We start from the raw sequence: 144,179 nt of genomic DNA, 5'->3' as shown, positions 1-144,179 counted from the left end.
TTACTGCGCAACACCATCTACGTTAACCTTCCCACACTTGTTGTTTGTACAAATCAACGAAGTTGGGCCTTTGGTAACCTTAGTATGGCACCCACTGCACGCAATGTAGTACCAAGCAGAGCCATGCACCACATCATCGATTGTAGCCGTGCACTCAAAAAAGGCTTCCTGCGAGAGAGTATAACCATATAAGCTTCTCTAACTGATTAGAGATATCTAGCCTGAGTTTTACCTTTGCAGATTCCTCCTTAATGTAGGAGAATAAATCCCCTATAGTCATTGACTCACGTTTAGTTACCACCTCTGCATTAACCTGCTCAGCAATAGCTGGATTAGAGCCCAACCTGAGACAGAGTAGAGATCATTTATTCAGTCACTCACTGCAATGAGGTAACGCGGGAACCTCATTTAGGCAAATTTCAAATGCATATGACATGAATACTTACCAGCCGAAGTAATCAATAGTAGGTTGGACATCGTAGTTCATAAATACACGCGAGGAGGACATTGAGGTCAACGCAAGAGTACCTATTGTATCAAGGAGAATCCAGTTAAGAACACAAACTGCAGATATGCAACTGTAAGAAACCTATATTAAAGATAAAAATTTAACCTCCGAGAGTCTTTGTGTTTACGGTCGTGACCAGTAACACAGTGGGTGTGTTTTCGTACGAATTAAACTTTTTGCATAAGTCTCTTGCAGCCTGGTCCCAAAGATAAAGCTTCATCACAGGTCCACTGAAAAAAAAAACGATACTGAATGGTTAAGAGGAAAAAAGAGAAGTGGTGTTTAAGAAACAATGAAAACATACTCATGTGACTGGATATGAACCAGAAGACGCCTCGCCTTTGCTATCTCCACTTCGTCAAGCACGGGGGACTTATTGATACTCTGACCATCAACCAACTTCATGTGGCCCACAACATCTATTCCATTAATCATCAAGAGTGTTAGTAAGATGACCCCAAATAAATAGTTAAATATTTCGTGACCACATAGAATCTAGAAACACATAGTCTTAAAGTACTGAACAGAACCAATTTATACAATCCTACGTTATGATGATCAATAAAATCCAAGAGCTGAGAGTAGTAAGTTATGATATCTAACGTTACAATTCGAACAAATGAATTTCATTTATCAGAATTTGCTTCTTTGAAGACCGACTTCAGAGAATGACTAAGACAACCCTAAACTCTCAAACTTTAACTTCACTGATCCACATATACCACTTGAAACAGTTAATTCAGAGAATGATTATGGAAAACCGAAAACATTGATTCAGCTAAGTCGAGTTTTCTGTATCTAAACAGCAACAAAGTCTAGATATTACATTCAATCATCTAGAAATACGACTAAGACATTATGTGGAGAATTACAGAGCTTACCTTAGAGATCTCCTTTGAGATCAGAGAGAGCTTGAAATTCTTCATACGAATGAAACCGGAAACTGTCTTCATCAAAAGGGGTGCGACAGTCTTGAAGAACCGACAGTTCTGAGTTCCATGAGAACGACACGGTTGCGGTATGATCAGCAACCCGAAACACAGACTTGTTTCTGGATCCATAGAAGTTGTTGAGTTTGTAAACAGATCCTCGCTTCATGTGAGGCAAGTATTTTTCAATACGTCCTGGAGAAATAAATCCTTGAATAACAGCTACCTGCAAAGAAAAACATAAGCAAAACAAAAATAAGTAATCGAAGAACATCTTGAAATAATTAAACTATATACTTATTTCGAAAAGTTATACTGGAAACTATGTAAAGTCGCGACCAAACAGAATCATCAATCAAGTAGTTTAGGGAAAAAAATAACCGTGAAAAAATAACCGTCTCTGTGAACTTCTAAAGAAACAATGACTTAAACTTATTTCATAAAGTTTAGTGGAAATTATATCAAGTCGGAAGAAAACATATTCATCAATAAAGTAGTTTAGGAAAAAAAAAACCGAAGACGATTGTAGAACAAACCCGTAGTCAAATCTACATTTGTCGGTACCCAGATACCGTACCTGTTCGTCGATGAGCAGCATCTCCAGGCCGATAAGCATCTTCTTCACTCTGTTCCAAGCCTCCCAGAAATGGATGAGCCGAAATCGCAACTGAGCTTCGTGGTGACCCAGCGAGACATCTTTGAAGAACATGACTTTCTCATCGTAATCAGAGGAGGCAATTGACTTCCCATTCGGTTTCATCGCCATGAATCTAGGTTAGAGCAGATCAAGGGTTTTGATTTTTTTCAAACGAAAGTAAATCAGTATATAAAGGATGAGAAATAGAGGAAACTGAAACGAAATCATTAAGAAGAAATTGATTGATTGAGAAGAAGAGGAGTTTTGATTGAGAAGAAGTGGATCGATTGAGGACTCTAGGGTTTCAAGCGGAGAAGAAAAAAAGGTAAAGGGGAAGCTCTCGTGACTAATCCTCGTGACCTCCGTCTTTATCGGGTTCACGCGAGAGCTGAAAAAATAAATAAAGGCCATAAACGATGTGAACAAAGCCCATAAGCCCACTCCAAATAAAAAGAAAACGCGAAGCCTGTCTGACGTGTCCAAACGAAATGTTCTGATTGGCTGATTATTTTTGGTGACGTGGCAGCCTACAGACTCAGCATATTGGTTTTTTAGTATTGTGATTTTGCCCCTGTATCTAAAACAAATACATATCAAATCTCATACGCTATCTAAATTCTCAGAAGGTTCATTATACTTATATTTCATACTTTTTAAAAAGTATTATGTCTTCTTCTGATCAAATTAAACAAAAAAGTATTATGTCTTTCTCTTTCATTTATGGCTGCAAACAAGTTCTTATTTTCTTGTATCATCTCTCTGAAAAGAACAAGGCGAATAAATTCAAAGATTGTTTCTGATTTGGATTGTGTAATCTCACAAATTTAATAGAAAATTTTCAGCTGATCAGATTTTCAAGTCTCATACTTTCGGTTTCGATGACCGTCCTCATGACGATAAAGCTCAGTTCGGCGGCGACCGGTACTCGCAAGGCGGGAGGACGAGTTTAGCCGCTTAATCCATGTGATCAAGCCCCGTGAGGGCGTGTTGACGGTGATGGGAAAAAGTCACCATCTTTCGTCTCACAACACAAAAGACTCGGAGCTCACCGATTAATGAAGACGAAGAAGCTAATTCTGATTTTTTGACAAGACGATTACACGGCTTATTATGATGAATATGAGGAGATGTCGAAGAAATAGGATGTGTCTTTCTTCTTCGTAGCCACTTTAGCTAAACATGAGATGTTTAGCTCATTGTCACTCTTGTATTCAAGTTGCTCAGTTTTTGTATCAGGTTAATATAAAGTTTAGATGTATTATATCATGTTGTAACCAAACTATCAAATAGCATATACACACATTTTGTGTTTAGTAATTATGTTAATTGTTTATGTAGTAAAACAATTGTAATTATTTACATGTTTATCTAATACAGTTTACAAATAATATTTGAAGGTTAAACTTCATATAACTGACATGTAACCAACAAGTTTTCTTTCTTCTTCGTAACCATCATGTCTTATTTAAAGTTATTATTCACCTAACTAGCTATTTTGTAAGAGAGGAGAAAGAACTCTTTGTTTGAATATCACCACTGAAATTACGTTTATATTGATATGCAACTATTATATTTCATATAAGGTTATGCATTAGAATATCTATCTTTTTATTACTGTAAATTATGTGTTAGCAATTTATAAATAAAATTAGTCGAGCACTTTTTGTCATTAGCCACTGCTATCGTTTAAGCCATCCATGTTATTATCAGTGCCATAGATGTATATATTTATATGCAGGTATTTTTGTTCGTAGACGGCTATGTATAAATATTACTAGCTATTGTATTTTAATCATATGTAATTAATGTGGTAGCAATGCATTTTATGTTAACCATGTAACATGTTGGTCATATTGATACACAACTATTTTATTTTGGAGACGGCTATGCATTAAGATAGCTACCGAGTGTATTATAATAACGTGTAATTAATATGTTAGCAGGGTAAATCAGAAATTAGCCGTCTTGAATTGTCATTACCCACAACTAGGGTTGTTCAATATGGTTTGGTTTTGGTATATACCATATAAACCGAATGGATATAATTTTATAAAAACCGTAGGATTTGGATATGGTTTGGTATATAACTGATTAAACCGAATAAACCGAACAAAACCGATTAAAAGTAGAAACATGTAAATATGTATCTATTTTATAACAATACATAAAAATCTATTTGTTACATAAGTTAAATTTGTGTTAATAACTATTACCATAATTTTATAATAATAAAGAACCTTAATTTGTAAAACACTTGAATTATAATTAAATAACAATACATCTCATTTCAGACATCTTATTTTCTAAGTCTTCTTTTGATCTTTTTGCTTTATTTTAGTCTTCACTAAATTAATATGAAGATTATAAATTTGATGGACAATAATTAATGAAAAAATTTCACAATTTTTTTCTTATCTGTAAACAAACAGAGTTTCATGTTCAATTGAAAAAACATGACTTTAATGAAACACTAAATATGGAAGAGTGGAAAAACTTTTCTTTCATGTTTCTGTTTTGTTTCATATTTTTATTTTTCAAAATTTCAAGCTTTGATTTTAGTTATAGATTTGATTATTTTATTTGAAGGTAGAAGCATTTTTACTTTTTTGTTCATTTATTTGAACATGTAATATATTTTTAATAAATGACTGTGTTGACAATATGACTCTAAAATTCATATAATATGATCTCAAACTAAATAATTATGTTTTTTGGTATAAAACCGAATAAACCGAAAACCGACGGTATATAAACCGAACCGAACCGAAGTAAATATGGATTTAGAATGGTAGTTATATTTTACTAACCGAAATACCGAAAACCGAAAAAAACGAACCCAAACCGAACCGATATCCGGATTGAACACCCCTACCCACAACAATCGTATAAGCCTTACATCACTTAGCTACAAGCTAGTCATAAATCCTTCACAATTGACCCTCAGAAAATGTGACTGTCCCCAGTCATAAATCCTTTTCCATTTCCTTTTTCTTTCCAACGGTTGCTATGTCTTTGATCCCTAATGTTAATTGGATTTGTGGTGATCCTACATTTGTCAAACTGGTTTGACTCATTCCTGAGCACTTAATAGATGTCTCAGAGGTTGGAAATGGATGCTCACTCCACCGCCTGCAAGATAGTTTATAAACACCAAAAAGTGAGGGTTAAGGCCAAACGCAAAACAGTTATCATTAAGTGCGGCTATCTTATTGTATTTTATATATATATATATATATCTAATATTTATTCTTTATACCATCAAAAATCTAAAAGCTAGCCATAAACCTTTCTTAGCATTGCACCTATGAAACTAACATGTGATTGACGCAAACCGGCTAATATTAATCAATACGGCTAACTTGTGTTTTATATATCTAATCATTTTGTTATACCTATCATTACAATTACATTCGACGTCAACGATCATTGGAGTCTCATAGTCTCTTCTTTATCTATCTGGAGCCAGACGCCAAATGGAACCCAACTCTCCAGATAAACAAAATTTCATCCTAACCAGAACCAAAAAAGACTACATCAAGGTAAACAACGCCACCAGAGAACGGATCTAAGGTAGATCTAGCAAAACCAATAAAGCCACTGCGGGAAAAAAAATCATAGGAGCAGCCAAACTGCATGCATAAGAGAACACGTGGGGGCTGATCGTTTCACCATCTATCATCTCCATCCAGATTATCCATTTGTATGATCTCTTGAGATGATCCATTCAGATTTTTGGGACTGTTTGTTTATCTATCCAAATGGTTCATCTAGATGAATCATCTAAATGAATTTTATGTTTGTTTCTTTATTTTCATTTCCATCCAAATGAGTTTAGTAAACAAATTACTAAAATACCCTTGTCTTGATTTAATCATATGTTAAAATTTACTACAATAATAACTTCTAATAAACAAAAAAAATTGATAAACATGTATTTGTAAAAAAAAACATTAGAGTTTCAAACTAAAAGAGTATTAAAAATAAACCGACTATAACTTTGGTTTTGGCGGGAAATGAAAATTTTCGGTTATGACGGAAAACGAGATTTTTTTATTTTGACGGGAAAACGAGATTTTTCGATTTTGGCGGGAAAACGAGATTTTTTGGTTTTGGCGAGAAAATGCCTTTTTGCGGTTTTGGCGGAAAAACGGGATTTTTCGATTTTGCAGGAAAACGAGATTTTGGTTTTGGCGGGAAACACGTTTTTCGGTTTTGGCGAGAAAATACAATTTTCGGTTTTGGCGAGAAAACGCGTTTTGTGGTTTTGGCGTGAAAACGCGTTTTGCGGTTTTGGCGTGAAAACATGTTTTTGCGGAAAAACACGTTTTTACGGAAAAACACGTTTTTGTAATTTTGGCGGGAAAACACGTTTTTGCAATTTTGTGCGGAAATACATTTTTAAGGTTTTGGCGTGAAAATTTTGATTTTAGGTTTTCGCGGAAAAATACGTTTTTGTGGTTTTCTCAGTTTTCGTGTGTGACAAAATGATATTATGTTTATGTTTGTAATTTGTGAATTACATCAGGGGCATAATAGACATTATACCAAATTGAATGAACCATCTCCATCCAAATAATCCAAATTGGATGAACCATCTCCCTCTAGTACTTTCATTATCCAGTGGATCATATAAATATGCAGTCACTACATCAATTTGCTGCAAGTCTACTTTTTCTCTCTTATATAGCCAGACTTATGAGAAGTCTAAAAGTAGTTGCATCCACCACATGGGAGTATGTCTCCTCATAATCTATTACTGGTCTTTGTGAGAATCCTTGTGCAACATCAGCTTTATATCTCACGATTTCTATTCCTCACAAGATCCATTTATATCCATTGGTTTTAACATCATATGGCGTTTTAATCATATGGCCAAATACGCATTTCTTCTTTAAACTATTTAACCCCACGTTTCCATTCAATCCAATTTGTTCTACGAGTGCGCACTCTTATACTAATGTGGGTTCATGATCCTTGCTTATATTCATAAATGCAAGTGCTACCTTGTACGCAAATAAATCATCTTATGTCGACATTCCTTATTGGTTCCATTATGTTCCAGACATGATATAATCGATTGAGATTCATTATTATCAGGACCTTTAATACTTTGCAGCTTGGCGTCCCAAGCTACATTGTTTGGTACCTGTACCTTAGAGCTGGCCGGCCTTATCTCCATGTCTGGGATGGTTTTCTTAGTAACCTCGGATTTAGATTTTGATTATCATTCTCTGCACCTTTCTTTTGTTTCCGAGGATTCTTATCTTTTGGAACATATTGGTTTACCATGTTTCATACGTTGTCTAAACTCTGTAGCAACTTGACTGTGTCTCTTCTTGGACATCAAATTTATTGGTGCTTTACAAGCTGGTTTATATATGACTTAGTCATTCTTTTTCGGGTCAGCAAATGTGTCTGACATTTGATTAGCTGGCTTTGTAAATGTATAATCTTTGGACGTCTATTTCACATTCTTTAGTCCGAGGATCTTGCCAAGACATTGATGGTTGATTCCATTCTATTTCTTTTACCATTCTTTTACCAGCTTTATTATTTTTCTCCTTCTGGTCTTAAAATAATCCGTGTACCTGGCCTCAAATATAATCACCCATAGTTGGCTCAAAGTACTTTATTATTGTGGGAGAATCATATCCAACATATATCCTCATCCTCCTTTTGAGGTCCCATCTTAGTTCTCTGTGGTGGAGCAATTAGTACATAGACAGCGCATCCAAATATCTTATGATGGGGTATGTCTGGCTCTTGACCCGTTAATAATTGTGATAGGAGATATCTATGCTCACTAAATGGCCTGATTCGTATTAACTTAGGTGCATGTAAATTTCGTGTGGCCCAAGCTGTGAATGGGAGTTTTGACCTCATAAGTTATGGTCTATCAATCAGCTATTTGCGTTTTAAAAGATTTCGGCCAAGCCATTATTGGTATGGACATGTATCACTGAATTGTTCACACTTACCCCCATGGACATACCATAATCATTTAAAGGCTTGAGACATGTATTCACCAGTATTATCTAGACATATAGTCTTTATTATGAAAAAAGGACTCGTAGCCGTTTTACTGGTGATGGCCTAATGAGTTTCCCTTGTGTACATGCTACACACGTGAGATTCTTTGGGACAACTCTTCTTATATTTTAATGTGTGCCTTTTGAATATCAATTTTCGCATCATGTTTGGACCAGGATGGCCAATCTGGTCGTGCCATAAAGTGTATATTTTCGCAGGCTTTTAGCCTCTATCATACTGATCTATGCATAGTCTAGGTCAGTAGAGAATGCAGGTATATTCTTTAGGACTTATTATGGCCTTGGGCGATTTTATACATATATCTGAAGGAACTCTTTGTTTTCTTCGCCCATTGTTTCAATATGGAAACCATTCATTCTTATATCTTTAAAACTCAATAGGCTGCTCTTGCTCTTAGAGCTGGATGAATATAAGGCATCACTGATTTCTAGATGCATACCCTTAGGCAATAATATATTGGCCTAGCCATAGTATTCTTTCAGACTGGCGATACCTGCTTTAGTACTTATATTGGAGTTTTTCAGTGTACTCATATAGAAAAATCATTCATTCATTTAATCTAAGAAGACAATGTAATAGAAATATATTCAAGGAGATAAAAATCAGAGAAAACATACAAGCAAAGCAATCACACAAGTTTGATGTCGAAATCAGATTATCAACTTGATTCTTTTAGGCAATCATAAGTCTCATATTCCATAAGATCATCTTGATCATGTTCGAAATTATTTTCACCATCTTTATAGACCAAGTGGATTTCAGGATTCTTCCATTTCAGACTCTCTTTTGATAGAGGTCACAAAAATGTTTGGGAGTCCTTCATATCTTAGCCCAATGGTTCCCTATTCCACATCTATGGCACACTGATTTGGTCGAGCTTTGTGGTTTAGAGGATATACCACGGCCACTGCCTTGACCTTGGCTCAAATTGGGTTGATACTCACGGCCTATGCCATAGTGATTCCCACGGCCAAATGTGTTATAGTAGCCATGGCCACGTCCTTTCCACCCTCCACGGCCATGACCGTGTGGTCTATCATTCTGGACATGGTTACCTTTTTTTTTCTGCGACCTTATTGGTATCAGGTAATGGGGTTAATCCAGAAGGTCTCAATTCACTGTTTCTCATCAGTAATCCATTATTTTGCCCAGCTAGCAATAGACTCATCCACGGACTTATAGTCCTGGATTCTGGGATACCTCCAATCAAATAGGGCATTTGGTAATAACACCGTTCTTTGGTGATCATATCTCGATTTTTAACTCTGTCCAAAGGTCTAGAGGATTCTCTATAGTCAGATACTGATCTTTGAGACTCTTAATAAGATGATACCTAATAATTAATATTGTCATGTATCAATCTTTCTCATTGGCATTATTGCCTTCTATGATACATTCACCAAGTCTTTTTTTTTTTACTTTAGGATGATCTTTGTATCGAATGCCCACCGTAAATAATTATCTCCGGAGAGATTTAGGGCAGCAAAATCCAGGTTGACTTTCGACATCTCAAATCATATATCACTCAATATTTAGGTATAATTTTCATGCGACCTTACTCTTAAAAACAATCAATTCGGCTTTCAATCGACAATGAAACTATCAATCTTAAAAGCATTTAATCAATCAGTCAATTTCTAGCAAGTCTCAAGAATACTATTTTTATATGCTCATAATATTATGATTTATTAAGACTAGCAAAAACGGATTCAATTAATCACTCAATCAGTTTCAAGGCTGATTTTAGCAAAACTAGAATATAGATTTCAAACATGAATTTCAATGAATCAGTTTCAAGGCTGATTGGTATTTAGCATAAACCGTGTGTAAATAATCTATCTAGTATCCGAATTTATTAAACCTCAAAAACATATAATCAGATCAATCAATTTAATAGAACTCATAAGCATAATGAATTTAGGGTTTCAAGTTTCAGATATAAGGATTACGGTTATGACTAGAATTAGGGTTTCATGATTTCTAATCAGATTAATCAATAAAATCGAACCTAGCATGCAATCTTAAACCTCAAGACATTAGATTTTATCATGAATCTATCAACCTATCGGATTATATAAGCAAAGCAAGCTAGCAACCTATCGGATTCAATCAATGCTTTAACAGGCTGGTCGGTTTAATCAATTTTAAATCAGATGAACAATTAACCAAGCAGGATGAGAAAATAAATCTATCAATCCTAACTGTGATCAAAGCATTAATGAAAACAAGCAGGTCGAATTTATCAAGACTTAAACAGATCAGAATTATTAAACAAGCAGGATGAGAATAATAAATCTAGCAACTTAACTGTCAAACAATTCTAGCAACATAGCATCAGATTCAATCAGATTTAAAACCTCAATGATCAAAACCGAAAACAGTTTTGATTTCAAAAATATTCGATTAGGGTTTTAATATGTGATTTGATAATTATAGTATAATTAATTCTGATACTTATATTATTTAGGGTTTATAGATATAGGGTTAGGGTTTATCGGATTTTAACTTGTAAAATCCTATTTAGGGTTTTAATCATGTAGGAACATGATTTAGGGTTTAGGGTATCGAACTTTAGAGCTTTGATTTACTCATTAGGGTTTTTGATCTATTACCTTATGGTTTTGATTCATAAAGATTAGGGCTTTAGGGTTTCATTCTTTATCAATCAATCCATGTTCGATTATGGGTTCTTAGAATTCGAATTTACCTTTAGTTTTAGTAGATTGTTGAAACCGAACCACCAAGAGAATGAACCTCGAGCTGGGCAGGAACGCGAGCTGAACACGAGCTGGCCTGGACGGGAGCTGAACACGAGCTGTCCTGGACGCGAACGGATTGAGGTTGGAGACACGAGCAGCTGATCATCGAACGGGAGCTGTTGCAGTCGGGATCGCGAGCGGCTCTGATGCGAACGGGACGCTTGCAGTCTGGAACGCGAGCTGTCCTTGATGCAGGATGGAGCTGAGTTTGTCTAGGATCAGGAACGCCTTGGGGCTAAAGCTGATCAGGTGGAAACGAGCTGGAGCTGATCAGGTGGACACGAGCTGGAACGTAGTCGCGAACGGATTAGGGTTCGTCGGGTTCGGATTAGTGTTTTAAAGCAAATCGGCGTGCACTGTATCTGTGCGTGAGAGCGCGTCGGTGGTCAGATCGACAAGCGGTTTGCACTGACTGATTCGTCTCTGCAAGGGCTTCGATTTAATATCTTGATCGTTTTCTGGGTCCTCACGGTTTGGGAGAACGGCCTCTTTGAAGTTCCGAGGCAGATTCCTTTTCGTTTAAGGGTTTTAGGGTTTTGTTGATTTGGTTTTAGGCTCAGAGTGTTAGAGGCTATCGTGCTGATAACGTATTATGAACTTAAGGTTTAGGAATCTGTAAGTTGTGTGTATTATTACTCAATCATAAGGTGCCCTTATATATGGGAGTAACAAAGAGATAAAAGGAAAGACATAAATATGGAAAGTGTACAAACACAAGGAAAAGGAAATAGGGTTTTCTTTTTTCTAAAGCCTAAGCCGCCTCTCTCTCTCTCTCTCTAGGGTTGGACCATCTATCTCTCTTGGTATTGGACCAGTTATAGACCGGGCCGGTTATGGACTATAACAATAATATCTTTTTCAAATCTTTATTATAATCTTTATGCACTCCTACGTTCCTACTGACCTAAACACATGCAAATAACATAGGGATACATAGGTAATTTCATGTCTGCTTTTGATATTGTGTATCTGGTACTTTTACTGTATTGGGTATTTCCCAAATATCATAAGGGAAAATTATATGTTTACCACTTTCATGCTACCATTTTTCATTTTTACCACCACTAAAGGGACATTTTCAAAAATACCTTCTTCATTAAGTGGCAAAAGACTTTTATACCCATGTTCTTTATATATATAATAAATAAATAAAAATCTAAATAATTTTTATAATTTTTTTCTCAATTATACTATTTCGCAATTCAAACCCTAAACCCTAAAACTCAACTCTAAACCTTAAACCATCAATCCTAAACCCTATTTTTTTTAAATACAAATCCTAAACCCTAAACCCTATTTTTTTTTGAAATAAACCCTAAACCCAGAAACATCAACTCTAAACCCTAAACCTGAAACATCAATTCTAAACCCTAAACACTAAACCTTCAACTTTAAACCCTAAAACATCAACACTAAACCCTAAACCCTAAACTTCAACTCTAAACCCTACACCATCAACACTAAACCCTAAACTATCAACATTAAACCCTAAACTCTTAAAAGTAAACTCTAAACCCTAAACCCTAAAAAATTAACCTTAAACCCTAAAACATCAACTCTAAACCTTAAACTCTAAACCTTCAACTCTAAACCCTAAACCCTAAATCCTAAACCCTAAAACCCTAGAGTTGATGTTTTAGGGTTTAGATTTGAAGATTTAGGGTTTAGGGCTTACGTTTAGGGTTTAGAGTTGATGTTTTAGGGTTTAGATTTGAAGGTTTAGGGTTTTAGGGTTTAGGGTTCAAATTTCGGAAAAATATAAGGTTTAGGGTTTACGTTTAGGGTTTACGTTTAGGGTTTAGAGTTGATGTTTTAGGGTTTTGATTTGAAGGTTTAGGGTTTAAGGTTTAGAATTGATGTTTCGGAGTTTAGGGTTTAGAGTTGATGTTTCATGGTTTAGGGTTTAGAGTTGATGATTTATGGTTTAAAGTTGATGTTTTAAGTTTAGATTTAGGGTTTAGGGTTTATGTTTAGGGTTTAGAGTTGATGTTTTAGGGTTTAGATTTGAAGTTTTAGGGTTTAGGGTTTATAGTTGATGTTACGGGGTTTAGGGTTTAAAGTTGATGTTTCTCGGTTTAGGGTTTAGAGTTGATGATTTAGGGTTTAGAGTTGATGTTTTAAGTTTAGATTAGTTAACCATATGTTTTTTTTTGTCAAAGGTAATCAAAAGGTTATAAAAAGGTTAGTGTAAAGATGAAAAGTGGTACTTTGAAAATTGTATTTTGGCAATTTCCCCTATCACAATTTGTTTTGGGTTTCTACCCAATTCACACTTTTTTTTTAGGGTTTTTTACAGAATTGACCTATAACTTAAAGTCAAACACAAAACTAACCTCCTTTTTTTTTGAAAATTGGTTTTGCCCTATTCACCCCACAAGTTCATATAATTTACGAAAATGCCATCAATTTTTTTTTTCTCTTTTTTTCGAAAATGACATTTTTACTCTCTCACCCTCATCATCTTCAAGTAATTACAAGATTGCCATTGTCATCAATACCACAACCACCATGAACAACCAATTTGAAGCTCTTAATGCTCCCAAAATCGATTTACCCTTCTTCTTTTTCCATTCTTGTGAACTAAACGCAACATATCTCTCACTTTCTCTCCACAATGAGCTAAAAAAACCCAAGATTTTGATTCTAAATTTTTTATGGTTCATAGAGTCATAGAAGCTAACGATTCTGGGTGGGTTACTTTCGTTTGTGATTTTGTGTGCTTGGAGAAGCCTTATGTATGCTAAGGAACTTATCTCACCAATTTAAGGTATGACATCGAGTTTTTTTCTAGATCTGTTCGTCAGACGACTTACTTGGGAAGTCGTCTGGCTGTAGACAACTTACCTGGAAGTCGTCTGGTCAACGCAGAGGTTATTTTTGCAATTGACTTTGAAATCTGTAACCTGAGACGACTGAAAGTTAAGTCGTCTGTTTTTGTTTGGTTTCAAAAAAATTTCCAAAGAACCTAGACGACTTACATTTCAGTCGTCATAGGTTAGTTTTGCAGTTGACTGGATAATTTCAGAAGTTTGACTTCCCCAGACGACTTACATTTCAGTCGTCTGGCGAAAATTAAAATAATAATATTTTTTTAAAAGTAGACGACTTACAGTTAAGTCGTCATAGGTTAGTTTTGCAATTGAAAAAAAAAACTTCAAAATTTAATTATACACAGACGACTTATACTTCAGTCGTCGACGAGATGACTTACTTGTAAGTCGTCCAGGATTTTTTTCTGAGATTCTGGTCAAACCTCGTAAATCCTGGACGACTTACATTTCAGTCGTCTCGTGGACGACTGAATTATAAGTCGTCTGTATATAATTAAATCTTGAAGTTTTTTTTTTCAATTGCAAAACTAACCTATGACGACTTAACTGTAAGTCGTCTACTTTTAAAAAAATATTATTATTTTAATTTTCACTAGACGACTGAAATGTAAGTCGTACAGAAAAGTCAAACTTCTGAAATTATCCAGTCAAATGCAAAACTAACCTATGACGACTGAAATGTAAGTCGTCTAGCTTTTTGGAGTTTTTTTTTAGCCAAACAATAGTAGACGACTTATTTTTCAGTCGTCCGAAATAACAGATTTCAAAGTCAATTGCAAAAATAACCTCTGTGTTGACCAGACGACGTATAGTTTAGTTGTCTGGACAACTTAGATTGAAGTCGTCCGCGTCTTCTCCGCTAGTTTTTAAGTCTTCTACGTTAGTTTTTGAATAACTTGTATTTTTAAGAGTGATAAGTAACTTCAAGATATGTAAAACTCATATTTACAAAATATGTTCTCTCCCTTAGTTTTACTAAATTTGACTAAGTTTTTCAACGCAAACTTATAATAAAATATGATATGCTTTGACTAGTTACTATTGTTTGTTTCCATCTCTTAAGTATTATTGTTATAGACAATAATGATGACTATTGTTATGAGTTGGAAGAAGGGTTAAAATACTTCTTAAAATGTTGTATCAATATAAAGCTACCAACATTCTTGTTTATTAAGATGAGAAAAAGGCCATTGGAGTTTATTATTGCATATGAGAGATCCAAAGATAAGAAAAAGGCTACTGAAATCTATTATTTCATTGATTTTTAAATGTGTAAACACATTGTTAGCACATTTAATACATCTTGGAAAACATTATTACTGATTTTACAAAAAATTCACAACTAAAAGAGTAGACATGCAATTCACAAAACAGACCACAAACAAAACTATTATAGATCATTCCTCTACAAAGACAAGCTTGGATTCCACTTGAGTAGACAAGACCACACGACTTTTAAGAAGTTCAGACGACTTCTAAGAAGTCCAGACGACTTCCAAGAAGTTCAGACGACTTTGTCAGAAGACTTTTAGGAAGTTCAGACGACTTCCAGACGACTTTACAGGAAGTCCAGACGACTTTACAGGAAGTCCAGACGACTTTGTCAGAAGACTTCCAAGAAGTCCAGACGACTTCCAGACGACTTCCAGACGACTAACAGGTAAGTCGTCCCAGAAGTCTTTCAGATCTGAAAAACCTGCATATTAAATCCAGATGTGAAAAACCTGCATATCCAAAAACGTTCAAATGGCTTAAAAACAGAAAAAATGAGTGAAAGATTAGATAAATCTACCTTTACAGAACACACAAAAATACATATCTAAAAATAATAGATCTACCTTTAAATTAGTGGAAGATGAGTACCATCTAATTAAAAACCTGCAAAAAAGATAGATTAGTAAGAAAGACATGAGACAAAACTGAAAAATTCATATAAAGTTTGGTGTTTTCAAGTCAAAGAGATTAGAGTGGGTTTGGAGAGTTTTAGTTTGGGAAAAAAGTAAGAACTTTATACAACAAGAAGTTACCAAATGAAGAAAAATCAGACATAAGAACTTACCAAAACGCTCAGATCTATTATGAAAGGGAGACTTCGTCAGAAGACTTCCATGAAGTTCAGACGACTTCCTGGAAGTCCAGACGACTTTGTCAGAAGACTTCCAAGAAGTCCAGACGACTTCCAGACGACTTCCAGACGACTAACAGGTAAGTCGTCCAAGAAGTCTTCCAGATCTGAAAAACCTGCATATCAAATCCAGATCTGAAAAACCTGCATATCCAAAAACGTTCAAATGACTTAAAAATAGAGAAAATGAGTGGAAGATTAGATAAATCTACATTTATAGAACACACAAAAATACATATCTAAAATTAATAGATTTACCTTTAAATTAATGGAAGATGAGTACCATTTGATTAAAAACCTGTAAAAGAGATAGATTAGTAAGAAATACATGAGACAAAACTGAAAAATTCATATAAAGTTTGGTGTTTTCAAGTCAAAGAGATTAGAGAGAGGTTGGAGAGTTTTAGAATGATGAACATTACATTTTTGTTGCAGCCATTTAAGAGGAGGAGAGAGAATGTGTAAATTTTTCTTTATATAGGGAGACAAAAAATCCAATTAGATTAAATATTTTTTACTCAGACGACTTCCTGGACGACTTACATTTCAGTCGTCTGGTGAAGAAATTAAAACAGACGACTTACATGTAAGTCGTCCAGAAGAGTTTAATATTTTTAGCGGGAAATTAAATATTTTTAGCGGGAAACTAAAATAGAAGACTTTCCAGACGACTTACAAGTAAGTCGTCTGGTTTAAATTATTTAAGCGGGAAAATAATTTTTTTAAAAAATTTTAGGCGGGAATATTTGGACGACTTACATGTAAGTCATCTGTTTTAATTTCTTCACCAGACGACTGAAATGTAAGTCGTCCGAGTAAATTATTCAACAGACGACTAAAATATACGTCGTCCGAGTAAATTATTCAACAGACGACTGAAATATAAGTCGTCCACACCCAAAACATAACCCCTAAACTTAATTATCTAATTAAAGACTTCATAAAATCAAATCAAACTTGAAAAGTGTTTACTATACACATAAATAAACACATATAGGTGAAAACTAATTTTTGAAAAAAACATTTTAGTTTTCCAAAATCTAACCCTAACAATACATACAATACTACAACATATGTTTGCCAAACTCCTAAACCAAAGTATTTCATGATTCACTACTTCCACTCATCTATCTTCAAAACAAATCAATTTTATCATATCTTAATTTATATCACTTAAAACTGTTTATAATTACTTGATTTTTATTTTTCACGCATCAAAATATTTTTTTACAAGATTTATAAATTATTTTTAAAATAAACCGGTACCAGACGACTTACACTTCAGTCGTCCAGACGACTTCCAACATCTCAGACGACTCAGACGATTTACTAGGGCTATATTCGTAAAAATGGCTTCTGTTTTTTTGTTTGGTCACAAGGGGCTGAGCTGTAATTTCACTAGGCTTTTAGGTTAGTTTTGCATTTGATTCAAGTTTGGGTATAAGTTTGGGGTTAAAATCAAGTTGTGGGTTAGTTTTGGCAAAAACCCTTTTTTTTTATTAGTTATTAGATCAAAAGATATTTATAATAAAGATATTATTATCTTTTAGAAAAATATATCTTAATTATTATATTTTTAAGTTTTGTGAATTTATTTTTACATATATTTATAAGTATAAATTTTAAAAAGTTAGTGGTTTTTTTATTTTTATTGTAGGAAACATAAAGAATAAAAAAACTAAATTCGTTTTTATATAAATTTCTATGTTTATATTTTATAATTTTATTAATTTTATTATTTTTATTATTTATGTGTTTTAATAAAAAGAAAAATTACATTAAAAAGTTAATCACAATTTTATTAAGAAAAAAGAAACATAGATAATTGTTATTAATGGAAATCACTAATAATATTAAAAAATTGAAATCACTAATAATATTTTTAACTCATTAAAAATGTAAGTGTAATAAACCACCGTGAGAGTTAATGTGAACGCGATACATAAGAAACTAACTTATGTATAATAAAAACAACAAAACCGATTAGATATAACATATATAAATTCATATGTATAATTAAAATAATATAATATTAGTAATATAAATGATGCATACAAATCATAAATTAATTTACAATTAATAGTAAATAACAATCAATTATTATAGTATATCTACTTTAAAAACATTTATATCCAGCACGGAAAAATCACTACTGGTAACCATTGTGGGAACAATAGGAACATATAGGAAAGGAATGAGTAGAAATAAAAGTGTTATAATTAAATGTTCATACATGCATTACTAATTAAATGATTACTATGTGAATTTCTCATGATCTTGCACGAGAATGAAAGTTTTAAAAATAAATGAATTATAGTGTTAAAAAATATTTGGTTTTGTATGTTTATAGGTTTTAACTTTTAAGTAATTTTGTAATTTGTTTGTATGATAAAAATTGTATTAAGTATCTTTATGTTCTCATCTTAATCAAATATGTGATTTGAAATATAATGTTTTGTATTAATTTAACTATTTGTTACGGTATGTTGATTTGCATCTATTATTTTAAATTGATGATGATTTTTTTTGTTTTAATCAGGTTAAAATTGGTTTATTAGTAGGTAGTTCAGTTTATCCTATTATATTTGTAAATATATTTTATAAAATTGGTATAGTTTGATATATGTTGTTTTGAAAATTTTAAAACAACAAATATCAAATCAGATATGCATTAATAAACATAATTTGTAATATTTTGAAAATTATTAAACATATATATATTTATATATAATAGATAATTCATAATAATTGTTTGATTTAATTGTTCATATTTTGATTGGTTTCGCTATTTATATTTTGGTATTGGGTTATATCATATTTTTTTTGTTATAATTAGACTAAAATAGAGAATAATATTGTTAATTATACTTTGTTTATTTTTTCCTTTGTTGATAAATATATATATATATATGTATGATTTTATATATGTATTTCAATAAAATATATGTATATATTTTATAAATTTATATAAATTTGTAGATATTTATTTTTTGTTTTTGATTTTTTGTCAAATAAAAAGAAAAATAATTTTTGTTTATATATAATCTATCTTTTTACATTTTGTAAATATTTAATTGTATTTTTATGTGCTATTGTAAAAAGAGAATTTAAGCTAAAATTTAAGCAAAAAATTTAATTAGTGTAAAAATGAAAATTTAGTTAAAAAATTTATTTAAATTTTATTAAGAAAAAAGGAAATAAAAATAATAGTTATTAACGGAAATTATATATAATATTTTAGTTGTTATTATAGATTTTAAATGTAAAATTTTGATATATTTGTATATGAAAGTTATTATTTTTATCTTCTATTCTTTTTATTTATGTAAAATAAATTCGTTTTTATTAAATTACATACTTTAAATATAAAAATTGATATATATTTATATTTAATTAAGATATTGTATTTTCTATTAAATTCCTTTTTTATTTGTATAAATTTAAATTCGTTTGTATTAAATTTATAAAAAGCTATATGTTTATATGAAAGATATTGCATTTTCAGAATAAGGTGATTTGGAAACAAATATTAACAAAGAAAAAGTTTAATAAAAATGTTAATAATGTCATTATAATAATTAACTTAATTCATTAAGGTTATCATTGTAATTAATCATTCTAAGAATCAATGTGAGAACGACACATAGAAAACTGATTTCTCCAATAATATTATAGATATATGAGACATGCACACAATTTAAATCACCCAATACAATACCTTTTCTACCCGTATTTTGCATTGTTTTTTGGGAAAACATCAATTATATCGAAACAAGAAAATGATTCCAAAACGACAATTATAAAAATACGGAGAGAGTATTAAAATACAAAAATATCACTAGGTAGCCATAAGACCATTAATTATAACCATAACAATCAATCTTCTTGGTATCTTCATCCAGTAAGTATGGAGCTTATATCCAAATTATTATAAGACTTCTAACATAAATTATATAAATAGATATCTTCTATTATTTATTATGTAGGATTAAAATAATTATATTATAATATAATATAATTAATCCTAAATAAAATATAAAATAATAATATTATAAAATAATATAATTAGTTTGACAAAAAATAATAATATAATTAATCAAAGCTGACTTAATAAGAAAAATAACTAATGTAAGATGCTCTATTAATTTTCTTAAAAATGTGCTGCCCTAAGCCAAAGTTTCATTATTTACAATGGAGTCATGGCACTGTCTATGTTTATATTTTATAAATTTATTATTTTTATTATTTATGTGTTTTGATAAAAAGGAAAATTACATTAAAAAGTTAATCATAGTTTTATTAAGAAAAAAGAAACATAGATAATTGTTATTAATGGAAAACACTAATAATATTAAAAAATAGAAATCACTAATAATACTTTTAATTCATTAAACGTGTAAATGTAATAAACCACCGTGAAAATTAATGTGAGCGCGACACATAAGAAACTAAATTTTTAAATAATATTATAGAGATATGACGTCGTAGACATGCACACAATTTAAATCACCCAATACAATACATTTTCTACCCTTAGCATTAATTAATGATCATATCACGTAAAGCACATAGTAGAGTAAATATAGTGTAAATAAAGTCATTTGGCACTGTATTCTGCATTGTTGTTTGGGAAAACATCAACTAAATCGAAACAAGAAAATGATTCCAAAACGACAATTATAAAAAAACAGAGGGAGTATTAAAATAAAAAAAATATCACTAGGTAGCCATAAGACCATTAATTATAACCATAACAATCAATCTTCTTGTTATCTTCATCTAGTAAGTATGGAGCTTATATCCAAATTAGTATAAGACTTCTAACATAAATTATATAAATAGATATCTTCTATTATTTATTATGTAGGATTAAAATAATATAATTATTTTAATCCTATATAAAATATAAAACAGTTATATTATAAAATAATATAATTAATCCTACATAAAATATAAAATAATTATATTATAAAATAATATAATTAGTTTGACAAAAAAAAAATATAACTAATCAAAGCTGACTTAATAAGAAAAATAACTAATGTAAGATGCTCTATTAATTTTCTTAAAAATGTGCTGCCGTAAGCCAAAGTTTCATTATTTACAATGGAGTCATGGCACTGCCAATAATCCAAAAGTCCACTAGGAAGATAATAATCCTACAATATATTAATTGAGAAGTGACTTCTACTAACGTGTCATTCATACAGACAGTTTGAGAAAAATTCTTATAATTTCATTGGTCAATGATTTTTAATTTTCATTTATTTTTAATCAAGTCTAAAAAAAGCAATCCTATAACCAATTAATGTTAGTTTCCAAAATATTTGTATATATTCTTATGCATAATCACTTATAGTATTTAATGGTAGCAATTATGGAAATTCTATTTAATACTCCATCATTTTTTTGCACTAATAGTCTATTTATAAATTAGCTTTATTTTCTATTATAAACATCTATAAAAAAATATTTTTCTATATAAGTCATAACACATATATAAAACATATAATTCTAATAAAAAATATTATAATAACTATTAATGCATCATATAGCGAGTTTATAAATTATTTGCATTAGTTTAAAATCATCTTTGATGGTTAATATATATTTTGTAAGAAAAATTAAAGTCATTTATATTGGTTCATTTCTAATGGTTTATAAAATATATATAATAGTTTATAATTATATAAATATTCGGTAATCATTTTTAAGGTGTCAAATCATCAATAATGATTATTATATCATTAATAAGAGTTTACAAATAAATATATAAAGATCTATAAAAAATGTTATAAAGATTTATAAAGTCATTTATAAGGAAGAATTTCTCATCATTTATAAGAATTTAGAAAATGTTTATGAAGGTTAACTGGGTTGTAAATTATTTAAAAATATTAAAATGATTTAATAATTTATAAATTATTTTTCTAAATATTTTATAAAATTAAAAACCATCGATAAGATTAACAGGTTTGTAAATAATTTAAAATTTAAAAATGATAAGAATTTTATAAAATATTTTTTTAAATACTTATTGATGGTATGGTTTTTAATTTTAAATTAATATATAGGACTATTTTATAAAATTTTTAAATCATTTTTTAAGTTTATAGATTATTCTTCATAGATAACAAATTATTTTCTTGAGTCATAAAACAATTTATTAGGATTTATAAAACTATTTATACGGATTTTTAAATTTCTGAGAAATAATTCATAAAATATAAAATTTATAAATATTTTATTAATTATTTATAATTGTATAGTTTTCTTTCTAAGAGGTTATAAAAATGTTATCAAATCAGAATCAATCGCAAAATATTATTTTCTTCACAGCTTCATCATTTTCAAAACCTTTTTCAAAGCAAAATAACCACAAAAATTACATCAGTCGTAAAACAATCAAAAGAATATTATGGATAAAAGTATATTCCTAAATTTATGAAACTTTTATATTCTTACGTTTTTATTAAGTTAATAGAATTCACATATATATAGTTATGTTTCTTCTTAATAACTTTTGTGTTTTATACTTTAGTTGCAAATGTGAGTCTATTTGTAACATGAGTTCACTTTTTTATTTTAGTTATTTTTATAGACGAAAAATTTGATATACAAACCAATTAAACTATATATACATGTTCTAACGATAATGTTATAATACAATTTAATAAAATATTAATTATTTTTTAAAATATGTAAAAAATTCTAACTAAATACTTTATAAATTCTATTTAAGAATTTAAAAAATATTAAAAATAAAATATTTTTATTAAAAAATAATCTACCAAAATTCACATTCAGTTTTAAAATATAAAATATATTATTGCAGGTCAATCACAAACCCAAAGAGAGCCAATGCCACTTTAAATAGTCAACTGAAACATAGAAGATCAGAGCAATTAATGACCAGAGATCAAAGCTTCTTTATGATTTTTACAAAACCAACTCTAAAAGGAAAAGGAGAAGGAAATTTTGGCATCTTGCACTAATACTATACTCTTTTGTATCTATCTTATTAGAGCAGAAATATCTTTAGTATTTGTTTGGAAACATGAATAGTAGTGAAAAAATAAATATAATATTGTTTGGAAACAGGGATAACTGTAAGTTAGAAAAAAAAAGTAATAGGCTTATGCTAGTAAAAAATTGGAAGTCCATTACATTATATTAAAAAGTAATATGCTTATGTTACTTGATATATATATTCAAATCAAAATAATAATTTAAGATTGATTTATATCAAAAATTCATTCAAAAATATACATATATTCAAAAATTGATTTTTACTAACATATTTTCTAATAACCATTTTAAAAATGTTTTCAATATTTATAAGAAATATAATACAAAACCCAATTTCAAACACCAACTTAAATTATGATTTTTATATTTCACATTGAAATTTAAAAATATAATATATGTGATTATTTATATGATTGTACGTATAAAATATTATTAATTATAAGATTACTTATTTGACGGTACGTATAAAATACGATTAATTATATGATAACACTTATTTTTGTAACCTATGATGACACATATATAGGATATATAACCGTGATTAGGGGTGGGCGTTCGGGTTCGTTTTCAGGTCTGTTTGGGATTTCGTGTTCGGTTCAGATCTTTAAAGATTCAGTTCGGATTTGGATAACCAATTTAATTATTTTAAAAAAATTAAAATTTATTATATGCTTTAATTTAAAAAAACTATAAAAATAGAATATAATACATATAAATTTGAATAACATATGTTAGAGTACCTAACTTAACATATAAATTGGTTTGGTTTAAATATTTGGATAGAAAATTAAAAATTATTTAAGTATTTTTGGAGTTTTGAGTATATTTTAACTATTTTAGATATTTACGTTTGATTATTGGTATATATTTTCAAGTATTTAAACGAATTTAAAAGTATCATATAATTCTGGATGTTTTTATATATTTTAAATCTAAAAATAATTAATATACAAAAGTATATAAATCTATTTTGGATACCCAAAATACTTCGGTTCGGATTGGATTAGGTTTCAGTTCTTCAAATACCAAAATTTTGAATAATTCGGATATTTAATCAATTTCGGTTCAGATTTTGTACTACTTATTCGGATTGTGATTGGTTCGCTTTTTCGAATTTGAGTTTTTTTCCCAACCCTAAATAGTGACATAAAAAACAAATAGAATCACATTCTCTTAAAAAATACGTACGCGCGGAAGCGCAGGTCAAAATCCAGTTCTGGTTAATTTGTAATCTTACTTTTTCTTTCATCACGATTATATCTTCATTCATATTCAGTAAAGATACACATTTTCACCTTCAAAATCGTAGATAAAAGTCGATTTATTCATTTCTTGTTCAGTATGTCAGATCAAAACCATAACTTTAATTACTGAATGGATCTACAATCCTTCGGTAAATGCTTGAAGAAACTAAACATGAATTCTTTGAGAATATATAACTAGTCAGTTGGTTTTTCGTCTCCATCAGATCTTGCCAAATTCCTTTGTTTATTTTGCTACACAAGAAAGTCCAAGATGTGTTAATTTGCAATATTGGCCTACGTGTCTGAGGATTTTGGAGGTTTGAGATCTCATAGCCGGTTTGGGATACCAGTTATGATGAAGAAAGAACTCAAAAGGGCAGAGAAAGACATTGGATTCAAAGGACATAAGGTTTTCTCGAGTTTTTAAGGTAAAACAGAAGACACTATAGATCACGATCAAGAATGGAGCCCAAGGAAAGGCGATGTCAGTCTGCGAAAGTACAGCTAGAGATTCTATTCAAGTTCCTGAACCAGTCCCCAAGGGAGCTGAGTCGTCATGAGGTACTGAGTTAAACCTGATCCCAAGAGACTAGATAAAGGCATATAACTTGTATCTGTACACCTTTACAAATTGGTTTCTGAGAGAATGGAATGCGTCTTTACATCTCATCTATGATACATAACTTCAAAAAAAAAAAAAAGATACGGGTGAGTTTCAGCGAAACTTGAGTCAATGATGCTCAGGAGTCAGCTGGTGAGTCAGAGAGTGGTGATTATGAGAATGATGATCTAAGGGATCTAGATGGCTTACCTAGTGGCTAGAGATAGTGACTTTTGTGGCCTAGACCGTATCAAGCTCGGAGGAATAACTGAAACTAAGCCAATTCAAACTCCAACATCTTCTCATTCCAGGCATAAGAATAGGACTGACTGAACAACAGAGAGAAGCAAGAGCTTTCGATCCCGTTTGCCTCAAGTTTACATAACAAACCATATTTGGTGACAAACTGATCTAATCATTAGAAGCAAATTAAGAGGATGAACCAGATCATCGTTTCTGATTACAATATAAATCTTAGTTCCCTGATAAAAGAATGAATCAAATTAAAATCTACCACCTTGATTAAAAGAGAAAACTAAAAGATAAAAAGATTTGCAAAACCTGCTTGTGGCACTAGCAAAACTTTCCTACAAGTTGATGGTCTGACCATTATCCTGAGAGAGGTTTATGTACATCACTCTCTCCTACTGTGTTTAATTCACTTGCGGTAATCTTCTAGTATAAAGTTTTCAAAACCAGTCCCTTTCAATGTCTTTTGAACCTCTTCCCAGTTCTGTACGTGCTGTGACAAAGGACCGTGATGAATCTTCACTTGCCTGCTCTTTAAATTAAGTTTTGGAACCTTTAGAAACTCTTGCACATCATCTAGTCTCTGCAAAAGAAAAAGACGTTCAATTTATTAAAAAAAAAAAAAACAATGTTTGTTGTAAAATATGTTCTCACGGTGCGGTTCTTGACAACATCTTCGTAATAGAGGAAAATATGGCGAGTGGTATTGAAGTAAGAAAGTGCTTTTGTAGTCATCTCTTGAACTTGCTTCAGATCCGATATCAAAAGGGTTGTGTTAATTAACGGTTTATAGCGCGCCAATATCTCAGCCTGAAACCCCATTTGTTTCACATGTTTAGTTTCACAGAAAAAAAAAACAAATGTGCAGAGAGATATGTAAACAAGGAGACAGAGAAAAAGGGAAACCTCTTTAGGAGAATGGACGTGGGACTTGTGAGTACCGTTCAATAGCTTAGCATCTTTATCGTAAGAGTTTGCAAGAACCGAAATCATCCGGCGCAAGAGGTTTCTTCTAAAGAGGAAAATAGCAGAGACGCCTCTGGTTTTGAAGTATTCTATTATCTCTTCATGGTGTTTCATTAGACCCTGCATATGTTTCATTCCCAACCACATTACAACATAAACCAAGAACATTATCCCTTCTCTAAGTCCAATTTTCGAAAAAAAGTTTTATCATCATAACCAATCACAATGCAGTTATTGCAAACAAGTCTCATTTCAGGATCTAACATGAAAGATTAAGCTCAGCTCTTGTCTTATATCATAGTTTAGGTTCTGTCCTAAGGATATAATAAACACACAAATCTATAGTTCCGGCATTTTTTTTTTTACAACAAAGGCTAAACTGATTAAAAACAACATCTAAATGTCCAAAAACACGAAAGCCAACTCGGTGGAACTGAATCAACATAGACCAAAGCTGAAGAATGAGTCTGAGCACCACATGCAAGCCTGTCAGCGTCTAAACTAACTAAAACAGTATGTAAACGTTCTGTATAAAGCACAGAGGTAATAAACACAGAGAGTGGTAGCAATTAAATGTCAGAATCTTTATCTTTTATTACGATAAATGATTTCAACATTTTTAGAGCCTTTATTGCATCTAAAAGATACTAACACAGTGAGTAAACGTTATGTCAGGTAATAAACACACACACAGAGTAGTAGCAGTCAACAGATGTTTATCTATTAATTGCAATAAATCACTTAAAACATTTATAGACATTCTTACCTGATTAAGCATCCACTTCAAACCAACGGCAGAAGTGCACTCATTCTTAGAAGCACTACTCAACCAATCTAGATTATATACTTTGTCCAAGGTCTCGAAAATGGTGGAGACATTAGCCCTCCTATCTTTAACCGAAAAGATCTCTCCGTTGGAGCTTATGTTAGTATGATTGTTCAGTAAAGTCTCAAACCAGCCGCTACCAGATCTCTGCATCGATAGAATCGCAAAATATCTAACAGGATTGCACGAGCATTCCTCCCTAACACACACAAAACCAACACCATAAGCATTAGAACCAAAAAAAAGACTGAGAAACATTATCCCATTTTTACCTGTTGTATGTCTTGGGTTTAGGGTAATGTACATATGGTATGTCCCATGGTTCGATGTTAGGCTCAGGACAAGGCTTCTCAAACACTTCGACGTTCAAGAAACCAGCGCTTGGGACGACACCGATTTGTTTAAGACAGATTGAGCAAATGTAGACAGCGCAGACCGTTACAAACATGAGAACGACCATTCTCAACACAAGTGGGGATTTTTTAGGGAGCTTGAAGACGAAACTATCCTGTAATTTAAACAAATAAATTTAATTGAGTTGTTTGCTTGTTTTAGAAACAATTAAAAAACATAAATCAAGGGCTAAAAAAACAACATGGGCATCACAAAATTCAAACTACTCAAGACCCTAGATGTCTAAAGATTCGATTGTTATAGAAACCCAAATCGAATCAAACAAAAGTCCTACAAAAAAAACACCTAACCGGATTATAAAACAAAAGGGGTACCTTGGGGATGAGAGAGTGCTCGTCGCCCATGGTTTCTTCAGTTTAGAGAGAGAGGAGAGAGATTTAGAAAGGAGAAGAAGAGAAAGGCATTGAATTATTCAGACACACCGTCCAGCTAAAATAAAAATAAACAGAATAATGAAAATCAAATAACATAAAGTGGCTTTTCTCTGATCAGCCCATTACAATAAGAAAGGAAGAAAATTACAAAGAAAAAACGAAGAACACTCTTAAGAAAAATTTTGATTTAAAAACAATGATTAAGAGATACACGAGAGAGACGTTGTTTGTGGAGCTTTTAGATGTTTCCGACATGGTTGCTCATAAAAAAAAAAAAAGAAAAAAAAAGGAAGATGTTTCCGACATGACCACAACGGCATCTTCCATTCTAAAATATTTTTTATTTTATTTCATATTATGATATAAATTTGCATTTAAGAAACAATAATTAATGGTGTTAGAAAAAACAATAACGAACGTGTGAGCCATTCCATACTTTTAGGTTTGACTTGTGCTTTTCTATTTTAGTTATTGGATTCTCGGGTTAGAGTTTGAATTAATCTACCTGATTCACTTTCTTATTTTCCCTGTACCACTAGTTTTTTTTTCCTTTGCTCGTACAACTCCACAACCGACAAACTTGCATGCTCTTAGTTTTGTTACATTTTTATATTTCAGAGATGTTACAAACAAGTGATAATTTTTTTTTTCTTTTTGCAAAAGGGTTTTCTATAGAAAGCGAGAGAGTTTACGAAACATACAGCAGTTTGCTAATTTATTCTCAGCATCAAAAGTAATAAGCAATAGAGAGGAGACATGAAGTCATGAACAAAAGTAATAGGAGCTCAAAAACTGTTTAGAACGAGCGAGGAGCGCACAAGAACTGAGCAGGCCTGGCCCGCTGCAGAAGTAGTATAAGCGACCACTTAGGGCCCAATCATCTATCTAATTTTTTTTAAGGTATTGTTTATTCTTTTTTATTTTTATCTTGTTTTACAGAGTCGAAGTTCACTTGTGAGTTGAGGCTATAATAGATGTAGACCGGCGCTGGAACTGAATCAGGACGGTGAACCGAAGGTACCCCCAAGCACCATCTGAACTAAGCCAATCCTTGAAATGACAGAAAAAACTACCAATGCACAGAGACCAAACAACCCAACACTAAAAACCGATAATCAACCTCTGAATGCCTCAAATCCCTTTGGTTTAAATAAGAGTAGCAAACCCCTTTGGTTTAAACAAGTGATAAGTGTTATGTTGAAGGAGATACCAAAACAAGCAACAAAATAGAATATAATGTGTAGAAAATCCAATAAATAGAAGATAATGTATACAAATTATGATAAAATCCCGTTTAAATTAAAGCAAACAAATGTGATGATGATCTTTGGAACATCATAATCTAAAGTCTAAACAAATAAAAATGTAGATATATATGCCAGCTCATACTTTAGGAATGTATATAGTGCATTGTGCTAAAACTATGCAAACCCCATAATAAAATTCTTTAAATGTGATAAATGACATATCTTACCTATTGAAACATAAGTCACAATATTTTTTCATGTGTTGAACCATTCTTTGAAAATTTATTAAATGTATTTTTTGTATTTACCTAAAATGTTCTAACAATGAATTTTGACTTAGATTTTTATATGTAAATTGAAATTTATGTACCTCTTAAATTTGCATATGAATCTTGCGCCTTCTACATAATATAACAAACCTAAACCTTAATATAGGTAAAATATTTGATTTTCTTTATCTTATCATTAATCCAAGCATTAGATCGTGAGCAATGATAGACGAGAGAGATCTGAAATAGGAAATTACACCTGAGACTCATATAAACTCGTTGAATGAAAATAGTTCATGAACAATCGTAAAATGAAGAATACCCACCCAAGAATCAAACAGTATGTACCAATGGATGTTTGAAACATTAAGTTAAACATATAAGAATCAGAAGTTGGGTTTTTTCGTGCTGGAACAGTGATCCCATACTATTTAATCTTGGAACCAAACACTTTAGAGGAATAATCCTTCATGACAGAAAACACATCCTCAAATTCAACTAATAAGATGTGAAAAGTGTTTTCTCAAGACAAAAATAAACACACATGAGTTTGGTTCACTTAATTTTGTTAGAGGGTCCAATTGTTATATGGATTTTAGAGTGGTTATGTAAAGCCATAAAAGCGAAAAAATTGCCAATCACTTTTTTTAGGCTTTAGAAATATGTAAAGTCTTAAAAATCTATTTAAAAAAAAAAAACTGTTTTTTGTACATTTTTTTCTACAACCACTTTTTAAGATTTCAAAGCCTTTTTCTCTCCATTTAAAAAAAAACGTAGTTAACTTTTTTTTTTTCATTTTTACTTAAATTTCTACGGTCAAAATTTTAAAGCCAAAACCTAGCTAAAGCAAGATCTTTACCATTCTGAGCATGAATCTTGGATGTAGATTTATGAATAAAGAGAAGAGTAACCAGCACCGGTGACAACTGGCAATGTGACAATTGGCAAGTTTTACCTTTAGGAACATACATCTGTTTCCCATCCTTGCTATACCCATCATTCATCAACAAAGCAAGTCCAGCTTCTCATGTTCCATGTAAACCTTGAGCCTTGACCTTTCACTAATCATCAACCTCTCTCGGTTACATTTCTTACATTTCACACTGACACCCTCGTTGTGGATAACACGAGCCTGTGTTCTCCAGTCTGATGAGTGTCAAGAAGAAAAATAATACAAACCCTGAAACCTTTTCTACAAAGAACTCAAAAACCTAATTTCAACTCATAATTACTTATCTTCCAAAGGAAAAATTATAAACACTGATTTGAAATGAAGCGAAGATTTTACAGTGAGATCGTAAACCCTAACTGAGTCATGCCTTTGGTTTGGTTCAGCTCACTACAAGAAAACAGCTAGTTTCCTACGGACGATTTCGTCGAAAATACGTCGGAATCAGCCATTTTCGACAAATTTCCGACGAAAATAGTCGTCGGTTATAACTCGTCGGAAATAAAAATTTCGTCGAAATTTTTGACGAATTTCCGACGAAATCCGACGGACATATTTCTGACAAAATTCCGACGGATAAAATTCCGACGAAACTCTGACGGACATAATTCCGACGAAATTCCGACGGACAGACTTCCGACAAAATTCCGACAGATAGATTTCCGACGAAATTCCGACAAACATATTTCCGACGAAATTCCGACGGACTTTATAAAATGTTTAAAAAAAAATATAACATATTTTATTTAAATATTTTTAATTCATTAAATATATATAAAATTTAAAAATTAGAAAAATGTTTTTTAAGATAATTATTTTTTTAAAATCATTTATAATAAATATTTTTAATTATTTATATATATATAATTAAAATTAGAAAAACGTTTTTGTAGTATAATTGTTTTTAAAATCCTTTATAAAATTTTTTTTTATAAATTTTTAAAAACATAAAACGGTTTATAAATTGAAAATATTTTCAAACAAAGAGAAAACGTTTTTAAAATTTTTTAAAAACTTTTTGTAATTGGAACATTTTTCTAATAACTGAAAAAACGTTTTAATTAAATCTAAAAAAAAAAACACAAAAACATTTTATAGATTGAAAAGGTTTTTAAAAAGGTGAAAAAGGTTTTGGTAAATTTTAGAAACCAGAAAATGTTTTATAAATTATAAAAAACTTAAACAAAAAATTATAGAAACTTAAAATGTTTTATAAAAAGCTTAAAACGTTATATAAAATTATAAAAACGTTTTGAAACAATAAAAGATAATAAAAACTTGAAAACATTATATATATATATATTAAATAAAACTTTTCAATAATTATAAATACACAAAATATGTTCTTATAAAAATATTTAACATATAATTTCTAAAATCTTAACATCTAAAAGTTTCAATCTACATACAAAACAACAACCTAAAGCAAAATCTAACAACATATAACTCCTAAAACTATCAATTCTATCCTAAATCTTTAGATTCAAAACCTAAAATCCACAAATCTAACATTCCAACCTAAAAAAATGTAATCTAAAGAGGGGTTTAGATGACTTACATGATTGGGGAAGAGATTTGGAGGATTTGGGGTCAGAGTCGTAGATTTTTGAGAGAGAGAGAGGAGTAAGACCGTGAAGATTGCAGAGGAGAAGAGAAAAAATGAGGAAGAAGAAGAAGGGTCGGGCTTATGTATTAAAAATAAACCGACGGACAGTTTCCGTCGAAATTCGGTCGATTCTATTTTAAGTGGTTAATCAAATAAATTTCGTGAATTTTCTTCCCGGGTAAAGTGAAAAATTCCGACGAAACCTGTTCGTCACATATATTTCGTCGGAATTCCGTCGGAATGTTTCGAGAATATCGCGATTGGTCGGGGTTAGAGTCCGTCGGAATTTCGTCGGTATTTTCCGTCGGAATTTGGTCGGAATTTTCGACAGATTTCCGACGGAATTTAGAAAAATAAGAATTTGGGGTTTCAAAACAACAGTCTAATGATCACATAGAAATCTTTGATAGTATGTAAATGATTTATAAGAGGTTTAACTAAAATAATTACTTGTTTCACTCGATATTATACAAAATCAAAATCTAGTCTTATATTACCGTAATATGTTTGTATAAGTATATAAGTGTTATTGAAGGATGTTACGAATACGTTGATATGTATACGTAAATAATTTTTTTATATGAAAAACTTTAACGGTGTGAACTAATTTCATAATATAAATTTATATATGTGTTATTTGGAAATTTTAAGTATCAAATTATACATTTATAATAACTTTGCAAATCTAAAATCTGTTTCGTCGGAAATCCATCGGAAAATTCCGACGACATTCCGACGAAAGTCAAAAACCCGTCGGACTTCCATCGGAATATTTCGATGGAATTCCGACGAACTTCAAATCCCTATCCAAACCCCAAAATTATAATATTCTGTCAGAATTTTGTCGGATATTTCCGACGACCTTACTTTCGTCGGTATTTCGTCGGAATGTCGTCAAAGAAAACCGACGAAAATATTTTCCGTCGGAATGTCCGTCAGAATGTTGCGTGTTTTCTTGTAGTGGCTGGTCTAAACCTTGTAACCAAGAAAATAAAATTTCTACGATCACTACAAATAAAATAGATATCATTTTATAATAGAAAAAATTTGGTGTGCCTCATATTTTTGTACGTATTGGATAGATTTCGCTGAAATTTTATCTCACTTCTATACATATGTAGAACTAGGTGTTTTGCCCGCACATGCGGGCATAATTGTTTTCATAGATATTTATTAATAAATGTACTATTAAATTTAAAGATAATATTTTTTAAGTCAAACATTAAATTTATAATATTTCATGAATCTTTTAATTTCTTAATTTTTATCTTTTATTAATTTAAAAACATTATTTTTGATAACAATGTCAATATCTTATTATTTTAAAATAGGTTATTATCTTTAAACAATTTTTATTATATTAATTTATAATCAATTATATAATTAAAGAAAAATATATATAACTGCTAATACAAAGTGATGTTATTAAACCAAATTATTGAAATTAGCAAAACCTACAAAATCTCAAAATAAATCAAAATCAAAAAAAAATGTTCAACCTAACCCAACTCTACATATTATATTAATCAAAGTGAATAAAATGATTGAATTGTATAATTATATCATGAAATACCTCCCCTAATAACTGAATACACACTCAAACATGTTAATAAATAAAATATTAATATATAATGTATAACATAAGAACCATCGTTATCTATTCTTATATTCAATTCTAAATGCTATAATAGAAGAAAAATATGCTATAGTCAATCTCTATTTTTTATTTAAAATAGAAACACGGTATTTTCTTCTAAATATAGATATTAAAATAGTATTTTTAGTATAAAAACATAATTTTTATTTTCAAAATGGTCTTTTAACTTTCAAACTTTAATAATTATAACTAAAACAAATAATTTGGAAAATACAGTTTTTTTTTATAAAAATAGAATCACATTTTTCTTTCCATAATAGTCTTTTAAATACATTGTAATTTAACAAAATTATAATTCTCTGAAATTCTTGAAAAACATAAAAGTAAGTAGAGTTAATTTAAATTAATATTTTAAAAATATTCTCTTTTGTAGACAGATATTTTAAAAATATTTTAATATATAATTATATTCCCAATAAAAAATATTTAGAAAAAATCACGAAAGTAAACAAATATAAATAAAATTATTTTTATTACTTATATACCTCTTTTTAGTATTTTTATAGTAAAATATATTTAATAATTTAGAAAAAGTATTCCATGACATATTACGCTTACAAAAAAATATAAATAAATTTTTGATATTTTTTATAAACCTATTTTTAATATTTTAGTATAGTGATAAATCTAATTATTATGCGTATATATATACTACTAATTTTAAAATTAGTGAATAAGAAAAAAAGATGTAGATAAACACAAAATAAATACATGAAATTATTTTTTCCTTTTAAAAAATTTTTCCATTTATTGTTTTGAGATAATTTTATAATATTAATTTGTAATCAGATAAATAATGAATTATATTTTAATTATAGTTTAATTAAATTTATTTATAAAAACTAATGACCCAGTCCTAAAATTATGGAGAATGTGACAAATAAGCAAATTCACTTCTCAATCAAGTATAAATTTCGCTGAAATTTCATCTCACTTCTATACATATGTAGAATATGTTCTATAATATGCCATCTTATAACATATATGATTTGAAAGAGAAAGCTTGGATCTAACAGACTAATTCAAATCATCTTCATTGCTAATTTATTGTATAATCGATATAACTAATAATTTCATGTGATTAGGAATATATTGTGAGCTTGTTCTTAAGTCTAACTTTTATCTTGAGCCGGATCCGAGAATATTTCTATGAAATAGTTTAATAAGTTTCCACTTTACATAAGGCTCTACTTCCTAATTCCAAAATGGTTTGTCTACTGGCTTGTTAATAGAAACACAAAAACGTTTATTAGTCAATTCATATTTGTTGACGTGGTTATCAATATCACAGTTAAAGAGGGAACTAAAAAAACGTTTTCTCTCTAAATACGAGCCCCTCCCCCCTCTCTCTTCAAAGGTCACAGTTTCACCGTCAAACTTTTCCGGCGGTCGCTGCCTCCATCGTGCGGCCGCCAGGCCTTGCCTAATATCCCGTTTTGTCCATAACTGTTTCTCTCCTCGTTATCTCCGTGTTCTTCGGCGAGGGCGAAGCTCGGTGGTGTCTCAGATCTGGTTTTTCCGGCTATAGATCTAGGGTTTTCGACGGAAGAGGTCGCTAGAGGACGGCTTCTTCTTCTGTCGTGTGCAACCCAGGTTTGGAAATCGGAGCTTCCAGCGTTTTTGTCGAGATCCAGCCAAACCGATTCAGTTGCGACATCGATGGGAATGCATGCTACGAAAGATATGGTCGAGTCTGATACATCAACCGTCTACTCTCAAATCAACGACGAGAGATTCTACCACGCTCACTTTTACGTAGCTTCACTTCTTCTTGATCCTGCTCCATTGGAGTTGGTTCATTCAGTGTGAAATTATATTCAAAATGAATATTCGAATATTCATTCTAATAATTATTTAAAACAATAAAGAAAATAAAAAGAGAAAAAGTATAAAATAATAATAATCGCATGAGGTTAGAACAAAAAAACCAAGAATTTCAAATAAGATATCATTTAACTTTAAAAAAAAAGATCGGAAAATAAAGAAATAGTTAATATATTCAAGATAATTACGTATTTACAAAATACCATCTCAATTCATCATATTTCATCAGATCTGGGATGTGATACGGTTCCGAAGGATCAACTTGAGTCCGATCTTGGTACTCTCGCTAAAGTTTGTTGACATTTCGCCCTCCTGGAAGCAGAATTCCATTCCCAGATCCATAAATGATCCAATTACCATCCTTCTTTTTTGTTTTGTAGGAGTTAAAAAATACTATGATGCCAGCGGGGTATTCGGTATAGCAGCTCACGTTCGTTTGCGCCTTTCCGCAGGCTTAACGGTGAAGATGGAAAATGAATTGAATCTTTCACCCACCTCAGTCCAACTAGCACTCTTGTGCCTCATCGATCTGCCTTCTCTTATATGTCCAAGGTTCAATATTGAAATAATTTCAGAGGTTTTCCCTGACTTTGTTTGTGTCAACAAACAATTCGAAATGCCTCGACTTGGACCAACTGGCACCGGCAATTTCCGACGAGTCTTTCAGAATTTGAAGAACAAGAAGCGGAAAAAATGAAAATGAGAGAACGACGGGGAGAGTGATGCAGAATGAAACCCTTACTTAGTGCGGGGACATGATTCGAGAAAGCGTTGTTTGATGAGCCTGCGTAGTATTAGGTAGTTGGTTAGGTAAAGGCTGACCAAGCCGATGATGCTTAGCTGGTCTTTTCGGACGATCAGCCACACCGGGACAAATGAGACAGAAAGTGAGAGGAAAAAGCACGTTCTCTCTTTGCGAGGTCCGAAAGTGGAGAACGCATAGCATTCTCTGGGCACATAGGATCAAAGGTAAAGCAGGGCCACCCTTTATCTTTTTCGGACTCCAGTAATATGTGTGGGGACGCCAACCATCGGACCTGGTTCGTTAGAAGCTCCTGGTGTCCTGAGAGGAAAGAGAATTTCGCCCGAGGACGCTGAGATGTGCCCGAATAGGGAAGATATCATTTTAAATACCTCGTTCTTATCCCATACTACTCTTTCAATATATAATCTAATTTTTTTAATCTAAAAAATTTCATATCAAATTTGAAGTTTTAGCGGTTTTCCCAGAGATCTTTATCATTAATGCAACCTCCATTTTGCTCATTCATGGAGTTGTATTTAGTACCCATTGGGTGTCTGCCTATCTGGCTAATTCGTCTAGATCTGATCAAGATGCTTTCCCAGGGGTTCCTCCACTCACCCATTGGTAACCTAGGGAACTCACTGCCCCCTCCACCCTCGTCCAATCTTTCTAAGTGCCAGCTGAGATGGAGGCACGTGCAGCGTCGGGGAGCTCCTCATCGGTCTCGTTTCACCTCCGGCGTGGCGTCTAGTGGTGGGTGCGGCTGCGTGTGGAGCTGGGGTTCTCGGATTCGCTGGTTAATGGTTTTGAGGGTGAGTTTGAGGCCTTATCTTGCTTGTCTTGAGTTCTCTCTATTGGGTTTGAGGCGTCTCCGTTGTGTTCCTTGATGGTGGCTGCGCGGGGGCTGTTGGTGACTGTGGTGGAGATGTATGTCTGTTCTCCGACCTCCCCTGTGGCTCGCGTAGTAGTGTGTGGGTTCCTGTGTGTTCCCTTCACCGCTCAGATCTTATGGCGTCGACTGTGTGGCCTGCTCCGTAGCCATCTTCTTCTGAAATAATCTCATCAGCTTTGTTTCGTGGCTAGGCAGTGACTTCCGGCTGGTCTTTTACTTGGAGTAATATCTAGGCAGCGGCTCATTTGCGTGGTGTCGGTTTTGTCTCCTCTGGAGGAGTTGTGCGTTTACCGATCCATATTCTCTTCGGGTTTGTGGTTAAATGGGTGTAGATGGTCCTGGTGGAATGCAATGTAGGCGGTAATCTCCGGCGCAAACTACTGAACGACGGCATCGTCGGTCTTCGACTCTTCTTCGTACCGCTGGTGGTTTCTTTTATCAAGCTTGCTCTGGGTCCGTGGTTGGATTCTTCGCTTTAGTTCGCTATGGGTTGTCGGTTGGAAGCTGTAGGAACCGTAGTATTCAGGGTTTGAGGGCGCCCTTCTCTCGATAGCTCGCGGCAACTAGTCGGTGTTCTCATCTAGTTCTAGAGTTGTAAGGTCTGTCCGCGTCTCGCTATTACTCCGTTTGAATGCTTGCGTTGCGTTGTTGTTTGGTCCGGTCCTTTGTTGTTGTCGGTAGTGTTCTTGTGTGGTGTTGTTGTTTATTTTTTCTGCTACTAGTCATCTATTGTAACTTCTATCAAAAAATTGAAAAGTGGTAATAATGTTTTAACATTTTTACAAAAAAAAAAATATTTGTTGACGTTGTATCTAAGTCGAACGCAAACTAGTATAACCAGTTCGAATAGGTTGTTGGAGTTATTTTGTTGAACCTACATTCAAATGTAACATTTCATTAAAAACAGGATAACCGTAAAAGAGAACTTTGGAATTCTTGGTATCTAATCTTGGTCTTAGCACGAGGCGTAGAATAAGAATACAAAACCTATTAATCGTATTTGACTCTTACTTCCACGGTAAACTCGATGACGTGTCAAACGCCGTCGTGTGAATGGTGCACTATAAACCGAATAAACTAAAATACGCACAGAACGATCTGACGTGGACGATAACAACCACCCACCACCGTAATCTCAAAACTTTTCGAGTGGTTCATAAAAAAAACCCACCAAATCTCTCAGACGAGTTTCATCGGCAATCGTCGCCGGGAAAATATGATCGGCGGGGGGAGAGTTTACTGGGGGAAGAAGGCGGATAGAGAGATGGACGACGGTGGATCTAACGGCGTCGTAGTGATCTTCGCGTGGAGTTCGATTAACGAGAGTCATCTTGCGAGTTTCGTTGACCTCTACTCTTCTCTCGGTTGGAACTCGCTTGTTTGCCGCGCTGATTTTCTCACTGCGTAAGTTCCTTCTGGAAGATTCTCTGTTCTCTCTGAGAATTTCGATAGAGGAAGATGAATTTTGCGATGTGTGTGGGTTTCGTAGCTAGATTTTGCTTCTACGACGTCGTTTGCTGCCCTATCGGAATCGGAATCAGAATCAGAATCTTTTGTTTCTATGCTTTTTAGATTCTGTTTTGTTCCTTTCCTGAATTCGATTCTCTCTTCTGTCTGAGTTTCAAATCGTAAAATTTTCGGGAGAGGAAGATGAATTTTCGATGTGTGGATGTATCGTAGCTAGCAAGTAAATGGGGTTTAGTTCAAGCTTAGGTTTTGTAAAACAGCATTATCAGAATCAGAATCTTTTGCTTCTTATGCTGTTTGGATCTTGATTCAGAATCTCTCTTTGATTAGGTTTGCTGTTTTGTCTATGTTCTTCAGGTTTTACCCAGAGATGGCTCTCTCTCTAGCATTTCATCTTCTTGCTGAGCTCGTTGAGGTATGATTCGGCTAAACTCTTCTGTCTGGTTCAGGAATTTGCTGAATTTTTTTTATTTTTAAGAATTGGTACACTTTATTTGTGGCTTTATGTTTAAGGTGTGTTATTGTTCAGGAGCTAAAGACCAGACCGTGTCCTGTAATCTTTCTAGCTTTCTCTGGGGCTCCAAAAGCTTGCATGTACAAAGTACTACAGGTAACTTTTAAAAAGGATTAAACTTTCAGCTAATTTGTATCCATCATATGTTTTGTACAAAAATGTTATACAATGTAGGTGATCATGGGTGATTGTGAACCTCAAATTCATCCGGTGAGAATTGTCTCTTATAATGATGATGTTTGTTTCTTCTCTTATAACCTCAAACTCATTGTCTTTTTTTTTTCCTAATTTGTGAAGGATGATAGCCAGCTGGTTAGAAACTGTCTTTCTGGACATGTCTACGACTCTGGCCCATTGGATTTCACGAGTGATTTGAATACGAAATTCGCACTACCTCCATCCATACGACGAATGTCTGTGCCTTCAAGACTCATATCTTGGATGACCAAAGGGATATCTTCAGGGCTTGACGGTTTATATCTTACAAGATTTGAATCTCAACGCAGTGAGTATTGGCAGGCCCTCTACTCATCTGTCGTAAGTCTATGTACCTTCTCTGGTTATGGCTTCTCAAGTTGGTTAGCTACAGAAGATAACTTTCCCATTCTGTGTGTGTTTTCCAGGAAATTGGGGCTCCATATCTCATCTTATGCTCGGAGAATGACGAACTTGCTCCTCACCAAGTGATTTCGAGCTTCACCCATCAATTACAGGAACTGGGAGGAGAAGTTAAAGTTGTCAAGTGGAAAAACTCTCCTCATGCAGGTTAGTCACATGACATATAACATGTTTATGTCTATTATGGCAATATCTGAGCTTTTTTTTAATTCAGGACACTACACGCATAACCCTATACAATACCGAGCTGTTATCTCCAACTTTCTAGAGAAGGCCATATCAGTTCACTTACATAAAATCCGGCAGCTTGGGGAAAGAGCTCGCACGCATGATGAGATCTCTGAGTTAATATGCGACCTTCAGAAAGTAGCTGTGGACTCTAACCAAAGCCTAAAAAGAGTAGCCACCGGTCCAAGTGACCACTTTTTCTTACCAAGCTCAGCTCCGTATCAAAGTAACAACACTGATCCATCGTCTTCACAGGAAGAGCAGAGAGAGAGATCATCCTTCCGCCCGCTCCAACCAACGAGCATAAACGCTAACAGCGTTCTTGGGCAGTTCCTGTTCGATTCATGTGTTCCTAAGAACATCGAAGGTTGGGATATTAGATTTGGAGGTTGTCTCAACGGCCAACCATACGCCACTTGCTCTTCCCGTAAGAATTCAAATCGTGGTTTCAAGAAACAACTCTTACGTTCAAAACTGTGATGAACTTGGGTGGAGTACACGCGTAATGGGAGGTATTGTAGTAGAGAGATGTTTAGGAAAAAGTAGAGGGTTGTTTGTAACTTTATATGATGTGGGAAGATGTAAATAGAGTGGATCTTCAACATATCGTTTTACTTGTGTGTCAACAAAGACAACACTGTAAAATGTATTACTAATGTATGTTATCATCATAGCTTCAATTCCTCGGTCTTCATAGACTAACTTCAAAATATTGTACAAGTACGTTAGTAAACATAATGAAAAAAAAAGATCTAGACTTCCTTTTATGTTTATAAATGTCGTCTCACACTTGGATGTTTTATGTTGATTCATTTGTAGTACCTACTAGTAGTTGGCTTTAAAGTAAACCAAAGGGAGAACAAAAAATAGAGCTCAGGATAGTGGCATGTAATCTGAATATCACAGAATAAACGCGATGGACCCAACCATCAGCAAGCCGTTTTCTTCATTGCTCAGACAGAATGCACCAGCGGGTAATCGAACCCGGGTCTATACCATGGCAAGGTACAATTCCACCACTAGACCACTGGTGCTTTGATGTTTAAGATTGATTTATTAGGATAAATGGAATAGATTCATAAGAAAACCCAGTATGTAGTTAAACCCTTTTTTGTTGTTGTCACAAGCTATCTCTGCATAAAGTCAATTAGTCATCCTCCTCTCTTGATCTCCCTTTTGTGCTCCCACATCACAACGAACAATGTAGGATGAGAAGAAGTTCACATATTAAAGTTATATACTAAGAAATGGATACATTTTGATATACTAAGAAATGGATACATTTTTTTTTTTTTTTTTTATAAAGTTGGGTGCGACCTACGTCAAAAACTCTAGAGTGGCGATGGCGGCGGCGATCAGATCTAAGGAGAAAGTTCGAGGTTTTTCCTGCTAATTCGTGCCGCTCTTTCATTCAACGAGACTATCTTCCAGTACCAAGCTGTTACCTTTCCTAAGTACCTTCGCAAACACCCTAACCCAAATCCCACGAAGCAAGATGACAGGTTAAAGGAACCCAATAGCGTGTTTAGAGCTCTGGAGAAGATCCAGTGACTGGATCTAGCTGGAGTTTAGCTTTCATTAAGTCCTTGTGACTTCTCAGTGTTCTCTTTCTGGTTCAACTTGCCGACAGCGAACGGAACAGGAAGAAGAATGAATCGGTTCAGAAAGAAGAAGGAGCCTTCGCTAATGGAGGAATTAAAAGAACTTGAACTCCTCGAGGAAGGGGAGATGGTAGACATTCCAGATCTGGAGGTAGAATATCTGATAGAGGAAAACTCTATGAGTGTGATAGTCAGATGTCTAAACCCATATGTCCATAAGGTGGGAGGTTTCGTCAAAGCGCTTCCACCCATTTGGGGTCTAGAAGACAGAGTTCAAGGACGGGTTGTCGGAGAAGACAGGGTCCAGTTTATCTTCAACTCCGAAACAGACCTGCAGTTTGTCCTCACCAAAGGTCCATGGTTTGTGAATGGATGGATGGTGGCCATGGAACAATGGACACCAGACCCAAATGTTGAGTTCCTGCAAAGGATAAACTTCTGGATAAGAGTGAGAGGCTTACCAATCCACATGCTGAAAAAGGAGGTGGTGGACAGTTTGTTGGGACCTCTGGGAAAGGTGGAGAAAGTGGAGCTACATGCTAAGAACTCCAACTCTCTGGAGTATGTCAGAGCCTTGGTCACCATCAATACTGAAGAGCCTCTTCAGTTCAGGAGAACAGCGAGACTCAAATCAGGAACGACCTACCCGACGGAGCTGGAGTATGAGAAGCTACTAAAAGTCTGCTATGGCTGCAAAAGACTTATTCATGACCAGACAAAGTGCCCCTATCAAATCCAAGTAAAGGAATGTGAAGAGAGTCTAAGGGCAGATAGGAGGAAGAAGACAAGCCTGAAGGAAAAACTCCTAGAGAAAGAAACAAAAGCAAAGGAGACTCTGAAGAACTCAGTCTCAAAAGAAGCCGTCCTCGGAACCTCCAAAGCAACTGGAAGTGCGAGAACCAGGAAAGGAGAAGGCCAAGACTCTTATAAGGAAGATAAGAGGAAAGGGAAGAGAGTGGTCTCAACCCCCCGGGTAGTGTGGAAGCAGAAAGCTGATAAGGGAGGAACGAAGAAGACAAGAAGCACGGAGGAGTCATCTACAAATCCAAGAGGCTCTAAGGAGGTTAGTGGAATAAGAAGCAAATCAATCGAGCTTGGTGGAGTGGAAAAATCTCTAGGCACAAGTGAGACAGGCTCAGTTTTCAACAGACTGGGAAATGTAGAGGAGGAATGGGGCTCAAAAGGTAGCAGAGGGCGCAGAAGTGGTCGAGAACAATCAGAGGATCTGCGGCTGAAGCTAAGTGGAACCTCCTCAGGGGAAAAGAATGATGGCAAATCCAGCAAAGGAAGTCAGAGCCCCCCATCAGTTTTTGAACGGTTGGGGAAACAAACAAGTACATACCCGAGGCTCAACATCAGAGAAGAAGAGCCGAAGTCTCAGCCTTCCAAACGTAGAAGAATGACTAACAGTGATGAGAGAATCCCAAAGAAGGCAAGGAAAGGTTCTTCTGGAAAAAAGAAAGAATCTCCATCGGTGTTCCAGAGATTGGGAGGATTAGGGAGAGACTCCGAAGTTATTTGTCAAGGAGAGGGAAACCATTCTGCCTTAATGGCAGCAGTTACACATATTCATTCTGCCCGTGTGGCAGCATTCAGTCCTGTCCATTCTGTCCGTAGGATAGTATTGGGAAGCGGCTCAAATTTGAAAGAAGGGTTGATGGGTAATTCCAACCCTTCGAGGTCACTATGAGAATTATGAGTTGGAACTGTCAGGGGCTGGGAAATACCCCGACAGTTCGACATCTACAGGGGATACATGGTCAGTACTCCCTCGAGATAATATTTCTCAGTGAGACCAAGAGTAGAAGAGGATACCTCGAGTCTATAGTGGAGAAAATGGGCTTTCATGATATAGTTTCTATAGACGCCAGGGGGAAGAGTGGAGGACTTGCTGTTATGTGGAAGGAGGCGTGTAGAGTGGAAACCCTTCAAGCCAATAACAGGGTGATCGATCTAAAGGTAGAATGGCAGAACCATACGTTCTACCTTACATGTGTTTATGGAGATCCAGTGAAGAGTAAGAGAGGGGAGGTATGGGAAAGAATCTCTCGAATAGGAGCAACCAGGAAAGGGGCATGGATCTTAATGAGAGATTTCAACGAGTTGATAGATCAGTCGGAGAAATCAGGAGGAGCGGTAAGAGAAGAGAAAGATGGAATGGAGTTCAAGCAGATGTTGCTAAACTGGGGCCTGTGGGATATCAAATACAAGGGCAATCCACTTTCATGGGCATGTAGAAGGAACAACGAGCTAGTGCAGTGTCGACTGGATAGAGCAGTAGCAAATCAAGAATGGCTAGAAGTCTTTCTGGCCGCAACAACCTTCTACCTGCAAAGAGTACAGTCGGATCATAGTCCAATCATTACATCTCTGGATGGTCATCAGAGGAAGAAGTTCACAAGCTTTAAGTATGATCAGAGATGGGTAACAAGAGAAGGATTTGTGGAAACAGTGGAGAGTAACTGGAGATCTCACGGGAGTGGCCAAGTGAGCCTGATGAGTATAATTGCTTCCTGTCGCAAAGCCATCTCGGGCTGGAAACGCTACGCAAAGCCAAATTCCGCTTTGAGGATTCAGGAATTGAGCCACAAGATTGATGAAGCGTCGAGACAGAATAATTTCAGGACGGAGGAACTGTCAATTCTAAGAAAGGAACTGTCAGACGAATATTACAATGAGGAGCTTTTCTGGATGCAAAAAAGCAGATTAAACTGGCTAAGATCAGGGGACAGAAACACCATGTTTTTCCATGCTGTCACAAAGAATAGAAGGGCGCAAAATAGGATCAAAAGCTTGTTTGATGACGATGGAAGAGAGTGGTTTGCAGATAGTGACCTTGGGAGAGTTGCAGAACAATACTTCAAAGTTCTTTTCTCATCAGAGGATGTGGGCCTCGATCAAGTAGAGTGGAATGATATCCCTGCAACCATCTCCTCAGAACAGAATTCAGCCCTCTTGAAGCCAGTGACAAGTGAGGAAGTAAAGAAGGCGGTTTTTGACATTAATCCTAGTAAATGCCCGAGACCTGACGGGATGAGTGGTTACTTCTATCAGCAGTTCTGGGAGACTAGTGGAGAGGAGATCACGGCCATGGTGCAGGAATTTTTCAGGACAGGGAGGCTAGAGGAGGAGATAAATGGTACCAACATCTGTCTGATCCCGAAAACCATTACCGCTAAGCGCATGAGTGAATTCAGACCAATAAGCCTATGTAATGTAGCTTATAAGGTGGTCTCGAAGCTGCTAGCGAGAAGAATGAAAAAGGTCTTGCCTGGAATTATCTCGGAGACACATACAGCGTTTGTGAAGGGGCGCCTCATATCTGATAACATCCTTGTAGCGCACGAGCTCCTACACGCGCTCAGCTCAGATAATAAGTGTGCGTCAGAGTTTATAGCCATTAAGACCGACATTTCCAAAGCGTATGATCGTGTGGAGTGGTCTTTCCTCAACAAAGCAATGAAGGCGATGGGCTTTTCTGAAGAATGGTGTGCGCTCATCATGAGCTATGTCACATCAGTGAGATATCAAGTGCTCATAAATGGTGCTCCTTCTGGTAAGATTACCCCTACAAGAGGACTGAGGCAAGGGGACCCTTTGTCCCCATACCTCTTTGTGGTGTGTACTGAAGTGCTAGCACAGATGCTGAAGAGTGCAGAAAGGTCGAAGAAGATCTCGGGTTTGAGAGTGGCACGCAGAGCACCGCCGGTATCTCATCTGTTATTCGCTGATGATAGCATGTTGTATTGTAAAGGATCAGAAGAGGAGTTGAATCAAGTGCTACAGTAACTGCAAACGTACAGCATGGCGTCAGGACAGCTGATAAACTATCAGAAGTCGAGCGTTTATTTTGGAAAACACTTTCCAACGGAGAAGAGGGAGGAGATAATGCAGAAGTTGGGTATTACAACAGTGGGTGGAGAAGGGCTCTACCTAGGACTTCCAGAGTCTTTTGGAGGATCCAAAGTCTCCATTCTGAATTACTTGAGGGAGAACTTAAATCAAAGAGTTCATGTATGGCAAACGAAGTTCCTTTCCCCTGGAGGTAAAGAGGTTCTCCTCAAGGCGGTTGCAATGGCCCTGCCCACTTACACTATGGCATGTTTTCTCCTCCCAAAAACCACAATCAAATAGATCATGTCGGTCATGTCTGAGTTCTGGTGGAGGAATGGGAGAGATTCACGTGGAATGCATTGGAAGAGTTGGGAGAGTCTCTGTAAACCCAAAGAATGTGGCGGCCTTGGTTTCAAGGATCTTGAGGCTTACAATCTGGCGCTATTGGGGAGGCAACTATGGAGAATGATCAAGAACCCGCAGTCATTAATGGCCAAAGTCTTTAAAAGCCGGTATTTCAAAGCATCAGACCCGTTCAATGCACCGCTAGGTACAAGACCTTCTTTCGCTTGGAGAAGTATCCATGCAGCTCAGAAGCTGATCCAACAAGGAGCGAGAGTGGTGATTGGGAATGGCAAAAACACGAGGGTGTGGTCAGAGAGATGGTTGGGCGCATCACCAGCTACAATGGTCCAGTCTATGCGGATTGGGGCGCAACAACGGAATGAGAACTGGTCTGATGATATGCGAGTCAGTGAACTACTTATATCTAATGGGCGAGAGTGGAATATGGACATGTTTAACGTACTTTTTACAGAGGAAGTTAAGCATAGTATCACATCGATCCGACCTGCAGGCACAAATAGTAAAGATACATATGTGTGGGAGTTCACAAAGACAGGGCATTATACAGTCAAATCCGGTTATTGGGTCCAAACCAGCATTCTTGCATTGCCAAAGGATCAGCAAGCAGTGGTTCAACCAAGCCTGGATAGTATCTATCAGATGGTCTGGCGTCTGGAAACAAGTCCCAAAATCAAGCACTTCCTGTGGAGATGCCTCAACAATGCCCTTATGGTGGCTGAAAACATGACATATAGACACATTGGTAAAAACAAGAGCTGCTGCCGTTGTGGAGGAGAAGCAGAGAGCGTAAATCATTTACTCTTCCAGTGTCATTATGCGAGGATGATTTGGGCAGTTGCTAATGTCCACATACCCCAGCGGGTCACTGGTCAGATTCTTTGTATACTAACATTTATTGGGTCTTAAACTTAAAAAAAGAGTACCCACTAGAGGAAGTAGAGGAAGGATTTGTCCCTGAGTTGTTATGGAGATTATGGAAAATCAGGAACGAGCTGTTGTTTAGGGGAACGGATTATGATGCTATCTCAACAATCCAGAAGAGCTGGGATGGGGTATGGGAACGCAGAAACAGAGATGAGGTTATAAAGGAGGAGGTCAAAGTAATTACAATAGAAGAACCTGAGAAGAAATGGACGCCACCGGCCCCGGCGAGTTTGAAATGTAATACTGATGCCTCATGGTCCAAAGAGACAATGATAGGAGGGGTGGGCTGGATTTTGCGTGACCATCAGGGTCTTCTACTGTGGGCGGGAGCAAGGAAACTGCCAATGATGAGGTCGGTGATAGAAACAGAAGCGGAAGCAATAAGTTGGGCAATTCAGACTCTGGTGGGTTTTGGATATAAAACGGTGATAATCGAAACTGACTCTCTTGTGCTGGCAAGAATGCTCAATGGAGAGGAAGAGGTCTGGCCAGTGTTGGAACCCATATTGCAAGGCATAACTTCATCTTTGGCGGTAAATGCAGGGTATAAAATGGTGTACTATCCCCGGAGTGGTAATAAGTCAGCAGATAGAATAGCGAAGGAGACTTCAATGTTTACGTCCTTTGTCCCTAAGCTATATTCTATGGTGCCTATGTGGTTGAATTCATGTTTTGAGGCTGATAAGCCATTTGTAAGAAACTGAATTGAATTAATATAAAGTTGTTGTTGAGCCAAAAAAAAAAAATAAACGATTTTTTTGGGAAGAATAACTAATATATAATATATCCCAATTTTAATAAAGGTAGAACTTTAAAAGATACTAGATCTCGACCCGCGCAACCGCACGGGTTTTTGTTTTCATTTATTTTTATATAAATATTTTATTTTCAGTTCTAAATTGGTATATATTATAATATATATATGTGTCTATCAATTTTTAAAACATAATAAGTTTACTGTATATTTTTTTCATTGAATAGATTGTTTCAAACTTTCACATGTATTTGTATCTTCTTCTATATATATATTTTCGGATTATTACTTCATTATTAAAATCGTACCTATATATATATAAAGATTAGTAAAATATTGTTTTATTGTCATATTCAAAGATATTGTAACATTTCACAAATTTAGAATGATTTTAAAAAATTAAAATTTTTGCTTCATAGATTTATATTATCGAGTAAATAATTAAACATTTAGTTTTGTTTAATTTTTAAAATAAACTATATAGTTTAAAATTTGTTTTCATTGGTTTAAGGTAGTAAAGATTAATCATTGTTAGATAATATGATTTTTGTTATTTAAAAAAAAAAATCTTTATAATTTTAAAAGTTAACATCGACAAATATTTAAGTATTTAGCATATACAGGTACAATATTACAACATTAAATTATATCTATTTAATTTATACTATCTATAAATCCAATGAATCATCTATTGTTTAAATCTAATTATTGATAGCCCAATAAAAATTTATGGTAGACCCAAAATTTAAATGATAAGATTAAAGATTAAATGTAACATGCATTTCTTGGAATAAGTCCATTTTTTAAAAAATCACACATGAATCAAGGTTGTGACGTCTGTTTTAATATATAAGAAGATTGAACTTGTCCATAAAATTACAGAAATTTTGGGTCGTAATTGTAGTCTTTTATGTTGGATGGAGACTTATACTAAATATTTAGAACAAAAAGGTGAGAAATGCAAATGTTTAATGCTTGAAGGATTATTTTGAAAACTATGTACTCTTTCCTGCGTTATCGTCCTCGACCCCAAATCAACTAGGGTTTTGCTTATCGCAGGGTTTTCGCCTTTCACCATTTCCGCTCAGAGACATGTCTTCTCTAATGGCGATTCGTTGCGCGCGTACCCAGAGTATCATCACAGTAGGTTCTCTTCTTCAGGTACGCTCTTCTCTCCCCCATCTATCCTCTCGATTCGCCGTGAACCCAACCTCGAGCAAAAACCTTAGCACATCCGCCGCCGCGGGTGATTACCACCGGAATCCTCACTCCGTCGCATCTTATCCTCCGCCGCAACGGCAGAATCCATCCCCGGGGTTCGATTCTCAGCGTTTTCAAAATCATTCAAACACTGATCATCATCGAGCTCCTCAGAGGTACAACCCTAACCAGAGTCCTCAACACGGCCGCGGCGGAGCATCTGGTTACAATCAGGTCAATTATCAGAATCAGAATGTTCAGCAAAACGCCAATCAGAGCAACGAGATAGCCCCAACTGTGGAAGAGATAGTCCGTTTGTGCAAGCTCAGGAGATTCAAAGACGCTATCGAGCTGCTCGATAAGGGAGCTCTCCCTGACAAAGACTGCTTCTCTTTACTCTTCGAGTCTTGCGCCAATCTGAAATCTCTCGAGCATTCCAAGAAGGTGCACGATCATTTCCTCCGGTCCGTCTTCAGAAGCGATCCGAAGCTGAACAACGTGGTGATCAGTATGTTCGGGGAGTGTAGCAGCGTCACTGACGCCAAGAGAGTGTTTGATCACATGGCTGACAAAGATATGGACTCTTGGCACGTGATGATGCGTGTGTATAGCGACAACGGGATGGGAGATGACGCGTTGCAGCTGTTCGAGGAGATGACGAAACAGGGGCTGAAGCCCAACGAGGAGACGTTCGTTAATGTCTTCTTGGCTTGTGCTACTGTGGGTGGGATAAAGGAAGCGTTTTTGCATTTCGATTCGATGGAGAACGAGTTCGGGATTAGCCCCAGGACGGAGCATTTCTTGGGTGTTTTAGATGTTCTTGGAAAATGCGGGCATCTCGTTGAGGCGGAGCAGTATATCCTCGGCCTTCCTTTTGAAGCCACAGCTGATTTCTGGGAAGCTATGAGGAGCTATGGTAAGATCCATGGAGATATCGATTTAGAGGATTACGCGGAGGAGTTGATGGTTGATCTTGACCCTTCGAAGGCTGTGACCAACAAGATTCCAACCCCTCCGCCCAAATCATACAGGGAGACGAGTATGCTCGCTAGTAGGAGTAGGATTCTCGAGTTTCGGAATCTGACTTATTACAAGGATGAAGCTAAGGAGATGGATGCGAAGAAGGGAGCGGTTTATGTTCCAGACACGAAATGTGTTCTGCATGACATTGACGAGGAGGCTAAAGAACAGGCGCTGCTCTACCACAGCGAGAGGTTAGCGATTGCTTATGGTGTCATATGCACCCCGCCTCGGAAGTCCCTCACAATCATCAAGAATCTCCGTGTGTGTAACGACTGTCACAACTTCATCAAGATCATGTCCAAAATCATTGGTAGAACGTTGATTGTGAGAGACAACAAGCGTTTCCATCACTTCAGTGACGGCAAATGTTCTTGTGGTGATTACTGGTAGAGCTCACAGGTTCTTGAGTGGCGTGTTCCCATCATGTATAGCGCTCCAAAGTCTCCAGAACTCTGCTTGATGTTGGGAATTGAAATAGTATTTGCTATGCTGTAACAAATTTCATTTGCTTTAGACCTTTTACTTGAGGTATTAAGTTTGTGTTTCTCGTATTATGGCATAACATTGGAGATGTCGGTTTAAAGTTGCAAGAATTCATGTTTTTCTTAAAAAGAATTAGATTGTATAAATAACGAACTTGAATTACAATCTCAGAGAAGAGTTAAAGAAATATCTCTTCAGACGATGTTCGAAGTTTTAGACAATCTCTTTGTGTGTGTTTTCGTTCCATATTTTTGGGGGGGATTTGGCAAAATTGGTAAAAAATCTGACATTTTGTCCCTACACATTGTGTTATTTTCTTTTAAAATAACCTTAAAACTGATGTAAATAAATGAATAATAAAATTATTTAAAATAATTTTTTTTTTTTTTTAAATGTTGAAAAAATATATACCAGAAATACTGGTATACTAGCTGATTTCTCGTGCTCATGCACGGATACAAACATTTACAAGTTAATAAAATCATTATAATTGATTAACTTTTTATTTCTAATTATTTCTAATTATTGATAAGTTTAAATTATTTTTAGTTTGTACATCAGAAAGACAAATATAACATTGTTTTAAACTACGTTATTACGTTATCTTAATTAAATATATAATTTTTGATATAATAATTTGGATCGGTTAAGTTTTTTTTGGTATCTTGAGTTGTATAATTTTTCAGTTGAATTTTAATGATACTAAATCAGATTATATATAATTTAATTTAGTTCTAAGATTTGTAAATATGTATTTTTAAATTGATATATTTTGTTTTGGCTTAAATTTATGAGAAAAATTTTAAGTGTTGATCAGAAACTGTATAAGTGAATCAACTTTGAAATCTTTTAAAAACAAGTGAATCATTAGAGTTTTAGAACGTAATAGTAACCTAATTAATTTTATCAAATACCACATTCATAGGAAAACAATTTTCTAATGGAATTAGATTTGAGATAATTATTTGTTTATTTTAATAGATATTGAAACATGGGAAATTGTCAAAAATATCTTTTTCAAAGTACCACTTTTCATGTTTACACTAACCACTTTTACCCTTATCTTTAATGAAGGGTAAAAGACATTTATAACCTTTTGATTACCTTTGACAAAAAAAACATAAGTTAACTAATCTAAACTTAAAACATCAACTCTAAACCCTAAATCATCAACTCTAAATCCTAAACCATGAAACATCAACTCAAAACCCTAAACCCCGAAACATCAACTCTAAACCCTAAAACTTCAAATCTAAACCCTAAAACATCAACTTTAAATCCTAAATGTAAACCCTAAACCCTAAATCTAAACTTAAAACATCAACTTTAAACCCTAAATCATCAACTCTAAACTCTAAACCCTGAAACATCAACTCTAAACCCTAAACCCTAAACCTTCAAATCAAAACCCTAAAACATCAACTCTAAACCCTAAACGTAAACCCTAAACCCTAAACCTTATATTTTTTCAACTCTAGGGTTTTAGGGTTTAGGGTTTAGGATTTAGGGTTTAGGGTTTAGAGTTGAAGTTTTAGGGTTTAGGGTTTAGAGTTGATTTTTTAGGGTTTAGGGTTAATTTTCTAGGGTTTAGGGTTTAGAGTTTACTTTTTAGGGTTTAGGGTTTACTTTTTAGGGTTTAGGGTTTAGTGTTGATAGTTTAGGATGTAGTGTTGATGGTTTAGGGTTTAGAGTTGAAGTTTAGGGTTTAAGGTTTAAAGTTGATGTTTTAGGGTTTAGAGTTGAAGGTTTAGGGTTTAGGGTTTAGAGTTGATGTTTCGGGGTTTAGGGTTTAGAGTTGATGTTTCGGGGTTTAGGGTTTATTGAAAAAAAAATAGGGCTTAGGATTGATGGTTTAGGGCGGTGTTTTTAAAACCGGACCGGAAGCTGAACCGGAAATATTTTGGGTCACGGTTTAATATGGTTCGACCGGATCAAACCTGGTTCAATAATATAGTTTAATATTTTTTTAGTATGTAAATATAAAAATAATATTAGTAAACATGATGCATAGTTAAAATATAAATAAATTTTGAACATAAAATATTATAAATATAAATTAGTTTCTTGTTTATATGGATGGTTTATAGATTTTTGATAGTTTTAGTGGTTTTTATTGGTTTAATAACTTTGAAATATAATCCGGCTATGTGGCCGGTTCATGGTCGAACCAATTACTAGACCAACCCGGCTATATAACAGGTTCATGGTCGAATCCGGTCCAACCATCGGGTCGGTCCGGTTTTAAAAACAATGTTTTAGACCAACTATCGTTTAATTATGTTGGAGTTCTATAATGAAAATATATTTGGTTATCTCTAGTTGTTGGTGTATAAATAATCTAAAACGATCCCCCAAGATTTTTTGAATGTCCAACTCTAGTTGTTGGTTATCGTTTTAATTTGATTTCGTCAATTTACATCAAACTTTAAATCCTATTTATGTTTAGGTCTAATTCTAATTTAGAATTCTAACTGCAACTAGTTTTGTGTTCTATAAATTTTATTGATATCAAAGTTTCACAGAATAATTATTTACAATACTATGAAAGACTGCAGCAACTATGATTATGAGATTCAAAGTATTATTTCTTCTTATTAATTTTTAATAATTTTTCATCTTAAATTTTTGGTGGAGGACCAGGAGGAGGCTTATATTCTTTACAAGGAAAGTCGCAAATACAAACACCACCGTCATAGCGGTAATCACAGTGAGCCTCTGCACCTTTTCCATAAGCACTGCATTTGACTCCACATATACGGCAATCGCCAAGACTTGCCTGACATCCCATACTATCCTCAACTATAATAAATAAAACAACATTTTATGTTTAAGTAATGAAAAACCTAAGATTTAGGAGATATCAACACAGTAAAATACAATATATATATATATATATATATATATATATATATATATATATATATTGCAATGAATAAAGCCAAAACCAATAAACTAAATAGAATAAGGTGAGCATCTTTGAATATTGCTTTTTCTCAACAAACAAAAAAAAAATCTTTGAATATTGCTATGAGAAAAGGGTGAATTGGTGGAATCACCATTAAGGAGAAAAAATGAGCAAATAACCATAACAGAAAAATTGTCAGAGGTGAGAAGATAATTATGCATAAGTGTGGACTCTTCTCTCTTTCACAGTGCATCTGTATGTGATAAAAGTAGCAAGGCCCATTGTAACAGATGCAAAGTGAAGTCTCATATGTTCCAGATGTGTATGTTATTCTAGTTGCATAGTCCGTAATAGTATGGCATGCCAACAATATTACTTAAATTTTAGGTTGTTTCATACATTATGGTGTACAATATAGAATAAATGAAATGACAAAATATTAACTACATCATGAAGAACTTGATTGCAGAAACATTCACATTGCTAAAATCTAAACTCATATTGAGAGTTATTAGGCTGGACAAAGAATGAAAATTGTACTATACTATATGTGTTTGACAAAATAGTAGTATATGTGTTTGACAAAATAGTATAGCCTAATTCAACTGTTTTACTAACTTAATTTATTTTCTTATTAACTGCACTAGTCAACCCAAACAAAATGAAAATTTTCAACTCACGAAACGCAAATACTAAAACATAGTATAATCTCTAGTTACCAACTGCTCAAGTTAACTCAAGCAAAAGAAATAAAAAAAGGACGGGGAGAGAGGGAGAGAGGGAGAGAGGGAGAGAGAGAGAGAGAGAAAGAGAGAGAGTTGAAATGTTACATTTCTATTCTATGTTTTCTAAATAGAATACTATACAATCGTATATTATTTCATTTGAAGATGAAATTAAAGATATTGGATAAAGAGAGGGAGCTAGGGATAAAGAGAGAGATAGGGGTAAACATAAGAAAGAAAGAAATAGATGAAAGAGAGTGAAAGAAAAAAATTTAGTAAAAAGAGAACAAAAAAAAATGTAGAGAGAGTTGTAATGTTACATTTTTATTCTATGTTTTCTAAATAGAATGAAATACTATATAATATTGTCTCAGTTGTTCATAAGGGAAGAGAAAAAGAGAGGGAGTGAGGGAGAGAGGGAGAGAGGAAGAAAAAATGAGAGAAAAAGAGAGAGAGATTGTAAATATGTGCTATCATATACATATAATATAGAATAGAAAGATATATTCGTCTAAATAACAATTTATATGTTTTGAAAGAAATTTATATCCATTTGAGAAAATTTAAAATACAGTATATGTTAAAAAAAATGTATGATTTATTATGATATTATTATTGGTTAAGTTGTATTGAAAAATAAAATATAGATCAAATAAAATGAGAGGAAAAAAGAAAAGAAAAAAAAAGAAAAAAAAAGAATCAAAGGCTGAAATTGTTTAAGGGTAGATATAGTAATATTATATAAACGTGTATTGTATATTCTAACCATGGAGTTCATATGGTTATTTGTTGAATTTTTTTTTGATGGTTATACATGCTAATTTCCCATGAGAAAACTATAAAGGATTATGTATATCTTTTTTTTAAGAGATTATGTATATAAAAAAACTAACATCATAGTGAACTACAAATTTACAATATTCAAGGTATGTTCCAACAAACAAGACTGATAGTAAATTAAATATTCTGACGTTGAATACACTTTTTGAAGAAAAATTAATAGAAACGCATACCTAAAGCAAACATAACAAGGAAGACGATGGGGAGAACAACTGAAAATTTTGCTTGAGCCATATTTATCTATTTGTATTCCAGATTAAGATGCTTTTATTGAATATTGAAAGACTGTAAGTTTTGGGAGACAGTAAAGAGAGATTTATAGGATGATGAGGGGACCATTATAATACATAATAATAATTATTACTATATTTTTAGAAAATTGACTGTAATTACGATAATAATATATAAATATGGAATATTAATTATGTCATATGAGTAAAAAAGATTCTTTTTCAACAATTATTTTATATTTTAACATATTTACATTTGACTAGTTTATCACCAATTTAATTTCTCGTTGACCATAGATCTACTTAACAATAACAGATTATTTTTACCTTTTAAAAGTTTTATTCTATTTGACCAAAGAATTACTTAATTTAATTATTATTTATTTCATTTTCACAGAGTACTACTGCTTAGCAGATTTATTTTCTTTTAACTATGTACTAGAGCTTGATATGTGCTGCTAATGTATGTTTTAACTTATATATATATTGATATTATTTAAAATATTTAATGGTTAATATTTTTTTAATATTTTTCATATATTCAAATTTTTATATGACCTTTAAAGACAAGATAAATATCTTACATACAGTAATTTAATTTATTATTAAAAATTATATAAATCTATTGTATATTTATTTGATTATTATAAAAATGGATAAATGTATAAAAGAAGACATGAACATTATTTTGTATTTTTGTTATTATTTTTATGTGTATGATCAAAATAGACTATTTAAAAAACATATAACATACTTTTAATATGTTAGATTTGAAGTTTTTTTTTTTGATGAAATTTTAAATTTATTGATCATCACTAAAAGAATATAACTATGGGTAGTTCATATAACTAACTTTGAAAAAGAAAACTAGAGCTCTAAATTGCATTGTCATGAGCTGCAAACCACCTGACAATTAGACCTTGCAGTCTTGGATTGAGAGTGTACTTTGTAGAAGAGATGCGATTCCTAACAGTCTTATCGATCAACTTTGCAAGCTGGTCGACTGTCTTATTGCTGGTACTGTGCTTCCTCTCATTGCGTTCACGCCAGATGAAGTAAATGGTGACTTGCAGGACCAATCGAAGGAGTATGAAAGTCAGGCGGTCGTATGATCTTATGATCTGGACAGCATTGTGGACAATGTAATGTCCCAGTCTGGATCCGAATCAGTCCCAAACAAATTCCCTACCATCTTCAGCCAAAGAGTGAAAGTATAAGGACACGCAAAGAACAGATGGTCTCTAGTCTCGTCCGGTTCACCACAATAAAGGCAATGTTGCGGTTGACTCCACCGTCGGGAACGATGACCTGTGGCGAGCCTGTCCTTAACTGCAAGCCAAGTGATGAAAGCAAAGCGAGGAACACCTTGAAATTTGTTAGAACATAATGTTATATATATATATATATTGAAATTGAGCTTTGCATAAATATACAATATAATATTCCGGTCTAATAACTTTTATACATCAAAAAGTAAAATTTCTGTATAAATATTTATTTTTGGTAAACCAATTTAAATAAATTAATAACTCATATTTCACAATAAAAAGAAATTTTTATAAATATTAATAAAACTAAACTAATATAATTACATTTTAAATTTTTACACTAGCTTATATATCATATATATATTTTGTAAAATTAATGTAAATGTGCATTTAAAATAAAAACGAAATATATATTAATCAATTTTTTTGTTGATGGTTAAATTTTTAAAATTTTATTAGTTCATTAGGTTAATTAACGGGAAATTGCCACAAATACCACATTCATAGTACTATTTTCGTGTTTACACTAACCACTTTTACTCTCACTTTTAATGAATTGTAAAAGACATTTATACCCTTAGGGTTAACTAATCTAGAGTTAGGGTTTATAGTTGAGGTGTGGGGTAGGGTTTTTGGAAGGTAAAATTTAGGATTCTAATAAATATATAAATAAATACTTAAAATATTATAAAAAAATTTAAAAAATAGTTCGAATTCGAAAAAGTATAATTCAAAAACATAAAAAAAAATTATATTTTTTTATTTTTTATTTGTTTAAATAGTTATTTGTTATATATATAGAAAACAATTGTATAAGAGTATGTTGCCACTTAACGAAGAATGCATTTTTGAAAATGTCTTTTAAGTGGTGGTAAAAATGAATAATGGTATCATGAAAGTGGTAAACATGAAATCTAGGCTCTGATTGGTGACATGTTGTATTAAGGTTGAGTTGCAGTATGTATTATAAGTCAATGTAATTTGTAGTAAAAATTATGAGGTAAAAACTGTATAATTATGTGGTAAATTTGCAGTAAAAATAAGAGTTACCGTTTTATTAAAATCGATGACTGATAACTTTTTTGATGTATAAGTTGCAGTATGATTAATAAAATAATAAAATATTTTTTAATGAAATAGAACACTAAATTATTTTAAAATAAATAAATTAATAATAAAATATTTAATTTATTTTTTTAATATGTAGAAAAAGTAAAATTTTGAAAAATAATTATAACCATTTTACTGTTTCTATTATTATTATTATTATTTAAAAAAATAAATAAAAATACAAAAATAAAAATAATTTTCACTAATTTAATAAGAAAAATAAATTATAAAATATTTAAACATATAAAAATATTTTTTTAAATATATATAAGCATATATCTATATATATATATATAATTAACAATAAATCTCATATAAACATATGAATATATGTATGTAAATTTTAACATAGCAAACATGATTACCAATTTAAATTATAACAGAATTTTGTTTAATTAATTTAAATGGAAGTAAGAAAGTTTATAAAGTATTTTGGCTAGCAAATAAATAGTTGTGTACTATTGTTGATAATATTTATTAATTAACCAAAGTAATTGTTGGACAATCGCCATGTTTTAAAAGTTAATAAATTTCTTTAGAAATAAAAACGTGAACAACTAAAAAAAAAAATTCCTGACTCAAGTTAACTCAAGCTCTAATTCATATAATTTTCTTTGATGTTGGTTTAACATTTGATTTGTTGATTTTACAAAGGAAATAACTCAAAGTGTAACTCAGCCTTACCACATTCTAAATCAACACACAAACTCAAACGTTCACAACAAAATCATGATTGGTAACATTTCTGATTAAAACCCCTAACTCAAACTAAATCAAGCGTAAAGCATGTCACCAATCAAAGCCCTAAACTATTAAAAGGGAAGTACATTTTGTACTAAACTCTAACTTTTTCACAATAATTACCTCCTCATGTAGGCCTGGGCGTTCGGGTACCCGTTCGAGTTCGGGTCGGGTGTTTCGGGTTTTCGGGTTTTCGGATGGAGAGGTACAAAACCCGTTCGGGTTATCTAAATACTTCGGATCGGGTTCAGATTTTTAAGGTTCGGGTTCGGGTTATTTCGGGTATAACCGAACTCTGTAACAAATAAAAAAAAATTCTATGTATCATTGATTTGACTTTTTGAGACCAGAAACAATACTGTTGAAGTTAGAAGATTGAACAACTTAATATAAGATTTATGATCTTTCTGATTTGTTATTACGTTGAGGAACACGAGTCTGTATTCTTTCTCTTTGTGTAATTTATATTTGTATTATCTTGAATAGAAAATGGTAAAAAATCCATTTATTCATAAATCAAAATCAAAGAGACTTCAAAATCAAACAAAAATCAAACCTGATAATCATGAATGTTTGAGCTCATGCATGTGTAAAGAGCAAAGAGAAAACAAACCGCAAATCCTACTTGTAATCAAACATAAATCAAAATCGCAAAGTATAGTGATTCATACATGTAATCGGTCATAAAATGAGTTTAAGTACGTACTGAACATATACGTTGAAGAAGGAGAAGATGGAAAGATGAATGGGAATGGAATATGTAAGCTTAGCAATATATATATATATATTCGGGTACTTCGGGTAATTGGTTCGGGTATCGGATATAACCAATCGGGTATGGGTATCCGAACTGGTTGAATCCTAAACCCATTCGTTTTTTTTTTTTACCTTCGGTTCGGTTTTCGGTTCGGGTTCAGATTCGGGTTTTGATTAATATGCCCACGCCTATCCTCATGCCACCATTGGTATTAAACACATAGTTTTGTTTTTAAATTAAACCGAACCAGATAGTTGAGTTTTAAATTAAACTGAGACAAAACAATTACTAAAGGCATTTAGTTCCTCGGTTTCCTACATATCGTGTTATCCCTTTTTTATTATTTGGGAAACATTTTAAATAAATAAACTTTAGTTCATGTGTTTATTACAAATGTGTCATTTTCTACGTGGCAACTCCACAAGCTCTCTCACCTATTCTATTTAAAAACCTTTTGTTAACTAGAGTAATTACACAGCATGTCATGGATCAAAACATTATAATTTAACTAAACATTCGTATAGTCCCTGTAGTTACCTTAGCTTTGTCTACATTCGTATCATATATATTATACGTATCACATATAAAGTTGTTATCATTTATTTCTCCGGTTTATGAGAACTGAAGTTTTTTCATTAATTTGTTTCAGTAACATTACTCTTTTCTGGACATATGTATTGGTCCAATTTTTTATTCAAAATGAATATAGATGCCAATAACCAACTTTCATATTAGAACAAAGAAATTTATAAAACATGAAAAAACTTTTCGACAAAATAACGGTCCATATTATATTCTTAGCATTTTCACCCAAAAAAGTTATTACATGTATATTCGATTAATTGTCATTATTCATTAATTGTAGCTTAACATAATGTTTTAATCATACGAATTGGTAATTAGCGATCTAAACGAAGATGTTATTTAAAACAGGTTCGAACAAGAACGTTTTCTGAGAATACGTAAAGAACATTTATTTTAATGTTACTTTCGTGAATACTTTTTATTACGCTATATCAAAACCGGTTACTACATATTATATCATATAATCACATAAGATATACTCACGCATGATACAATTACATGTATATCAAAACGAGATCTAACGTATGAATATATTAATAAATATATATTAAAAAAAGATGCCAGTAATTGGCATAAATATTGGTTGACAATAACTCATTAATATAAATATTGTCCGAACAGGAAACTGCAAAACATCCGCCAGCCATATGCATATATTTACTTTGACAATCACTCATCACAATAATTACTATCATAACAGCATAATCATGCCATTAATATTAGCCACAATATACGTCTTTGAATATAATTCATTCTGGTAATAGAACTCCAATCTAGGAATCAAATTCGCAGAATTGCCATATAGGCTCAATACCGTCCTATTTCATATTTTTTAAGTGGTAGCAATATATATATAAGCTTTCCTAAAATAAAAGATATAAAAATATGTATTTTTGATCAAAATTGATTGATTTAAAATTTAATTTAATTGACCATATTAACTCTTTGTTTCCTTTAATATTCCATGTGATTCGACGAGCAAGCAATAAGGTAAGTTCTCAAAATTTAATATTAATTTGAATTTCAAAAATTATGAGGACGATTAGTTATGCAAACATACCCTAGACCAGGGCATTGCATATATAAATACTAGACCGTCTCTTTCTCAAAACAAAGTCCACACCACCGTCTCCTTCTCAAAATTATGAATTTAATTTCTTTTTTATAATTTGTTTTTTTAGTATTTTATTGTTTTATTGTCTATGTTTTTCTTATTTTATATTCATAATTTACATTATGAAGACAATAATTATATTGCTTATGTTTTGTTTTATTTTAAACTCATAATAAATTTATATAAATCTTTGCTTACTTTCACAGTTATTCAAATATATTTAAATTACATCGATAAATTAAGAAGTGTAGTTTTAAAGTTATAATCTCTTTTAATTCATAATTCCGCGCAGGGCGCGGATTATCACCTAGTACAATTAATAAAACACAACGTTTCGTCTAATTACTAAACCATACAATTACAAACCATTACATAACTAAATCTTTACAAAACCATCAAAATAGAATTGCTGGTTCGCTACATTTCGTTCTATAGTATTGATAGAATACAGTCGTCAGACTACCTTCATTCCTCTTCGTCTACATCGCATTCAATTAAGATGATATACCTCCGGTTTCATTTGTCTGGAAAATCAAAACCAGTGTATTAGTTCAATACAATGTCATTGATTAAGAAAATATCAAACCAGTATGTTCTTCCATACAAACCAGTTAACCAGTATATTAATTACTTTCGATAATTTATATCATGATTACTATATATCAAAAAATTCAACATCAAACAATACAATTGTTCACAATATAAATTACTTAGTTCAAAATTAAAACTAATTATTTACTAATTTCCAAAAAGAAATTGCCTTCCAAAAACTATTCCTATATTTTAGCAACTCTTCATAGCAATTACAATATCAATCAACTACAAGAATATTCTTTTTTTGCTTTCTAATCTTGCAAATCATGTTTAAATCAGTTATGGAACCAAAAAACAAAGCATTCCTATATTTTAGCAACTCTTCATAACAATTACGATATCAATCAACTTCAAGATTTTTTTTTTTTTTTGCTTTCTAATCTTGCAAATCACGTTTAAAATCACTTATGGAACCAAAAAAAATATACATATATTTTAGCAACTCTTCATAATAATTACTATATCAATCACCTACAAGAATATCCTTTTTTTTGTTTTCTAATCGTGCAAATCACGTTTAATTTAATAAAACACACACAATCTAAAAAAAACTCTTATATTTTACACTTAATTGTTTAATTTACAAGTGAAAAAAGCAACTCATAGTTTAAAAACGGACGCTACCAAAATGAACAAGATACACCTATATCAGAACTAAATAAACTATGAAACATTAACAAGAATGTTTTTTACAACTAACAAAAGCATAAAATTATGCAAAATATACATCCGCATGGGCGTGTAGGTCAAAAACTAGTTTCCCCTTAATTAACTAGTTAATTTTACCAGTTTAATGAATTTTAACTAAAACAAACAAAAATTAGAAATTTATCAACATTTATGTATAAAAGGATTACGGGATAAGAAACATTTAAAATAAACAATCAGTAAACATTAACTATAGACATACATAGACATACATAAAGGAAACGTTTTTGCATTTTGATTCAATAAAAATGAGTTTGGGATTAGCCCCAGGACAGAACATTACTTGGGTGTTTTAGATGTTCTTGGAGAATGTTTTAGATGTTCTTGTTGAGGCTGAGCAGTACATCCGCGACCTTCCTTTTGAAGCCAAAGCTGATATCTGGGAAGCTATGAGGAACTATGGGAAGATTCATGGAGATATGGATTTGGAGGATTACGCAGAGGAGTTAATGGTTGAACTTGACCCCTTCGAAGGCACCAACAAGATTATAGTAAGAAAAAAAAAAAACAAGATTCCTGCCCGGCTGCCCCTCCACCAAAATCATACAGGGAGACAAGTATGCTTGCTAGTAGGAGTAGGATTCTCGAGTTTTAGAATCTGACTTCTTACAAGGATGAAGCTAAGGAGATGGCTGCAAAGAAGGGGTCGGTTTATGTTCCAGACACGAGATGTGTTCTGCATGACATTGACGAGGAGGCTAAAGAACAGGCATTACTCTACCACAGTGAGAGGTTAGCGATTGCTTATGGTATCATATGCACGAGCCGGTCCTATAAATTTTAAGGCTACAAGCCAAAACAAAAAAATTTGGCCGGTTTGGGGAAGGGGTGATTCGAACCCACGCTAGAAATGTGAGACGGCAGCCACGTAAACCACTAGAACAACATAGACTTTTATAAAAAATGTGGCCGGTATTTTAGTTATTCAGAGTCGGCCGGAAGCCCGTGCTTCCTTTGCTTTGGGCCAGGGCCGCCTTACCCAGCCTCGGAAGTCCCTCACAATCATCAAGAATCTCCGCGTGTGTAATGACTGTCAACTTTATCAAGATCATGTCCAAAATCATTGGTAGAACGTTGATTGTGATTTGTGAGAGACAAAAAACGTTTCCATAACTTCAGTGATGGTAAATGTTCTTGTAGCGATTACTGGTAGAGCTCACAGGTTCTTGAGTGGCGTGTTCACATGTATAGCGCTCCAAAGTCTCCAGAACTCTGCTCAATGTTGGGAATTGAAATAGTATATGCTATGCTGTAACAAATTTCATTTGCTTTAGACCTTTTACTTGAGGTATTAAGTTTGTGCTTCTCGTATTATGGCAGAACATTTGGAGATGTCGGTTTAAAGTTGCAAGAATTCATGTTAAAAAAAAAGATTCTATAAATAACGAATTTTTTTTTGTTTCTTACAACAATGAAGAATTAAGTAATGAAACCACCCGATTCAGTAAACCAAACCGGTGGGGTAGAATTGACATAAAGCATAGCTGAAGGAGAACTCCTCACACCTCGTGCAAGCTTGTCCGACAAAGTGTTTTGTGCTCTTGGTATATGTCTGATTCAAAAGTCAGGAAAGAAAGTCTTACTGCGAATAAATTCTTCCATGTGTGTAGAGAAAGCTGGCTATTCTTCAGGGGTCGACACCATCTTCACCAATGAGAACAATCCGTCGCAAACAGTACGTCAGAATATTGAAGGGTCTTCATGCACTTCATTACCCATATTAGTGCTTCACACTCAGCATGCAGAGGTGAAAAACTTCTACGAAGATTCATCGCTCCCATTATAACATATGTTGAACCATTTTGTCGGCAGAACCAACCTTGTCCCGTAAATACATCTTCTTCTTTTCAAGCACCATCAATGTAACAAATTCTAATGTTTTCCAAAGAAAGACAATCAGACGCCTGCTGTACTTTCCCACCAAGGGTATTTGCACTGGCCCCATGCGCTAATTGAGCCTCTTTCCATACCGTACTTTCCACATCGGCTTGGCGAAGTATCTCCTGTGGGTTATCATTCCTGTTAGAGTATATCTTATCATTTCTTGTCTTCCAAATATACCATAATATCCAAGGGAAGTATTCAAACTCATCCTCCCTTTTCACCCTCCAAAATAGATAATCCATATTGGTAAAAACTGAGGGCGAATTAGGAAAAATTGCCGGAGATGAGGGGATCTTGGATAGTGCCCATGATTGTAGTGCTGTTGGACACTCAAAAAGTACATGATTAGTGGACTCTTCATCTGCCCCACACATGCTACACCGTAAATCACAATCAATCCCCCGAGTCTTAAGGTTCTTGAAAACTGGTAGTGTACCAAATAAAATTTGCCACACAAAGTGTCGTAGTTTCGGAGAACACTTCAATTTCCAAAAAAAGGCCAAAAGGGATTTTACATTTGGTCCGTATATGGTCACCTTTTGACCACTGTCTGGAATAATGATTCAACCTTAAACCCTCATTTTACCATATATTTACCCGACTCCGTAAAACTCCATCCAACCGTATCTGCCTTATGGCTTTGACTGACCGCCAATCCTATGATGATCTTCACATCGTCAGGGTGGATATAAAAATTAAGCAAATCCACATTCGATGAACAATCAACCGGATTAATGAGATGTTCCACTCTTAAAGAGGGGTTTAAAAATTGAGTGTGATTTTTTTGGTAATGCTGACCTCGGGCGAAGAGCGGGGATCCATGGGTCTGTCCATACAGAGATAGACTGCCCGGTTCCCATTCTTTTGATTAGTCCATTTTTAACCAGAGATCTAGCTGAACATATACTTCTCCATCCATAAGAAGATGAATAGGATCTGTGATTTTCTAGAGGGTCTGTATTCCAAAAATATCTTCCTTTAAAAACTTTTGAGAACAAACATTCTGGTTTGTCTATCAAACGCCAAAACTGTTTAACCAATAATGTTGTATTAAAATCTTGGAGGTCTCTAAATCCCGCCTCCACCCCACCAGACAAGAGATAAAGAAATATCTTTTCAGACGATGTTCATAGTTTCAGACAATCTCTTTGTGTTTTCATTCCATATTTTTTTTGGGAAAATTTGGCAAAAGAGGTAAAAAATCTGACATTTTTTCCTTATACATTGTGTTATTTTCTTTTCAAATAACCTTAAGTGAATAATAAAATTATCTAAAATAAATAATTTTAAATTTTAAAAAATTAAATATATAAAGCAGGATTATTTGTTAATATGATTATTCAATATTGTTTTTCTTAATAAACAAATAATTTTAAAAAATATTTAGAAAATCGGTGTACTATTTTCAGGATGTATATCATAAAATTTGAATTATTTCTACTCTAAAAATGTATAATTTATATAATGATCTATTATTGTTAAGAAAAACCATTTTCTGCACTTTCTGCATTTTCACGTGGACGACTGCACATTGTCTTCATCATCACCATCTTCTTCAGTGTCACCAACACCAACGTCGATGAACATTATCAAATTCTATTAACTAGTAAAGCGGAAGCTTAATTTTGATCCCTAGAATCGTCTGCGCTAATACTATATTGAATATTCTGTTTGGAGTTTTATAAGAGAACTATTAGGTGTTCTAATGCACAATGTGCAGAAGTAAAAGTTTTAAAATTTAAATCATATTTAAAAATAAAATTTTGTTAATTTTAGATTTTATCTTTTCTAACAATATTTTAATTTTAAAATTTAAATTAATTATATGTAAAAAATTTGATAAAATAAAAAATAAAAATTATATTAAAAATTTTGGAAATATTTTATCCATTTATTTTGATTAAAATATATTCAATCAAATTCTATAAAACTAAGAGAAAATTTTGTTAGGTATATAATTATCATAACCTAAAGCGAAATAATATTTCTAAGAATGTAGATATAAAAATAAATTAATGGTAATGTGAAAGTTACAACTTAAAAAAAACTGCATAAAAATTTGAAGTAATAAAAACAAATATTTCGAAATGTTTTGATATATTATTATACTTCTATCTACTATTATACTATTTATTGTTATATTAGTGATGATTTATGAGTTATTATCGTATTATAAAAAACATATCAAAAGTATAAAACAAAACAACATTAAATTAAATGTAAATGTCATTGTTATTATCACTTTTATTTTAAAGTCAATGTGGGAATGACACATTACAAAACCGTTCTAATATACTAATATGTCATGTCTTGCATAATCTTTATGCTTGAGATGAACTGATGAGACAATTTCTAAGAGTAGAACATGCAATATATTTTTACCTAATCCGACTAAGAACTATCATAACAGAGAACCATCTTTTTTGATCTGGCTATGGCCCAAATTTATTAAGGATTTTCATGATTTGACTACGTCAGAACCATGGCTTCCTTTAACACGTTCTACAATTTGAAATCAACTATATTATTTAATGAGTTTATATATGTGAGGCATATGTAGAAATTTTTTACATGTTCGATATAATCTTAATATGCAAATATGTAGGTTAATGAGTTAGCTTTAAAATAAATATGGTCATTATAATCGACATTTCAATTCCCTTATAGTTCGATAATGTATGGCATTAATGAGTAATCGGCTATATACATAGGAAACATATAGTATATTATGTTAAAGCTATTTTAGAATGAGTAGTGACAGTACATAAAATTATTCTAGTTAAAAAAAGGTTTTTAATTAGAGGTTGTGAGAAAGATTATAGTGTTGACACCTAAACAATGACAATTTGGTTAATAACACATGAGGCTAAGGTTAGTTTATAATAATGCTCCTCAAATAATAAAAAGGGGATGTATATTTGGTTATCTCTAGTTGGTGTATAAATAATCTAAAATAAACTCTCAAAGATTTTTTAAATGTCCAACTCTAGTCGCTGGACTACAAATTTTAATCGTTTTAATTTGATTTCATCAATTTGCATCAAACTTCAAATTCTATTTATGTTTCGCTCAAATTTTAATTTAAAAAATCTAACTGCAACTAATTTTGTGTTCTATAAATTTTATTGATATCAAAGGTTCACGGAATTATTATTTAAAATACTATGAAAGACTGCAGCAATTATGATTATGATATTCAAAGTATTATTTCATCTTTTTAATTTTAAATAATTTTGATTTTATAGTTTTGGTGGAGGTTTACAAGGAAAGTCGCAAACACAAATACCACCGATACAGTGAGCCTCTGCATGTCTTCCGTAATAACTGCATTTTATTCCGCATATACGGCAATCACCAAGACTCGCCTGACATCCCATATTATCCTCCACTACAATAAATAAAACAACATTTTATGTTTAAATAATGAAAAACTAAGATTTAGGAGGTATCAACACAGTAAAAATACAATATATATATACCAATGAATAATGCCAAAACCTAAAAAACTAAGTTGAATAAGGCAAGCATCTTTGAATATTGTTCTTTTTCAAAAACGAAAATGAATCTTTGAATATTGCCATGACTAAACTATAAAAGATTATGTATATCTTTTTTTTTAGGGATTATGCATATAAAAAAAAACTAACATCACAATATTCAAGGCATGTTTTTTTTTTTTTTTTTTTTTTTTTGATAACTCTGGTATCTGGGCAGCCACATTCCCAACTATCCCTCCGTAGGGGGTCCAGCGCCCCAACGGAAGGGATGTTAAATCCGCTGTGGCCGGGGCTCAAAGTCGTAATGGCGGACACCTCAGCCGAAGTTCCTTTACCACCAGACCACGAGGCCCCGGTTTATTCAAGGCATGTTCCAACAAACAAGACTGATACTAGACTAAAATTGTGACTGAATACACTTTTTGAGGAAAAGATAAACACATACCTAAAGCAAACATTATAAGGAAGATGATGGGGAAAACAACTGAAAATTTTGCGTTAGACATATGTATTTCTAGATTTAGTTACTTGTTTATTGAATATTGAAAGACTCTAAATTTTGGGTAACACTAAGGAGAGATTTATAGGATGATGAGGTGACCATTATAATACAATTAATAATAATAATTATTATTATTATTATATTTTTGGAAAATTGACTGTAATTATGATAATAATATATAAATATGGAATATTGACGGGGCGGTGGTCTGACCTATTGAACTATTAATTATGTCATATGAATTAAAAAAAAATTCAACAACTTTTAACATATTTAGATTTGACTAGTCTATCACAAATTTAATTTTTCACTGACCATAGATCTACTTAATAATAACAGATTTTTTTTCATTTTCAAAGATTTTATTCTATTTGACCAAAGAATTACTTTATTTAATTATTATTTATTTAATTTTCAAAAATATACTAGTATTTGAAAGATTAGTTTCCTTTTAACTATGTACTAGAGCTTGACCTTCGTGTATACGCAGATGTTTGTTTTCACTTTATATATATTGATATTATTTAAAATGTTTAATGGTTATTATTTTTAACATTTTCATATATTTAAATTTTTATATCACTTTTAAATACAGAAATAAATATTTTACATACACACATTACTTTTTTTGTTATAAACTATATATATATATATATAAATTATATTATTATATTTGTATTTGATTATTAGAAAATGAATATATGTATAAAGCAATACATGAATATTATTTTGTATTTTATTTGTTATTACTTTTATGTGTATGGTCAAAATAGAATATTTAAAAAACATAATGCTATATATATATTTTAATTCGATGATGGTAATGAAAACATTGCTGGAGATGGAGATGGGTTTGTGGAGCATGCGGAATAGATGGACAATGACATTGGTTTTGTGCTTGCCACCAAAGTTCCAAGAGCAATAGATCTATATGATGACAAATTTGAACAAAAAATAGAGATATTGTGGACATGGAGTTTGAACCTGATGTTTTTGAAGAAGATCATGTCTAATTCATGATTCATAACCTCTTTAGTAAGGTAAAATTTTACTTTTTGTCTATCTTTAGCTTTTCTATCTCAGATTTTAACCATTTTCATGTTTTTGTCTTCACTTTCAAATATATAAATATCAAGTTGTGACTTCTGACGCATCTGCAACTCCACTACAAAATCAAGTCAATATACTTGTTTGATTACGAAGAATAGAGGATTGAAAGTGAAAACCAAAATTTTTTTTCGGTTGTTCTCAAGATCAAAACAATATATTTTTGTCCTATATTTTTTATGTGTCTCAAGGAGATTATATTGTGTATGTGAACTAAAAGTACAACTTATAATGTGACCTAATTATAATATATATATATATATATATATAAATCTATGAAGTTTAATATCAATGATGTGTCTAAGTTTTAGTATTATATGTATAAAATTTTATAATAATACCATATTATATATATATATATAAAACAAAAAAAACCAGCGTACTTTCCAAATGTTCCCGTATTTTTAATAAATAGCTAGATCCATATATGCCGCGCACGTACAATGCATACCGAATGGAGAAAGCGGATCAAGCGTTGCGGATTTAACAGATCTAGCGGATTGAGGGGAACAAGAGTGGATCAAGCGGATCGAGCGGTTCAAGTGTGGATCTAGCGGTTCAAAACATATAATTGAATGGTGAAAGTGGTCCAAAATACTATACTAATTTAAATTAATCTATATAAAATTTTATAATATTTATTTTCATAATTAAAAATAATATTTTAAAAATACTTTATAAATGAAAGATATAAAATTTTATTCAAAATATAATTAAAAAATATTTTAAAGATACAATTTTATATTAATAATTATTTTTCATAATTCAAATTAGTTATTCTAATAATTGTTTTATAAATTTAATTATTAAAATATTATTCAAAATATAATTAAGATAGTTTTAAAATATATATAACTATTTAAAGTTTTAAATTTAATATATATTTTATTTTGGATGATTTTAAAATAATTATAATTGTAGTAAAATAGTATTCTATTACCATAGTAAAACTACTTAATGTTTTCTATAATAATATCAACATAAATAATATAAATCTTAATATTTAATAGATAACACATATTCTACTTCAAACAGAATTTGAATTTTTTTAAAAAAATTTAGAATTTGAAAATGTATAATTTGAAAACTATAAATAAACTGTAATATTAAATTAAAAAATACATGATAAATATGGTGTAAATATTAAAACTAAATGGTGTATTTAAATGTAATACAAATTAGAAGATAAAGAAATATAATATTATGCTTGTATATGATATAAAAAGTTTTATCATAAAAATATTGAGATAGAATAATAACTTCAAATTAAAACAAGTTTTACAGACAAAAAAGTGTATGAAACACTCCTTTTAGCACGTGTATTGCATATCAAGTGGTTCCTCCACTTTTTTCACAAAAAGACAAATATATTTGTACTGCTTGTGGTTCCTCCATCTTTTCTAATTAATATGTAAAATTTTGTGAATGGGAAATTATAAGATAGAGGCTACACATTAGGGTATGATCCACCTTTGCTCCACTCTCCCTATTCTCAACCTAGATTTACCTTTCCATTGACTGGGTTTATTCACCGTCTTTGCCATTTTGCCTTTGAAAATTCAAATCAAAAATCGAGACGAGTTAACGTCAGATTTGGCAATCTTAGAAGCTGCCTAGTGGTTTCCGGGAAGTTTCCATCCCTTACTTATTAATCAAGAAGCATTTTTAATAATAAACCCTGATTTAGTAAACTAATAACATTTTTACCATTATGGCTGATGTGGCACTCTCACAGTCCTCTTCAGCTAACTAAACTAATAGACTTTTATTTACTAGGATATTTACAATTATTGCCATTAGGACCTACTTAACCAAATGATAATATGAAATGAATACGGCATTACCCGGTTCGTGTAATAGGACAATAGTCTGTTTAAATTATAAATCTAACCAGTTTTCTCAATTCAAAAGAGGGTAAATGGGCTACGAAGCTCAACTATAAACCATGACTCTGTTCTTCGTCTGCACCACTTTCTCACAGTCTCGAGTTGATTGCTTCTCCAATCTTCCTCGCGTCACTTTGATGTAAGTTTTAGTTAGAATCAAGCAAAAGAGATGAGCTACGTCTAGCTGTTCCATTTCTATTGCACAATCATGACCTAAGTTAGTCGAGAGGCATTAGATCCCAGATTCTTTAGATTTTTAATAGAAATTGATTGTGAATGTTTAGATAACGAAACCCGAAATCGTTGCGTCGAGTCTATCAGAACCAGTCTGCGCTTACGAACATCTTTTACATGTCTGTGTATGTTGTTTTTTTTTTTGATAAAGGTTGTATGTTGTTTCATAAGAGAGAGCAAGACATGTGGAGAAATCTGCAAAGCAAAGATCAATGCATTTGATGCCACGGTGATCTGGGACGAGCAAGGCTCGAGCTAAGCATTTAAAGAGACTGTTTTGTTTCTATGACCATATTAGTAAAGAACCTACAGCATTGAATTAAAGGCAGTTGAGAGCTGCGCAGTCCTCAGATGTGAGTAAAAGATGCAGTCCTCAGATATGAATATGAACATGTTTGTGTATGTTGTTTCGTAAGAGTTTGCCGGTTACGAGCACTAATAAACCGGAGTCCTCAAATGTGGGTAAAAGTTTTGAGAGCATTACTTAAGCTGTGATTTTTCGTTGATCATTGTCTCTGACTATCCTATTGCATTTGGTATTAAAATGTGCAGGCGTAAGTATGAATAATGAAGAGAATAAAGCATGTTTTATTGGCTTAAGGGCTGTAATTTAAAATTATTTTCTCATAACAGTTTTTTTCTCTGGCATTGGAACATGGTTTGCTTTTTTGGTTATGGCATCCCATCGTAAGAATCTTAGATATTTTTTTTCTAGAGCTACATCCAATTAGTTTTGGCATAAGTTTTTTAAGAAATGAAGTCTAGACCAATGTTCTGTATAAAACAAAAAGGTTAATATAATTCTCCGCTACTTATTTCAAAAACTTTAATTCTCCCAAAACATTCTTTTTTTTTAAAATAATATTTGATTTATTTAATGAACCCCAAAGAAGAGATTCGGGTACACATATTCGAGAACGGAAAAAATTCCGGTTAACTGAAATAACGACGGCTCTAGATTACGAAAAATCAACAACAACACACAAACAAACTAATCTAAAGGAAAATCTCTCAAAACCTATATGTTGTGTTTACTCATTTCACTAAAATCTCAATGACCTTGATTTGGCTGTTCGACGCCCAGTAGGATTCGTATACATATAGTTGGGGTAATTTTTTTTGTCATTTTTTTTTGTTGTTCACCATAGCATCAAACTCTTTTATTGGTGTAAAATCATTTTATACATGTTTAACTTAACTTATTCTTTAGTTTTATAACATACAAAAACATATGTATTAACATGAAACTAAATATTGTGAAATCTTTATTTTAAATAAAATCCGTGTTTGAATTGTGTATTTTTGAATAGAACCTCGATATAGGTTAGATGCATATCACCATTATTTTAGAATTATACAAGTTATTAAAAGCCATATTTATGGTGTTTAAAGCAAATCTCTGACATAAATCTGGAAGATCTTACATTTATTTCACAAATATATTTATGCATCAATCTATTACGAATGAGTGTGAGAAAGTTAACAAAATTGATTTTGTATATTGATGTTAGGCATATTCTAGAGTTGTCTTACATTAAAAAACTATATCTTCTATGTCATTCATTTTCGGATTGCTTGGTATACACTATATAATATACTTATAAGTTTGTACTTCAACTATTACTTACTTTAACCAAAAACAATTGCTACGGTTGTCACCAACCAAAAACGCATTAGATTTCGTGTAACAAAATATATTTCATGTACTTTTATATAATTATATTATTTTTTAGATTCGTTTTACCCCGTGCTAGGCACGAGTCTTCACCTAGTTATAAACTAAAAGACGCAACCTATCAATCAATATAGAAGACTTGCTAAAATGCGCTTGGCATAGAAAGTGGGTTAATAGTTAATACTAAAGGGACAAAATAATTGTCCGACAAAATCCATTCTCACAATTATATGCTCATGTTGAAAGATCAATAATAATACATCATCATGCGTCGTTATCATGGAATAAAAGCAAAAGACTTGAGCTGGTTCGGCGCATTTTAAGGTGAATTGGTACTTCATTTGCTATCATACATTTGTTTGACCAAACCGAACCTTCTTCGCGGGTTCCACAGCAGCTCGTCCATGTAAAAAATTGAATAACAGTGTGAAGAACAAGAGAGAGAAGTTTGATCATAAAGTAGAGAGAGAGAGTAAAGAAGGAGAATCTTATTACCTTAAACTTCTCTTGTGTCTACAACTAAGTACATATAGAGAGATTTTATATAAAAATAATCTAACAATTGAGTCTGATGTGACAAGTCTCCAACAGCTCTTTTAATTCAAAATTCAAATGGTTTCTTTTGCCTCCAAAGTCGTGTTGGATAAGTTCATGTGGATGGATTTCTGCAGATGGGTTTCTGTGGATGAATTCCTATGGATGGGTTTCTGCAGATGGATTTCTGTGGATGGGTTTCTGCAGATGGAATCCATGTTTCTTCTTCTTCTCAATACTCCCCCTCAAGCTTGAGCATAAGGTATGATCAAGCTTGGAAGCCATGAACACATCTCTCATTAAAACCTTAGTGTGAAAAATCCAATGGGACAAAAACACAGTAAGGAAAAAGAGTAGATGGTTCATGGCAAAGGGGATCATGATCTAGACAGGTCTATGAGTCCTAACCTTGGATGGATGGACTCACAAACTTTGGTGTTTGCTCATTTGGTGAAGATATCAGCTAGTTGGTCTTCACTTCTAGTGTTGCTGTAAGATAATCTTCTGCTCCACAGCTTGTCTCACTTTGTGACAGTCCACTTCAATGTGCTTTGTCCTCTCTCATGAAACACTGAGTTTGAAGCAATATGGATGGCCGCCTGATTATCACAGTGCATTGTGATTGGTGTTGTAGTCTCTATGCCCAAGTCTCTTAGCAACTTTCTGATCCAGAGGAGCTCAATAGTAAGCTTCCTCATTGCTCTATATTCTGCCTCAGCACTTGAACATGATACCAACTTTTGCTTCTTGCTTTTCCAAGTAATGCCTCCAATGAAGGTGCAATAGTCTGTAGTAGACCTCATGTCTACTCTATCACCAGCCTAATCTGCATCACAATATCCCACAATCTTTGTGCTCTTGTTGCATCCCATCCAAACACCTTGACCCAGAGCCTCCCTTAGGTACCTCATAACTTTTTCCACCATATTCCAATGATGAACCTTAGGTGCTTGCATATGTTGGCTAACTTGGTTCATATCTGGTCTGGTAATGGTGAGATAGATCAGCTTCCCAACCATTCTTCTATAGAGCTTGAAGTCTCCAAATGGTTTATCCTCAAACTCCCCCTCATGCAAGACTTTGTACCCTTCTTCAAGTGGTGTTTTAGCTACTCTCGCTCCAAGCTTTCCTGCCTCATTCAAAAGATCAAGTGTGTACTTCCTTTGATATAAGAAAAGCCCCTCTTTAGAGCGACATATTTCTATCCCTAGAAAGTACTTTAGCTCACCCAAATCTTTAATATCAAAAGTAGACTTAAGAAAAACTTTGGTTGAGATGATACCTTCCTTGTCACTTCCTGTGATGATAATATCATCTACATAAATAAGAATCACCACAATTCCGTGATTGCTTGTGAGTGTGAAGAGTGTATGATCAGCTTCTGATTTTACAAACCCCTCTTCCATTGAGAGTTGTACTCAGTTTGTGGTACCAAGCCCTTGGTGACTGTTTTAATCCATAGATTGCTCTCTTCAACCTTAGGACATTCCCTGGCTTGACCATGTCTTCCATACCCGGAGGTGGCCTCATGTAAGCCTCATCCTCCAGCTCTCCTTGAAGAAAAACATTTTTTGACATCCATTTGCCATAAATCTCATTCCAAGTTCACTGCTAAGGAGAGTAGAATCCTTATTGTGTAGAGTTTAGTTACTGGTGCAAATGTATCCAAATAGTCTTCTCCATAGACTTGGGTGTATCCTCTTGCAACTAGCCTTGTCTTCTTTCTTTCGGGTTTCCCATTGGCAAGGTTTTTGATGGTGAAGAGTAGACTGCTTGTAACAGCTTTCTTTCCTTTGGAGAGCTCAGTTTCATACCAAGTATCATTCTTGATCATGGCACTAACTTCATCCTCAACTGACTCTCTCCACTCTTCATGCTCCATGGCTTCTTCATAAGTCTTTGGTACATACTCTTGATCCAGGTTGCTGATGAAGACTACATGCTCTTAAGGATAACTCGCAAAAGAACATGTTACTTGGATAGGATGAGACACTGCACTGTTGTTGAAGTATACTTTGGTGTCCATCCACTGAGATGGTTTCTTCACCCTTGTACTCCTCCTTAATGGTTGAACTTCTTGTTGCATTCCATTTTGATCATGAACAACTTCTTCTTGGATAGCTTCCTCGTGGATAGCTTCGTCGCGGATAGCTTCCTCGTGGATAACTTGCAAATTAGGTTGATTTTCCCCCTCATGATCAGGATGGAATGCTTCTTCAATTGGTGCAGCTTCATCCACAACTGGAGGTAAAGATGAAGTGCTCGGTACTGCACTTGTATGAGGCTGGCTGATGCCTAGGCTTTCCAGAATGATTCTCAAGTTATTTGCCCTATCTGAAGGTCCTTATGAGAAACCCTGAAGGCTTTCCCAACTCTTCTCATCATAGTACCCTTTTGATTCCACAAACTTAACATCCCTTGAGACCATAACTCTTCTTGATTCGGGTATGTAGCACTTGTACCCCTTCTGCGCATGAGTATATCCTATGAACATGCCTTTGACACTCTTGGCTTCAAGCTTGTTTCTATGTTCTCCTGGTATCAAGACATAGCACACACACCCAAAAAGACGCAAGTGATCAATTGGAGGTTTTATTTTGTTTAATACCTGAAAGAGAGAGATATCTTGGAGGACTTTGGTGGGGATCCTGTTGATCAAATAACATGCTGAGACCACAGCATCTCCCCAGAACCTCTTTGGAACATTGATATGGAACATCATGCTCCTTCCAACCTCCATAAGATGGTGATTCTTCTTTTCAGCAACTCCATTCTGTTGTGGTGTGTATGAGCAGCTTGTTTGATGGATTATGCCATGTTTTGCTAAGTGATGTTTGAAAGCAGTGCTTGTGTATTCCCCACCATTATCAGACCTAAAAATTTTGATCTTGGAATTGAAATGGTTAGATACATAGTTTTGGAAGTTAATAAAAACTTCTAAAACTCTATATTTAGTTTGAATCAAGGTGAGCCATGTATATTTTGATCTTTCATCTATGTAACAAAATATTTATGGTTCTCCCTAGACACACAAGGTGCTGTCCAAACATCAGAGTGCACAAGATCAAAGCAATTTTCATAAATGGTCTTAGAATTAGAGAAAACATATCTCTGATGTTTACCAAGAATACAAGCCTCACAACTTTCATTCTTTAAAGATAGATTAGGTAACATCAATCCTAAGGCACGGGAATGAGGATGACCTAATCTAGCATACCATAAAACATCACTAGCTAAAACAGAAGCAGAATTGAAAGCACAAGATAAATCTGAAAGCTTGGTGTCTTCAAGCAAGTAAAGCTCTCCCTTGCTCACACCCTTTCCCAACATCTTACTGGTCTTAATATCCTGAAAGCACACATCATTAGGACTGAAAATAACACAAAATTTAGATCATTAGTTGCTCTTTTCACAGATAATAAGTTGGATGTGAAAGTAGGCATATAAAAAACTTGAGACTCCTTATCAAACAGTTTCAAGTTTCCTACTCATTCAATTGGAATTCTATCACCATTAGCAATCACTACACTCACTAGAGCAGGTTTAACATCACTAATCAGTCTAGCATCCCTAATCATATGATGAGAAGCTCCTGAGTCAATGATCAAAGGTCTAGTAGTGTGTGAAGCACTGTGAATAGAATTTAAAGCATTGACACTGATGTTACCAGAGTTTGCATTGATAGCCTTGATAAGAGCTTCAATGTCTGACTTGCGGATGAAGGCATCATCAGGAGATGGCTGAGACATGGCATGAGATGTGGATCCACCAGTGTGGGTGGTTGAGATCATAGCTCTTCCATTTTCTCCTATGCACATGGAGCCTGATACTGTGGTCTCATGAGCTCTTGCTTCATGTGCTCTAGCCTGGTTGTATCTGTTGGTTGAAGCAGGTCTGAGGTGAGGATGAAGGATCCAACAATTGGTTTTGGAGTGGCCTAGATTCTTGCAGTGCCCACAAGTCACAGACTTGTCTCCTCCTCTTCTTGGTTTGAAGTGTGCTTTGTTGATTGAAGCACTCTCCATCTTCTCATCTTTGTTTGCCATAGACAGTTCCCATTTTCCACCAAAGAGACCATCTGAGCCTAGATCCTTCTGAAGTTGAGAACACACATCATCATAGCTTGGAAACTCTTTAGCTCTCAATATGTGTTTAAGTACATCATTGAAGCTTGGGTTGAGTGTGAGAAGCAATCCAAAGACCTTGTCTTGCTCACGCCTCTCTTCTAGTGTACTAGGATCAGTGGTACTTGGCCTCAACATCTCAAGTTCAGACCACAGCTGGCTGTACTTCCCAAGGTGCTTGGTGAAGTCCATCTCCTCTTGCTGCAAGTTGCTGATTGCCCTTTTAACCTCAAAAATTCTGGTGAGGTTTGAAGTGTTGCCATATACCTTGTGTAAGGTATCCTATAGCTTCTTTGCAGTCTCACAGTGTGAGTAAGACTCCATGATAGGAGTATCAAGTGAGCCTTGCAAGATAGACAGCACCATGAGATCCTCCTGACCCCATTTGCATTCATCTACCACTACAACCTCCTTGCCATCTTCTCCTTGGGTGATTTGTCTTGGGGCTTCACTGGTGGTGATGTGCTCCCATAGACCTCTTCCCCAAAGAGTTGTCCTGGTCAATCTCGACCAGGTAATGTAGTTAGGACCCTTCAGGGTGACTGGAATCATCACTGGCTTGTGCTGCTCCATCTTTGTTTGCTATTGTCCAGCGGATAAAAGGAAGCGCTGAGAAGAAATTTGAATTTCTGAGGCTAGACAGGAGAGAAACAAGGACAACCAAGATATGTTCTCTACAAATGAAGCAAGATGGACAGAACAGAGTGAGCACTTCTAGTTTATGAGATTTTTTTTTTGTCAAGAACAGTTTATGTTACCCACTGGGTAAAAGAAAGTGAAAGAGATTCTGAATAAAGTAAACCAAACAAGTGAAAGAGTAAGGTGAATATAATAGATTTGCGGAAGCAATTTGGTGTTCAAGAGCTTGGAAGCTCTGATACCATGTAAGAAATTGAAGAACAAAGTGAAGAACAAGAGAGAGAGAGAGGAGCTTAATCAGAAAGTAAAGAGAGAGAGAATAAAGAAGGATAATTTTATTCCCTTAAACTTCTCTTGTGTCTACAGCTAAGTACATATAGAGAGATTTTACAGAAAAATAATCTAACAATTGAGTCTGATGTGACAAGTCTCCAACAGTTCTTTTAATTCAAAATTCAAATGGTTTTTTTTCCTCCAAAGTCGTGTTGGATAAGTTCATGTGAATGGATTTCTGCAGATGGGTTTTTGTGGATGAATTCCTATGGATGAGTTTCTGCAGATGGATTTATGTGGATGGGTTTCTGCAGATGAAATCCATGTTTCTTCTTCTTCTCAATAGTCCATCCTCTCCTTAGCCTCTTTGGCTGCTACGACGAGCTTCTCATCGTTATTATCACCGTACGATTTGTTCCTAACATTTCCCTCCTATATTTTATAAACTTGAAAAGAAGTTAGTCTTTCCCAAGAAAATGCTTGAACTGTTTATTTTATTTTAGACGTTTCATTACCGAGAAGGAGACATAGGCTTGGTCATGATTGGTAGTGTAGAGCGAGAACGATGGTCGCCGAGTCCAGACCCGTCCTGGTTCTACCGCGACTGAAGCCGTGTTGGATAAGTCAATCGGTGGAGCACCGCCGTGGAAGCGCCGTCTCCTTGCGCACTCAACTCCGGGAAGCATACCAGCCATAGCTTTTCTTCTTGTCTTGTAGCTACAGATATTTATCACAAATAATTGAGGACGGCAGTATAGGTTACATACTCGATAATGATATGATGCGTTAAATTAAGTATATACAAAAAAGGTAGTTTTAAATATATAGAATATTTTTGATCAAAAAATAATATATAGAATATTTTTATATAACATTACGATTTCTCTTTATAATTTTGCTTTAATCAAAAATATATTATAAGAAACTCGAAATTGTTTTTAAAATAAAACCAAAATGGAGTCGGGGTGATTTTATAAAAATAAGAGCGTAACAGTAAATTATCAAATAAAATGAATAAAAAAATAATATAACTTTATTTAATATTTGTCTCAAAAGTAGTCTATCAAACTGAAAATCAGATTAATAACCTTTGTTTATAGAGATAAAGACTATAATGCCATTTTTCAACTATAATATTATCTCGACCAAAAAAAATATCGTGAAGTAATCTCTGGCGACGAGTTGTTGAAGTCCGGCGAGGAACGAAGCAGTGATTATCCATGTCGAAGAAACGAGTTGTGTATCGATATGTTTTAATCTTTATTGACAATGGTTTACAAAGAAAATTTTCAATTTCAATTCGAAAACTTAGGGTTTTCGAATTGAAATTTGGGGGTTTCGATTTGTTGTTCTTCAGATAATATATTTGAGCTTATTTTGTTGTTCAAATCGATCAGAGAGAACATAATCAGAATACAATGAAGGAATCTCATGAAGCTTTATTTACAGAACATGGCTTACGGAAGAAGACGAATTCGTTACCTTGCTTTTTGGTAAGCCATTTTGAATCTTTGATGTTCCTAGTTCTTCTTTGACAAATGCTTTATTTGTCTGAGATTCAATTTTTTTTACTCTGATTGTGTCATACAGGTAGATTGGGTGATATGATATTGTTTCAAACTTGTATGTGTCGATGTTTTAGTTCTCTTGTTCCTCTAAAAGTTATAGCTTTTTCTTGTCAAGAATACACATAAAATTGGTTAGCATTTGTTAGATCATAATATCTTAAGCTGAGTTGTGTATAGAAGTAGTCGATAATGCTTGAAATTTTATATCTGCACCTCTCTGGTACTATCTGAACACAGAAACAAAAAGTCAATACAATGTATTCAACTCAGAACATTGATTTCATCGGAACAAAAAGTTTTGGAAGCTTTTGTACATAATCAAGATAGCCTTTATGATTTTTGCAGAATGAGACAGAGCCATCGAATGAGACACCTGCCTATCCATTGTCTCCACAGACTGGGACTCATGTTTTTCCCCCTAATGTGACACAACACGTATATGCTCAAATCTTATTTTACACTTGGAGTTTTCAAGCAGTTTTGGAAGATTTTATACATAATCATGATAGCCTTTATGATTTTTGCAGAATGAAATAGAGCCATCGAGTGAGATGTCATCCAATGAAAAACTTGACGATAAGGTAAGATTTATTCTGAAAAAAAATCTCTTACAGTTTTTTTTTGCCTTATAGGCTGAGACACATACTAGGACTCAATATTTCTCACCTAATGTGACACAACACGTATATGCTCATTCTTGTTTTATTTTTGAAGTTTTCAAGTAATTTTGGAATTTTTTGTATATAATCATGATAGCCTTCCTGATTTTTGCAGACTGACACAAAGCCATCGAATGAGACGTCATCCAAACCGAATCAAGCAGAAGAAAAGATTTCAAGGAAGGTCAGAGAAAGTGAACATGTCACACTCATTTTCTGTTTAGCTCAGACTATGTTCTTAAACTTCGTGTGCTATTAGTGTTGACTTGGGCAAGTATGGAATGTTCCTAAGAAGTTGTAATGAATTATGAAAACATTTGTTTCATTCAGGTAGTTATTGAAGAAGTTTCAGGATGTCTTGAAGAATTTTCAGTAATTTTATCAACAAAATGTTAAATGTGGTATCATTATAAAACACATATGATATCTAGGAAAGCTTGCGTCATTTTTAGGGTGAGTTTCCAAAAAAATAAAATGAGTGTTTTTTGCATAAGTTATTACCTAAAATAAGGATATAAAGATATTAGTGTGTTTCTCAATAACAAAAGATGAAATAAGATGAAAAATTAAAGATTTGATCTACACGTTGGTAACTTTCAAAAAAGTTATATAATTTTAAGAAGGAACAAAAATTAAAATATTTTACAAGACCGAGGAATTGAACCGAGGAACTATGGGACATGGAATAGTTGTGTGCAGCCGCTGGACCGAAATGTTATATCTGTTAGGGAAGCATTTAAAAAATATATAACCATCAAATTTCTATTCAATTTAAAACCCAAAAAAGTTCCGATTCCGGGGAAAAACGAACGCGGGGGGGAGGGGGGGGGGACGATTCAAGTTTAGTAAGAGTAGTGGTTTAGCGATTAGGCTGAGGAGAATCGTTTGTTATTGTCGGACACATAAATTTACTTAAACATTAATTATATATACTAAATATTGGAAGGCATTTGGCAACTTTTGGATGGACTTCCAAAATAATATATTAGTGTGTTTGTAGGGTAAACGATCTATTTATCCACCAGAAGTATCATATAGTGTCCAGAACATCATGGCCCAATGGTAAGGACGGGCTCCTTCCTGCACCCAGATTGCGAGTTCAAACCCCGCCGGAGGGAACTACCTCATGATGTCTCTGGACACCCCACACGGATATGGGTCCATGCTTTAGGACCCATTTGCATACCCGGAAAGAGGGTCTATCCGTGGGTTGCACCTCCCCTTGGGGATTAGTCTGGACCCTTCCATAGGCCCGGGATACCCTTAGGTTAAAAAAAAAAAAAAAAAAAAGTATCGTATAGTAACAAATTCACACAATCTTTCATGCTCGTCCTAATTACACACATTTTAAGTACATGAACCTATTTACCCCTATTTTCAAAGATGGAAATCAAAATCCACGTAATGCTTTAGATGAGAACTAAAACCGACATTGAGCTGGTGTAGATAACTGAAACCGACATTGAGCTGGTGTAGATTGGTTTACTATTTCTCAATTTTTAGTTTTAACCTGGTTTGTTTTAACCAATTAGTATTAGACAAGTTAACCAACTGTTAAACCTAGTTTAAAATTGATTAAATCAATTAAATCATATTAAATCTCAAAAATACCAAACCATAATTAACTGTGTCTTCCGTAACTCTACCCGATCTCCATCTTCTTCAACCTCGTCTTCTTCACCCGACCATATCAATAAGAAAACAAAAAACTAATATGTTAACTCCAGTCCTTAATTAAATCTGTCTTCAGAAACGTCTTAGTTGGGTGAAACAGAGGATTTGACATGGAGTCCATTTTTCCGACGAACACTGGTTATAATCAATCGCGACGTAAACGGAAGAAGAAACAGCCGTCACCACCACCTTCTCAATCGTCGGTTCAGTTATGGAGATCAGAGAAGCAACAACATATCTACTCTACCAACATCATTCAATCTCTAAGAGAACTTCGGATTAGCCGTACGAGATGATGCATAGCATTCCCACCTCCTCGCAGCAGAGGTATAGCCGTACGAGATGATGCTCTTGCGAAAAAGGCTCTGCAACATTCAAATTTCTGATTTTTTTTAATCTTCCTCATGTTTGCTTAATTCTTTTCATGTATACAATTTCATCTAATAAAGCTTGTTGTTAAAAAATGGCGATGATGAGAAGAAGAAAATGAAATTGGGTCATTTATGAATTGAATTTTGGTTTGGTAAGGTTTTATTTGGATTTGGTTCTCTTTGGCTTTGGGTTATTAATTTAGTTTGGTATTCAGTTTATGATGTAAACCAAGAAAACCAACGTTTATGTGGATTCAGGTTTCGATCTTTGAAAATAGGGGTAAATAAGTTTATATACTTGCTGAACGTAAGATGCGTTGAGCGGTTGTGCGGCTATCGTGGGCTTGACGTTATGGATTTTCTGAGAAGAATTGTCATATCGCCTCATTGGTGATCTAAAATGGCTTGAAGAACACAAGAAGAAAGGGCAAAGTGTCGTTCTGATTTTAGGAAAGAATGGACTGTCTATATGCTAAGAATCATCACAAATCACAGAGATCACCTAAGCTTCTATTTTTCAAGCAGCATGACTCCAAAATTCTAAGCACAAAAGGTAGTTATTTTTACAATTTTTCACTCCAAATAACGTTATCTAAGTCCTAATTGCCTACCAAAATTTGGTTTGTTGAAATCCGTCCGTTTTTTTGCTGCACTTTAAGCTATATAGAATAATTCTTCGTATAAAGACGTGTTGATTGTAAGTCCTTAAGAAAATGTGAAAAAATGAAAACGGCCTGTTGATTGTTAGTCTTTAAGAAAATGTGAAAAAAGTAAAAACAAAGAGAATGTCTTGTATTATTTTAAGGAGAAGTTTGCATATAATTAAAATTAGGGCATCATTAACCTTGGTTAAGAACCGTCTCTTAGCCGAAGCTAAGAATCTCAGTTAAGAAACTGGGGTTAATGATGGTCTCAGGGAAAGAAAGAATAGGAAGGACCCGGTCCATGTCATTGCTGTCGGAACTAAGCTATCTTTCACCCCAGACGTGGAGTACAGTTATTCGAAAACACAAGTTCAAGTTGACCTATATCAACTAATCAAGTAAAATGCGAAGAGTTATGTGCTAGTGAACAGCGGGATAAAGTGATAAAGCTTGGATAACCTTATTGTAGCCATTTATGGTGTTACTTCTAGGAACAGTTACTATAGGATTCATCGAGTCCATGTCTTTCTCCAATGAAGGCTGGACTCAACATCATAGAGATGAGAGCAGTTCTATTGAGATTCTTGAAAATTAATTTCATTGAAACATGCAAAGCACACGAACCCCGCTCATGCCAACAGGTTAATAGTTATATGTATTTAGTTATATATATTGGTAAGATAATCAGATGTAACGAAAAACTATGTTTCTAACTTTCTAGGAGAAAAGAAAATGAATATAGTAAACTAAAATATAACGAAAAACTCAAGAAACTAGCAACGGTTGGTTATAAGAAAATACTACACTAATACAAGAAGAAATATTACATTTCCATCATTGCATATGTCAATCTGGAAAACCAAGAAGACCATGAATAACCAAAAAGAATTGTCACACTTTGATCTACTACAACCTCCAAAAATCAATTACAAAGAGAGCCCCGCGCAAAGTTATACACCTCCCACTTCAAATATTTTTTTTAGTCAAAGGTTTGAAAACAAACTATATAATATATATAGTTGTAGATATAAAAGTTTAACCTATATTAATAAATTTATTTTGATATAAAATATTATATAGTTTACAAGTTTTAACTCATTTTAATGATGAGTGATAATTTATTTAAGTGAAATAATTTTTTAAAAAAAACTAAAATTTGTTAAAATATAATTTTATCATATTTAATTCCTATAGCACTTCTCTTTTTATATAATACAGAATATAATTATATAATTTATGAAAAATAGTAGATAATTTTAATTTTCTTGTTTTATATTAAAATTTTAGTTAAAATTGATCTACAACAATATTATATTACTAATTACTAAATTAATTAATATGTTATTTTATAAAAATATTTATAATTAAAAAATCAAATTTATAGTTGTTTTATTATTAATGTAAATAATCAAATATATCATATTAACTAATTTTTTAAGTGGGCATACTATGATTTGTTAATGATAGATTAAAAAAGAACCCTAAATTAATAGATTAGATGTCAAATCACTTCTCAAAAATAATGTGCAGGAGATATTTGGTTATCTCTGGTTGGTGTATAAATAATCTAAATAAACCCCCAAAGATTTTTTGAATGTCCAACTCTAGTTGTTGGAGTACAGTTTTTTATCGGTTTAATTTGATTTCATCAGTTTGCATCAAACTTTAAATCCTATTTATGTTTAGCTCTAATTTTAATTTAAAAATCTAAATGCAACTAGTTTTGTGTTCTATAAATTTTATTGATATCAAAGGTTCACAGAATTATTATTTAAAATATGAAATATTGCAGCAACTATGATTATGAGATTCAACATATTATTTCTTCATATTAATTACCAATAATTTTCCATTTTAAAGGTTTGGTGGAGGATTACAAGGAAAGTCGCAAATACAAGCGCCACCATCATAGCGGTAATCACAGTGAGCCTCTGCATGTCTTCCGTAAGAACTGCATTTTATTCCGCATCTACGGCAATCACCAAGCATCGCCTGACATCCCATACAATCCTCAGCTACAATAGATAAAACAACATTTTATGTTTAAATAATGAAAAACTAAGATTTAGGAGATATCAACACAATAAAATACAATATATATATATACCAATGAATAAAGGCAAAACCAGAAAACTAAGTTAAATAAGGCGAGCATCTTTGAATATTGCTATTTCTTAACAAAAAAAAAGAATCTTTGAATATTGCTATGAGTAAACTATCAAAAATTATGTATATATATATATATATTTTTAGGGATTATGTATTTCAAAAAACTATCATCACAATATTCAAGACATGTTCTAACAAACAAGACTGGTACTAGATTAAAATTGTAACTGAATACACTTTTTGAGGAAAAGTTAAGATAGACGCATACCTAAAGCAAACATTATAAGGAAGATGATGGGGAAAACAACTGAAAATTTTGCTTTAGCCATAATTATTTCTAGATTTAGTTACTTGTTTATTGTATATTGTAAGACTCTAAATTTTGGGAGACACTAAAAGAGAGATTTATAGGATGATGAGTTGACAATTATAATAAATTTAATAATAAGAGTTATTATTATATTTTTGGAAAATTGACTCTAATTATGATAATAATATGTAAATATGGAATATTGACGGGGCAGTGCTCTGACCAATTAAACTATTAATTATGTGATATGAAATAAAAATTATTTTCAACAACAACTTTTTTAACATATTTATATTTGACTAGTTTATCACGAATTTAATTTTTCGTTGACCATATATACACTAAATAATAACAGATTTATTTTTTCATTTTCAAAGATTTTATTCTATTTGACCAAAGAATTACTTTATTTAATTATTATTTATTTAATTTTAAAAAATGTACTAGTATATGAAAGATTTGTTTCCTTTTAACAATGTACTAGAGCTTGGCCTTCGCACATATGCAGATGTTTGTTTTCACTTTATATATTGATATTATTTAAAATGTTTAATTTTTAATATTTTAATACTTTCCATATATTTAAATGTTTATATGAATTTTGAAGGCAGAAATTAAAATCTTACATAGAGTAATTTAATTTTTGTTATAAATGATAATATATATACATTGTATTATTAGATTTGCATTTGATTATTATAAAATTAATATATGTATAAAATAACACATGAATATTATTTGTATTTTATTTGTTATTATTTTTATGTGTATGATCAAAATAGACTATTTAAAAAACATTAACATGATTGTAATATGTTAGATTTGAAGATGATGGTCGTTGGGCTTGTGGAGCATGAGGAAGAGATGGAGAATTGCATTGGTTTTGTGCTTGCCACCCAAGTTCCCAGATTATTGAAGAATAGAGGATTGAAAGTGTAATCCTAAATTTCTTTGGGTTGTTCTCAAGATCAAAACGATATATTTTTGTCCTATATTTTTTGCGTCCCTAAGTAGACTATATTTTATATGTGAACTAAAAGTACAACTTATATTTTGTGACCTAATTAGTATATATATATATATATATATATATATATATATATATATAAATCTATGAATTTTAATATCAATGATGTATCTAACTTTTAGTATTATACAAGAAGATAATCCGCGTTCATGCGCGGGTAAGTTTTTTGTACTAACGTTTGTCCGTTAAATGGTTTTAACATTTTGCAACAAATCTTTATCAACTGTAAAATGACGAATACTAATGTTGGTCTATTAAATGTATCATCGTTGAGAGTTAGCGTATTACATCTCATTTAAATTATTTTTAAGACTTCATATGCACAAAATAAAATTAAGTTTTACGGCTGACACAAACAAAAACCAGAAAGACAACATCTACTCTAAAATGACGAAAGAGGATTAGTTTTTCTGCTCTCAATTTGTTTACTATTGACTCTCCATAATTGATTTCATTTTCTACTTCTAGAAAATTGTGCTTTCGTTCTCGTTTCTGTTTCACTGATAAGAATTTAGTTTCTTTTTTTTTTAACTTCTTCTGTGAATCCGGTGATTACATAAGTGTCAATTTAAAAATTGGACATCTGTAAAAATCAGTTCCAATCTAAATACATATCTAAGAATCAAATTTTTGAACAAAATCACTAGCAAAATGTATTCACATGTTAGTGTTCAAATCTAATATATCAAGTTTTTATATAATATAAGTGCATACTCGAAATATAAGAACTTTTTTATTTATTAGATGATAAATCAGAAAACTTATAATAAATAGTTCACATATCTCATTCTTACAATTATAATAGCTAGTTAGTGTATAAGGGAGAAACAAATATCAGAAAAATGATCAAACGTCTCATTCTTCGACAAACTTAAAATGAGGTGATTGGAATCTTTTCATGATGTAGAAATAAAAATCAAGACTAAAGTATTTAATTTGAATAAAATAATGTATATATATATATATTGCTTTCAATATAAAATCGCTTCGATTGAAGAAGTTTATTTGAGGGATTGTGAGGATCAACTAACATATTAAAAACCACCTATTTAAAAATAATTTGTATACATAAAACAATATACATTAGAGTAAGCAAATAAATTAAAACCAATACCTTTTGTTTATTTATAATCAGATTTTTGGTAGATAAATCAAAACAATTATTTTATTTACTTTATATGGTACATAATTAAATTTTAGTGATATTGACATATATATATAGTATATTTTAATATAAATATTTATTATTGACACTTCCTACTCATATGATTTTATTAACATTTATATATTTGATGTAACAAAAATTTAAACCGTTAATCACAAGACTTTTAATGTGAGATTTATCAATTCAAATTTTAAAATTAAAATATTAAGCTCTCAATAATTTTTCAACGCAAATTTTGATATTAACATATTTTTATATTTTTATATAGTATAGCCTAGCACGCAGTGTCAGGAAGCAATCGTCTTTCGTCATTCACACGGATGCAGATCTCCCGGTTTGGTTCACAGAGTCAGTATGAGTATGTATAAGTTGATGACAAAAAAAAGTATATAATTTAATTTGAATTTTATTAATATATATATATATATATATATATATATATACTAATAATATCTATTTATGAGACTTCATATTCATATGATTTATGATCATTTGTATCTTGCTTGAAAAAAAAAAGTTAAACTATTAATCACAAAATTTTCAACGTGGGACTTTTACCATTTTTAATAATTTATAGTCGTTTTAAAAAAAAATCAAAATATAACATATAAGAAAAAATCTACAACTTTTAATATATGATTAATGTGATTGTTAAATTTATTTTAATAATCTAAATGTTTTTAAAGAAAAAAAAGAGGATACAAAAATTGTTATCAAATATAGGGGTGGGCATTTCAGATTATTTATGGGTTCGATACGGTTTGGTTTATTTGGGTCTAAAAACGCTTTAACCAATGCCAACCCAAATTACTATGGTTTGGTTTATGTTCGGTTTGGTTCGGTTTTAGTTTATTTTGGTTGTGTTCGGTTTGGTTTGTGTTTGGTTTCGTTTGTATTTTTTCAGTTCAACTGATTTAATTTTTTAGTTTTATTACAAAATATAATTTATAAAAACATAAACAAATCATCATTTAACACTTTTTTCATATTTAATCGTAAACCAAATGCTAAAATAAAACTGTATGAGATTCATATTCATATTTTTTGTTGTGTTAATTTTATTTATTTAGAAGTAAAATGTATAAAATTATGTTTAGATGTCTATGCTTAATGGTTAAATATATTAAATTTTAATATTATTAGTATATTTAGTTAATCTGATTAAAACACTTCGGTTTGGTTTGGTTTTAAACCAAACCAAACCGAAACATTTGGATTGATAAAATCTTGAACAAAAAGGTTTAGACATATAGTTTGGTTTGGTTTGGATCGTTTTGGGTTTGAATTGGTTTGGTTCGGTCCGGGTTTTCTGTCCACTCCTAATCAAATATGTATTATTCATAATTATTAATTGTCTCATATATGTTAACCATATTAGGTAATTCCGTAGCTTTAATTTAAGGAAAAAATAAAAAAATAGTTTTTTTACACTACTAATCAATTTGATAGTTATTTTAATAAAAAGTATAATATATATTTGAATGGACCAACTTTTTTTTCTAAGGATTCTAAAAATCATCTTAGTGATAATATGTGACTGATAAAACATGTTGTAATGCTCTATGATTAATATATAGCGGACGTATAAAATTTGAAACCAATACCATATTATATATATAAAAGAGTACAAAAAAAAATTTCAGCGTACAGTAGAACCTCTATAAATTAATACTTGATAAATTAATAATCTCTATAAATTAATAAATTTCGTCGTTTCCAACTTGAACCGGTTCAAAATTTGACATAAATCGATAAAATAATAAGATAATAATTTTTTAGAAAATTCTAAGTAAATATATGGTCCCATTATTATTATAAATTAATAATTTATATGTATACATATTTCATATAAGTAAGAACCTATTATTATATTGTTTGTTTTATATCCACAATGGAATTATCTTTATATTTCTTTAACACTTAATATATTTTGATGAGATTTAGTAATATTATATCTAAAATCACATTTAAGTTCTATGCAATATGTATTATATACACCAAATAATATAATAAAAGTAATATAAATGTCAAATTTAAAAATAAAATTAATTTCTATACACTAAAATCATATTTTTTATTTTCGAATAAATATATCTTAAAATAAGAAATCTAAATAAAGAAATTTTTGTAAATTAATATCTCTATAAATTAATAAAATTTCAAAGTTCTAACATTATTAATTTATTGAGATTCTACTGTACTTTCCAAATCTTCATGTATCTATCTATCTATCTATCTATCTATATATATAAATGAGTGTTTTACTCACTTCTGAAGCTGCCACATAGGATTCTAGGTCAGAAAATCAGCTCTTGTGAGCACAACACCTGTCCACCTTATAAAACGCTACGTTTCATTTATTTCTTTCTCGAAATCTGATGGGCCTGGCTTCTTATTTTGTCTGAGCTTTAGCTTTATTGAGCCCATACCACTATAAGCGTAATATGATGCGTACGAAACGCGGCGTTTCTTATTTTGTCGTTTCATCGATCTCCTTTCTCCGCCGACCGCCTTAGGAGATTATAGGGTTTCCATCAATTCATTCGTCTCCTTTCTACTGAACGGATTCATTACTATTAACCTCTGGCCTTCACTGTCTTCTCATCTACCCTTGCTCGCAAATCTCCCATTCGAAGCGGTTTCTCTGTTATTTAACACCATCCTTCCATCATGGATCCCCACTACGTATTCATTAATTTGCCTCACACAACTCCTCTGCTAATCCCAATTTCTAATACTATAAATAGGGATGCAGAGCAATTGAAGCCTGGTCATTTTTAGGGAGGCAATTTTACCCGGTTAGTTTGGTTTTGGGAGGCAGGGAGTGTGAAAAAGGAGAGGAGCTCATGTGGCCTAACATGTCGCTGCTTGATGAAAAGGTTCGCCTGTAAATATTAAAATGGTTTCTTACGTTTTCGTAGCAGAATGTTTCTTTATTTGTCGTTGATCTCTTAGCATGTTGTGAATTGCTTTGTGGTCAAGGTTGTAATGGAATTTGGGATCGTGATGGTAAACTGATTTTCATCTATATTGTCGTAACTGGTTCTATCACCGCTTCTATAATCTATAGGATTCTTCAAAATGTGGTCTTTTATATCCACATGTGCTAGGATCTGACAATCTGGTCCATAATAGGGTTCTAGCTTAGTTCTCCCAGGTTATTTCATTATAAAAATTGAGCAGTGAATCTGACAGTGTCGTAGTTTCCTTACTTATTCCAACTCTGTTTTGATTCAATTGAAAACCATATCATGTGTAGATGCTCCCCGCACCTGCAAGTTAGAAATGGTTGTGGCTACACATGGTATGTGTACTTACCTCTGAAAATTTTACTTCTATGAAGAAATTAGATCTTTTTTATATGATAGCTAAAAGGTGTAGCAAAAGATCTTTAGGAAATTAGAACGAGCTTTCAGCATTGACAATCTCAGTTCAAATTACTTATTTTGATCTGTAAAAAAGTATTTGGAATAGATAATTCATGTTTTACTAAGATAATTCATTATTTGATGTTTCAGCTCTTCTTCTTTTTTTTGAACAGTATGTTTAACTCTTCTTGCAGACTACTGAAACAGATGATCTAGAAAGGAGATTGGCTTGCTAGACTAATCGGAGAAACATGACCGTATTTGTTGGTGACCCATATGCAATAAATGAAACAGCTACCTTTTCTGAGAAATCATTATAATGTATACACTGATGTAACAAATGAGTTAAAACTGGATACACTTTGTTTTTGTATCATCTTCAACCTTGCAAGTAAATTTCGTACACTGGTCTAAATCAAAAGCCTCGAGGTTCGATGAAATTAAGAAATAATTAATTTATAAACAAGGATCAAGTTAAGATGCTGACACATGATATTCTTTGATTCAATCCCCAATACTTATCATATCATATCACATTATATAGATTTAAGATTCAGTCTAGGTTTAAAAGTCTCAAGAGACTAAACCTATCTCTTAACTCCCTCTCTCTCGGTGTTAAAAAAAAAAACTCCCTCAATATATATATACGTGCAAAACATAAATTAAGAGAACAAATAAAAATCATTTAGAATATTAATATTCATGCATGTAAATCGTATTTCAGCCTCTCGAGTTTGAAACATAACAGAAATAAAATAATCCATAAATTTGAGTGGGAGATTACTCTTGGTGCATATATGAAATACAGTTAATGTGTGTATATAGAAGATTAAAATAAATATTAAAATAAACAGTTAAGTAAAAGCATTCTAAATACTATCGTAACATCATATTATCATAAAGAAACTAAATTTATAAAGATTATTAAAAATTTTAAAAATAAATAAAATTAACTATTAGAATATATAAATAAATTCATTATCCCAAATTAAAAATAAGCGGAGTTGAGTATTTTTTGGTTCCATAAAATATAAACTTATTTTAAATATTAAATTATCTACATTTAACAAAAATAATATTATTTATTTACAAAAAAAACTACAAAATATTCAATTAATCGCTAAAAATTAAGAAACTAATAGAAAAATAAAAATAAAACTAAACTATTTACATAATAGTAAACAAATATAATGGAGCTTCAAAAAGACGTAGATTATTTATGCATCAAATGTATTTCATTTACACCTATGCAACGGCCTTAAACGAATTGAAATATTTGAAACGAAAGTCTATAACTATACATTTAAGTGTTAATGTATAATATAAAAAGTTAGATTTACACTTTCACTATTTTACTCAGTTTTTAAATATCATATTCAGCCTAACATAAACCGTAATGAAATGCAATCATGACCCCAATCCATCCATACAAATGATAATCACGAGAACCATAAGTCTATTTTTAATAATCCAATATAGCAAACCATAATTAACCAACCAATTTTGGATTTAAAATTATCAAAAAACTTACAACGAGAGCACCACTTATACCTCATCCACCTATTATAGTATGTTATATGCCGCAATCAATTAACGTAGACACAAACATCGAAATCAAACATAATTAATCTTAATTAGCATACATAATCTTTTTATACCATAACTTCTCAAAAACTATAAACATTATTATACACTTTTTTTGCAAAAGTTTATATAACACACACAAAAAAAAAATATACAATTATATAATTATATTTATTACACGTAACGTACATCCGCGCTACCTATCCTAGTTTTTAATAAATTGATAGATCCATGTATGGCACGCGCTTACAACGCCTAGTGAGTTTCCAAACATTAGTTTTACCTTTCCCATTGCCTGGGTTTATTCACTCTTCTGTCTTTGCCATTCTGCCTTTGAAAATTCAAAGCAAAAATCGAGACGAGCTAACATCAGATTTGGCAATCTTGGAAGATACCTAGTGGTTTCCGGGAAGTTTCCATTATAAACTAAAAGACGCAACTTAACATTCAATAAAGAGGACTTGCTAAAATGCGCCTGGCAGAGAAAGTGCGTTAATACTAAAGGGATAAAATAATTGTCCGACAAAAGGCAATCTCACAATTATATGCTCATGTGATACCACCACATGTTGAAAGATAAATAATACATCATCATGCGTCGTTATCATGGAATCAAAGCAAAAGACTTGAGCTGGTTTGGCGCATTTTAAGGTGAATTAGTACTTCATTTGCTAGCATACGCTTGTTTAACCAAACCGACCCTTCTTCGCGGGTTCCTCAGCCGCTCGTCCAGCCTCTTCTTAGCTTCTTTGGCTGCTCCGACGAGCTTCTCATCGTTATCATCACTGTACGATTTGTTCCTAACATTTCTCTCCTATATTTTATAAACTTGAGAAGAACTTAGAGTCTTTCCCAAGAAAATGATTGAACTGTTTATTTTATTTTAGACGTTTCATTACCGAGAAGGAGACATAGGCTTGGTCGTGATTGGTAGTGTAGAGAGAGAACGATGGTCGCCGAGTCCAGACCTGTCCTGTTGCTGCCGCGACAGAAGCCGTGTTGGATAAGTCAATCGGTGGAGCACCGCCGTGGAAACGCCGTCTCCTCGCGCACTCAACTCCGGGAAGCATACCAGCCATAGCTTTTCTTCTTGTCTTTTAGTTTGCTTAGACGGGGGGAGAGAGAGAGAGAGAGAGAGAGAGAGAGAGAGAGAGAGAGGAAGCTACAAATATTTATCACAAATAATTGAGGACAGCAGTATGGTATACATACTTGATAATGATATAAAGATGTGTTAAATTAGGTAGATCCAAAACGGTAGTTTTAAATATAAAGAACATTTTTATATAACATCATAATTTTCCTTTAATCAAAAATATATTATAAGAAACTCGAAATTGTTTTTAAAATAAAACCAAAAAGGAGTCGGGGTAATTTTATAAAAATAAGAGCGTAACAGTAAATTGTCAAATAAAATTAATAAACAAAATAACAATAAAATATTTTTAATACACGTAAATTATGTGAGCGTGGCGGAACTAAATAAGAAAAAAATACATTCGCACTGTTTTTACAGATAAATGTTACTTTTTGGTATAAAACGTTAAACCCATTTGTGTTTACGCGATAGTTCAATGAATGCGATACAACGAAAACCTTTGGTGGCATTGGTGCTATTTGTATGTATAGTATTCTCTTACTTGGACTAATGCCTTTATATGTGATGATTTAATAGTGCTGAACGTAAGATGTGTTGAGCGGTTGTGTGGGTATCGTGGGCTTGACGTTATGGATTTTCTGAGAAGAATTGTCATATCGCCTCATTGGTGATCCGAACTCGCTTGAAGAACACAAGAAGAATGGGCAAAGTGTCTGCTCTGATTTTAGGAAAGAATGGACTGTCTATATGCTAAGAATCATCACAAATCACTGAGATCACCTAAGCTTATGTTTTTCAAGCAGCATGACTACAAAATTCTAAGCACAAAAAGTAGTTATTTTTACAATTTTTTCACTCCAAATAACGTTATCTAAGTCCTAATTACCTACCTAAATTTGGATTGTTGAAAACCGTTCGGTTTTTTTTTGCTGCACTTTAAGCTATATGGAATAATTCTTTGTATAAAGGTCTGTTGATTGTAAGTCCTTAAAAAAATGTGACAAAACAAAAACAGCATGTTGATTGTAAGTCTTTAAGAAAATGTGAAAAAACAAAGAGAATGTCTGGTATTATTTTAAGGAGAAGTTTTGCATATACTTAACATTAGGGAAAGAGAGAATAGGAAGACCCGCTCCATGTCATTGCTGTCGGAACCAAGCTATCTTTCACCCCAGACGTGGAGTACAGTTATTCGAAAACACAAGTTCAAGTTGACCTATATCAACTAATCAAGTATAAATGCGAAGAGCTATGTGCTAGTGAACAGTGGGATAAAGTGATAAAGCTTGGATAACCTTATTGTAGCCATTTATGGTGTTACTTCTAGGAACAGTTACTATAGGATTCATCGAGTCCATGTCTTTCCCCAATGAAGGCTGGACTCAACATCATAGAGATGCGAGCAGTTCTATTGAGATTCTTGAAAATCAATATGATTGAAAACATGCAAAGCACACGAACCCCGCTCATGCCAACAGGTTAATAGTTATATGTATTTAGTTATATATATTGGTAAGATAATCAGATGTAACGAAAAACTATGTTTCTATGAGAAAAGAAAATGCATATAGTAAAATAAAATATAACGAAAAACTCAAGAAACTAGCAACGTTTGGTTATAAAAAAATACTACACTAATACAAGAAGAAATATTACATTTCCATCATTGCATATGTCAATCTGGAAAACCAAGAAGACCATGAATAACCAAAAAGAATTGTCACACTTTGATCTACTACAACCTCCAAACATCAATTACAAAGCGAGCCCCGCGCAAAGTTATATACCTCCCACTTCGATTATTTTTTTTAGTCAAAGGTTTGAAAACAAACTATATAATTTGACCCAAAAATAAAATATAAAAAGATAATGAATTATCAATGAATGCGATTCACAGAAAACCCCCGATAGTTTAAAATGGAAACTAGTTTCGCTCCTAAACTGCAATTTCTCTGCACACCAGTCACCGTTGTTCTTTCACTCCTGAGATATTTTCAGGGTTTCTCTTCACGCTCTGTTTTGATTTGAGTTTCTTTGGAGAGGTGGAGAACAATTTGGTGGAAAGCAAGGCTGATCAACACAGGCGATGCGATGGTAAGCAAAATGCTCTTCAAGATTCCCCTACTATTATTAAGAGATGAGTCCTGCGTTTCACGATCGCACCACGCGAATCGTTTTCTTGTGTGCTTTTGTGTTGGATTGGATTAGTGAGTTTCAGATTTCCATTTGAGTCCCATTTAATTGAGGAAATTCGCGTGGAAATTTCAATTCTATCACAAGTTTAATATTATTTTACAAATTTACTATTAATGGATGACTATTTTCATAAATACTCTAAATTTGTGATACAATAACACTAAATTAAAATTTTTAAATATTTATAAAACATTTATAAACCAACCCTTTAATATTAAACCCCAAACAGTAATCGTTAAATGCTAAATCCAACTGTTAATATATTATTTTATTGAGTGTATTTTTTAAAAATTGTACTTAACTTGTGGTATTTTAGAAAATTTCTTAAATTTGTGTTAGGGTTCTAGTCTCATATACATCTGCTCTGATACTATATCAATTAATTATGTTTGGAGTTCTATAAGGGAACTATTAGGTATTTTACTGCACAATGTGCAGAAACAAAATCATATTTAATCTTAAATTTAAATCATATTTTAAAATAAAATTTTGTTAATTATTAAATTTTATATTTGCTTACAATATTTTAGTTTTAAATTTTAATTTAATTACATATGAAGATTTAGATAAAATTAAAAAAAGTTATATTTTAAATTTTATAAATAATTTTTATCTATTTATTTTGGTTAAAATAAATTAAATCAATTTCTATAAAATTTAGAGAAACTTTTGTTAGGTATATAATTATCAAAAACTAATACTAAATAATATATCTAAAACTGTAGATATTAAAAAAATATTAATGGTAATGAGATGAAAAAAGTAATTTTAATAAAAATGCATAAATATTTGAAGATTTATTTTAAAATAAGAAATATAAAATATAATTAAATAATATTTCAGAAAATTGTAAAATATTATTATATTTTTATTTATACTATTATACTATTTATTATTATACTAGTGATGATTTATGAGTTTTTACCATATTATAGAAAACTTACCAAAAAAACAAAACAACACTAAATATAAAAGTCTATGTCATAATTAGTTTCAAGTAATGTCATCATTGTTAATATGTCATGACATCATTTTTCTTTCAAAAATCAATGGTGTAATGACACACTAGATTTTAACCCGCACGTACGTCCGCACAAATATTTTTCATTTTATAAATGTATTTGATATTATTACGAATGTTTAAATATATAATTTCTATTTTAGTATTATATATTTTTTGATGAAATTTAAAAATTTATTGATCCATCAGAAAAGAATGTTATGTACAAGGTACAAAAATTAAGCTAAGCGCTCTCTATGCTATGGTATAATAAATAAAGAATGATCTAATCTATATAGTGGTCTCGAACCATCGCGTTAGTAGTAGGGATGGCAATCAAGAAGCTGGACCACGGGCCTGGCCCGTAAAAACTTGTTGCGGGGCGGGATTGGGCCTCCAATTGGTAAGCCCAAAAAATTGCGGGCCTCGCGGGACGGGTTCACAGCGGGACGGGTCAAAAGCAGGACGGGTCGAAAGCGGGATGGGCTACAGGTTAACCTGCGGGATTTTGAAAACCCACAATCCTAAGTCTCCATTTCTGCTTTCATCTAAAGCAGAGAGAGAGAGAGAGAGAGAGAGAGAGAGAGAGAGAGAGAGAGAGAGAGAGAGAGAGAGAGAGAGAGAGAGAGAGAGAGAGAGAAAGCGATTCGACGTTATGTAGCTCAGGTGACAGTGGTTTCAGGGTCGATGATGCTTCCGGTTTCCCAAGCGCCTTCGATCTGTACCGGTGGAGCGCCTTCGAGTCATCATAAGAAATTTGAAAACTCACTTTCCACCGAAGAAGATCTAGTTCCCGAAATGAGTTCTTCATAGTTTTGCCTATATGTATTTGTTCACATTATCATACATTTTGGAGTTTTAGGTTTCAATATATCTTTAACTGACTTCTATTATTCTTATTCGCAGAAGATGAAGTTGATGGTGAAGAAGAGAAATCTCCATCTTTTTGTCGCTCATTGGTGATAAAGATGAAGAACAAGAAGTGTGATTGGTGTTTTCTTTTTATTTATTTTTGGGATTAGCATCTTTGATATGGTGTTGGTTTTATTTAATTTTAGATTCAGAAAACTAAAGAATTTGTTATGAACTTATGAGCTATAATATTTGGATTCAGCAACTAAAGTATTATTTATTTTTAAAATGTTTGGAGTCTAACAAAAGTAAATAAACTAGTGTTTTGATCCAACTAAAATCTTCAACTAACAAGTGTATTGTCTTATCCAGTTCAATCCTTGACTAAACTCACTTACTGATGCGTCATGAAACTGATAAAGCGTCATGAATCATGTATTGAAGCGTTCAGGAGCCATATGTTCGTTTGTAATTCTATGTCCCGCGGGCCGATTCGCAAAGGCCTACATGTTTTGCGGTACGGGTTTGGTCAGCCATTTTGAGGACCGCAGCCCGCGTGGGCCTGACCCGCCATGACCCGTTCGAAAACGAACCCGCTGCGGTACGGGAATGTATGGGACGAATCAACCTATTTGACACTACTAACTTAGTAGTCCTCCGTATTTGTGGTCCGGTTTATATCGAAGGAAGACAATCCTATTTCTCATGGCTTTGTCAATCCTTCTTCTCATCTGATCAGTACTCATCCCAGACTGCTGGTGGCGCCTAGCATTCTTCTCCCTCCATACATGATGAATGTACTCTGAAATAACATCCTTGCAAGTATGGTGTCCAATCCCTTATCGCTCATACGCAGCAGTTAAGCAATGGTCCACTGCCAATCTGGATTGATTCCATTTCCAACAAGTCGGCGTGCAAGCACTTCCCAAACTGTGTATGAATAAGGACATGCAAAATAAAGATGGTCTCTAGTCTCATTTCTTTCTCCATAGAACACACATCCCTTAACCATACCCCACTGTCTCATTCTATCCCCTGTAGACAATCTGCTCTTGATAGCTAACCAAGTGATGAAGGCGTACCGTGGAACGCCTTGTGATAACCAAACCACTCTGCTCCACGAAACTTTATCCCTTTTGACCCGCACTTGATCCCAAGTTCTTGAAGCTGAGAATGTAGGTAAGTAATCATCATCCCCATGCTTCCATAGTACTATATCATACCATTCTCACGTTTAGGAGGAGTAATCGCCAAGATGCTGTGATATAGCTTCTGAAAACGTCGACATCTCTGCCCTCTAATGGTCCAGCCCTCCATGTTCACAGCATCACTTACTCGAGCATGTCGTAAAACGCAAGATAAGTGGTACCAGTAGCTCATGTGATATCGATCAAACGTCCCTTCTCCGTCCAGTTATCAAAACAAAAGTGGCACTTCTTGCCATCTCTAATGTCAATTCTGAGAAAATCATATACCTCATCCCTTAACTTGAGGAGTTTCCTCCATATCCAGAGCCTTTGGAATCATCTCCAACATCCCAGAAAGAGTTATAATTGAGGAGATAATGTGTTACCCAACTCACCCAGAGAGAGGACGATTGAGTGAATATTCGCCAGATGAGCTTCATAGCGAATGCCTTAGCTGAATCCCGAAGCTTTCGAATCTCTAGCCCACCCTCTTCCTTCGGAAAATAAAGATCCTCCCAGCTCACCTTTGCCTTGTGAGTTTGTGTAGGCGATCCAGACCATAGAAAAGTGCTACACATTCTCTCAGTAGTGTCAAGACACTTGGCATGTAAGATGAATGCAGAACTCCAAAAATTAACAGTATTAGAGATGACTGATTTTATAAGTTGTAATCTGCCTGCAAATGAGAGAGCTCTGTTAGACCAGCTAAGCATCCTCCCTTGAATCTTGTCTATCAGTGGCTCATAGTCATGACTAGTATTATATATTGTGTAACTCTATAATATTATTTTATTACATTTCTTTGTCGGTATTATTAGTATATAGTCATTTGTTTAATACATTTTACTTTGTTATTAATTTTTATTACTTACTAATATAATTTTGAGTTAGGTGCAACAAAATAACAATATGAAATAATCAAATGGATAACCTTCTTCAAAATATGTTTTCTCTTTAATATATACATTTTGCTATAATAATTTTTTAAAAGTTATTTATTTATATCATAGAAAATAAATATGTTTAAAATAATTTATATTTACATGTTGTGTTTAAAAAATATACTTTAACATATATTATTTTAGTATCTTAAGGGATTTATAAGTAAAAAACTGTTTTTTAATAGTATAACCTATTACTTTAGTAAATTTATACATAGTAGCATCTATCATATTATTTTAATAAATTTTATTAATATAAGATTTTTTGGATGTTATGATTTTAAGGTTTCTTTTTATTTCTAATTAAGATTTCAAAATATTAGATTACTTTAAATTTTACCACATATATAGTTTGTTTTTTGGTAGTGCATTTGAAAAATTTATTTTTTATTATCTATGATTTTATATTTTGTAAAATTTGAAATATTATCATTTTGAGGTCGAATATTTATTTTCAAAATTTTATATTTTATCAAGAAAACTTTGAAAAATTACTCTACTATTTTTGAGTTTGGAAGATTATATGAATTGTGAATTTTTTTTGCTACAACATTGATATATTATTATTTAATAGACAATATTTGAATTTTTGTAATATTTTGTAAATTTTTCTCAACGGATTTTTTTATAAATAAAAAACATTATAATAATATTTGATTTTTCATTAATATTTTTAATGAATTACTAAAAACAAATTCATAGTTTTCTAATAACATATTTTTTTAAATAGTATATTAACTAAAAGTTATTATATACTATTATATATTGTATATAAACATTTTAAACAATATAAAAGAATGATAATTGCTGTAGATATATAAGTTTAACCTATGTTAATAAATTTATTTTGGTATAAAAATATTATATAGTTTACAAAGTTTAACTCATTTTAATGATGAGTGATAATTTATTTAAATGATATAAATTTTTTTTTAAACTAAAATTTGTTAAAATATAATTTTTTCATATTTAATTCATATAGAACTTCTATTTTTATTTAATACAGAATTTATTTATATAATTTATAAAAAAAATAGTAGATAATTTTAATTTTTTTGTTTTATAATAAAATTTTAGTTAACATTGATATACAACAATATTATATTACTAATTACTAAATTAATTCATATGTTTTTTTATAAAAATATTTATAATTGAAAAAGTCAAATTTATAGTTGCTTTATTATTAATGTAAATAATCAAATTAATAGATTAGATGTTAAATCACTTCTCAAAAATAATGTGTAGGAGATATTTGGTTATCTCTAGTTGGTGTATAAATAATCTAAAATAAACCCCCAAAGATTTTTTGAATGTCCAACTCTAGTTGTTGAAGTACATATTTTTATCGGTTTAATTTGATTTCATCAGTTTGCATCAAACTTTAAATCCTATTTATGTTTAGCTCTAATTTTAAATTAAAAAGCTAACTGCAACTAGTTTTGTGTTCTATAAATTTGATTGATATCAAAGGTTCACGGAATTTTTATTTAATATATGAAATATTGCAGCAACTATGATTATGCGATTCACCATATTATTTCTTCATATTAATTACCAATATTTTTTTATTTTAAAGCTTTGGTGGAGGATTACAAGGAAAGTCGCAAACACAAGCACCACCGTCATAGCGGTAATCACAGTGAGCCTCTGCATGTCTTCCGTAAGAACTGCATTTTATTCCGCATATACGGCAATCACCAAGCATCGCCTGACATCCCATACAATCTTCGGCTAAAATAAATAGAACAACATTTTATGTTTAAATAATGAAAAACTAAGATTTAGTAGATATCAACACAGTAAAATACAATATATATACCAATGAATAAAGCCAAAACCAAAAAACTAAGTTGAATAAGGCGAACATCTTTGAATATTGCTATTTCTCAACAAAAAAAAACGAAACTTTGAATATTTCTATGAGTAAACTATCAAAAATTATGTATATATATATATTTTTATAGGGATTATGTATATCAAAAAACTATCATCACAATATTCAAGGCATGTTCTAACAAACAAGACTGATACTAGATTAAAATTGTGACTGAATACACTTTTGAGGAAAAGTTAAGATAAACGCATACCTAAAGCAAACATTATAAGGAAGATGATGGAGAAAACAACTGAATTTTTTGCTTTGGCCATATTTTTTTCTAGATTTAGTTACTTGTTTATTGTATATTGTAAGACTCTAAATTTTGGGAGACACTAAAAGAGAGATTTATAGGATGATGAGTTGACCATTATAATAAATTTAATAATAAGAATTATCATTATATTTTTGGAAAATTGACTGTAATTATGATAATAATAAGTAAATATGGAATATTGACAGGGCGGTGCTCTGACCAATTAAACTATTATTTATGTGATATGAAATAAAAATTATTTTCAACAACTTTTTTTAACTTTTAACATATTTATATTTGACTATTTTATCACGAATTTCATTTTTTGTTGACCATATATCTACTTAATAATAACAGATTATTATTTTTTTATTTTCAAAGATTTATTCTATTTGACCAAAGAATTACTTTATTAATTATTATTTATTTAATTTTCAAAAATGTACTAGTATATGAAAGATTTGTTTCCTTTTAACTATCTACTAGAGCTTGGCCTTCGCACCTACGCAGATGTTTGTTTTTACTTTATATATTGATATTATTTAAAATGTTTAATGGTTAATATTTTTAATACTTTCCATATATTTAAATGTTTATATTAATTTTAAAGGCAAAAAATAATATTTTACATACAGTAATTTAGTTTTTGTTATAAATGATAATATATATATATATATTTGTATTATTAGATTTGCATTTGATTATTATAAAATTAATATATGTATAAAATAACACATGAATATTATTTGTATTTTATTTGTTATTATTTTATGTGTATGATCAAAAATAGACTATTTAAAAAACATTAACATGATTGTAATATGTTAGATTTGAAGATGATGGTCGTTGAACAAAAAAAAGAAGAAGATGATGGTAATGAAGACATTGTTGGAGATGGTGATGGGTTTGGTGGCGAATCTAGAGAAAAAAAATTGTGGGGGCATACAAATAAATAAAAGGGAAAAAACAGCTCAGGAGGGAAGTCAGAACAGTGATCTTAAGGGGGCAAACAGATGACTGGAACCAACTATACTATAGAAAACTTGTAGTTTCTAATGGAAATATATTTATTTTTAGATTTTTGTGGGGGCAGCTGCCTCCTCCCCACATAACGTAGGTTCGCCACAACATGAGGAAGAGATGGAGAATGGCATTGATTTTGTGCTTGCCACCCAAGTTCCAAGATTATTGAAGAATATAGGATTGAAAGTGAAATCCTAAATTACTTTGGGTTGTTCTCAAGATCAAAACGATATATTTTTGTCCTATATTTTTTGTGTCCCTAAGTAGACTATTTTATATGTGAACTAAAAGTACAACTTATATTTTGTGACCTAATTAGTATATATATATATATATATATATATATATATATATATATATATATAAATCTCTGAACTTTAATATCAATTATGTATCTAACTTTTAGTATTATACTAGGTGATAATCCGCGTTCATGCGCGGGTGAGTTTTCTATACTAATGTTTGTTCGTTAAATGGTTTAACATTTTGCAACACTACAATCTTTATCAACTGTAAAATGACGAATACTAATGTTGGTTTATTAAATGTATCATCGTTGTTGAAGAGTTAACGTATTACATCTCATTTTAATCTTATATATTAAAACAGAAGTCACAACCTTGATTCATGTGTGATTTTTAAAAAATGGACCTGATAGACATATTCCTAGAAAGTCATGTTACATTTAATCTCTAATCTTATCATTTAAATTTTGGGCCTACCAAAAATTTTTATTGGGCTATTAATAATTGGATTTAACCAATAGATGATCCATTGAATTTATAGATAATATGAATTTTATAAATATAATTTAATGTTGTAATACTATACCTCCATATGTTAAATATTTAAATATTTGGCGATGTTAACTTTTAATATTATAAAAAAATTATTTTTAAATAACAAAAATCATATTATCTAACAATGATTAATCTTTACTACCTTAAACCAATGAAAACAAATTTTAAACTATATAGTTTATTTTAAAAATTAAACAAAACTAAATGTTTAATTATTTACTCGATAATATAAATCTATGAAGCAAAAAGTTTAATTTTTTAAAAACTTTCTAAATTTGTGAAATGTTACAGTATCTTTGAATATGACAATAAAACAATATTTTACTAATCTTTTTTATATATATAGCTACGATTTTAATAATGAAATAATAATCCGAAAATATATATATAGAAGAAGATACAAATACATGTGAAAGTTTGAAATAATCTATTCAATAAAAAAATATACCGTAAACTTATTATGTTATAAAAATTGATAAACACATATATATTATAATATATACCAATTTAGAATTGAAAACAAAATATTTATATAAAAATAAATGAAAAACAAATTCGCGATAATATAAATCTATGAACCAAAAGGTTTAATTTTTTAAAAAAATTTTAAATTTATGAAATATTACAATATCTTTGAATATGACAATAAAATAATATTTTACTAATATTTTTATATATATAGTTACGATTTTAATAATGAAATAATAATCCGAAAATATATATATAGAAGAAGATACAAATACATGTGAAAGTTTGAAGCAATCTATTCATTAAATAAAATATACCGTAAACTTATTATATTTTAAAAATTGATAGACACATATATATTATAATATATACCAATTTAGAATTGAAAACAAAATATTTATATAAAAATAAATGAAAACAACAATCTGCGCAACCGCGCGGGTCGAGATCTAGTTATTTTTAAGACTTCATATGCACAAAAGAAAATTAAGTTTTATGGTTGGCACAAACAAAAACCAGAAAATGCAACATCGACTGTAAAATGACGAAAGAGGATTAGGTTTTCTGCTCACAATTTGTTTATTACTGACTCTCTATAAGTGATTTCATTTTTTACATCTAGAAAATTGTGCTTTCGTTGTCGTTCTCGTTTCTGTTTGACTGATAAGAGTTTAGTTTCTTTCTTTTTAACTTCTCACGTGAATCCGGTGATCAAATCAAGTAACATCCTCTGTCTTCTCTCTTGTTCAATATTTAAGGCGTTGGTTGTTTATTGTTTCTTCAATTCTCAATATCTCTCTTGATGATGTGATTCAGATACTTGGTGGAGCAGAATTGCATAAAGCCGTTATGTGATCTCCTGGTATAGTCAGATTCAATTATCATCTCATATTGTCTGGACGGCTTGGAGAACATTCTGAGGGCTGGAGAGGCAGAGAAGAAGAAACCAGGAGACGTGAACTGTTATTCCCAACTGATTGTTGATGCACAAGGTAAAGAAAAGATTAGGAACCTGCAAAGATGCAAAAACCATGAGTTCAGGGTTCTCAAGACATACTGCCCCCTCCTACTTGAAGACTGAAAGGTTTCAAACTCCAAAAGAATGATCTACTGAAGGTTTTCCAAACTCTAAAAGAATGATCAGAGAGTCTACCATTGTTCTTAGGGCTATTTGTGTTTTTATTTTTGAACACAATTGGCTTGAAATTGACAAAAGAAACAAACCAAAATTATCAAATCAAGTTTTCAAACAAATCATATTAAGTTTGAAGGGTGGAGGGAGAAAGCACAAAACCAAGTCAAAGAATCCTACAGAAAAAAAATAAAATAAAGAAAGAATCTCCAATTGTGAATGGAGAAGACAAAAGCCACACTTTAAATATTTGTAATTTTCCCAAATCGAACAGAAAGACAGAGAACATTTAAGAGGCAAGGTTGTCAGTTGAGGTTCAAGGAGGAAAGCTGCTCAGCTGCACCACCAGCAGCAACATTTCTGAGAACGTCCATAGCCTCGGCTACTTTAGCCTTGAGAGCTTCAGGTGACTCCAAGAGATGGAGCACTTCAGTCTGATCCATCTCCAAAAGCATCCCAGTCACTTTGGCTGCAGACTCTGCCTCTAGCTGCTCCACAAGCGGATACAGATTCTCACCCAGCATCTAACACACATCACATCATTTATGAAACCAAACCCACATAATATTAAAATAAATAAAAAAAGAAGGTTTTGCTCACCGTCCTTTGGTGTTCAGGAGAAGCATTGGCAAGGGATGTAGCCAAAGCTCCAATAGGAACATGCTGAGGCATCTCATATGGAAGCCTTCCAGGAACATCACCACTCCCACGGCCTTGCGGATAGCGGAACATTCGCCCCCTCGGCTGCATCTAATTATTTCCCACAGTTAAAAAAAATTTCATGAAACTTCCTACCAAAGTATAACCGGAAGATAACTACAACTGAGAAGAAAAAGAACCTGGTGCTGCTGAGGCTGGATCCCTACAGGGCGTCTCCCTCCAGGACGTTGCTGGCCCTGCTGAACCATTGGCATGAAGAAGTTTTGCATCGGCGGTGCCCCACCAGGTCTCATTCCAGGGACCAGCTGCTGCTGGTAGCCAAACCCGGGCTGCCATGTACAGTCACATTCACAGGTAACAAATCATCCAAAAGTCTTGAGAAACATAGAGGAAAACGATTTGTAAACCACCATTTTTAGGAATGAGACAACAGGTCCATTAGCTATATACGTTGCTACGCCTCACATCATCATAATAAGGAATGTTCGGAACAGCAATTCCATGTGAGGTGTAAGATGCAAGACAGACTAATAGATTACAAGTGATTTAAATATGAAGCGCTAGGAAAAAGATAATACTTGTTGAGGAATCATAGTAGGAGGTCCCTGACCATAGAACATTTGTTGTCCAATTCTGGGACCACCAGGGGGATACATCTGCACACGAGGTCCAACAGCTGGTGGCATCGCCATTGGTCTCATTTGCGAAAACTGAGCCTGTTGACATACGTTATTACATGAAACTTTGACGACCAACAGTTATCACAGGAATACATAAAGTTCCAAACGCTATCATCTACATCTTAGATTATATAACGGATAACAGTTTAACTTTAAAGCGCATGCATGAGCTTTTCTTTGTTACTTTATTCACCATTTTAAAACTATAACAGGAAAAAAAAATGTTTTGTGAAGTTAAACATATTTTACTTTATTCACCATTTTAAAATTATAACAGGAAAAAAAATGCTTCATAGCATTTTTGGAAAAATATGACGAATAAAAAGTGCATGATAAATATGTCAGTTATACTTTATAGCATCAAATCTGTAGTTAGCTGAATCGGATCATGATAATTAAAAGAGGACAAACCTGGAGTCTGGCCCTTCTGTCCTCCTTTCTCTGAGCAACAGCAACATAGAGAGGTTTGTTTTCAATCATCTTACCACTCATCTCTGACATCTGTATATAAATTTTCAACTGTTAGCAAAAAAATCTCAAGAGTTATCTTTACTCCTCACTCAGCAAGATATCTTACAGCTTTGGTTGCTTCTTCGGGAGTCGAGAACGCTACAAAACCAGCCCCTCTGCTTATTCCATTAGTATCCCTCATCACCTGATATAGTTTTATATTAATACGCAAACAGTAGAGTATAGCACACAACTCAGAGAATGGAATAGTAGACCAGACCTTGGAAGATGTAACAGTGCCACAAGGTGCAAACATCTCCTTGAGTTTCTCGTCAGAGATACTCTCATCCAAATTCTTAACATACAAGTTACAGCTCTGAAACTTATCCGCAGCCTCCCTCAAACTCTCCTCATACCGAACCTTCAACTCACTCTCCCTCTCAGACTTCTTCTGCGCTCTACCAACATACCACTCCTTATCACCAAACGTCTTCCCGTTAAGACCTTCCACAGCCTTAGCAGCATCACCCGCATCCTCAAAGTTAACGAACCCAAACCCCTTTGACTTCCCATCCCCATCTCTCATCACCACAGCGCTCGTGATCTCCCCAAACTCGCCGAAAGCGCTCTTTAGATCCTCATCGGTGGTGGACTCAGCGAGATTCTTCACGTACACGTTGGTGAATTTTGTCACGTTAGCGGCGGTGTTGGAGTCTCTCTCTTGCCTCCTGAGGAAAGGTCCGACGTAGACTTGCTTGTCGTTCAGCAGCATGCCGTTTAATTCGGCCGTAGCTCTCTGAGCAGACTCCTCGGTTTCGTATTGCACGAAGCCGTAGCCTTTGGATTGGCCTGATGAATCGAGAGCTACTTTGCAGGAGATGATGTTTCCGAAGGCGGAGAAGGTGTCGTGCAAGGCTTTGTGGTCTATGGACTTGTCTAGATTCTTGATGAATATGTTTCCTGCGCCACTTCGGCGAACGCTAGGATCACGGTGAGAGTACATGACCCTGACGGGTTTGCCATTAAGAGATATGTAGTTCAGTTCCTGGATGGCTCTTGCAGCTGGCACATAAAAACACAAAGATAAAGTCACAAAACAATTTATATCAAGGTTTAGTCTTTTAGCAAAAGTACGACAAACCGAAGTTTTAGTACAGAGTAATAACCAACATTGTTCAAAAAGGCACATTCTTTAGTGATGCGATTTCTTTTTTAAGACAGAACACTTTCTTAACAACCAAACAACTTTTGTCTGAATGAATTAAAAAAAAATACCATTTTCTGAAAAAGAGTAACAAATTCTTATAGAAAAAAAATAAGAAAACACTTTTCATTCTTTTCAAACATATCTAGTTTCAAAACTACTGATTGCAAAATAGATATCCTAATCAAAAACCCTAATCAAGAGAGAAGGTCTAACCATCTTGGGGAGTGGTGAAGTTGACATATCCGTATCCGAGGGATCTCCGAGTAGCCAAATCTCTACAGACACGAACCGACACAACTTGACCCATCTGGCTAAACGCATCAAAAAGCTGCGAATCGGTAACACTCGCATCCAGATCTCCGACGTAAAGCGACGTCGTACCGAACTGAGCGCCCGCTGCACCCAAACCAACCGGCAGAACAGAGCCGTTCGGAGTTTGACTTTGAGCCATTTTCTTTCTCTTTTGGTTTTTGAAACTTTTTTCTTTTTTTTTTTTTGGGTTTTTTTTTCTTTGTGCTCTTCTCTCCCCTCTCGTTTATTACAGAGCAATCAAGATAGAAACGAAAGAAACAAAAGCAAATCAGAGAGAAACAACTGATGCGGAGAAGATAAAACGAAGCAGAAAGATTTCTTCTTTATGGGTTTTTATGAATTGAGGAAGAGAGGGGAGACGAAGAGGGTAAGGGTAAAAGCAGTTGCCGGCGGCGAAGCCTGCGGCGGCGCGTGCGATATCGAAGATAGTTTTCTGGGAGAGATTTGGGGAAATGAAGACAACTGCTAAGAGGAAAGAGAGACGCCACTGTTCCGATTTTATGTCTCTTTTTATAATTAAAGGAGTTCTTTTATTATTATTTTTTTCTGTGTGTGGGAAACATAACCGAGCCATAGAAATGTCGAAGAGGTGTGAGAAAATTATCCACCGTTGGATCGGTTATGAAATAGACGTTAAGATTTTACAGTTGGTAATTCTCTGTTGAACTATGGACTTGAGTTTTTTTTAGTGGGATTATTGATTACTCGATTTTAATAGGTTTAGTTTTCTTAATAAAACTTAATACGATTAGAATAATATTTTAAAATAAAAATTTATTTATTCAACAATTCTAAATTATTTGTTAAAATATTATGTTGATCTATGTATTTACTTTTAAAGTTGATTTTAGTGGTTTAAATAAGAATTGTGTTAAATTATAAATACATAAATCCATATAATATTTACAAATTTATAAATTATAACTGAAACCCAAGTGTTAAAATTTAGAAAATCCTAAATTTTATATTATTTTAAGTCTTTTAAAATATAAAAAATAAATAACATTTTTAAAATTTAATCTTTACCTTTTTAAAAAAAGAATATTATTAACTAGTGGTTTGCTGTGATGTTATTTAGCTTTAAAGTGTTGTATTATATGAAATGTGTTTGGCTTGTGTGTCCCTCGACGTGTAGTGGTTTTGCATTGTGTTAGAAGTTGTGGACTTCTAATTGTCGTGTCTGCAGTATACGTTTTTTTTTTTTTTTTGGGCTCAACTTCAACATTATATTAACCAATTCGTGCTAACGAGATTAAAACGTCACAAGATTTTCACCCCACATACAATATCGGGATCTAGTATCACCTAGGAACACTTAGAAGGATCCTACGCTACTCGAGTCAATCCGATATTGCATTTTTCACCACAACGAGAATGAGAACATCCCACTACTCGGAATGAACCATCTCTTAGACCATTAAATTCTACCACTAAATCCTACCACTAAAAACAGACTACAAGACATATCCTTTGCCAGCAGATCCAATAATGAGAATTCTAAAGGATTAGCACACAGCGAATGGATCTAATGAATAGAGATTTTAAGCTTGGTCATTGCTTCATCACCCGAAAGGCACTTTTCTCACTATTGAGAGAGGACTTTCATTAGGGCTCTTAGCAACTGGATTAATGGTCAGAAGAATCAGTCCGGCCAGTTACTGCATCGCCACACTGGCGCATCAACCTCTCCATGTATCTGAGAGCTTCAGGACAGCGGTTTCATAGCTGGAAAAGCGGGTTGAGGCCATGGCTTCATTAACGATCAGACCTGAACCTGTGAAGCAGAAGAAGAGGCCCAACTACCAGATAAACAATAATCGGTACTGCGCATATTGTGCCTCTAACCGTGATCACCAATGGCCCTTCGAACTCTCCCGCAGACCACTCGGAAAAGCAGAAGGTTCGTCATGACTCGCGTCCGAGAACCAGAGGAATGACTTCTCCTAACCAGACGCCTTCACGCCGATGTTGCAACTCTGCTTGAACAAAGAAGAAGCATCTCCCTTCCTTTCTTCGACCGAACCATAGACGATTCTTAACGGTCTCCAGAAGTTACGGTACACACATCACAAGAGAAAGTACAGTGAACACTTGTCCTCTGCACGAGCTTTGGTGTGCCTCCAGAGGGGAACTCCGGAGTTTCCTTGAACGGGAGGAGACATAGAGCATCTCACGTGCCGAGATAAACTCCTAACATAACCACACACTCCTTTCTTGCAAATCTGAACCTCAAGCCGGCAAGGTGAGACCAGCCTCCAGATCTGCAGTCTAAGTGTCAAGCAATAACATTCACGTGCCACCGCCTCTTCACTGGGAGCCGACGAGACCAAAGTAAGACGGCTCGAACCGAACTCCGACAGCAGAACCCTAAAAGCCGACCCAACCAGTGACCACCTCTTCGCTCAACTCGCTGACGCTCCAGATCTGCCTTCGATTTGACCAGATTTTGCTCCGCCACGGTCAGAACAGCCACCGGGAACGTTAGAGTTCACCAGCGACGTCAATCATATCGCTGAGGAATAGGGGGTACCGGTAGGGCAAAAAGAAAAGGAGAGAGGGAGTTGGAGGAGAAGCCTCCGACGCCGATAGAGACTCGGACGCCGGGGGTGGAGCCGCCGCGCTAGGGTTTCTTCAAGGAGGCAGAGGGTTTCGAGAGAGAGAGAGCGTCTTGGCTTTAGTATACGTATTTTGTGGGTGGAAAACATGCGGCGGGGTTCTTGTACGGCGTAAGGAAATTAGTTATTTTGCAACCATTAGACAGGGGCAGTAGGACAATGTTGGTCGGATGGTTAATTAAGGTTGAAAATAGCCAAGCTATATTTGCTTCTTTTATATGTAGACTAGGTGTTTTTCTGCACCATGTGCAGGAAGTAACTTTTTAAACTTACCTTATATTTAAAAATAAATTTTATTAAATATTATAGATTTTACTATTTTCTTACTAATATTTAATATAGATTTGATATATATTAAATTAATTTGTATAAAACTAATAAAAATGATATAAAATTGTATAATTATCAAAAATTTAGCCTAAACAATATTTATAAAATTTGTAGATATATAAGAAACTAATGATCTTACGATTAGATATTTAAATTTTTAAAAAAATGTAGAAAATTTTGAAAGTTTTAGTAATACAAATTGTATAATTATACAAAAATAATAATATTTCGAAATTTAAAATGTTATATATGAATATATTTATTTTATAGATGATGTATGAGTTATTACCATATTTTAAAAAAAAGTTTACCAAAAAGAAATATCAATATTAAATGTAACATATGAATTATTACCATATTCTAATAAGTTTGCTGAAATATAAATCAACATTAAATAAAATTATCCATGTCATATTTTTCCGGAAGTCATGTCATCAATTTCATTAGCCATGACATATTTGTTTTGTGAAATTGATTGCAGAAAGGACATGTGCAGTAAAAAAAATTTAAATCTAATTTATATTTAAAAATAAAGTTTATTAAATGTTATAGATTTTACTATTTTTTTACTAATATTTAATATAGATTTGATATATATTAAATCAATTTGTATAAAACTAATAAAAATAATATAAAAGTGTATAATTAGCAAATATTTAACCTAAACAATATTTATAAAATTTGTAGATATATAAGTCTAATGATCTTACGATTAGATATTTAAATTTATAAGAAATTGTAGAAATTTTTGAAAGCTTTAGTAATACAAATTGTATAAGTATACAAAATATTAATATTTCGAAATTTGAAATGTTAGATATGAATATATTTATTTTATAGATGATGTATGAGCTATTACCATATTTTAAAAAAGTTTACCAAAAAGAAATATCAATATTAAATGTAGTATATGAATTATTACCATATTTTAATAAGTTTGCCAAAAATATAAATTAACATTAAATGAAATTATCTATGTCATAATTTTTCGGAACTCATGTCATCAATTTCAGTAGTCATGTCATATTTGTTTTGTGAAATTGATTGTAGAATGGACATGTGGCAAAATCACTTCGCAAATATAGTCTAGGGAATTGAGGTGTCTTCTTTGTCAAACAAGTGAGGATTATGAAACTTGCCATTAGGGCCTATTAGTTTTGTTTGACAAGAGTGGGATACAAAGTATGTAGGTTAAATTGGAAGTATGGTCTCATGTTTATGGTTAGTTTTTTTTGGGCAATTCTATTAAATAATTTTTTAAAATTTTTGTTACAAAAATAACATTTAAAGAAGAAAACCCAGTGCTATTAACTGATAAAAACATATCTTTTGTGTAACTAATTGTACTGAGAGAGTAGAGAGAGGTTTCTCCCAGACACCTGTTTTGATGAAGTTCGTTACCCCGCGGTCCTAAGGCTTCTCCTTCTCCCTGGTGTCAGCTTTTATCACACTTTTGCTGGAATGCCTCTGGAAATCCCTGCAAACTTTCAAATTCTTGCTTCTTTAAGCATTAACCAAAAGATACTCCAAAGTTTGGCCTTTTTATCCACCGGGTTTTTGCCCCCGACCCGGGTCGGAGGGTCTGCCGACCAACGCTCGTAAAGCTCCGATCTTCAAGCTATTGGCCCCTGCATCTCTACTTGGCCGCTAAAACTACCCTCGATGGCTAATAAAATAGGGGAAGTTTCCTCCTTTGCTCTCCTGTGAGCAAGCTCAGCAAGGAACCGCCGAAGTTTCTCCTTTGCTGTCCATCTGCGAAGCAATGTTTGACCACTAAACAGAGTATCTAGCGGAGTCGCTTAAGTTACCCTTGAGAACCTTAGTTTCTCTCCACCCATATGCTTATTTATACTCGGCCTCACCAGATCTGAAGAAAAACAGCATTCACTCCACAACCACCCGAGCATTAACTATGCCTCGCATTTAAAACCTCTGGAATCGACAACAAGCTCAGTTTGGAAAAAGTTACAAAATTTTGTGGAAACAAGGAGTCCTGTATTATCAACTTAAAGCTCGTCACTCTATTGAGTTTCTTCTAACATTATTACCTGACAACAATGGCTGGAAGATTTAGAAGAGAGGACAAAGGAAAAGGGATCGCTTTGGATCCCTCTCAAGCTCCAAGAAAAACACGTATCAGAATCCAGAACCCAGATAACGCTGATCTTGTGCAACGCCATGCGCTAACACTCATAGGAAGAGTCACTAATCGCACAACTCAGCGGGTTGGGTCCCTCATCCTTTTTTTCATGGAACACTGGAAGAAAAGCTCCAAACCAAGCGGCTCTGAATTGGGAAACGACATGTTCCAGTTCCAATTTGATAATGAGGAAGACCTTCTAGATGTCCTTGAGAATAGACCCTACCACTACGATAGATGGATGATTATCGTGCAAAGATGGGAACCCACAGTCTCGCCATCCTTCCCTTTTGGATCACAGTACAAGGGATTCATGTACACCTCTGGACAAAGGATACAGTTGAGCAACTGGGTGAAGATCTCGGGGTATTTGAAAAGTCAGGGATCACATCCACAATGGTGCGAATGCGTGTGCAAAATCAACGGTTTATTACCGCTGATCAAATCTTTTGTGATTAAATACGCAAACAGAGATGAAGTTACTGCAAACTTTGCCTACGAGAAACTCGAGAAGCATTGCTCAAAATGTTACCGTCTAGACCACGACATCAAAGATTGTTTGGAGGCAAAACATGAAGAGCGAGCCTTTAAAGCGCAGGAAGACAAGACTCGAAGGGAGGTAACTGAGAGTGAAAAGATCCGGACTCAACCTTCAGGCTCTAATGTCCTTCATTTCTCAGCAACCAAGCAAGCAGAAACGAATCAGCGGGACGAAAAAAAGTTCAACCGCCACGCTCGAGAGTACGATGAACGTGGTGATATAGAGGAAATACGCAGTTACAGTCCCAGACAAGAAATTTCCCAAAGAAGATACGATAGCGAGGACCCTAAGTACCGCAATAACGTGCACCGAAGCCAGCTCAGTCGATCGTCCCACCACCGGGAAGCCTACCCCTCCAATTGTGAGGTTTCTTCTCGCCCACGGGACCTGAGAAGAGAGCTCTCTGATAGACATTGTTCTATGGACCGTAGCCTGCAACCCTCTAGATCCAGAGATAGGATGCCTGCAAGGAGTGAGGATTCAGCCCCAATGGAACCTCGAGATTCTTCAAACATGGGGATTCCCCTGGAAGAAATTCAAAACTCAGTACCTGCGGCAGTCTTCAATGAAGATGTTAATGAAGTCAGAGAAGCTATGATACAATATACACAATGTGATGACCCCACTGAAAACGCAGCTCACAGAGCAAGAATGAGAAGAGTAGAGGAAGAAGGTGAGATGGAAGATACTGCAGCGCTCATGATTCAAGCTTCTCTGACAGCTCCGACAAACCTTCCTCATCCCATTGACCAACCTTCCTCAGCAGAAATAGTCCCAACGACTCTCAGGTTGGGCCCTCCTGCCCAAACTACGGTGGAAAACGCAAAGGAGGCACCAAAAGAAACCGGCAAGCGTAAGCCAGGAAGGCCCCCTGGTAAACGTAAGCAACTAGCAAGCCCAAAATTGCTAAAAGGAGCAAGTTCTCGCAAAAGGAAGATTCAACAAACAAAACCACCAGTGGCTAAAAGAAGATTAATCTCGGGAAGCAACCAAGGAAACCCACTGGCAACATTAGCTTCCACATCTCGAAGGGCCAGTGGCAGAGAGGAGTCTCGGACGAACTCAGAAGATCAACCTATCACCAACATGATCCCGGCTTCAAGGAGAAGAAGGATGGATTTAGTCTCAGACGAACTCAGAAGATCAACCTATCGCCAACATGATCTCGGCTTCAAGGAGAAGAACGATGGATTTTGAAAATTCATTTTCTCTCGTTCCTTAAAAGTGGCGAGTTAGAATTGTCAGGGTTCTAATTTGGGAATCCCCGGAGAGTTTGTAGGTTACGGGAGATGAAGAGGGATATCTTCCCGGATATTCTATTCCTGATGAAAACCAAAAACCCTGACAGCTTTATCATCAAGAAGACCTACAAGCAGCAATATGAGAATAGACTCCTGGTTTCGCCTGTGGGTCATGGGGCTGGTGGCTTAGCCCTCATATGGAAACAAGAGATTAACCTTCAAATTATCTCTGCAACATCAAATTGTATTGACACTTGTATAATATTTGAAGGGAAAAAGTTATTTGCTTCCTTTGTCTATGGAGATACCGACAAACCTCGAAGAAAAGAGTTATGGAATCATCTGATCGAACTGAATAATATCCGTGAAGCGCCCTGGTTCTTAACTGGTGACTTTAACGACCTCCTAAGCAATGCAGAAAAAGATGGAGGGACACTTCGCCCTGAAGGATCGTTCACAGACTTGAGAACCTTTTTCTCTGAGGGAGATTTATACGACCTGCAACATACAGGAGACTTCCTGTCGTGGAGCGTAAATCGGGAAAACGGCTTAGTGCGCTGCAGACTAGACCGGTCAGTAGCTAACAGTGATTGGGCAGAACTGTTTCCGACTGCAAGCTCCCAATATCTACCCTTTGAGGGGTCGGATCACAGACCCTTACTTTCCTACTTTGAATCGGAAAAGAAGAAACGGCGAGGCCTATTCAGCTACGATCGAAGGCTGAAGAACAACCCATAAGTGAAGGAACTAGTCAACAAAACTTGGAAGAATGGCAATTTCAGAACTGTCAATGACAGAATTGCAGCCATTAGGACTGTCTTAATTGCATGAAGCAGACAACAGTCCCTGAACAGTAGAGCCCTCATTGAAGAAAAGAAGTTCCAACTAGAGAAAGCGCTATCGAACCCGATAAATGACGTTGAATTAATCGAGAAGGTGACAAAGGAACTTGATGAGGCATACACATCCGAGGAGAGTTACTGGAAGCAACGAAGTAGACAGCTTTGGCTCAGCCTCGGTGATAGAAATACCGGGTACTTTCATGCTGTTTCCAAGAATCGGAAACGTATCAACGCACTAACGGTGATAGAGAATTTAGAAGGGGAGGCTGTGTACTAAGAGGATTAGATAGAGAAAGTCATTGTTGAATACTTTCAGAAGTTCTTTACTACTTTGGGAGGAGACCGCAAAGAAGAAACCGTCAGAGACTCTCTGTCCCCATTAATCTCAGATGAAACAAATGAAGGTCTAATCCGCATCCCGTTAGTAGGAGAGATTAAAGAAGCAATCTTCTCTATCCATGAGGACAAAGCACCCGGGTCTGACGGCTTTTCGGCCAGCTTCTATCACACGAATTGGGATAATATAGGGGCGGAAATAGTCAAGGAAGTTCAAGGCTTCTTCGAAACAGACAGCTTACCGGACAGCATCAACGACACTCATATCCGCCTCATTCCGAAGGTTAACAGTCTTAAATCAGTGGCGGAGTACCGACCTATCGCCCTTTACAATGTTTATTATAAGATCATCTCCAAGATCTTGACCAAGTAGCTCCAGCCACTCCTTTCGGAAATTATCTCGAAAAACCAATTTGCTTTCGTCCCAGGAAGAGCCATCTCCGACAACGTCCTAATCACTCACGAAGTCATCCACTATCTCAAAACCTCAAATGCAGAAAAGAGAGTGTCCATGGCTGTTAAAACCGACATGAGCAAAGCTTACGATAGGATTGAATGGGACTTTATCTGACTGTTCTTCTAACGCCTGGGCTTCCACCCGAAGTGGATCAACTGGATTATGCAATGTGTGTCTACAGTTACTTACTCCTTCCTCATTAACGCCTCGCCTAGAGGAAGAGTCACACCGAGTAGAGGTATCCGTCAAAGAGACCCTCTCTCCCTGTACATTTTTATAATGTGCAGTGAGGTTCTCTCGGGTCTATGTAACAAAGCTCAAGAGGATGGAACCCTCAAAGGGATCAGTGTAGCACGAGGGTGTCCTCGACTCAATCATCTCCTCTTCGCAGACGACACAATGTTTTTCCTTAGAGCCAGCAAGGAGAGTGGCGAGGCTTTAACAGGCTTACTGAAGCGTTATGAGGAAATGTCGGGGCAATCCATTAACGTGGATAAATCCTCGATCAATTTCTCCCGAAAGGCACCAGCAAACCTGAAAACTGCAGTTAAGAATGCTCTGTCAATACAAAAAGAAGGCGGCATCGGAAAATACCTTGGGTTACCGGAGCTGTTTGGCCGAAGGATATGTTCTCCTCATTGGTTGATAAGATAAAACAGAAAGCAAGCGGCTGGTCAAATAGATTCTTATCTACGGCGGGAAAGATGACTATGCTTAAAAGTATCATATCTCCCATTCCATCACCTGCTATGTCTTGTTTCCAACTTCCGGCCTCTCTTTGCAAGAGAATCCAATCCACTCTTACCCGTTTCTGGTTTCTGGTGGGACAGACAAATGGGGGAAAAGAAGATGGCGTGGATCGCATGGTCAAAGCTTACACAACCTAAGGACAGCGGAGGTGTTGACTTTAGAGATATCCAGAGCTTCAATGAGGCTTTCCTAGCTAAACTAAGCTGAAGGATCTTTAATTTTCCGGAAAGCCTTCTAGGGAGAGTTCTCCTAGGAAAGTACTGCAACGCTGAGAGCTTCCTTGAATGCTCGGAGAAATCAGCCATTTCACACGGTTGGAGGGGAGTCTTGATAGGGCGAGACATTATTGTAAACTCTGCATGGTGGAAAGTGGGAAATGGAACTAGCATTAACGTTTGGGATAAATTGTGGCTTAGTTGCACCACCCAAATGAGGCCAATGGGACCAGCCCCGAGAGAATTTTTGAACCTTACAGTCTCCGACCTCTTACTCCCCGGTCGCAATGAATGGAACTTGGAAATGATTCAGAGATTTCTACCCTTTGAAGAGCAGAAAATCCTAGCTATCAAGCCGAGTTTAACTGGGGCTCCAGATAAACTCTCTTGGCTGAGCACGACTTCGGGAGATTATTCTACAAAACCTGGGTACGCTGCAGTCCTCTTTTCTCGTATGGAAGACCTCGAGGACGACACTGAGGCTCCCACTGAGGGGCCGCCTTTTGATTGGAAAAATCATGTGTGGAAGCTTCAAACTACACCGAAGATCAAGCTCTTCATTTAGAAATATTTCCATGGAGCAATCCCACCGGGGGAAGCTCTCAGACGCAGAGGAATCAACATTGACGGCTCATGCAAACGATGTAACTTACCTGAATCTATTGATCATCTGTTCTTTCACTGTCCCTTTGCTCGACAAGTTTGGCAAACCGCCCCTGTCTATCCAAGCATTGAATACAGCGGATACATAGATTTAAGGAGTATTTGGTCTAACCTTTGTGCACGCAAAAATCTTCCACCCTCCGGAGTTACAACATGAGCCCTCGCTCCATGGATTCTATGGCAAATATGGTTGCTCGAAACAAGCTAGTCTTTGAAGGGAAGATCATAACGATATAGGAAACTGTCTCTAAAGCTACTGCCAGCGCTCGGGAATGGATCCAAAGCCAAGCTCAGATCACACAGCCACACAACCTGATCCCTCGCCCATCAGTGATGCAGGCGGATTATATTTTGATCAGAACTTATGCTGCTTGGAATGAGAATCTAAACCTTGCAGGATTAGGATGGACAACAAAGCGCCAAAACAGAGTATCCACCTTCTCCTCGCTTGCTCGTCACGTGGCCACACCTCTGGCAGCTGAAGATTTGGCTTTGAGGGAAGCACTTCTGAAGTGCAGAGAGCTCGGTTTACCTAAGCTCCGTTGTGAATCAGATTCAGCCATCTTGGTTAAAGCTATCAATTTGAAGGCCCCCCTTGTTGGGTTGTATGGTATCTTAGTTGATATCAACACTATTACTTCTTCTTTTAAGTCCATCTCGTTTACCTGGATCTCGCGTGAGAGAAACAAGGTTGCAGATGGATTGGTAAAGACTGTATTATCTTCTGAACTGGCCGTTTTGGCATCGCCTAACCCTTTTTAGGGCGGCCTTTCTAATAGAAGTATGTGTTTCAAAAAAAAAGATAAGAAAATGATCAAATAGTCCATTTTTATTTTAAAAATTTTAATTTTAATTTTTTTTTTTAATTTGAAATCATATCCTCAAAACCTCACTCTTTAACTATAAATCATAAGTCTAGATTAGTTAATCTTATGGTATAAATGTATTTTTAAATTTTAATAAAAAAATTTTGATTATTTTATTCGTTGAGGGTTATTTTTGTGATAATTTTTTTTTAAAAAAAATTCTAGTTTTTTGTTTGTTACTGTATATGAAATGTTTAATTTGTGGGCTGTGCACTACAAGAAAACAGCGGTATTCTGACGGACATTCCGACGGAAAATGAAATCGTCGGAATATACCGAGGAATTTCCGAGGAAATTCCGAGGTAACACAAAATTGGGGTTCCTCGGAATTTCCTCGGAATATACGGACGGAATTCCGAGGAAACCTCAGTTCGTCGGAATATTCCGAGGAAATTCCGAGGAACAATGTGTTCCTCGGAAAAAACCGATGAATTCCGAGGAAATATTATAGCCGTTGGAGAGCTGTTGGGGGATTTTACAAAATTCCGAGGAAATTCCGACGAACTAGCCTTTTCCGTCGGAATTCCGTCGGAATTTCCTTGGTATGTCGGCAGGATTTAATCTATATAAACAAGCACTCCTCTTCCTCTTCATTCACTCCATATCTTCATCCTCCCTCTTACTCTATTTACACACGAATTTGATTCATAAAAAATATGTCTTCTTCAAATTATTTCCGTTCTTGGATCGATCGACCTCATTTGGATCCGAACACGAGATTGCTTACGGAAGAATACCAACGAGGTATAACCGAATTCATGGGGTTAGTTCACCGACAACCGGAAGCAAAAACAGGTAAGTTAAGATGTCCTTGCTCTAATTGTAAAAATAGAAAGGTTATTAAAGAGTGGGATGTTTGGACTCATCTATATTTGAGTGGGTTTACACGAAGTTACAAAATTTGGTATCATCATGGGGAAACTGATTATGAACATGGTAGTACTAGCGAACCTCAGCCAGCGGTTAGATTAGAAGAACCAATTAGAACGGATGTAGATTATGGTGTAGGTACTGAGCAGATGGTAAATGATCATTTTAGAGGGGAAGATTTACCCAATGCAGAAGCTAGGAGATTTTATGATATGTTGGATGCTGGAAAGCAACCATTGTACGAAGGTTGCAGAGATGGTCATTCAGCTTTATCATCTGCTACAAGATTGATGGGCATTAAAACAGATTATAATTTGGCTGAAGACTGTGTGGATGCGATTGCTGATTTTGTAAAAGGTATTCTACCCGAGGATAATGTAGCTCCTGGTTCATACTACGAGGTTCAGAAACTCGTAGCTGGTCTTGGTTTATCGTATCAGGTAATAGATGTATGCAGCGACAACTGCATGATTTATTGGAGGGCGGATGAACAGCGGGTTACATGCAAATTTTGTGGAAAGCCTCGTTATAAAGATACGAGTGGAAGAGTTCCAGTGCCATATAAAAGGATGTGGTATTTACCTTTGACGGAAAGGTTGCAGAGGTTGTATCTGTCTGAACGCACAGCGCAACCAATGAGATGGCATGCGGAGCACTCAACAGATGGTGAGATCAGACATCCTTCAGATGCAAAAGCGTGGAAGCATTTCCAATCAAAGTATCCCGACTTTGCGTATGAGAGAAGAAATGTCTACCTTGGATTATGTACTGATGGTTTTAGTCCGTTTGGCAAGAGTGGAAGACAATATTCTCTATGGCCCGTCATTCTTACACCATACAACCTCCCCCCAAACTTGTGCTTGCGACGAGAGTTTTTGTTCCTCTCGATTCTCGTTCCCGGACCAGAGCATCCTAAGAGATCACTTGATGTGTTTCTTCAGCCACTAATATATGAGTTGCAACAACTATGGGCTCAAGGTGCTGAAACATACGATGTTTCGTGTAAAGAAAACTTTCAAATGCGGGCAGTACTAATGTGGACAATAAGTGATTTTCCAGCATATGGTATGTTGTCTGGATGGACAACGCATGGAAGGCTATCATGTCCATATTGTCAAGATAACACTGATGCTTTCCAACTAAAACACGGAAGGAAAACGTGTTGGTTTGACTGTCACAGGAGATTCCTACCACCTGATCATCCATATCGTAGGAGTAGGAATTTGTTTACGAAGAACAAGAGGGTGTTTGACAGTCCACCTCCGGAAATTTGTGGGAAAGATTTGAAGATACAACTAAGAGATTTTGGTGCAGAAAGGACGCCAGAAGTCGGTGGACATGAGCGTTTTCCGGTAGATGCTGTTGGAGAACTACATAACTGGCACAAAAAAAGTATTTTCTGGGATCTGCCATACTGGGAGGATCATCTGCTAAGGCATAATTTAGATGTCATGCATATTGAGAAGAACTTTTTTGACAATCTCATGAACACGATCCTTAATGTTCAAGGTAAAACAAAGGATAATTTGAAGTCAAGACTGGATTTAGTCGATATATGTGCTCGTTCAGAACTTCATGTTGATGAAAATGGTAGGGCTCCTTTTCCCATATACCGACTTGATGCAGCGGGAAAAGATGCGTTATTTGATTGGATTTCAAACGATGTGGAATTTCCAGACGGTTACGCATCAAATTTGCGTAACTGTATCGACAGAAAGGAAGGAAAGTTTACTGGCTTGAAAAGCCACGATTGCCATGTAATGATGCAGCGCCTCCTTCCGTTCGCCTTCAAGGAACTATTACCACGAAATGTTCATGAAGCAATTGCAGGGATAAGTGGTTTCTTCCGCGATTTATGCACGAGATCAGTGACTCTTGAAGGTATTGAAAATTTGAAGACTAACATAGCCGTGATTCAGTGCAACCTTGAGAAGATATTTCCTCCCTCATTTTTTGATGTTATGGAGCATCTTGTTATTCACCTGGCAAGAGAATTGGAACTTGGTGGTCCTGTGCAGTATAGATGGATGTATCTGTATGAGCGGTATATGTTCCATTTGAAGAAGATGGTGAAAAATTTAAGTAGGGTGGAAGGTTCTATAGTCGCACAGATGATCAATGAAGAAACTTCAAACTTTGCCGAGTACTACTTTCCAGCAGAAGTTCAGACCAAAAACAGAAGACCTGCTCGGCATGATGATAGAGGCGAACGGGCAGCATATCATGTTACGGTTCCAGACATTTTCACAGATGTTGGACGACTTAGCGGAAAACCAAAGGACCGTCGACTTACTGAGCAGGAGCGCAGTCATTTGCAAACATATTTGCTCACCAACTGCGAAGACGTTCTTCAATATGAGAGGTAAATAAATGAGCTTACAAATTTTTATTTTAACAAGTTGAAATTTAAATCTTAATTAATTACATTATTGTCATCATATACAGGATTTTCATGGCAGAAAAGCGGTTCGAGTATAGATACGCCACAGAGGACGAACTAGAAGAAATGAAGCAGAGAGAATTTAGTGGATGGATGTTTACTTATGTGAGTGCTTTAAACAAATTAAAATATATTTTATCACATATTTATACTAATTCACATTTATTGATATAATATATATATATGTGCTATTAATAGGTGTCTGCTGGTTTGGCCAGAGGTGAAACATTTGACGATTGGATACGTGAGATGGTCGTTGGACCAAACTTTGTTGTGAAGTCATATCCGAGATTTTGTACTCGAGGATATGCATTCACAACTCAGAAGAGGAGACGTTCGAGTACGACTTATGATGCTGGCGTTTGTTCTGCATCAGGAGATGATGTATACTACGGACACATACATGAGATTTTGGAAATTAAGTATTTGGGCATGGTTGGATTGCGCTGTACTGTTTTCTATTGTGATTGGCACGACAACACCCCAGATCGAGGTGTGAGAACAGATGCATTTGGTGTTACATCAGTAAATTCGAGGCGAAAGCTGCAATATTATGATCCTTTCATTCTTGCTTCTCAGGCCGATCAGGTAATTAAATGTTAATTATTCAGAATGATTCATCATCATGTGTATTAATTTATAATTTTTCTAAATGTTACAGGTTTGTTATATCAAGTACCCCCGGGTAAGAAACAGAGATGATCCATGGGTTACTGTTACAAGACTCAACCCGAGAGGCCGAGTTCAGGGAAGTTCTGAGCTGGAAGACCCACTACAACCAAGCACATCCGGCAACTTAAGTGCAGCAGAAGATTTAGCTGGAGTTGGCCTTGTAGTCGATTTAACCGACTTTGGAGAGGAAGCCGTCGTTCACGTAGAGGATGAACCAGTGATTGGAGAGTTTCACGAAGATCCAGATTCAGATTCATCTGGTGATGATGACTCGGAAACAGACTACCATTGAACTTATTTGTTTTTATTTTTAAAGAAATACCGAGGAAATTCCGAGGAACACTTGATATAACCTCTTTCCTCGAATAATAGTTATTTGGTTTATCTAGCAAGGCAAAGCTGAATACGAATTAAAAACTACTCAGAACACAACCAAATAAAACGAAGAAACCATGTAAAAGAAATACGAACTCATAATTAAGAAACCCAAAAAAAAACTCAGTTCAAAATTAACAGAAAATAAGACCATAAAACGTTAGAATATAAAAGAAAATAAAATAGATGGTGATAGCTCCTACTCCTCGTCTCCTGCTCCAGATGTTCCTGCATCGTTGGGTCTCTTGGACCTCTTTCTTACCCTGTGTGTACCACTCGAACCCGAACCAGAGGTGGATGGAGAGTTGTCCCGATGAACTACATCATCCTTTTGGCAACGACACGGCCTGATACGTGAAATGGCAGCCCAGATCTTGTGTAGCATGTCGTTGTTTGTCTTTATGCTCTGATCTCTCCAATGTTGTTGCTGGCGCGAAGTGGCGTTCGGTGGAAGCTCTTGCAGCTTGTACTGGCTGGAGTCTGATGGGAGTAGCTGATGGGGTTGTGAATCATCTGGAATGGCTTGTGCAGCCTCATCTTCTCCTTCTTCATCAACCACGCCCTTGCCTTTGGTCTGATATTTTGGCGTGAAGAAGGATGGCTTGTCTACTAGTGCGGTAGCAGGGGGTAGGAACTCAACTGCAGCCTCTGAAAGTAGAGAAGTGAGACCGATCTGAGGTAGGTGGCAGTAGAGTGTTTTCTTCGCTCGGTCCTGGAATACGTAGACGTAAGGACCATCCCGATGGATCCTCGAGTGGGGACCAGCTATGAACTCCTTACTTACTAGAGAAATGACATCCAGGTAGTTCCAAGCAATGTTGTTCGATCTGTCCAGTGCTACCTCCTGGTTCTTGCAGTCTACACCCACATGTCTAAGGATCCGAGTAATCACTGCACCAAATCCACATGCATTGCTCTTTTTTTTGGTTACTTTCCCCTTGTATCCTGCTAAGTTTGCGGCCAGCACCGCTCCCATGTTGAAGGCAGTAGCAGGTGGGAATGTAGAGTTTCCAAATGCCGGTAGCAAATGCCTCACACCTTGGTACAGGAGGCACAACTCCCATTGCGTGACTGATGCGGCTGTGGTTGTCCCGTATAGCAATGAGCCAATGAGGCGTGTGGCATATCTCAGTACTGGGCTCCGGATAAGTGACTCCTTTGCCTGAGAAGATCTATAAACCCCTGTGCCAATCGTTTCCCAGAAGTTCAACAGCTCTGAAGTCCAATAAAGACCAGATGTCCTCTCCCCTGCACTCAATCCAAATAGTCCGCAGAGGTCTGTGAAAGTTACCTCATAGTATACTTTCTGCACTACGAATGCCAGAAAACCTTCCTGATGCCTATCATCGGGACGGGTGACGTATGCGGATGCTATGAACTGGCGTACCAACTCCGGATAAGTGGGTTCGTTGAGGTTGCATAGTTGGCCTAGACCCATGTTCTGGAACAGTCCTTCAATGTCTGCTTGGATTCCCAATATTGTCATCGTCTCAGGACATGCTAGTTGTGTAGCCGGAACGGCTACCTTCTTCATGTTGTTGTAGTGGGTGGTATCAGACTTATCCCACTTCTTTGGCCTTTGCTTCTCCAGATGAGACGAACCCTCTTCTTGTGGGTTCTTCTTTGCTGACATTTTTGTGCGCTTCATTCTCTACAAAATAGAATCATTGCTCTCAACATGGTTATAATCAATTAAGAACTCAAAGCAACATGAAAATGAAAAGCGAAATCGAGTTGTGATAAAAAAAACCAAATTCAAAAAAATTGTCAATCCGTAAATCATCTCAAATCCTGTTACAAACTCGTTGATCACAGACAATTGTGTTCTATTCCATGTTTAAACATCTGTTTCATGCATATTTGATCAAGGAATCAACACGGAAATAAGAAATACACAAAACCCAAAAAATTGCTCAAGAACACGATTTCAGAATGTGGAGATTCGCGGAGTATACCTGTCTTAGGGTGAAAACGAGTGTAGGAATCAGGTAGAGCTCGAAAAATCAAGGGGAATAGAGCCCAAAATTGTTCAAATCGGATGATTATAGAGAGAGAAAAAGGGGGGGGCGAATTATAGGGGAAATCGGAGGGGATGAGAGTTCTGAGGTTTAGATCCAAAAAGGTCGGGTTTTGCCTTATAATTCTGTTCGCACACCCATCGATCGATGCGTTTTTCCACATAAACGCATCGATCGATGCGTTTATAAAAAAACATACAAGATTTTCCGAGGATATTCCGAGGAAGGCTTCAGATTTTGTTCCATCGATCGATTGTTCAATCCAATCGATCGATCACATTCTTACGGCTTTCGTCCATCTGGTGATCGATCGATGCGTTTTTCTAAACAAACGCATCGATCGATGCGTTTATAAAAAAACATACAAGATTTTCCGAGGATATTCCGAGGAAGGCTTCAGATTTGTTCCATCGATCGATTGTTCAATCCAATCGATCGATCACATTCTTACGGCTTTCGTCCATCTGGTGATCGATCGATGCGTTTTTCTAAACAAACGCATCGATCGATGCGTTTATAAAAAAACATACAAGATTTTCCGAGGATATTCCGAGGAAGGCTTCAGATTTGTTCCATCGATCGATTGTTCAATCCAATCGATCGATCACATTCTTACGGCTTTCGTCCATCTGGTGATCGATCGATGCGTTTTTCTAAACAAACGCATCGATCGATGCGTTTATAAAAAAACATACAAGATTGAAACCCCAAACACTAGTTCCTCGGAATTTCCTCGGAATATTCCGACGGAATTACGAGGAAGACAAGGGTTTCCTCGGAATAGTCTGAGGAAATTCCGAGGAAATAGGGGTTGTAAACCGAAAAAAACGTTTTGCGGTTTGAATAACACCTACATAACCCTTATTAAGTGTCTTACGTTACTTATGAAGTCTAAAATTTGTTCCTTACCCCTTAATTAACACTTTTCCGATTGTATGAACGAAATCCCACAACATAAGAGAAACACTTATACGTTTTAATGAATGGTATAGGGAATACTTTCAATTAGTTTTGAAATTTGTTATTTCATGGTTTATGCTAATCTATACAAAGAATCCTCAATGGTATACATTACAATTGTATAACAAATGAAAAACCCCAAAAAAATTGATGTTTTGAAACCCCAAACATGTGTTCCTCGGTATTTCCTCGGAATATTCCGAGGAAATTCCGACGGATACTTTACTATCCGTCGGAATTTCCTCGGCATATATTTTCATTTTACCGGGCAAATATTTCGCGAAAATTGAAATTTAAATTCCGACGGAATTCCGACGGAAAATGTCCGTCGGACCCTAGGTTTTATAACCACGAGCCACTTCTTCTTCCCCATTTCTCTCTTCTTCCTCTGCGCGATTCCTCTCTTTTTTTCCGGCGATTTCCCCCTGAAATCCGACGATATCTCCGGCGATCTCCCCCTTTTCTTACACAAATCATGTAAGGACCCTATCCCACTCTCTTAGATTCTATTTGTTAGGTTTTTGTGGAGTTTTGATAGATTTTTGTTAAGGTGATTGGTTAGGATTGTGATTTTTGGTTGTATAATAGGTTTAGAATTGTGATTTAGTTGAATAATTTGTTTTGTTGAATTGATTTATAATTTTTTAATTATTTTTTTATTTTTTTGTATTTAGAAAATCGATTTTAGTATATAAAATCGATTTTTGTATTTTACAAAACGATTTTTCTATATAAATTCGATTTTTTGGATTTTACAAAAATTTTTTGGTATATAAATTCGATTTTTTGGATTTTACAAAACATTTTTTAATATCTATACAACTTTTGTTTTGATTAAAAACTATTATTTGGGATTTAAAAATATTTTTAATATATATATATATTATTAAAACTATTTTTTGTAATTATTGAACTATTTTTTATTTATTAAAACTATTTTTTTTATTAGAACTATTTTTATATATTTATTAAATATTTTTAATATCTATAAATATTTTTTTGTGATTAAATTATTTGAGACTTTTAAAAAAAAAAAATAATTTATATATTTCTGTATTTATTAAATATATTTTTTTTAATTTACAGGTCTCATGATGATCAGATCCGGCCTCGACAGCGTCGTGGTCGTGGTGGTACGGGGAGCCAGTCTCGGGATTCCACCCATTTTCAGGATTCCCCTTCGCCCCACAGCTCCTACCATACATCTCCCTCTGCTGCACCCGCTCCTGCTCCTCTCGCTCCCGCTGCTGCACCCGCTCCTCCTCCTCCGGGTCCTCCAGGAGTGATGAGTGTTGCGGATTTGGTTCAACAGCCCGGTCGTGACCATCTTCCGTATCTCACTCCGTATCCACATGGACATGGTCAAACATGGTAATTAAACATTTTTTTTTCTTTAAATTTTGATTCATTATTAACCGTTTGTTCTTTTTATTAGGTTCAACCGATCCGGGAACGGGATCAGCGCATGGATCAACCGTATGATGTACTCGGCCCTCGACAAGGGACATCCGACTTTCACTCACTTCCCTACCGAAAAGCAGGTTCTGTGGTTTCGTCAGTTTGCGGTAAGTATTCTAATTTTTTACTTATATTTTTAATCTTTAATATTAATTTTTTACTAATTGTGTTTTTTTTTCAGCAAGAGTTCAACTGGAATTCCGATGAGACGCTCTTTATCTATCACCACTTCGTCCATAAAGTTATGGACAACTATGGGAAGCAGATCCACGAGTGGAAGAAAAAGTGGGAAATCAATAAGGTTCGATTTAATTTATTAAACAATTTTTTAATTTATTAAACTATTTTTAAATTTAATAAACTATTTTTTTTTTATATTAAAAGGTACCAAAGTCGATGAACGACACGGTCTGGAAGGAGTTGTGTGCGCATTGGGATAAGGAAGAGACGAAAGAAACTTCTTCCACCAACTCCACCAACCGCAGGAGCGACCGTAAAGGGAAGGGCATCTACAAGCATAACTTGGGTGCTCAATCTATTGCCACTCTGGGAGATCGCATGGTAAGTTCAAATGTTTTTTCTTCAATTATTTGAGTTTCAGAATTTTAATTTATTGTGCATTTCTTCTAATTTCTAATGTTTCTTTAATTTATGTTTTTTTTCAAGGCGGAAGAAAATGATGGCGAGCCGGTTGATGATCTCGCCCTAATGAGGAGGGCGTATACCAACAAGAAGACCGGCCAGATTGATGACGGTCTTGTGAGGGACGTGGTCGACCTGGTCCAAACTCAGGTGGTAGACGAAGTGTCTCAGCTTCAAACCGAGGATGACGCTTCGACGGCTTCGACCAACTTGTCTCGGTGTCGAATCAACGAAATCGTTGAATCCGTAAGTTCTTTTTTTTTAAAGTTCAATTCATTTATTTTTTGGTTTAAATTTGTAAATTTGGCTATTTTCTATTCAGTCGGTTCCAAAGAAAAAGGGACGTTTGGTCGGTTTGGGTCGTCGCACCCGGTCGGTTCCTCCTTCTTCTGCACCACCGCCCTTTGTTGATCCAGAAGTACTTACGGCTCAGTTGAAGGACAAAGATGATCGTATATCTTTGTTGGAGACCCAGATGGCGGCTCAACAGGCGGGCTATGAGGCACAGAGGAGGCTGAACCAGCAAATGATGGAGATGATGCAGAGGATGTACCCGAACGAGGTGTTCCCGGACGTGCCAGACCCGTAGATTATTTTTTTTTTCCCAAAAACTCGGAATGTTTTATTTTTATTTGTGAAACTTTGAATATTAATTAATATGATTTTAATTTTAATTTTAATTTCATATTTTCGAATTTAAATTTCAGAAATTTTATTTTTTAAAAAAATTAATATTTTTTACATTCCGAGGAAATTAATTATATTTTTCACGCGATCGATCGATGCGTTTTTGGACATAAATCCATCGATCGATCTGTTTACAAAAAAAACGTTCGAAATATACCGAGGGACATGTTCCGCAGAATATACCGAGGAACTGTTCCCTCGGAATATTCCGAGGAACGTGTTCCTCGGAATATTCCGAGGAAGATGTCCCTCGGTATAATCCGAGGGAACAGTTCCGTCGGTATATTCCTATCGATCGATGTATATATGTCTAAAACGCATCGATCGATGAACGTCCGAGGAAATATCCCGACGAAGTTCTCCCTCGGTATATTCCGAGGACATTTCCGACAAAATAATGGTCCTCGGAATTTCCTCGGAAATTTTTTTCCTCGGAATTCCGTCGGAAAATTCCGAGGGATTTCCGACGAAAGAAGAAATTCCGAGGAATTATTTCCGACGACTTGTTTCGTCGGTATGTCGTCGGAATAACGGTATTCCGACGAAATTCCGACGATTTTTTCCCTCAGAATCTTTGCTGTTTTCTTGTAGTGGTGGGTTATGCTAAGGTCTCTAATCTTTATTGATCGTAATGGGCTTGTAGCTCATAAGTTTGTGTTTTAAATGGAGTGTTTATGTATGTTAAGACATTTAAAGGTGTTACGGAGTAGGCATGGGCATTCGGGGTCCCAATCGGGTTTCGGTTTTGTCCAATCGAGTCTTGGTTTTTTGGGTTTATCAAAATCAGTCCCATTCGGATTATATGAAAGTTCGGTTCAGGACCGGTTCGGGTTCTATTGGGTTCGCTTTGGAGTTAGTAAATCTTCAAAGAACCGGTACAATCCGATGTACTTTCGGGTTCGGGTCCCAATCGGTTCTTCGGTTTTAAAGTAATTGATTTATACCTATTTTGTAACTAAAACATAAGTAAAATCGGTACTTCGGTTTTAAAGTACCTTATTTGTGCCTATTTTGTAACCAAAACATAAGTAAAATCGATTCAAAACAAATAAAAAAAATATCAAACGTGATCATTCAAAATCAAACAAAAGGTATACATAGTTATTGATAGAAAGAAAACCAAATAAATGAAAGCATAAAACGAAAACCAAATTCTCATGAATGAAAAAAACATATTCAATGAAAACAAAACTAAAATCTAAAAATTTCAAGTCTCAACTGCCACCTTCAACCATCATCCTTCATGTAATAGAAAATTATTTTAGATGTTTAATAATATCTTAATGTATCTTGGATACATATTAGGAACTGAGATCATGTTTGGTACACGTTCTTTTTTGAAATTTTGAATGTTTCGCGTTCTATCGGATATCCATTTAAGTTCGGGTTCGGTTCAGATAATACTCATAACCCGAAATACCATAAACAAGATTCATTCGGTATTTATGTCGGGTTCGGATCGGTTCGGATTCATTTTTATCGGATCGGATTTGATTCGGATTTTCGGGTTCGGTTTATTTGCCAAGCCCTATTACAGAGTCGTAGCTGTTCGAGCTAGTTTTGTGTGATGTCCTCTGGTGCAGTTTTTAAGGATTTGTCCCAGAGATGAAGTGACATGTAGTTAATTGGGTGTACATAAACAGTGGTTTCTAGGATGTCAGGGTTGCTAATGCTGCTGGGGAAGGGGTGGTTTAGAGACCAAGCCCGAAGGAGCTTAGGGACGTATGCGTGATTTAGTGTGGATGTATAACTCTCGTGATGTTATTGTGGGGTCTCTTTTCTGTATGTGTATAAGTGTTATTTGATTTACACTGGATGTAAAAAATTGTTCGACGATTGGCGGAAGAATTCAAGAGTTGTTTCACGTGCAGGACAGTCCATCTCAGATGAACCACATGATTCACTCAAAAATTAGATTTACGGTTTAATCTAACATATCAAGCAAGTAATCAATTTGATGTGATTTGAAAGCGAAAATGTGTTTATTATTGATCCAGGATGACGATACAACAAAGGTAAATAGAAAGTATCTGCTTATAAGCAAGTGTGGGTACAATGTAGCATCGATGTATGAGAGCTTGCATTATTTTCTCTTTTCTCTTTTGCTTTTTATTATGGACAAAACTTAGATTCACCATCCCCTACGGTGAACTTTTAAATTCATTCCCTCTCTTACGACTAATCAAAATACCACCTAGATAATTAATAAAAAATATTAAATTTTATTTCAGAAAATTTAAAATAGTTGAAAAAAGAATGATACCTAACAAAACTCTAAATCCTAAATTATAAACCCTAAATCTAAATCTAACCCCTAAATACTAAACCCAAACCCTATACCCTAAACCCAAAAAGTAAACCCTAAATCCAAACCCTATACTATAAACCCAAATCCTAAACCTTAAACTCAAACTGTAAATCCAAATCATATACCATAAACCCAAACCATAAACTCTAAACTCAAACTCAAATCTTAGATCCTAAACTAAACTGTAAACCTTAAACTCAAATTCAAACCTTTTGGATTTAGGGTTTACGGTTGGAGTTTAGGATCTAGGATTCAAATTTAGGATATAGGGTTTGGGTTTATGGTTTAGGTTTAGGGTTTAAGATTTGAGTTTAGGGTATAGGGTATAGGGTTTGGGTTTAGGATTTAGGGTTTAGAGTTTTGGTTTAAGATTTAGGGTTTAGAGTTTGGATTTAGGATTTAGGGTTTATTATTTTGTTAGTGGCATCATTTTTTTTTCAATTATTTTTGATTTTTTTTTAAAAGTAATATTTTTATTAATAATCTATCTGGCACTTTGATTGGTTATAAGAGGAACTAGATCCCGCGGATATGAATTTTCAATTTTTAATTATTTATTTTATTAAATGATGTATTTGTAAAATTCATTCATATTATATTCATTAAGAAAATATTTTTTTTTGCATTTTAAACTATCTATTTTTTTACGAATGTGTGATATCATATAAAAAAAAATGAGTATACATAATTAATTAGATAATTGTAAAAACATAAATTTTTCTTTCGTTTGCGATATCATATAAATAATGATCCGCCCAGTTAACAAAAATCATGATTTTTTTATGTGTAATATTTTTTTATTTTGACCATTACCTTAAAACTATATTAAATTTTACATATTTTAATTAGAATATTTTTAATATCTTTACCTTTTTATTTGAAATGCAACTCAATATTTTTTTAAAAATTACAAAATATTTAAAAAATATTCTTAGAATTTGTTTGAAAAATATGAAAATTACATTTTAAATTAAAATTATCCTAAAAGATGATAAGTTTTGATCCAAAAGAAAACTCAAATTATGTCAAAAATAATTATATTCAATGATAATAACAATTTAAATTGATTATTTAAAAAAAAATACATTTACAAAAATATTGTTTGAAAGAAAATTCATTTCTCTTTAAAATATAAAATGAAAATATTATAATTAAATAATAAAAAATATAAATAAAAACCATAAATTTAGCAAATGACAACTGAGTTATATTATGCTAAAATTTTATTTCCAACAATTTAGCAAATGACAAATGAGTTATGAGAAAATAATACCATATAATTTTTAAAAACATAGCCATTCTTAAATATTTTTTGAATAAATAAATATTTTTTTTAATTTAATCAACTGAAAATAATATCCGTACAATTGTGTGAGTCTTATTCTAGTTTTATTGATGCATGTTATATATTAGTGTTGTATGTTTTAGGTAACATTTTAATGATGCACATTTTTTAAAATCTCCATTATTAAAATTTTGCACGTAAGAATAACTCATGAGTTTTTTTTGTTGATTAAATGACATTATGTCCAAATTTATTTAAGGATATTTCATTAAGGTAACTGAAAAAGATAAACAATAAAATAGGAAGTTTAAATTCATTTAAGCATATTTCATTAATGTAACTGAAAAGACAAGTAATAAATTAAACAGTTTTATTCGTTTTAGGATATTTCATAAATGCAACTGTAAAAGACAAACAAAAAAAATGGAGTTTAATTAGTGAAGTAATAATATTTTCAAATGGGTACTTCTCTTTTAATAATATAGATGGTGAATTTTGTCCTCTTATTATTATTACTCCTCTGTTTTTGTTAGATGATGCTGTGCACAAACATTATGAAAGTATTTTAAAACATTTTCTTTATAAAATATTATTAGATATCAACATAGCCACAATCTAACCAGAAATATTAAGAGTCATATAATATAAAAGTATTTAATTTAACCTAGAAAACTAAAAACATCATCTAATTAAAAACAAAATAATTTTTTTAGCATACACTAATAAAAAAATGGAGGGAGTATTATTTTTTGTTGACACATGTAAAAAGGGTGGTATTTAGTTTACAAACCAAACAATTTAAACATTTTGCAAAGAAGTGAAAGCCCATATAAAAAAGTAGATAAAGTTAACTCAACAATACACCATATATTATACATGGGTAGCCAGCCGGGAATGCAACGAACGGTGCCGAAGATTTACAAATTTCTTAGGCCATGATTAACAACTGTCTCTTAGCTAGCGTTTTTAACTTTGGATAATAGACGGTTCTTAGCTTTTAACTAAAAAAGCTAAGACATGTCTCTTAAATAAGAGATATAAGAGATGTTTCTTAATCGAAAAGTGTAAAAAAAATAAATCAAATCATGAATTAAGAACCCAAAATAATAAACCGAGGTTAATCATGATCTTAGAACCACCATCAATCTGAACTTAAAAAATCACCACGCTTCTTCCACATGCAAATAGCGAATAAGCTTCTTTCTCTTTAAATGATATGTAATAGAGAAAAAATATAAATAAATAAACTCAATTTAGACCAAAATTATATTTTTATTTAAATTACTATTTTGCATTACAAATAAAATGATAGTTTACATAGGAAATTAATTAGTTAATCAAGATCCTAATGGAGAAACCGTTGGATTCGCGATTTCTTCTTTGAAACCATGACATTTACATTTTCCATTATCGCATCGGCAATCAACACAAGCCTGGCAAGCAATGTTTGTTAAGCATTCTGATTTCTGTTTGCATTTGAATGAGATTATGATTTCTTTCTTACCCTCCACCACAAAATGTGAAACTGCAAAAAATGAAGAAAATTTATATAAATAATTTATTGTAGCAGGCAATGAGTAAAATTTAATTTGAGGAAAAGAAACCCAATACAATATGCAGTGAAAACAATTGCTGCCAAGAATACTGCAATAGTTACGCGAGGATTGTTCATATTTTCTGAGTTGTGAAACAATTTCTTGTGTAGTTTGTTCAAAACGGTGTTAGTGAGGAAGATTTTTGTTTAATGATGTACACTACATACAATTATAGGGGGTATAAATAGGAGCATGATGGGTCAAAAAGTTACTTTGTTGCCTAAAACGTTTTAATTGTTTTGACTTTTTAAAAATAGTCAATATAATTAATAGTATGTTATAAAATTGAAAATATCTTAAATTTGGTAATATTTAGAGAATAAGCGCAAGCAACAAATTTATTCATTACTCATATCCTTGACTTCAAATTAAAAGGATAGCATCTAATATTTAACGAAAATAATAATTAAATGCAGCGAAGATCTAGACTTTAGTATAGAAGATATTGCATAAGTCAAAACAAAAATAAGGACCAAATTAATTAGATACTCCTTTTTACTTTACTGCAGATCTTTATTTTATTTTATCAAAAATATTTAATATTATAGAAAATAAATTAAACTTAGCAAAAGAATCTAATTTTACAGCACACAAATGCTATATAGATAGAACCTTGGAAAATTGCCACAAATACTAAATTCATAATACCATTTTTCATGTTTACAATAATCATTTTTAATTTCACTTTTAGTGAATGATAATATTTATACCCCTAAGGTTAATTAATTAATCTAGACTTTCATGTTTCAAACATAATTTTCGATTTTTAAAAAGAAACTTTGAAAAAAAAAATCGGAAAAAAGTTCAAAAATTTTTTTTTATAAAAAAGTTCGAATTTGAAAAAAGTATAATTCAGAAACATAAAAAAATAATTATTTATTATATATATAGATAACAAAAATATAAAAATCTTTTGCCACTTAGTTAAAAAAATATTTTTGAAAATAGTAAACATGAAATTCCATTAGAATCTTGGAAAAAATTAGCTTTGGTTTCATAGCAACACGGAGGAATCTGTAACAAGACTATTAATTTACGTATGTGGGCTCTATGATGGAAGCATAAATCTTCTACGATTCCACAAACAAGATGTTGATGCGGCCAAGGAGTGGGTCAAAGGCTGGTATAGTCTAGCCAAATGAGCTGGCTGGTTGAGGATCATAAGTTGGACAATGGATGGTGATATGTGATTGAATCTCTCTATCAGTGGTTTCGATTGAGTATCTCAATCAGTGGTGGACAATGCCTGCTTCAGGCACAAACAATTCTAATGTTTAAAAGTAGTCAGCTGACTCAGCTCATCATATGCTCAGTCAATCCGCTGGATCATGACATGAAGTTATTTTGTTCTTCATGTATATGCATCAAACATATCTATTGATGGAGTTATGGGAATATCTAAAAATCGTCATGCTTCTACTCCCTTACAACAAAACCTTTGCGTATGATGAGCACTATGGCTGGCTATGTGAACCTATCAATCTCAGTGGCAAGCATAAGGGAGTAGTTGACAAAAAAAAAAAAAAAGCATAAGGGAGTTTCAAGAAGTATTGTCGAGCTATGCATTGCTGGATCTACCGTATCATAGTGTATATTCACTTGGTAAAACCATCAAGGAAACAGACTTTCCCTTCTTCTTCTTCTTCTTTTAAGCTTTTTCAGCTTGAAGAGATACTATTCACCAAGTCGGACATCCTCTTTGTACTGAACCAACCTCTCCTTTAGCTTCCTCTTCAGTTGATACTGGCTTTGAAGAATCCCAAATACGATCCTAGGGAATGCCAACCCTCGTGTGTCTTCTTTCAACCTTCCATTTGGAGTAAACTAAGATTCAAAACTTGGTGGAAGGTCATCTCTCCCACATCAACTCAAATTACATGATACATCTTGTAGGTCAGTCGAATCCTCTCAACGGATACATGATTCTTGTGAGAGGAAGAGAGCCAGTTATATGCAGCATTGGTGACCAGAGCAGCTTTGCACAGAGATAGAGACCAGGTTGTCAAGCTCTTCATACTCAGAGTTCCCTCTGTTAGAAAGTCTGCTAGATCATCGATGGAGAGTACATCAAGCATTTCATCATCCTCTATTTCTTCATCTTTCAAGGGATGCAGATTCAAATAAGCATTGTTTACATCAGGAGAGAAGTCAAACGCAAATTGACAATCTCTATTTTTTATGCAGGATCTCACTTGTTGTACAACCGCTCTGACACCAAATGTAAATGCAAGAACTATAGCACGAAGTGTAACATACAATACACTAAAGTATATCTCTACAAAGATATGTGTATATATTATATCTCTTTTGAACTTACAGTCTTTCTTTAAACAGAACCTCAACAAGACCGACACACTCTTGACTCGTTCTTCTAGCCTCACACATCCTAAGGTCGAATACAAAACTGTAGAACATCACCCGTTAACCCTTTGTGCTTTTCACTCACCTTATAAGTTATGAAAATTCACACTTATGCTAAGAATACAACTCAGGTGATAACTCTAATACACAAGTCGAACAAGACTACTTATACCTGGTAACCAATCAGCTAACCTGCCCTCCTAATAGATATTCTCCAAATCTCCAAATAAGACAAGTTTCCTAAAACTCTACAAAGTCTTTATGAAAATTCCAAAAGGAGATATTCCATCTCTAGTAAATTTTCAGCTGCTTGTTTTCCAAAATTTGATTTCCAAGCCTTCAGCTCTGCTACATTTCGATTATTCTACTTGCACACTCGTTGTAGCAGATAATGCCTACTTCAAACTGGTTCACCTGATCTTTGCATCTTCATGTTTTGTATGAAATTTGAAGCATGAAGTGATGATCGGAAGCAGAAAGCAGGAAGTATGTTGTATGCATAACGAGAAATTTGATCTCAAAGCAGATACATAAATGTACCAAATACATTTCATGAACTTTATACGACTGACTTAAGGGGGTCGTAGCTAAAGCTAACCAAGTAAAAAAAATCCATCTCACAGCATGAAACATGTTAAAAAGAAACATGAAATATGTTCAGTTTTCTTCTACTTTCTACCGTTCACCTCTTCCATGAACTTGTTCAAATCATTATAAGAAGACCCTCCTTCCTCAACAGCTGCTTTGGCCATTTCGCCTAGCTTTTTTGCCCGTTTCCGCCTTTCCTCTGCCTCTTCCCCAACTATCACTTCTCTCACTGCCTTCTCCACTTCCTCTCTACTAATCAACTTTCCCCTTTTCACCAACTCTGTAGCTCCTACATTCACTCCTGTTTTCAACACCATTGTCAATAGCTTCTCGTTGTAAAACTGTTCCGCGCCCATCGGCCAAGTCACCATAGGTAACCCCGCAGCAATGCCCTCCATAACCGAGTTCCATCCACAGTGCGTCACAAATCCTCCAACCGCTTTGTGGTCAAGTATCAGCACCTGCGGGGCCCACCCACGTATGATCAGCCCTTTCCCTTTTGTTCTCTCCTCAAAACCTTCAGGCAGCCACTCCTCATTTTCACCTATCCACCAACCCCAAAAGTTAATTTTGTTACGTTAATGACTCCACACTCTCAAAAACATTAGCCAATTTACTCATTTCCATGGTATCAGATCATATATAAATATATGAATAAGGAAAAATACATAACTAGTAATTTTGAGCATGATATCATTTTTACCTTGGTTTTCGTTTTTCCTAACCACCCAAATGAAATTTTGACCAGACCCTTCAAGACCGGCGGCGATCTCTAACAGCTGCTCGTTGGTGAAGCTAGTTCCGCTGCCAAACGACATGTAAACCACTGAACCAGTTGCCTTAGACTCGAGCCATCTCAGGCATTCTTGCTCATCAACGTTTGCTTTTTTCCCTCTTCCAGCTTTCTCAGCAAGATCTACGTTGCAGAGCGAAAGCGGACCGATGTGCCAAGCTCTTTTCGCAACGAAACCACGGTAAAAGTCAGCGTAAGTTGATTCCAGCTTGTAGAAGCTATTCACCAAAACACCAAAGCTAACAGACTCCGATTCTCTGACCTCTTTCATAAACTTTCCCCTTGGAGTTTCGTCGTTGCTAACATTAGCTTGCTGCAATGTCATAACTATGTTCCCGGGGAGACCAGGGATCACAAATGGTGTAGAACGCGTAGATACTTTCTTATGAGGCTTATGAATCCTCATGTTATAAGAACAACATAAGGAAAAGAACGATGTGCCGTGGAACACAAGTCTTGGCACACCGAACTTTTCCGTGAAGAACATATCGGCCACGAGACAGCTCGGTTTCGTTGTTTCGATGAAACTCTCCAACTGCTGTTTCATATACTTGGTAGCGAAAAGAAACTTTAAGGACAAGTCACCTGCGTTAGGTTTTTGGTATGAGTTGATGAAGTCAACGTTCTCGCACCCTTCAGGCAAACCAAGCTGTACACAAGGGAAGTGGAAGATCTTGATTCCGATTTCGAGATCAGGGTTTTGATTTTTGAATGCTTCAGTTTGTTTCTCAAAGATCTTAGAGTTAATTGGGGTTGTGATGATGGTTGATTTGGCTCCTCTGCTGGAGAAAAGCTTGGCCATGTCTAGGGTTGGTATCATGTGGCCCTGAGCCATGAAGGGGAAAAAACAAATATGAATCGGCTCAGAGACTTCGCTGTTCATGTTTGGTTGCAGAAACAAGATCTTGGTTTTAAAGGATGAAGCAGAAAAGAAAACAGAAGAAAAATATAATATTTTGCAGTTCCAAGCAGAACAAACTGAGGATTTCTTATATACACAACACACACGCATAAACGCACTGAATCTCATGTCTATGCAAACGTCTTATTGTACTTTTGTGTTAGTTTTTACCTTTTTCTATTATTCGTTCAGGTTGAGTCATCTTTGGTTGGCTATAAAATTGGGAATCTTGATTCTTGAAATATTTGTGTATTTTAAATGAAAATTCTGACGTCTCGCACTTTAGTAAGCGTCGACTAGTGCTTTTTGTTGTTACTAAATTGGCTTGGAATTTTAACGATTCTCTAGGTCTAACTAAATATAAGACTGATTAGTAAAACATTAACTTGAGTAACTTATTCCAGAGAAAAGTAATATAAGACTGACATAAGATAGTACACTATTTTAATGATTCGAAAGTTTTAAACTAATTATAAATAATAGGACTGTTTGATGTTATTGTATACATGGTTATAGCTTTATTTGGTCTTAGTTTGATTTTGAGTTATGTTTGCGTTGTTAGTCAACAAGGTCTCATGTTTTCTCCATCATTTTCAAAATAATCTTCATCATATATCTCCTGAATAAAAGTGTACAAGTATGTTTCCGTCCAATACTATAACGAATTAATTAAGCCACCAAAAATATTTTGCCTAAAAACCCAACACAATTTTATCAATTTAACAAGTAAAAATAACCTCAATACTCAATATTCAACTACTAATTAAAGAACAAGAACTTGGCAAGTGCTCGAGCATCTTGGGATTGCAAGGATCTCTTCGACATGCTTTGCCTCTATGCTACTGTCACCACAAAGCCTTATTGTCAGTTTCTCAAGGATTGTTTCATTTCTCTTTCATATACGAAGGTTAGAATTTCCAATTCCACAAACTCGAGGGATAACACCAAACATGCAGGCACTGTCGAAGACATTGCATTTGGTTCTCTATTTTCACTATAAACCAAGGATATATTCTGTATCTGCAAAAACAATTAAACAGATAAAAACAATTTGAGTATAGATAAACATATATAAAAGCTTTGAAAAACTATTTGCGTCATTAAAAGGGGTAATAAAGCTATTCACCAACAAGTTGAGATATTCTAGTTTTGGGCAGCTCTGAAGAAGATTTAAAAACATTTCCAGATCCAAGTTAAAATGGTGGCTCGTCAATCTTGACAAGGAACAAAACTGAAGCTTCGAGTCTGGAAAGATGTATGGAATAATGTCCTGATAAAACAAGAGCATATAAACATAAATAAAATAAAATAAATAATGATGGTTATTTAAAATGTTCAGATGTTGACAAGTATACCTCCCAAAAAGTACAACGAATAAATAGATCGCTGACCATCGACATATCAGTGAGGATATCACGAATCACTCTTCTCCCGCCGGGGTTTTCATGGACACCAAAAAATAAAATATCTACTTTGTCTAAGAAACCCGAATGGATTATCCTAAATTGATTTGTTAAGTTAACATCAGTCTTCAAACACTGAAGTAGAGGAGCCTCAATCAGAACGTTGTAGTACGTATATAGGTGAAGTCTCTTTAGCGTCCGAGAGCGCACTTTTAAACCCTTTGACCCTTTAACAGAGTACCGAAGGATCTTCAAATCTTCCTGAACAAATGAGCCCGAAATATGTTTCTCCAACGTGGCCTCATTGGGACAGCGAACAACTTCTAAATCCATGATCTTTAGGCAAGGTAAGGAAACAAACTCGGTATTAACCAATAAGACATTCTGGACCGTAAGTGTACCAACGTCTCACAGGTATATAAATAAGCTCAGGGGTATCAGATCAAATGTGTAAGTGATTGCAAAATAAATATCAAGATGCTGAATCCCTCTTGCAGTCACAAGATCAATCCATGGGGTGATAATCAAGTTAACAAAAATTTTTAAACAGACTTTGGAGATCAAAGAGTCCCTGTGGTAATTGAAAAACCGGTCAGTGAAACTCACAAACTCACTGAAATTGTGGAAATGGCGGGAATTCAAGTCCAATCCAACAACACGTTGCCAAAGATTTCTCCATCGGGTGGACAATACACTTGTTCTCACTTCTCACAACATCTTTTGTAGAAAAATGAGGGAAGACATATTCTTCATCTCAGTCACATTTTGATTCCCCTCTGTAACCCTAACCAATCAGAATTGTCGTAGTAATCAAATCGAACACCATGCATTTTTTTTTTTGGTAATCATGTTAAATAACACCATGCATTTTCATATGTATCTTCTTCGTTTTCACACAATGGGTCAGTACAGTATACTGGTCCAGTTTCTTTCAGATCTTTGCTAACTTTCTCCATATGATTTTTCTTCATTTTAAACTCAACACATAATGTAACATTTTCAACTTTTCAAATATCCAAAAGCCATGAAACTTCCTTTTATTTCCTATTTTCACACGTGGTGTATCAAGGTTTTGTTTGAGTAGATTTTGATTCGGCAAAAAAACTACCTCAGTTCCAACTCATGTTCAGAAAATCAACTCTGTAATCTCCTATATATTAATTGAGAAACATTACAATTTCTTTTTGTATTCACGCGTCATCACTATGATGATTCTTAGAATCATTAGAAAAATAGGTTGGTCCATCTAATTATATAATAAGTTTTCTATTAAACTAACCATAAATTCATTATTAATGTTTTTTTATTATTTCCTTAAATAAAAGTTACGGAATTGCCTAATGTGGCTAAAATATATATGAAAATTAATGATTTTGAATAATAAAGATTTGATAAAATTAGTGTATCTTCTGTCATATTTTTTAATTTTAAATTATTAAAATAAATTAAACAACATTAACCATATAATAAAATTTATATTTTTCTGTATAATTTATATTTTGATTTTTTTTAAATGACTATAAATTATTTAAACTGTTAAAAATCTAACATTCAAATTTTGTGATCCATGATTTAAAGTTTTGTTACGACAAAACACAAATGATTACAAAATCTTATAAGTAAAAAGTATAATTTAATTAATTATTAAGATTAAAAGATATATATATATATATTGTTTTAAATTAAACTATATACCATATACCATATAAAATACATAAATATTTTAATTTCGAAATTTACTTAAAACAATTTTTTTTGATAAAATCTTTGAACAAACATTGACAAATTATTTTTTTAAAAAAATATAAATTACTAAAACTATTAATCCCACAATGAAAATTTTGTTATAAGTAATAAAAAAGTTTTTGCTATAAATGATACAAATGATCAAAAAACCATATAAGTAAAAAGCATAAAATAATAGAAATTAATATTAAAAGTATACTATGTATGTTAATATCATTTAAATATAATTATATATCCTTTCAAATAGAAAAAAAATATTTTTTGGATTAATAAAATTTATCTATATGTTCACACCAATTTAATTATATATGTAATAGTTACTGACTTTTAATTATTCAATATATATTTATTATTTCAAAATATGTAAAAATATATAATACATAAAATAATTTATATATAATGATCATCATATCGCAAACGCGGGTCTTAATCTAGTTTTCGTTCAAATTTGATATATATCAGAATTCAGTTTAATTCAGTTAAATTTTGGCTTACGCTAACCCTATAATTGCGGTTAAGAGTCTGCCATCCTATAGAACAAATCTACTACCAAAGTGTATGGCAATCTAGTAGTAATAAATATTTACCTAAAAAATTTATTCTGAAATGGCTAATTTGAAACATGTGCCACTAAATAAGTACAACTACTAAAAATTAAAATCATTTATACAAATCTGCCAAAAATATATATCATCTTTGACTATATAGAAAGTTAAATATGACCCAAAAATCTAACTAGCTCGAAAAAAATTGGCCAAAATTTTAAAATCTGCTACCTCAGTTGGCTAACTGATCCAGATAAATCTGTTTTCAATAAAAGTGGGATTGTAAACTCTGCTGGAGGAAAAGATATGTTGCTCACAGAAAGTCAGGCAAACGCTTGTAAGTTGTGACAGATTTTCTTCTAAACACCTGTTTAACAAATAGACTTAAGATATGATAGATATTTTATTGTTAAAAAAAAATATGCCAACAATGATGTATCATAACATTTTGCTAACATTTTTGTAATTCAATTTTTTGAAATAGTAAACTCTGTTTGAGAAAAAAGATATGTTGTTCACACAAAAGTTTAGCACCACATTTTTGAAAAATGTTTTCACATGTTTAATAAATAGACTTCAATTACGACAGATATTTTATTGTTAAAATTTTTTTTCCAATAATGATGTGTCACAGCATTTAAATGACATTTTTGTAATTCATTTTTTTGTTATAATTATGAGAGTATTTTGGACTATAAAACTATATAATAATATTTACAGCATATAAATTATTCTAGTAATAAAAGAATAAGTTTGTGTCAGTTTAGTAAAATTTCTTTAAATATAGATTCTTTGTAGTTTTACTGTTCCTCTTAAGTAAAAATGAAAAACAAAATAGTATCTTTTGTAAACAAAAATATTGTTATTCAGTTAATGTTCATGTGCTATCAAACTAAATAAAAATAAGTATTGTTGCAACTTAAGTTTCCAGTTTACTAAAGTTATACAATGAACCTACCAAGTTTTAATAATTAACTTAATCACGGTTGTCGAGTTCTCTTGTTCTACTGGTTAAGAGTTTTAAATCTGGTTTTAATCATATGTAGTTTCTGCGAACTATTGATTGCCAAAAGTTTAGAAGTTAACTTTAGTGCCTACAAATATCACCAATGTTATGAAAATCATCGGTTTAAAAAATAAATCTGTTATAAATTAAACGATCTTTAAAAAAAAATATTTTTCAAAAAACCAGTTTAAACAACATCTACACACTAATTTTTTTTTTAAAATGTCTAATTA

At 33.6% G+C, this 144,179-nt stretch overlaps 9 protein-coding genes and 6 long non-coding RNA genes across 20 annotated transcripts in view; 6 read left to right on the top strand and 9 right to left on the bottom strand.

The window, feature by feature from the left end:
* Positions 1-4,072, bottom strand: part of LOC125583711 — a 4,787-nt gene extending 715 nt beyond the window's left edge. For 2 of the 3 annotated variants that reach the window (XM_048751155.1, XM_048751156.1), the window contains exons 1-6: positions 2,015-4,072; positions 813-1,663; positions 614-738; positions 447-528; positions 233-344; positions 5-168 (exon numbers count right to left, since the gene is read on the bottom strand). In XM_048751155.1, the coding sequence (XP_048607112.1) occupies positions 5-168; positions 233-344; positions 447-528; positions 614-738; positions 813-943 (614 nt within the window). In that variant the 5' untranslated portion in view covers positions 944-1,663; positions 2,015-4,072. The remainder of the gene's footprint in view (positions 1-4; positions 169-232; positions 345-446; positions 529-613; positions 739-812; positions 1,664-2,014) is intronic. The other variant, XM_048751157.1, reaches the window with a different exon arrangement.
* A 20,917-nt stretch (positions 4,073-24,989) lies between these two features.
* LOC125575591 lies at positions 24,990-27,833 on the bottom strand. 2 transcript variants are annotated; one of them, XR_007320766.1, is made up of 7 exons: positions 27,484-27,833; positions 27,028-27,263; positions 26,696-26,954; positions 25,870-26,049; positions 25,618-25,773; positions 25,276-25,546; positions 24,990-25,196 (listed from the first exon to the last, which is right to left on the bottom strand). XR_007320766.1 is itself a non-coding variant. In XM_048751154.1 (6 exons), the coding sequence occupies exons 1-6, from the start codon at positions 27,511-27,513 to the stop codon at positions 25,373-25,375; spliced, it is 1,035 nt and encodes a 344-aa protein (XP_048607111.1). In that variant the 5' UTR covers positions 27,514-27,833; the 3' UTR covers positions 24,990-25,372. The 2 variants fall into 2 exon arrangements, 1 of the variants encoding a protein (XP_048607111.1); XM_048751154.1 differs by having other exon boundaries at positions 24,990-25,546.
* A 9,991-nt stretch (positions 27,834-37,824) lies between these two features.
* On the top strand, positions 37,825-40,239 carry LOC111204609. The gene is made up of 7 exons (XM_022699709.2): positions 37,825-38,136; positions 38,557-38,614; positions 38,729-38,809; positions 38,888-38,923; positions 39,011-39,250; positions 39,337-39,478; positions 39,546-40,239. Exons 1-7 carry the CDS (start codon positions 37,949-37,951, stop codon positions 40,037-40,039), a joined length of 1,239 nt encoding a protein of 412 aa, XP_022555430.1. The 5' UTR covers positions 37,825-37,948; the 3' UTR covers positions 40,040-40,239.
* A 7,774-nt stretch (positions 40,240-48,013) lies between these two features.
* LOC111204608 (pentatricopeptide repeat-containing protein At2g15690, mitochondrial-like) lies at positions 48,014-49,873 on the top strand. Its single transcript, XM_022699708.2, has one exon. The coding sequence runs from the start codon at positions 48,131-48,133 to the stop codon at positions 49,649-49,651; it is 1,521 nt and encodes a 506-aa protein (XP_022555429.1). The 5' UTR covers positions 48,014-48,130; the 3' UTR covers positions 49,652-49,873.
* A 16,436-nt stretch (positions 49,874-66,309) lies between these two features.
* On the bottom strand, positions 66,310-67,671 carry LOC111204174. Its single transcript, XR_002656587.2, has 2 exons — positions 67,148-67,671; positions 66,310-66,593 (listed from the first exon to the last, which is right to left on the bottom strand). It is a non-coding gene; the product is annotated as an uncharacterized LOC111204174 (long non-coding RNA).
* Positions 67,672-69,397: 1,726 nt separating this feature from the next.
* LOC106409314 lies at positions 69,398-71,066 on the top strand. Of its 2 annotated transcripts, XR_002656438.2 has the most exons (3): positions 70,141-70,336; positions 70,583-70,889; positions 70,984-71,066. It is a non-coding gene; the product is annotated as an uncharacterized LOC106409314 (long non-coding RNA). The 2 variants fall into 2 exon arrangements; XR_002656437.2 differs by having other exon boundaries at positions 69,398-70,336; positions 70,583-71,066.
* A 6,657-nt stretch (positions 71,067-77,723) lies between these two features.
* On the bottom strand, positions 77,724-78,424 carry LOC111204018. Its single transcript, XM_022698215.2, has 2 exons — positions 78,192-78,424; positions 77,724-78,108 (listed from the first exon to the last, which is right to left on the bottom strand). Exons 1-2 carry the CDS (start codon positions 78,369-78,371, stop codon positions 78,016-78,018), a joined length of 273 nt encoding a protein of 90 aa, XP_022553936.1. The 5' UTR covers positions 78,372-78,424; the 3' UTR covers positions 77,724-78,015.
* Positions 78,425-78,673: 249 nt separating this feature from the next.
* On the top strand, positions 78,674-80,257 carry LOC111204017. Its single transcript, XM_022698214.2, has 5 exons — positions 78,674-78,911; positions 79,074-79,169; positions 79,590-79,679; positions 79,772-79,825; positions 80,019-80,257. The coding sequence occupies exons 1-5, from the start codon at positions 78,897-78,899 to the stop codon at positions 80,160-80,162; spliced, it is 399 nt and encodes a 132-aa protein (XP_022553935.1). The 5' UTR covers positions 78,674-78,896; the 3' UTR covers positions 80,163-80,257.
* Positions 80,258-84,336: 4,079 nt separating this feature from the next.
* On the bottom strand, positions 84,337-85,970 carry LOC111204171. The gene is made up of 2 exons (XR_002656584.2): positions 84,970-85,970; positions 84,337-84,607 (listed from the first exon to the last, which is right to left on the bottom strand). It is a non-coding gene; the product is annotated as an uncharacterized LOC111204171 (long non-coding RNA).
* Positions 85,971-89,241: 3,271 nt separating this feature from the next.
* LOC125583709 lies at positions 89,242-90,986 on the top strand. Its single transcript, XR_007320764.1, has 2 exons — positions 89,242-90,082; positions 90,766-90,986. It is a non-coding gene; the product is annotated as an uncharacterized LOC125583709 (long non-coding RNA).
* Positions 90,987-92,700: 1,714 nt separating this feature from the next.
* LOC125583710 lies at positions 92,701-93,485 on the top strand. Its single transcript, XR_007320765.1, has 2 exons — positions 92,701-92,942; positions 93,043-93,485. It is a non-coding gene; the product is annotated as an uncharacterized LOC125583710 (long non-coding RNA).
* Positions 93,486-100,870: 7,385 nt separating this feature from the next.
* LOC125583708 lies at positions 100,871-102,900 on the bottom strand. Its single transcript, XR_007320763.1, has 2 exons — positions 101,521-102,900; positions 100,871-101,164 (listed from the first exon to the last, which is right to left on the bottom strand). It is a non-coding gene; the product is annotated as an uncharacterized LOC125583708 (long non-coding RNA).
* A 2,193-nt stretch (positions 102,901-105,093) lies between these two features.
* On the bottom strand, positions 105,094-108,842 carry LOC111204605 (polyadenylate-binding protein 2-like). Of its 2 annotated transcripts, none has more exons than XM_048751151.1 (8): positions 108,199-108,842; positions 107,059-107,840; positions 106,906-106,983; positions 106,740-106,829; positions 106,227-106,364; positions 105,828-105,977; positions 105,589-105,738; positions 105,094-105,512 (listed from the first exon to the last, which is right to left on the bottom strand). In XM_048751151.1, exons 1-8 carry the CDS (start codon positions 108,434-108,436, stop codon positions 105,294-105,296), a joined length of 1,845 nt encoding a protein of 614 aa, XP_048607108.1. In that variant the 5' UTR covers positions 108,437-108,842; the 3' UTR covers positions 105,094-105,293. The 2 variants fall into 2 exon arrangements, with proteins under 2 accessions (XP_048607108.1, XP_048607110.1); XM_048751153.1 differs by having other exon boundaries at positions 105,589-105,732.
* Positions 108,843-134,260: 25,418 nt separating this feature from the next.
* LOC106437080 (defensin-like protein 287) lies at positions 134,261-135,084 on the bottom strand. The gene is made up of 2 exons (XM_013878013.3): positions 134,620-135,084; positions 134,261-134,533 (listed from the first exon to the last, which is right to left on the bottom strand). The coding sequence occupies exons 1-2, from the start codon at positions 134,678-134,680 to the stop codon at positions 134,346-134,348; spliced, it is 249 nt and encodes an 82-aa protein (XP_013733467.1). The 5' UTR covers positions 134,681-135,084; the 3' UTR covers positions 134,261-134,345.
* Positions 135,085-137,455: 2,371 nt separating this feature from the next.
* On the bottom strand, positions 137,456-140,116 carry LOC106437081 (UDP-glycosyltransferase 73B5). Its single transcript, XM_013878014.3, has 2 exons — positions 138,256-140,116; positions 137,456-138,096 (listed from the first exon to the last, which is right to left on the bottom strand). The coding sequence occupies exons 1-2, from the start codon at positions 139,373-139,375 to the stop codon at positions 137,633-137,635; spliced, it is 1,584 nt and encodes a 527-aa protein (XP_013733468.2). The 5' UTR covers positions 139,376-140,116; the 3' UTR covers positions 137,456-137,632.
* Between the last annotated feature and the right edge of the window lie 4,063 nt (positions 140,117-144,179).

Source organism: Brassica napus, chromosome C3 (genome assembly GCF_020379485.1).
Source record: "Brassica napus cultivar Da-Ae chromosome C3, Da-Ae, whole genome shotgun sequence".
NCBI lineage: Eukaryota > Viridiplantae > Streptophyta > Magnoliopsida > Brassicales > Brassicaceae > Brassica > Brassica napus.
Note: the sequence above shows the minus strand (reverse complement) of the source record. Positions and strands in the feature narration are given on the sequence as shown.

Coding starts and splice junctions, on each gene's coding strand:
- LOC111204609 (XM_022699709.2), top strand. CDS start 37,949: ATGATCGGCGGGGGGAGAGTTTACTGGGGGAAGAAGGCGGATAGAGAG. Junction 38,615..38,728: donor TTCTTGCTGAGCTCGTTGAG/GTATGATTCGGC, acceptor GTTATTGTTCAG/GAGCTAAAGACCAGACCGTG. Junction 39,251..39,336: donor AGGCCCTCTACTCATCTGTC/GTAAGTCTATGT, acceptor TGTGTTTTCCAG/GAAATTGGGGCTCCATATCT.
- LOC106437080 (XM_013878013.3), bottom strand. CDS start 134,680: ATGAACAATCCTCGCGTAACTATTGCAGTATTCTTGGCAGCAATTGTT. Junction 134,534..134,619: donor AATTGTTTTCACTGCATATT/GTATTGGGTTTC, acceptor CATTTTTTGCAG/TTTCACATTTTGTGGTGGAG.
- LOC111204608 (XM_022699708.2), top strand. CDS start 48,131: ATGTCTTCTCTAATGGCGATTCGTTGCGCGCGTACCCAGAGTATCATC.
- LOC111204605 (XM_048751151.1), bottom strand. CDS start 108,436: ATGGCTCAAAGTCAAACTCCGAACGGCTCTGTTCTGCCGGTTGGTTTG. Junction 106,984..107,058: donor GCACTGTTACATCTTCCAAG/GTCTGGTCTACT, acceptor AAACTATATCAG/GTGATGAGGGATACTAATGG. Junction 106,365..106,739: donor ACAGAAGGGCCAGACTCCAG/GTTTGTCCTCTT, acceptor GTATGTCAACAG/GCTCAGTTTTCGCAAATGAG.
- LOC111204017 (XM_022698214.2), top strand. Junction 79,680..79,771: donor CCCCTAATGTGACACAACAC/GTATATGCTCAA, acceptor TGATTTTTGCAG/AATGAAATAGAGCCATCGAG. Junction 79,826..80,018: donor ATGAAAAACTTGACGATAAG/GTAAGATTTATT, acceptor TGATTTTTGCAG/ACTGACACAAAGCCATCGAA.
- LOC106437081 (XM_013878014.3), bottom strand. CDS start 139,375: ATGAGATTCAGTGCGTTTATGCGTGTGTGTTGTGTATATAAGAAATCC. Junction 138,097..138,255: donor TAGGAAAAACGAAAACCAAG/GTAAAAATGATA, acceptor GTTGGTGGATAG/GTGAAAATGAGGAGTGGCTG.
- LOC125575591 (XM_048751154.1), bottom strand. CDS start 27,513: ATGGGCGACGAGCACTCTCTCATCCCCAAG. Junction 25,774..25,869: donor ACGTCCATTCTCCTAAAGAG/GTTTCCCTTTTT, acceptor ATGGGGTTTCAG/GCTGAGATATTGGCGCGCTA. Junction 25,547..25,617: donor ATGTTGTCAAGAACCGCACC/GTGAGAACATAT, acceptor TTTCTTTTGCAG/AGACTAGATGATGTGCAAGA.
- LOC111204018 (XM_022698215.2), bottom strand. CDS start 78,371: ATGGCTGGTATGCTTCCCGGAGTTGAGTGCGCAAGGAGACGGCGCTTC. Junction 78,109..78,191: donor AAGCCTATGTCTCCTTCTCG/GTAATGAAACGT, acceptor TATAAAATATAG/GAGGGAAATGTTAGGAACAA.